The 143422-nt window shown below is 44.9% G+C and overlaps 1 protein-coding gene across 2 annotated transcripts; it reads left to right on the top strand.

Moving 5' to 3' along the window:
- Positions 1-66294: 66294 nt before the first annotated feature.
- PELI2 (pellino E3 ubiquitin protein ligase family member 2) lies at positions 66295-132783 on the top strand. 2 transcript variants are annotated; one of them, XM_058026529.1, is made up of 6 exons: positions 66295-66431; positions 91855-91984; positions 122765-122866; positions 127669-127866; positions 128149-128337; positions 132110-132783. In XM_058026529.1, the coding sequence occupies exons 1-6, from the start codon at positions 66355-66357 to the stop codon at positions 132686-132688; spliced, it is 1275 nt and encodes a 424-aa protein (XP_057882512.1). In that variant the 5' UTR covers positions 66295-66354; the 3' UTR covers positions 132689-132783. The 2 variants fall into 2 exon arrangements, with proteins under 2 accessions (XP_057882512.1, XP_057882513.1); XM_058026530.1 differs by having other exon boundaries at positions 66335-66431; positions 127785-127866.
- The last annotated feature ends 10639 nt before the right edge of the window (positions 132784-143422 follow it).

The following is a 143422-nucleotide window of genomic DNA, read 5'->3' as shown; positions in this document are numbered from 1 at the left end:
CTAAATGTCTCCTGGCACAATTTCAGGCATCACTTATTACCTGGGAAAAGAGACCAAGAGACCAACTCTCACCATCTGTAATCTCCCTTCCTCTTTTCAGAGAGTTGTAGAAATAATCTCTGCTCCTCAGTTTTGCTTTCAGAGAAGTATTCTTTACACAGGGAATGATCTCATCCAAACTGGGCACCTCAGTGGTAATGCTGTCAGCAGGGGTGGTGAGCAGGTCAAGCACTGGAATAAGCTGAACATTTCATCTGGAACCATGGGAACCCCTTCAGCACAATGCCTGGAAAAAAATGCACCAGGACACGTAGAGCTACTTAGCCATGGATGTGTGGGGGGAGATTTCACATTTCCCTTCCTGTTTGGCAGGAGGCAGCCAGGATACAACCAGTTGTGCTGCTGGGGAGCTGTGAAAGGAGCTCTTGGGAGGCAGATTTGGGGCAGGTCTTTGGGGTCTGACCTCCCTGGGACCTCGTCATTGCTTCAGGGCTGCTCATAATGCTCCTCTTGTCGTGCAGCTTTTGCACAGCCACAATTCAAACCAGCATTAGCAGGATCTGTTTCCTCCTGGAAGCTGCAGCACAGCCCCTGTGCCATTATTTCCGGATGTCCTTTGAGCAGAAGTGTTCACACCTCTGGATTCAAATCACTGAGTGCCTCTCAGCATTCTCACCACTTATCTAAACAGATCGTATTCAAAGGTTTGTTTTGTGGCCATAAAAATTTGCTGCTGGCATTTAAAAAGAAAGCTCTCTGCTGGATCTTAGCCTAGAAACAAATGTGTTGGATTGGCTTAGGCTGCAAGGAAAGGAACTTTAGGAGTTTATGAGAAATGGGTCTCCAAACTGGAATGCTTTAAGCTGATTTCCCAGACTTACCAGTTCAGACAAAACAAACGCAGCACTTTTCCTGGCAAACATCCCCTGTGGAGCTGGCAAGGCTGTGCAGCACCAGCCCAGGGCCTTCAAGAAGCCTCTGAGGAAGGTGTTTGAGGAACTGATTGAAAACTGAGCTTTGTTCAGCTCTGCAAAATGGGGGACATCAAGCACAAGTGATGACCACCTTGAACCCATGTCATCTGCAGCACCCTGTGTGCAAGGGAACCCTGGATTTTGGTTTAAAACCACTCCCAGAGGCTGGTGAATGGAGCAGAAATATCTTTGCACAGGGACTGAGTGGTCCCAGGGCTGGGGAGGCTGCAGGTTGTCCCAGGCTATGCTGGTCCCATCCTGTCTCCTTGCTGGCCACACAAAATCACCTTGGTGTAGCCTAGAAAGCCCCCAGCCTTTGCACAGTAAAGGGAACTGATGGCAGGAGAGCCTAATTTTGTTAAAATCACAACTCATACCCTTGGTTTATCTTTATTCCTGCCTGCCTTCAGTGCTGTTGTGCAGCCAATCCCCTCTGCCCCAACAACACTGTGATGAGTGTGGGCTAATGAACATCACTGAGTGTGGAGAAATATTCCCCTTCTGCTTATAACTCCCTCAGCCTCTTCATTTTTGGGCTCAGATGTGATTGATGTTTTTCTTAACCTGCAGTTGTGTTGCCATGAAAAGTCAGAGCAGCACTGATTTGCCTGTTTTGTGGTGAGGAAACAAGAAAGGTAAGGAAAAGTCTGCAGAGTGGGTTGTGCACTCTGCAGTGCCTCCAGGATGGGTGGAAGAAGTTCCAGCTGTGGTGAAGTGCTCTCTCTCCTTATCCTGAAGAGGTTCCTTTGGGCTGCAAAAGATGAATTTCTAGTTACAGAGTGGGAACAATGGATCTGGGAGATCTGCACAGTCTCTGGGAAAGCCAAAAGGGTGGAAAACACAGCACGAGGATGAGGAGAGTGAACAAAATGGGGAAAAAAACTCCATAAAAGGTGTTCTTAGGGCAACAGAAGACATTGGTTAAGGGATCTCCTCCCTTTCTTTGATAAAAGCTGGGTGCTTGGCATCTTGGCTGGCAGGATATTGTGAATTCCAGCCTGAATCCCAGGGAATGCTCTTGGTGCAGGTGGGCTGCCCTTAGCCAGGCTGGAGATCAGGTTCTCCACTGGTTTTCCAGTCAGGATCTGGGTGAGACACAAATAAATACTGAACAAACCAAAGGTGCCCTGCTGGGTCAGGGCCCTGCAGCACAACCACAGCTCCCAGTTCTCCTTGCAGATTAATCCCTGCTTGGAAAGACTCTCCTGTTAGCTTGGAAGTTGCAGTAAAGATTCCCAGAGTGTGGCTGGCCTGGGTTCTGCCTGGAGTCAATGGAAAATCCTCTGGACCCCAATGGATGGGGATCAAACCCACACCAATGCTGATGCTCACTCTTTAAATCCCCTTTTATCCCCCTCTCATTCCCAAAGGAGTCAGTGGTGAAGAGTTTGTAGACAGTAACTCTTTATCAGGGGGATCTTAGGCATGTCCCTCTCACCAAGAATGTTTTCCAACAGGGATATTTCTTTCCCACAGGTGAAATTGTTGACCTAAACCCAAGGCCTAGCTTGTCTAAGCATCTCACCTGCAGAAATTATTGTGGTGTTGCTGGTGGCAATCTAAGCTGTTGGCTCCTGTTTGTCCCATTGGCTCTGGAAGCATTCCTGGCTGCTCAGTGATGCCTCAGGTTTTAGATTTTCTACTTTTCACATTCTGTGCTGCTCTAGTGTGTGGGTCTGGGGTCCATATCAGGGGATGGTGAGCTCTGTGCACAGAGCAGGGAGACAAAACAATTCCTGCTCCAGCTGGGCACCAAGGACAAATGATCCAAATCTCAGCCCAGGAGCACAAACACCGTGGGCTGGAGAGAGAAAAACAAGCAGGGTGGGACTGCATGGGCTAAAGCTGGAATGGGACAATGAACTGCAAGGTGCAAATGGAGCAGAACTTATCAAAGTCAGAGACCCCATGACCAGTTCTCCATTTTGTGACCATTTTGGTTCATCTTGGGTGCAGCCCTGGCTGGGCTCTGGTGCTGCCCAAGGTGGATCCATGGAGGCCTCCTAATAAATCACTTCTTTACTCTTTAACTCCATCCAGTCTCTGTTCTAGGTCAGCCTTCTCAAGGCATCATCAGGAAGGATCATTTCTCCCTGACAGCCCAGGAGGGAACAGGAGAGGGGATGGGGCAGAGCCATGGGAAGGGATCTGCCATCTACAACCTGCTTCAGAGCCACAATTTTATTTATTTGCAAGTTTCTGCCCACCCATGTGAGGCTGCCCAGTTTCTGCCTCCGAGACCTGCATGTAAGGATGAGAGGTTTGCTCTTGTCTTGGAGCAACAAATCCAGGGAAAGGGCAGGAGGAGAGAGGAGATGATCTCTGATGTCTCTGCATCCTGCAAAGACAATGATTCACAGCTGCCCTTGTTACCTGGGAATCTGTAAGACATTCAGGTGATTAATTTTAGATTTGCTCACATAAGCCTTTTTTCATCCAGGCTGTGAAAGGCAAAGCAAAGGAGGGAGAGCCCTCTTTGGAGATGCATTAATGATCAGGGATGTATCATTTTGCTTTTACAGCCTGGCTTTTAAACTATGCAATGACAACAGTTCCAGCCTGCTGCTGCACTAAGAAAATCTCTAATAAAAGGCTGTTTTATTTTAAGACAACATCATGAAACTTTTTACCAAACAGTGAGGACTCTGCTATAAAGTGACTGAGGTCACCTTTTGTTTTTCTGGCCCCTCTGGTTTCCCTCTGGGGAATGGAGGTTCCAGTCCTTTCATCCTCCCTGCAGCAAGGTCTTCAGTCCAGGGGCCATTCTTATCCAGCATGGCTGGACACCAATTTGTGAGCCTCTGAATAGTTGTGTGGTGTGAAAACGTGCAAGGAACAGCTCAGATATCTGGTTTAGCACACAGTGCAGATGTTGCAGATGTTGTGATGCAGATGTTTTTGCAATAGATGCTGTGAGGGCTTTGAATTCCATACATTTTCTCTGATTTTGTCAGCTCCACCAGCAGAGATGTGTATGGGAGGGAGGGGATAAAATGGGGTGGACAACCCTGGGGTTCCTGCCTTGAAAATTAGAGTGAGCCAGGCACCAAAGGCCCTAATCCTCAGCAATGCATGAGATGGTTTCTTTTCCAGCCAGCTGGCTGTGAGGACAGTTTGGAGATCACTGTGGGGCTCTCCTTGGCTAAGTCCTTGTCCTTAAATAACTTCTACCCTGGAGCTGAAGGAAATGATGCTTGCTCTTCTCAGGCTTTCACCCGCTGAGCTGTGTCTGTCTGACTCAGTCATATTTCACATCCAGCCCTGAGCAGGTTATTTAAATCCCAGTGGTAAATAAATGGCAGATCAGAAGCACTGTGGTAGGCTGCTTAACCCATGCCCCATTCCCTCCACAACAGTCTTGATTTTTCATCACTGGGTGGGAGAAAAATCCTCTCCTCCTTGGAGAGAAAATCTCCTCCAGGTAGAGCACAGCTGGTGGGTCCCCAGAGCTGGAGGGCAGCAGCTCCATGAGCAGCTCCTGCATCCCTGCAGCCATTCCCTGCTCCATGAGCAGCTCCTGCATCCCTGCAGCCATTCCCTGCTCCAGAGATGTTCCAGGATCAGCTGCTGGTGTCTCCCCACCCATCCTCCCTCTCCCTGCCTGTCCTCACTGCTGTCACTTCCCATTCTGGTGCTGACTCACCTTGTTCCTGCTGAGCTCCTTCGCTTGCCAATGACTCCCTCATTCCATGGGTCATTTCCCATCAGCAGCAGGAACATCTCTGAGCTGGAACATCAACCAGGCTGTCTCAGGCTGCCAGCCTCTGGTGACATCTCCTTCCCAGGAGTCTCAAAGGGCTGGATGTGATTTTCTCCTGCAGCACCTCCAGGAGATTGGCTCGGGGTCAGAGAGAGGCCTGGAGGTGGAATGTTGGGGAAGATGAAACAGGAAAGCCTTATAAATATGATTGCCTGGCAAAAGATTTTGAGAATATAGAAACTATAAGTGCGATTGAAATGAAAGCAAGCTTTGAGATACTTTAGTTACTGAACAACTGGAAAACAATGGCATGGCCAGCTGAAGGTAATCCCCTTTGGATGGAATAACACCCTCTGCTTGCAGACAGGCCCAAGGGTCAGAGCAGACCCTGCCAGCTTGGCAGAAGGGCCCAAAGAGGAGTTTTTAGGGTTTAAAATGTAACACAGTGTGGTAATGTAATGATTCTTACAGGCTGTATGTAAATGCTCTAGGATTTGTATATTGTACTAGATTGGTTAGTGAGAATCAGAATATTCAACACAGAAGAAGATTTATTGTATTGTAACGGGAACCTCGCTCTCTTACACTTTTGCTCTCTTACCCTTTTTATTCTCTTACCTTTTTTACTCCCTTATGCTCTTACTCTTTTACTCTCTCACCCTCTCATCCTCTCTACCCCTCTCTTCTCTGGGGCCTGCTCTGAGCTGTGGCTGGCAGCTCCCAGCAGGGCCCTGCACCCAGGCCCTTTGCAATAAACCCCAAATCCCAGCAGGGCCCTGCTCCCAGGCCCTGTGCAATAAACCCCAAATCCCAGCAGGGTCCTGCACCCAGGCCCTTTGCAATAAACCCCAAATCCCAGCAGAGCCCTGCACCCAGGCCCTGTGCAATAAACCCCAAATCCCAGCAGGGCTCTGCCCCCAGGCCCTTTGCAATAAACCCCAAATCCCAGCAGGGCCCTGCACCCAGGCCCTTTGCAATAAACCCCAAATCCCAGCAGGGCCCTGCCCCCAGGCCCTTTGCAATAAACCCCAAATCCCAGCGGGGTCCTGCACCCAGGCCCTTTGCAATAAACCACAAGTTCCAGCAGGGCCCTGCACCCAGGCCCTTTGCAATAAACCACAAGTTCCACGACCTGGCTGCAGAGATCTCTTGTCTCCGTCCGTCCCGACTGTCCTACCCCCGACACTCCTACAGTGGAAGAGCAGCCAGAGGTCCCCCATTCTGGCTGGAATCACCTCCTGAGGGAGCAAGTCAGGCTCATGATGGGCTCTCTGTCCAGAGGCAAGGTTATTTTCAGAAGGCTGGGTTTTAAAGGGGATTATTCTGAAAAAAATGTATGAAGGCAACCAAAATGAAGCCACACAGAAAGAGCAGAAAGACATTGCAGGGCTGATTTAATGGCTGAATGTTGATGCACAGAGGAAAACTGCCTCCTGATCTGCCCCTGTGCCACTTGTGGAAATGGATCTGTGACTCCTTAATGGGGATCTTTGATGGCAGCAGCAAGATTATAAATGAAATGGAGCAGTGGGCTGGTCTGGCTGCTGAGCACTGCAAACTTTGAGCTCAGATCCTGTGGTAGAAAATTAGGGTTTTGGTTATGTGGGACAACAGCTGTAGCCATTACAGCAGAGGAGACAGACCCATTTCCCAGGAACAAGTGACAGGATGAGAGGAAACAGCCTCAGGTTGCAGCAGGGGAGGTTTAAGTTGGATATTAGGAAAGAATTCTTCACAGAAAGGGTGGGCAGGCATTGGCACAGCACCCAGGGCAGGGGTGGAGTTCCTATCCCTGGAGGGATTTGAAAGATGTGTGGATGTGGCATTTGGGGACATTTGGGTCAGTGGTGGCCTTGGCAGTGCTGTGGTAACAATTGGACCCAATGATCTTAAAGGTCTTTTCCAACCTAAATGATTCTGTGATCATTCCTGGAAGTGAGAGAATGAAGGAATTTTCTCCTGTTCAACTAAAATTTACTTTTTCTAGTGTTCCCCAAAACAGGGGAAAGGGCTGGTGATGCTCAGGAGGGTCCATGGTGCAGGTGCCTCTTCCTGGTCTTTTTTGGGATACTGAGATGAGCCACGAGGTCTTCTCTACCTGGCACACCTTTGATAGCTGATGGATGCTCATCCCCTCCAAGCATCCTCTGGATGTTTCTGAAAGGGCCTGTGAGAGATCTTTGATTCTGAAATGGATACAAAATGTGAAAGGCTGATCAGCCAGCCCTGTCTGCAGCTGCTGGAGGATGTAATTCCAGCCCTATCTGCACTTGATAACATTTAAACATTTCATTTAATCTCGGCAGAGGTGGTCTGAGGTGGACAAAAAGCCCATCCAAGCAAAAAAACTACCGACTCCTCCACTGTCAAAAGGCTGAAACAGATCATTGCCTCTCCTCTGAGGCAAACCCAACCTTCCCAGCCTCACAGAGAGGAGGAGGAGGAGGACGGAGCCCTGTCGGGGGCAGAGCAAATGACAAGCTGGCACATGAATGCTGTTTTGTGGTGGCAAAAAATAGATGGTTCCAGGCAGCAGCTGCCCCCGAGGAGGAGCTCTGAGCTCTGAGCAGGCTGGGGCTGTGCTAATTACAGCCACACACCCCTACCCAGGAGCACTGCAGGAGCAGATGGGGGCTGATTTCCCAAACCTTACAGTGTGGTGCATGGCCAAGCAGAAAAAGCAGGAAAACAGGCAGGAAAAAAGAGAGAAAACAAGACCTCATCACCTCTACAATTCTCTCCGGCCTCTGAAGCTGCTGCATCTCAATGAGCTCCCCACAGCTCATCCCATTTTCTCTATTTAAGGGTTGGGAAGTGATATGTTTATCCAGACACTGGGAGCAAAACATGCTCACTTTATTTTTTTTTCTTTCCCCAGTCTGGGACATCTTATTTTAGGTTAAAGAAAACAGCAAGGAAAGGCAGAGTAAATATAACTCCCCAGCAGACAGCAAAGCCCACTGTGTCTGCAGAACTCGACCCAGTGTTGTCCTGCTGAGGGGAGAAGTCCACAACCACCCATGGCCAGGGAGGGAGAGCTCAAAAGAAGCTTTAACCACAAACAGGTCCCTGGACTGGGGACCAGGAGGTCTGACATTGCTTCTCCAACCCTGGGCAGAGCTCTGGGGTCACTGGGAACCAGCCCAGTTCCCTTCCAGGGTGTTGGCTCCTCACCCTGCTCGTTCCCTACTTGAACCAAAGGCTCTTCTTGACCTGGCACTGTCTCCCTGAATGTTCCTCCACACACCTAAAATGCAAAGAAACCCCAGATCCAGCCATTTCCACCTGCTGGGAAAGCCCCTGCTCAGTTCCACAGGCTGCTCTCAGAGCTGCAGCCACTTGGCATTTGTGGGAAAGTGGAGGAAATCTGTCTGTCTTTCCTTTGCAATAAGGTCACTGCTTTACCCATCTCTAATAAGGCTGGTGGAGAGCCCTGGATGTGGGTGAGGGTGCACAGAGATCCTTTTCCCTGATTGGAATGGGTAACTGAGTAGTGTGATGGTGTTCACAGGGTTCTTGGATTGGGGAAGAGATGAGGATCTGACTCCATGTTTCAGAAAGTTTGATTTATTATTTTATTATATATATTACATTAAAACTATACTAAAAGAATAGAAGAAAAGGTTTCATCAGAAGGTTGGCTAAGAATAGAATAGAAAAGAATGATAACAAAGGTTTGTGGCTTGGGCTCTGTGTCCGAGCCAGCTGACTGTGATTTGCCATTAATTAGAAACAACCACATGAGACCAATCACAGATGCACCTGTTGCATTCCACAGCAGCAGATAATCATTGTTTACATTTTGTTCCTGAGGCCTCTCAGCTTCTCAGGAGGAAAAATCCTAAGGTAAGGATTTTTCATAAGAGTTGTCTGTGACAGAGTAGATATTAGGAATAAATTCTTGGCTGTGATGGCGGTGAGGCCCTGGCACAGGGTGCCCAGAGAAGCTGTGGCTGCCCCTGGATCCCTGGAGGTGTCCAAAGCCAGATTGGATGAGGCTTGGAGCAGCCTGGGATAGTGGAGGGTGTCCTTTGGCAGGGAGAGGGACTGGGTGTGCTTTAATGCCCCTTCCAACCCAAGCCTTTCCATGACTGTGTGATTCTATGGAAGTGAGTGGCAGGATTTGTCCTCTGGCACCAATAATTTAATTTTTGGCACCCAGGATTGCTGTGCAGTGCTCCCAGCACGGCTGGTTTAGGGGAAGAGGTCTGCAAAGCACAGCTGCCCTCTGCCCTCCCTGCTCTGCTCCCTGATGGTCGTGGCTGGGATTCACCTGAGGGCAGCCTTGCTGTGCTTTCCCATATTCACACCTTGTCTAAAGCAATCAACAAGATTTCTGAAGCTCCTCAGGGCTGGATTTCCAAGTGTCTGGTGCTCACTGACATTTCAGGGAAGTCTGTCTCTCAGATAAGCACCTAATAAGGCTCAGAGGGAAGAGGGCAATAACACTCATGGCAATCACTGCTCCTGCTCTCCTCAGTAATTGCCTTCCCCCCCGTTTTGTTTATCCAGCATTGACAAACCAATTGGTTTAAAAATGTCAACAGCAAAGACCAAGGGAGTGCACACTTGTAGGGCTGGGCATGATTTCTCTGTCCATCAGGAGCTGTTCGGCTGGGTCTGACAGTCCAGGGACAACCATGAGTCTCCCCACCCAAAATGTTTTCCTGTCTGGCTCCAGGTCTGGTTCCCAGAGGAGATATTTGGGATGGTGGTGACCAAACACCCAGCACCTCACTGCCCACTGCACCCTGTGCTGGGGCTCTGGGCCTGCCCCTGCACTGTAGGTGGCTATATCCATGAAAACCAGAATGATTTTTTGGTGGCAAAATGCTGCTGGGTGGTGGGAAAAGGGCATGAAATTGGTGTTTCACAGGCAGACCCACCTTTGCCACAATGCCTGCCCCAAAGCCACTGCGACCCCAGTGGGAGAAGAACAGACAGGACCAGTGACAAAGACCTGAGTTATTTCTGAAATATGAGGTTTCAGTGTCCATGAGTTCCCTGCTCCAGCTCCAGGAATCAGCCATGGCTCTCCTCCTGGCTCCTTGGGGGCTTCAGACCTGATGGTTGCACATCTGGGCATGCAGATGTGATCAGATGGTGCCTGTGCCACCCTGGGCCAGGGGAGCAGCACAAAGGGGAGCCTCACACAGAGGTGCCACTGTGAGCTGCCACAGAGTCTTCATTCAGCTGCACAGGGGCTCTCCCAGGATGGCACTTGGGTCCCTGCTGACACCAGGGTGGGTTTGCCTGGTTAAATAAATTATAAGGGAAAAAAAAAAAACCACAACAAACTCCCCATGATTTATCCAGACCCAGGGAACTCGATGCTCTCTGGTTGGGGTCAGAGGAGGAGTGTGGCCACCCAATGCTCAGTGTAACAGCTGATTTGTGCATTTATGGCAGCAATCTCAGAAATGCAGCATCTTGCAAGGGAGCTGCTGGATCTGGGATGAACCATTAGAGAGGAGCTTGCTGAGAGCAGGCAGGAACCCAGCCCAGGGGCCAAAACTCAGCTCTGTGATTCAGGAAATTAAAAAAAAAAAGAGGAACGAGAAGAGGAAAGGCTGCAGTGGGCTCACCACTGAACCACACTCCCAAGTGTCACATGCACAACCTTTCTGAAAACTTCCAGGGATGGTGATTCCACCAGATGCTGAGGTGTGAGTGAGGGAAAGCCCCTTGGGCTCCCCCCACTCTGTGGGAGAGAAGAAAAGACTCCAGAGGTTCCAGATAAGGGTGGACAGCATTCCAGATGTCACCCACCTCCTACAGGACAGCTGCCCTGTGTGAGGTAGAGCAGCTTGGAAGCCGAGGAGCCCCAAGAGACCTTGGCAGTGGCAGATGACATGAATCAAGGTCCCAGCTCGCTGCTGTGAGACCCCAAGGGTGTGTCTGTGGTGGATTGGTCTCCACTGACAATGCTCCTTATCCCTGAATTCCCCAAAATGCTGAATTTGCCTTGTAAAAATGCAAATTATCTCCCAAATGTGTAACTCGAGTTCACTTTTGGGTTCCACCCCCTGGGGCTCTTCATGCCCTGTCCTCTGTCCCCTGCTTTGGCCTGTGATGGGTCCAGTCTCCTTTTCTGGGCACAAAACCCATACAGTTCCACAAAGGGAATGCAATGGAGAAGGCAAAAATAGGGAAAACAACTTTCCCTTTGCTTGTTTATCCCCACTCCCAGCTCCACTTCCAGAAGTTTTCCTAGGCTTGCATGAGTCTCTGAAGCTTTTTGACCTCCTTTTTACTACTTCTGTGGCAGCTTATACTTTATTCTCTGCCTTCAGAGCTCATCATAGCTGTGCAGGGGATGTTTTTATAGCAGCAATTTCTTCTCAGGAAGCAGAGAGCTGCTGCCTGACCGTAGCAGACACAGAAAATGTTTACAAACACGTGGAAAAGAGACAATTTCAAGCCACAAGTTCAACCCAAGTGTGAGGAAGTGAGGTTTTCATGAAGGAACCGTTGTGCAATTGAAAGTCCCCGATGTAAACAAGAGCACTCAGGAAAGGCTACAAAACCCCAGACACGGTGATTGAAGCCTTTGAATGATCCATCAAAGCCTGAGAGATAAAAATGTTCTTTCAGGCTCAAAACTGCGGGAGCTGGGAAAGGCTGCACAGCAGAGAAAGTTGGCCATGAGGGGCTTGAGGAGCTCAGTGAGTGGGGAAGGAAGGCAGGGAAATGTGGAGGCTGAGGGGTGTAGGGGGATACAGTATGAAGGTGGTTTAGAATGTAATCTTATCCCCCAAAGAGCTGCAGCTGAACCAATTACTAAAGATTAGGAGCAGGACTGATCTTAACAGGCCACACCTGTAGCCAATAAGAACAGTAGTATAAAAGAGTGGGTTGGTGGGATCTGGAGTCAGATGGCTGCTGCAGGGACCAAGAACAGTCAGTGCTTAGAGGAGCTGTCTGTGAGAAACATCAAGGAGGTATGAAGCTCTGGTGGTATGGAGTCCTTGCACTATAATGATAATAGAACTCTTGATATATAAGATGACAAATGGTGACCCCGATGTGATTTGGGAGAAAGAGGATTTAAATGCTAAACTATATTGCCCTGTGGATTTGGGATGACCGGTGGATTTGGGACTAAACTATATAACCCTGTGGATTTGGGGAAACAGGATTTGACTATATAACCCTGTGGAGGGAGGAGTCAGATGGTTACTGCAAGGACCAGGAACAGTCAGTGCTTAGAGGAGCTGCCTGTGAGAAACATCAAGGAGGTATGAAGCTCTGGTGGTATGGAGTCCTTGTACTATAATGATAATAGAACTCTTGATATATTAGACACCAGGGTGGGGACAGCGATACTGCCGCTTTCCCTGAGCATAATTAACATCAAGAACATGTGGGTCAAAGCCTGGTGGTATGCAGGGAAATCAGCTGCTGTGTCGACAGGTGGGAGTTAGCTGTTTGAGGATGGAGAATGAGCTGGAAAGCTTCCAGGCTTGTTTGGGCATCCCAGTCTTGTCCCACTCCTATTTTTATTTTTATTTTATTTATTATTATATATAATTTTAATACATTTTATGTACTATTATTTATTATTATATTAATATTTATTATTATTTTAAAAATTTATTTGTCCACCAAAGAGCCAACAACCGGTGTGTCTCCTTCTGCTCCCAGGAACTTTGAGGTCAAGGAAGATTTGTTTCTCTTAGAGTCACTAAACATGACCCATGGCATGACTCTCAGTAAGCATTAATGCCTGCAGCGAGCACAAATTGGGTTGCAGAGTTTAAGGTGTCCAACACCCCAAGGGTTTGGGGTGGGCTCTGGGAGATGCTCCTCAGTTCTTGGTTTGCTCCCAGGAGTACTGGTCCCAGACAGAGAATCATCAAGGTTGGGAAGGACCTCCAAGATCATTGAGTCCAACCTTGCTTGTGTGGAAGAACCTTTGGGAAAAGGAAGAATTTGAACTGGCTTCTCCAGGTAAAAGGTCCAATGCAAACCCGTGGTATCACCAATTCCTGTGGTGGTTTTTCACCTCTCAGTTCTGCTGTACAATGATAATTTAATTCCTGTGGTGTCCTAAGGGCAATGGAAAGCACTGTCAGCCCTGTGGAGAAATTGATAAACAAGATTGTTAGGTTATGTTTGAGCCCATTTAGGAGTCTTTCTGCCCCACTAGAGATCTCTCTGACTGGAGGTTCAAGGGTGAAAAAAAACCATGGAAGTTTTCCCTGGATTTCCACCATCTCAGCTTCACAGAGGAGTCCACTTAAATTCACCCTCTCTTACTCCCTTGTCTGATGGCTTGGGCCCTATTGAGGCAGGAAGGGACCATGATTAGTGCTCCAAGCTGCTGCTGTGATGTGAACACCCAGAACTGATGGTGACAGCAGCAATAAACCCAGCATCAGCCACAGGACAGCTCCTGGGGTTCCTGGGAAGGCAGCAGATGGCTGGAGGAGATGGGAATATCCAAATGCTGTCCTGGGAGGGCCTCCTTTGGAAAGCACCTTTCCCACCCTGCTTCCCAGCTGATGAGCACAGGAAGATTGAACAAAATTAACTCATTAAGGCTGGCAGTGTCCTGGGGGGTGTAAAACCAACAGGGGCACAATTTCATTTCCATTCCACTGCTGTTTTCTCTGAGCACTGCAGGTGATAGGGGTGTTTGGGGGCAGTTGTGTCACCTCCTCCATGGTTTCCCCCTCAGCCAGGCAGTTTGTCTGTCTGCCGTGGGAGTTTTCTGGTTTTCTGTTGCGTGGCTGCAGCTCCCTGTGCAGGGGAGATCAAACATCCACTGGCTGGCGACTCATTAGCTCTCCTCCGTGGGCATTAGTGGTTAACAGCATCATTAGTTTCAGTGGTAAAAGGAGGTTTTGCAGACCCCAGGAGAGTGAGGCTGTTAATCTCCTGGCATTTCACACAACATCAAAATGTAGCTAGATCTGCCTAAGAAAAAACGGCAGAAACACGGTTTGCTGTTAAGGAACTTACAATTAAAACACTGACCTGAAGTGGCTTTGTTTTGTTTGTGAGTTATGCTAAAGAACAGTGATTTCAATGTTGTGAAATGCCTTGGAATGTCAGGGAGCAGGCAGCAAAATTTCCAACAGGATGATCCTGGGGTTCCTTCAGACTTGTGAATATCTGCAATATCGTCTGTCCAGGCTCAGCCCTGAGTCATCTCCCTGCTGTGGGACAGAGGCAGAGTTTATAATGAGGATAAAGAGGCAGCTTTTGTTTGCTGAGGAAGCTTTGACCATTTTCTGTGCCTTGGGTCTCAAGGGCTGCAGCAGGAGCAGGCAGAGGAACACCTGAAGTCCGTGCCCACATCATTGGAAGCTTTCCATACACTGTCTGGCATTTTACTGTGACCCAGAGCCCTTCTGGTGCTGCTCAGCAGCTGAGGCCTAGAATCAGATGAATACTCCAAGGAAAGTGTTGTTTTTTTTACTGGTGGAGCTGCAGACTTTTCCAGATTCATGAAGTGTTGGTAACCTCGCAAGGAACACGGCCTGCCTCGCTTTTCCAGACTGCAGGAGGTCACACACAGTTCAGACAAGCTTTGGGGAAACAGCTGAACTTCAGGATGTTTGTATGAATCCAACCCCTGACCTTCCCAGCCTCACATTTTACTGATCCACAAGTACAGATGGAATATTTACATGGACATCTGTGTGTGTGTGTGTGCTGTGGAAAGACACCCAAATAGTTACAGAAAATGAACTTTCAGGGCTGTGCACACATTGCTGTTGTGTCCCAACACTTGGCAGAAGGAGGAGAAGCACCTGGGATCTGGATGATGCCTCAGGAACACATCCATCCCTGAACAAAGTGGGATTTGTTACTGGTAGGACTCGAATACCTCAACCCCTCTGAGGAAATGGTCTTTACACCCCATTTGTCAGCTCGTGTCTGAGCACCCCTGTGAACACCAGAGCAATTTAGGCACTGTGTGGAACACTGTGCACAATATTCCTGAAAGCACATGGAAGACAGGCTCGTTGTTGGAGGAGGAAGGTGGATTTTATTGCTGCAGCAGTGAGCGGTGGATGCAAGCACCAGAGTGCAAAGGTGGCCTCGTGATTCAGCTTGGGCTCCAAGAGGTGCTTCTGGATTTTGAGAGGTTCTCCTCTGGCCCTTTTCCTTCTCTTCTGAGGGCTGGACTCCCTCACAAACAGAAAGCCGAATCACAAGTGGTTTAAATGTTACCCACTGCATACCATGTTGCTTTATATATAAACCCCAAAGATCGATGGATCAGGGAAAGGGAGATAAAATGGAGTGAGGTTTGCATTTCTGCAGGGTCCTTGCAGGGCACAGAGGGATGCTCAGCAACAGGCAGCACCCATGCTGGGGACCACCTGTGACAGTGTTCACAGGGATCTTAGGATGAGGGAAGAGATGAGGATCTGACTCCATGTTTCAGAAGGCTGATTTATTATTTTATAATATATATCACATTAAATGTGTACTAAAATAATAGAAGAAAGGATTTCATCAGAAGGCTGGCTAAGAATAGAATAGGAAGGAATGATAACAAAGGTTTGTGGTTGGGCTCTCTGTCCGAGCCAGCTGTGATTGGCCATTAATTACAAACATCCAACATGGGCCAATCAAAGATTTACTTGTTGCATTCCACAGCAGCAGACAATCAATGCTTACATTTTGTTCTTGAGGCTTCTCAGGAGGAAAAATCTTGAGGAAAGGATTTTCCATAAAAGATGTCTGCGACAACCATCCCCTCTGGCAGCATCCCCTGCCCAGCCTGGCACGCTGCTGCCCTGTGGATTTTGGGATCCTTGGCCACCAGCACTCAGCTCTGCAGGAAAACTGTGCTGCATCTGGCCCTGCAATCTGATTGCTGAGCTTGGTGAAGCGTCACCAAATGTGCTCTTCCACCCCAGAAAGGGGATATAGAGACCAGAGGAAGAGAGGTGCTTCAATATGGGAAACCACAGCAATTTCTGACGGGCCCCTTTTCCTGCTTTTCCACTGCAAAGCAGAGTGTGGAGAGGGGAGCAGCAGCATTTCCTGACAAGTCTCTTCTGGTAGCTATAGAAACTTAGAGCACAGGCACAGTAACAAAAATACACCTCTTTGCTGGAGCTTCCTTCCTCTGTGGGTCGTGACTTTTCCCTGACACAGCTGCCCCAACCCTGCTGGGCCCCAGGGAGCCTCAGCCCAGAGGCTGAAATGTTGTTTATTTAATTTTTTTTATTTCCAGCAGGAATTGAGCAGTGTCATTTGATTGCCTGGAAATGGAGAGATGCAGAGGCAAAGCAGGGAATATCAGAGACCACCAGGGATTAACTCAGGGCAGAAATCCTAAACATTGTGTTTGTGGCAGCAACAACGTCAGTGTGAGAGGGAATAAATCCCTTGGAGAGTGGGACAGATTGGAGCAGAGAGGCTGTGGGGAGGGCAGGGATGCCAGGAGCAGCTTGTTGGCAGAGCCCTGGTGGCTCCCTCCTGCCTGCAGGTCTGCCAGCCTGGGCTCTGGCTGGGAGCCCTCTGGCTCTGTGCCATTCCATGGGCATCCAAATGGGCATCCACATGGCTTTGGTGCCCAGCACGAGGCCTGGGGACCTGCTGGGACAGGGAGAGGTTCCCTCCACCACACCTGATGGACTGAGACATCCCCTGAGGTGATTAGCAAGGACACAGGTGGAAGGGAAGGTTTGTGTTGGTTTTGTTTTTTGTTTTTCTTTTTTTTTTGGTCTGTTCTCTGGCTTTTCAGGAAATGTCTGCCCATGGATTGTGGCAGAACCTCCCGAGACATCGACCCCAACACACATTTCCATGCTCAGATGTGTTCTACAGCTCAGCACCCCACAGATTTTATCCCAGATTAGGGGCAGGGAGACATCTGAGAAGTGCCAAGTGAACAACAGATTGTGTTGCTTGATTTTTCTGCCCCCCTAACAAATGGGAAAAAAAATAAGCAAAACACACTAGATATGAGATTTATGAGCCAGTAGCTTACTCTGCTTTTGGTGTTGGCTTCTGCCCTGTGCCAAGCCATGGTGGCTGTGACTGCTCCATTTTCTCTATTTTTCTCTATTTTCTCCCCTTGAATATTGTTCAGGGGGAATAATTTGCTTAAAATTATTTGGTTAAAATTATTTAACCTGCAGCTTGCAGCTCTTTGGGGTTTTTAGTTGCTCGGCAGGCAGAAGAAAACTGGATTTATTTTATTTTTTGTGTGTTTTTTGAGGGAATAACAGGTGGCTTTCCCATTAGCAGGGGATGCTTGGGTGGGCTCCAGAGCAGAGCCTGCAGCACATTCCTGCACAGTGCCATGGCAGGGGGCTGCAGTGGGGATCACCAGGCTCCTCCCTGTGCCAAATTCTGCTTTTGGGGGGTGATAAAACCCCCACCTCACCCCCATCCATCTGGATAAACCCTGCCCTTCTCCCAGCCCTTCAGGATGTGTGGAATCTCCTCAGCCCCATAAGGGATGCTCAGTGTGAGAGGGTGAGGGTGAGACCCTGAGCTTGGTGCTGTCAGCAGAGGGGGATGCAGGCACCCCAGAAAAGTGAAATTATGGGGTAGGGAGAGAGGGGAACCCTTTGGGGAGATTCAGGTGTGTCCCATGAGGTGACAACATCCCCTCCCTGTGTATGGACAGCATCTCCTGCAAGGCTGCTCCTCCAAACCCAGGCTGTTTTCTCTGCTGCCTGTGGTGTCTGTTCCCATGCACTGCTCTGCTGCTGCCAGGAAGTTTTTCCCAATAATTTTCCTAATGGATGCCTTTCTTTGCTTCAGATAAAGCCAATTTCCTCCTCTGGTAGCCACGGCGGATGCAGAGAACAATGGGTACCATGTCTGGGACAGGGACTCTTGTCCCACTTCCTTAGGATGCCCAGACCTCCACTGGGAATGAAAAAAATTCAGAGAACCCACCCAAGGGGAAAAAAAAACCCAAAAAAGCACTACTGCAAAAAAATGGTTTGGGAAAAGCTTGGCAAAAAATGGTGGGAAGCAAAAATGTAAAGAAAAATGTTTGTGGCTGCTCCAGGACAGGTCCAGTGAAACACACACAGGTGCAACTTTTGAAAAATTACTAGAAATCAAAGAATCTCATCACTGTGAGCTTCAGGAGTTAGGAAGCAGCCAAGGGTGACCAGCATGACAGAGGAAAATCGTGCCCAGGCTTTGTGTGCTGTGTTGCATTGCTGCAAAGGGAAGGTGCTGCCTGGGAAACCTCAGCCCAGGAGCCAGAGACCCACTTTGGGGAGCCAACCAGTGCTGTGAAGCTGCTTATTGTGAAACAGGCAGCTGAATGTATCCAATTATCACCCTGTCTCTGGGTAAAGCAGACAAAACCTGAGCTTGTTTTCTCTCTCTCTCTCTCTTTTTTTTTTTTTTAAATAGCAGATGGTGAAAAAGTCTGCAGCCCCCAATTCTTTAATCCCTCCTGCGTTGGCTGTTGTTTCCAGACCATGTCAGGTTGCTCTTTCCTGGGCCAGCTCCAGCTCATCTGTATTATCCCTAAGCCTTGTGGAGCGCTGCCATGTGCCCAGGGAGGGCTGTGTCACCTCTGTCACCTCCCATGGGTGCACCCAAAGGTGGCCCTTGGTGCCCTTTCCCTCCTGAGCATCATCCCAAGGGCCCACCACAACCTCCTCAGCTGTTTTTATGGTGTTTTAGACCTATCCAAATGCAATTCCCCAGCCTAGATCTGGGTGTTATTTATTCATCCAAAACACAGCCCCTTTACCTCTTTGCTCTTACTGAATTTTGTCTAGCTCACTCAAAATAAATGGCATGAGTTTGTTGTTTCTAATTATCTGTCTTCTAAAAAGCTGGCACTCCTCACAGCCCAGGGTTACCCACACACTTTCTAACATGCTCCTGAGTCTATCATTGAGTTGCTAAAGTGAATTTTGAATTTTTGGGGACTAGGTGCCCCTTGCAGCCTGGCAAGGAATGCATGATAACAGCTTGAGGGGTGCAGGTTTCCTCCCCTCTGTTGTGCCCTCCTTTATAACCTCACCTGGATCAGGTTTCCTTTGTTTGTTTGCAGAGTTGTCAACCAAGAAGGTGCCAAGAGCTTCCCCTGAGTGAGGCTCTGTCACAGCTACAGCTTCCCTGTATCTTCCTCTTCCTCCATCCTCCCTTCCCTGTATCCTCCTCTTCCTCCATCCTCCCAGCCAGTTTTCCAAGAGCAGGAAGGATCGATGGGAAGTTGCTCTGGCAATTTCTCTTCCCTTGCTTTCCCTCTGATAAAATATTTCTGAATTCCGTAACAATTTTCACCCCTCGCTTTCCAGCTGTGAGATCCAGGCCATGGTCAGGATGCCCTGTGCCCTCCCTGGACACTCCACCTCATTTCTGCCCTGTCCTGTCATTGCTGACCCCAAACTGGTGACTCAGTTTGGCACATCTGATCACCAGTTCTGTGGTGGGTGAGGGTGGCTGGCACAAGAGCTGCCTGCTCCCAGTGCTAGCTGCTCCAAAACCCATGGATATGTCCATTCTCCAGGTAGAGCACTCCTGGGATATTGGGGAGCCATTCCCTGTTCCTTGAGGCTCTTGCAGAGCCTTTCAATGCGATGCCAGAGGTTAATTGTGTTTAGGTATTTGGTGCTTGGCAACATTTAGGAAGGACAGAGAAAACATAAGGGACTGGCGTATGTTCCCAAATGCTCCATAATGATGTCAGCTGAGGAAGATTTCCATAGGAGCTGGAGCATATGGCAAGCTTTAGCACTGCAATCATCTGCCAGGACATGTGCTGTCACCTAATTACACACCCACATTTGTCTCCTCTGCTTTACATTTTGCCTGATTCCCTGCAGAGGCATCAGCCATGGGATTTTCAGGCAGAGCACTGGGGCTGCTCCATCAGAGCAGTGGGACATTCCAGGCAAGGACAGCAGTGTCCCTGTGGGCATCTCCTGGGCTCTGTCTCTGATGTCTGAGAGCTGGCTGAGGAGCTAATGCACCTCTTAGCTCCCATGTGGCTAAAATCCAGCTGGACAGACTCCTGTGGAGATAAAATGCAGGGGATAAGAGCAATGAGAGCAAAGATGTCTGTTTAAGACATCAGCAGGTCCAAGGTGACACTCTGTTCCACATCATTCCTACATGCTCGTCCAACTTGTTCTTAAAGATTTCCAGTGACGTGGACGCCTGTGCTTCCCCAGCTAATCTATACCCCTGCTTAATTAACCTTGTAATCACAAAGATTTCCTTAAGCCTCCCTCCAATGTGCTGCACTTTAATTCACCCCTGTTTGTCCTGCCTGTGCAGAACTGTCTCTGAAGGACCTCTGAGGACTGGTGGAAGCACTTCCTTCTGTCTTTTTCCCCCCATTTCCTTCAGACTTCAGGTTTTCCAACCTCTGATCACCTTTGTCTCACCCCTTCAGGCTCTGATCAGTTTGTTTGCACCCTTCTGTCCTGGAATTTAGAATACACACTAAGATGTGTGAATTCTGTTTCCATCTGTCAGAGCTGGGGCAGTTATCTCTGCTCATTGGGCAGTTTTTTCTTTATCTCTCCCACAGCCAATCCTCCCTGCAGGAGATCTCTGCTGTCCGTGGCCACTGAGTGTCCCTGCAGGGCTGATCCAATCCCAGCATCCCATGGGGAGATGCTCCGCCCAGGGGAGGAGCCAAGCATTCCTGCCTGGATCCAATCTGAGGGTTGGGACACCAGGACAGCCTTTCCACTGCATTGCCAGAGGGAGCCCAGGCCCATCTGCAGCAGCCCTGGAGCTGCAGAGGAAAACTCCCCCCTTGTGCAGGATCCCTGCTGCAGCAGAGCCACAGCTGGCACTGCAGGAGGGCTGAGCCCCCATGGCATGGGGCTGGGACACCTCCCTGACACACAGGGGGCAGGGCATGGTCTGGCTCTGGCACTGTTGTTTTGTGTTACTGCACGATTTATTTTATTTTTTTTTTCCTAATAAAGAACTGTTATTCCTGCTCCCATATCTTTACCCGAGAGCCCCTTAATTTCAAAATTACAACAATTCAGAGGGAGGGGGTCTACATTTTCCATTTCAGGGGAGTCTCCTGCTTTCCTTAGCACACACCTGGCTTTTCAAACCAAGGCACCTTCTCCTGTGGTTGCTTTCCAGCCGTGAGCCTTGCCAAAGGAAGACCTTGTATACCTTAAATCCAACAACTGTCTCAACTCACCTCTTTTTAAAATGGCTTTTTGAGGAAAGAAAGTATCAGTGGCTCTCATGGGCCTGTCACAGCAGTGAAGAGGGGGATGGACATGGTGATGGAGAAGATGAGGATCTGCTCATCATGGTGGGATTTCACAGAATCCAGAATGGAATCCCAGAGTGGTTTGGGTTGGAAGGAGCCCTAATGCCCATCCAGTCCAACCCCCTGACATGGGCAGGGACAATTTCCACTATCCCAGGTTGATCCAAGTCCTGTCCAAACTGGCCTGGAGCACTGCCAGGGATGGGGTACCCACAGATTCTCCATGCCAGGACCTCCCCACCCTCACAGGGAAGAATTTCTTCCCAATATCCACCAAACCCCACCCTCTTTCTTCATTTCTGACTGTCTCCAACCATGGCCTTCTAGTATGAAAAACACCATTTCCAAAGTGGAAAAAAAAATTTTAAAAATCTCTAATGATCCAAATGTTTTGCACTTGGAGTTTGATTTCAATGATATTTTCAGGGCAGCTTTGTTTTTAGTGTGTCTCATTTGGAAAGGACGAGAACATTCTGTGCTGATGAAATTGTTCAGCTTAATTGCATGCTAAAAGCATGTTGATGTTTATGTTGTGTGAGTATTAATTTTAATCCCCAATATTAATCAGCAGCAATGTAAACAATGTATCAAGTATTATCTTTTGCCAGGTTGTATTTGTATATAATTTAATATTTACAACAGGTGTTTAATATTTTATATTATGTGATAATGTTTCTCTGTTATTGCTCATCAGGGACATGAAAAGAAATGAAGGCTCTAAATGTCAGTCAGGGAGTTTGGATTAAACATCTGGAGCATTATTTTCTTAGGGGAAGGGCAGTGAAGCACTTGGGCAGATTTTTGGGGATGAGGAGAACTTGCTGTGACTTCAGTTGTCACACCAGTTGGTTGTCCCCATCTGATCATCACCCCAAAACCCTTTTAGCCCCATTTTCCCAGTGGGGAAAGGAAACTCTAGAAGTGTCAGCTTGTGGGGTGGACTTATCATAAAATAGCTCTGAAAACTCATAGATTTTATTGTCCTGATGGAACTATTTCCTTATTTTGCAGGAAACAAAGAAGATTAAAGGCAAGATCTGGACTGGCCAAATTTTGCTTTGATTGGGACGTTGGGGTCCTTGAAGTAGCTTATAAATGAACTGCTCAGAAAATCATGGTCCAGTTTCTCCTGCTGACAGAGTCTGATAAAATTTAGCCATCACACCTCATCAGGAGTGAAGATCACAAATCCAAATTGCCTCCAGATCAAGGCTGAAAACATCTGCATAAGAAATCATTTTTTACCTGTAAAACTGGTATTTATCCCTCTGGTCTGCTCAGGCACAGTGTGGGAACCATGGTCATTTTCACCCCAAATTTGAAAGGCAGAAAGAGCTGCTGTGATCCAAAATACAAAATAACCTGTCTCTATAGATTTAGTGGAGATTCTACTCTTCAAGACATGGCTCTTGATTCCCAGTAAGAGCAATCTACATTATTTTCTTCCAAAATTATTTTGAGATTTCATGGAAAGACTTATGTAAGAGCTAAACAGCATTTTCATTTTTCATGCATGAACCACTTGGACATTTTTTGACTTTTAAACTAGAAAGAGGTTTTATATTATTATTATTTTCCAGGAAACCATTTGGTTAAATTATATTTTAATAGTGTTTCAACAGACTCTAGTACAGGAAATAAAGTAGTCACAAGTTATGCACCTAAGCACTGATTTGCATTATATTTCCCCACAAAAAAAATTATATATTCATTGTTGCTATGAAACCAGAAGTTTTGCTTAGATCAGATCATTTTGTTCTCATGTCATGGATAGAGGGGCTGAATGAACAATGTACTGCTAATGGTGTTCATGTTAAATCTCCTTAAGGGAACCTTTCACCTCCCACACTTCCCAAACAAATAAAGTCTTTAAAAAAGGTTTTGGGTAAGTTCAGTGCTCCTGAAAGTTCCTCCTGGGAGAGGCAGTGAGAGGAGTGCTGGGGCTGTGTGTTGCTGTGGAAATCTGAGTTTTGCAATGATTTATGTCTGGGTTAAGTTGAGGTGTGGTTTTTGCTGATGCATCAGTTCCCTCCTTCAATAGAGGGGGGTCCCTTGAGAATCCTCCTGCTCCTGTTGGGAGCCCCGAGTGGCACCAGGATGTTGATGATGAAATAATGGCAATGAGAATATCATTTTTGATTAAACAGCTTTTTCCAATTGCCTTTTGGAAGAAAACTGTGGTTAGAAAAGATTCACTCAATTCTTGGAGTTGGGTCTTTAAGGGAAAAAAATAAAAGGTGAAATTCTGGGATAAAACTTCATTTGGGTGATGATGTGTCAGTCCTTGGGCAAGGCAAGCAGGTTCTCTTCTTCTTTTGGCTGCTTGTGTGTATGTACAATGTGCAGATATCTATATACTCTATATATCAATATCTATATCTAAAAAAAAAGATTTATGCATGCTATGTGTGTAAACATATATGTATAGTGTATGGCTTAAATTTAACAAAAATTATTGAATATATTAATATAGATGTGTGTATATATATGTATGCCTGTGTCTATATATATATGTATAATAGCACATAAAACCTTATATATTTATATATACATATAATAGCATACATATTTATATATGTATATACACACAGAGACATATATAGATAAAAATATATATTTTATATGTATATATATAATAGCACATAAAACCATATATATTTATATACATATAATAGCATACATATTTATATATACATATACACACACACAGAGACATATAGAGATAAAAATATATATTTTTATATTTATGTATATATATTATAGCACATAAAACCATATATATTTATATACATATAATAGCATACATATTTATATATACATATACACACACAGAGACATATATAGATAAAAATATATATTTTTTATATATATGTATATATATTATAGCACATAAACCCATATATATTTATATATACATATACACACAGAGAGACATATATAGATAAAATATATATATCTTATATAAATATATATAGTATATATGTGTATATATATGTGTGTGTGTATGTATATATATATATATGTATATATAGTTCTGAAAAAGGCATCAAAGACAGAAACTTTCTCTTGCCCCTGCCCCTATTTTATTCCTAATTGTGGATGATGGATTGCATTTATATGGCTCTCTCTAATCTCTTTTCTTAAATACAAATATACCTCTGTAAGAATTCCTTGGGAAGAGCTGCGGGCAGAAAGCTAATTCAGCCTCCTTGCTGATTCATATTCCCTGCTTGCCTCAGGCATAACAGTGCTGGGCTTGTGGAAGTTGGTGCTTGCAGAAAACCCCCACCTGTTGGAGGGAGCAGCTCTGGGGTGTCTCGTCCTTCCCCCGTTATCAGCCCTGGCTGGCTGCAAGAATAGAGCCAGTGTAACAGTCCGGGGATGGGAAACGAGGCACAGCAGCCAAAATGGGAATGAAAGTCTCTTTTTAGCAGCTGAACAGAAGATAGGAGTTAAAATATGCAAGTCCATGATGGAGCAGGGAAAATGTGGGCTTTGTTAAAATTAACTGGTGAGGGCTGCTCCCCATCCTTCCTCCTCAGCCACTGTGGGAACACCATGGCTCTCCTCCAAACAGGGGCTCAGTTTTGGGTTTGCCTCGTGCCAGCTTCCACCCTTAGGTAGGAGGCACTGGAGGTGCTGTGAGCTGCAAAAATCTAAAAACTTCCTCAAATATCCATCCTGAATGTACACATTTATATGCGTGTGCATGCACATATATAAATATACACGCACACATGTAAAAATAAATGCATGTATATACATATTTTCAAGTCCTCAGCTGCTCTGTTTGCAACATAAACTTCCAGTCTAACTAAAAAAAGAAAAAAAAAAAAAAAAAAAAAAGAGGAGGAAATCAACAGTTGGAATTGCTTGGAGGGAAGTGATGCTGCCTGCAAAATCAGTTTGTTTTTAGGGCTGCCTTTGCTGGTGTATAACTCATGTCAGGAGTTACCTCCAGCACCTGTGGCAAATTCACTCTTGGTTCAGACTGAATTTGCAGGAGCCAGAGGGAACAGCCCCGAATTTGAACCTGGCTCCTACCCCTGCTGCATTAAAGAGGAGAATTGTTAACTACAACTCAGCTCATTAAAAGGGGGATGAAAGGAGAGGGCAGCTCGGAGGGAGGGGAATTTACTCAGCAGGGAGGGAGTAAGGGGTAGGGATGGAAAATCCAACACGTGGGACTCCAGGAGCTGGTTAGGAGAGCACATTGACAGGGGGAGCCCTTAAAATTTTGGGAAAAGCTTTTTTTTACTCCAATTGTAGGATTTTCCACAGTGGAGGGATACCTGAGAGTAACTTGGGATGAGCTTCATGCCACAAAGCCACAAATCCAAACTGAGGCTCTTCAGAAACTCTGGTATTAACTTCCAGTAGTTTTACTGGTTAAACTGGTGGTCTTGTATGGATTCAAAGCAGACAGCTAAGGATGAGGTGCTCCCTTTCCCTTTTGCATCCTTGAAGAAAACCCCCTGAAGAAAGTGTAAGAAATGCCCTCGGCTTTTGGGGCAGGAAAGGAGCAAGATCCACATTCCTCCTGTGGAACCAGTGCTAATTCCTGGCTGCTCTGGATGGGAGCAGGAGAGGGATTAGGGGATGCATGAAGTGGAATTTTGTGATCAAAGTGAATTTTTGGGTTTTTTTGCACTGGGCTGTGACACTCAGGGTGGCTGTTTGTACCTCCACTAGGTTAAATCAGCATTGTTAGCCCTTTAGGAATGAGTAGATATTACCACACTGCCCCTTGAAAAAAAACAATTACTGCATCCATTGGGCAGTACATTAATTGACACCGTTTAATTACAGCCTCTGAACGAAATAAATTTCAAATTTCCAGTGTATTATTCCATTCAATTACTGCAAATCTCTGTCCATTTGCAGCCACAGGCAGCTGGGTTGGCAAAGCTGGGCACACACACCAGCAAATATTCCGCTTTGCCCTCATCCCTGGGGAATCAGCTCCAAACCCAGACCCAGCAGCCTGATTTCTGCCTCTGGTGCCTTTTCCAAGCTTTTGTGGAGGTGGGATGTTTTCCAGCCATTCCCAGGAAAAGGAGGTCAGGTCTGGGGCCAAATCAAGCTGATACAGAATTTGGGAAGGAGCTGAAACATCTTCATGGGGTGTGGGATGATATCCCAGCCTTACTGAGGTCAGAAAGGAGTTGGTGACCATGGCCCTGGGGTTGGGGTTTCTCCTGGAGCCTTTGGTGAGGTTTCCATGGTAAACCTGGAGTGAAGCCAAGCTGAAATCCAACAATGCCCATCCTTTTAGTCCTTCCAGCAGAGCTGCATCATTTAATCCCAGAACTAGAAGGTACCAAAATTTACTAAAATTTAGATGGCTAAATTTTATCAGACTCTGGCAGCAGGAGAAACTGGACCATGATTTTCTGAGCAGTTCACTTATAAGTTCATTTCAAGGACCCCAATGTCCCAATCAAAGCAAAACCTGAGGTACCTGCAAGGCTACCTTACAGATCCTCTTGTTCCAAACCCCTGATATGACAGGGACACCTTCCACTATCCCAGGTGGCTCCAAGCCCCATTCAACCTGGCCTTGTCCCAAAAGCCTACATTTCACAAAATTCCTTGTGTTTTCAGCCACGGAAGCTCAACAAATGAAATAATCATGGGAAGATTTGCCAATCTGGCATAAATTTGTGCAGAAAGAGCTTTCTAGCCAAGGACAGACAATTTGCTGTCCGTGCTGCTAACCAGTCACAGGAAACGTGGCTGTTTGACAAGTTTGTGATTAGGGGACCACCAAAATAGGTCCCCAATTTAAAATAAATTTGGGACCTATTTAAAATTCATTTAAAATAAATGAAATAATAAATTCATTTAAAATAAATGAAAAAATAAATATAAATAAAATTTAAAATAAAATAAATTAATAAAGAAATTAATAAATGAAAAAATGAATAAATAAGAATATTTCATATATTATAATTATATAAATATATAAAGTATATATTATATATTATATATTATATATAGTATTATATTTAAATGATATTATATCTATACTATAATGAATAATATTTATAAATAGATAAATAAACAATCAAACAAATAAATAAATGGATGAAATAAGTACACCTCTGGCCATATGCTCTTAAAGGCCATCCCATTCCAGCCCCCTGCCATAGCAGGGACACATTCCACTATCCCAGTCTTAAAAAGTGCAGGAGAGAGGGAGGTTTTATTTTATTATTATAATTATTTTCTGTTACATTGGCATTTTCTGAGCAGCCTGAATTTGGGCAGGAAGCTCAGAGGAGTCTGGGAAATGACACGGGCAAAATTCCTGCAGCTTTTGCCCCAAGCTACAAATCTCTCTGTGTTAAACATGTTTTCTTTCAACACAGATGCCCTCACTGCTTCATCCTGGGGCTATGAAATACTCAAGCATTGTGAAGAGAAGTAAGACAACCCCATTTCCAGGGACTCTCCAGCTCTGTGGCAGTGCTAGCTCTGGCTCTAGAGTGTGGATTGGAGCAGTGATTTCAGCTTTGCTAAACACGTTTTCCTTAAACACATGTTTAAGGATAGGCATTTACTAACCTGGGACCTAAAAGATAATTTTGCCCCAACCCCTTTCCATGATCAAGGACACTTCCCACCATCCCAGGTTGCTCCAAGCCCTGTCCAACCTGGTCTTGGACACTGCCAAGGATCCAGGAGCAGCCACAGCTGCTCTGGGCACCCTGTGCCAGGGCCTGCCCACCCTCACAGGGAACAATTCCTTCCCAATCTTTAATATCTTTGAGCTGCTCACCAAATGGGCTTCCTTGCAAAGAAAAAGGACTTTTCATTCCAGGTTAAGCAATGCTGTTCCTTTTTTTTCTCCAGCCCTGCAGTTTCTTTTTCATTATGTCTGGGAGAAGGGAACACAAATAGAGACACAGGAGAAACCTGACAGAATTCAGCCTAATAGGGAATATGGGACAGCATTTTTGCTTTTAGATCTGTACTGAGCCTCTCATCTTTATTAGAGGAGTTGACAACTGAGCTTATTTCTCTGTGTGATAAATCCACTGTAGTAAAAGGCTGTTTCCAGATGGCAATAGCTGGCACATAGGAGTAAGATATAAGCAGAACATCAGATACACAGATATAAGCAAAACATCAGATACTCCCAACCAAAACTGTTGGCTGGTCAAAAATTCTTCAGTTTTAATGGTGTGCGAAACGCCACGTGAAACACATTCCCTCAATAAAAATCGTGGGGGATGTTATTTTCAAATGAGCTCTTTAATTAAGAATTCTTTTCTTCGGCCTCAAAGTTTTCCCTCCATCCTGGATCAGCAGAAAAAAGCCAACACGGCTGAGCTTATCCAACTGACACGGGAGGATTGGAAAGCTGGGAGTAGGTGGTGACAGGGATAATTTGGGTTGTAAAGTGCTAATGACCTCCTGGGATCATCAGAGCCCGTTTGTTTGGGTTCCTTTGGCTACAAATGCCTTTGCCATGAAGGCACAAAGCTGCTTTCAGCCCCGGGAAAGGCAGGATGGATGCAGAGGCTGTGCCTGTGGAGGAGGTCTGGTGGCAGCAGCACTTTGCCCCCCAAGCCATGGAGACGGAGCTTTCACAGCTGGAACAAGTTTTTCAAAGCAAGTTAAATCTCCTGCTCTTCATTCCTGTATCATCCACAGCTCCATTGTCCCACACTGGGATGGTGTCCCTCACATTCCCAGCCTGGATGGGAGGTGGGCAGGTTTGGGAATTTCAGCTGTGTCCTCCCCTTTTTCCCTCTTGCCACGATTTTCTCCTGCTTCTGGCTGCAAGTCTAATAAAACAAAAACCCTGTGCATTATGCAAAGCCTTTAATTTAAAATGCTATCCATAAATCCGGTCCGTTTTATTTTGCCACGGATGGGGTTTTAGCTATATTTGCTGGTTTGCTTTTTTTTTTTTTCCCCTAGGATTTCTGCTCTGAATCTTTTTAGAGCTGTGGTTGGGCTTTGCTCTAGGGAATGTCTGCCCTCACCCTCCAGCCTTCAAACTCTTTCCCTGTGTAAACCCTTGCACGCAGCCACAGAAATGTGCTATATATTATGTATGTGCTATATATTTTGTGCTATATATTGTTTTTGTGCTCTGTTTTGCCTCTGATTATGTATGCTCTGTCTGCTGTACATGGCCTGTGTGCTGTGTAGCCATATATTAACATACCAAATACATTTACATTCCATAATTGTTATAGAGACTCCTGCAATGCTTTGGGTTGGAAGGGAATTTAAAGCCCATCTCGTTCCAACACCCTTGCCATGGGCAGGGACACTTCCCACCAGGCTAAGCTGTAGGGGGATACAGTATGGTTAAATGAAGGTGGTATAGAATTTACTCTTATCCCCTGAAGAGTTGCAACGGAATCAATTACCAAAAATTAGGAGCAGGCCTAATGTTAAAAGGCCACACCTGTAGCCAATAAGAACAATGGTATAAAAGAGTATATTGGTGGGATCTGGAGTCAGATGGTTATTGCAAGGACCAGGAAGAGTCGGTGCTTAGAGGAGCTGCCTGTGAGAAGAATTGAGGAGGTATGAAACTCTGGCAATATGGAATTCTTGCACTATAATGATAATAGAACTCTTGGTATACAAGACAACACTAAGCTGCCCCAAAACTCATCCCATCTAGCCTTGAATACTCCCAGGGATGGCAATTTTTGCTCAGAACCCCTCAGGTTTGGTTTATTTTACGGAGGCAGCCCTGTCCTCCGGCCCAGTCCCGCCTGCCGCAGGCCGAGTGGTTTTTCCCAGGAAAACTCTCCAAAATCAGCTCTGGCTCCTGCTCAGAGAGTATTAGTGTGTGGATTACGTGTAATGCAACCCATTATGCAAGGCAGCCGGGATGGCAGTGGGGATTACAGCCCCAAAATCCCATGGAAATGCGGGTTTAGCAGCCCTGGGTGAGCGCTGGGCCCTGAGGCCGCTCCCAAAGCACAGAGAGGAGGGAGCTGAGCCTCCAGCATTCCCTCCCTGGGGATACCCCTCAGTGCATTTCATGGAATCACAGAATATCCTAAGCTGGAAGGGACCACAAGGATCAGGGTGCAACTCCTGGCCCTGCACAGACACCCCAAAAATCCCACCCAGTGCATTGTCCCAACTCTGCAGCCTCAGGGCTGTGCCCATTCCCTGCTGTGAATAATGTGTGTTTTATGATTGGCTTTTTGCAAATATTAAAGTGAATATTATATATGTTGTGTTAGAAAGTAATGCTGTATTCATTCTCTTAAGTAGTGTGTTAAATATAGTTTTAGGTTATAACAAAATGTTAAAATAGAAACTATGCTATGTAGGATACTTTTTTTAAAGGGAGGACTCGCACTGAGACAGCAGCCACAGGACACCTGAATCTTTCAGAGAAAGAGAATCTATTGCTCCATTATCAGGAGAAATGAACTTCTTCCTGCCTCATTTAGGCAGCATGTCACCATTAGGATTGTGAGGAAGAAGTTTATGATGACCAGACAGAATCCTCTATTTGAGCAGAATTTATGCATCGTGTATGAGGTGTATGAATATGCAACAGGTTATTGCTTTAAGGGTTAATCCTTTGTTAATGTGGGTCCTTTTTTGGGCTCGTGCTGCCCAGAAAAGGTACCCAGACATGCGTAACTCTTTGTTTCTATTGTCTCATATTGTCCTAATTCAAATTGTCCAAATTATTATTACTCTAATTGTATTACTATTTCTATAACCATTTTACTGCTATTAAACTTCCAAAATTTTAAAAACAAGTGATAGGCGTTTTTCACACTGAGGAGCCTTTTCAGAGCCCCACCACCTTCTGGATGAAGAATATTTTCCTGACATCTAACCTAAACCTCCCCTGACTCAGCTCCAGCCGTTCCATCAGGTCCTGTCACCTGTGAGAGTGAAGAGTTGGTGCTGCCCCTCTATAGGAATGTCCCCCCTGTTGACAGAGTGACAAAACTATCCTTTGTCCCCTTAAAAAGGAAATAAGCCCAGAAGTTTCTCTCCTCAATTAGGTGAAAAGACATCTCACAGGACCTGGGGGACTTCACCTCAAACTTAAGGATGGCTAATGGGACAGAAGCCAAAAAGTCCAGCCTGGGCAATTCACTAGAAAAAGAAGAGAGCAAAGAAACTGATCACTTTTGTGAAGTGTTTTACCAAGGGCAAGAACCTCTTGCACCTGGCTCAGTCTTTCTCTGTTTTGTTATTTTGCCTTTTATTAAAACCTTTTTGTTTCCAACGCTGCCACAGAAGCCATCCTGCTGATTTTATGCCTTCTAAGGTAGCTGAGCTATCTTGGGTGTGAAATAGATCTCCAAGAGCTTGTGAGACCTGGCTTGAGGAGACCCACGTTTCACCCCTTTGCTTCCCCTTGTGAGGATTTTGGAGGCTGCAATGAGGTCTCTCCTCAGTTGGTGTTTCAGCTCCTGGTGCACATCCCAGCAGGAATGATGGGGGATACATCCCTGCCATAGGGTGCAAAGTCCTTTTACAGCATCCTCAGGTCCTTGGTGAATCCTCTCTCTGCTCAGTCCAGAATTACACAGCTGGGACAAGGCCTGCTGTAAGGTCATTATGTTTGTAGAACTTTTTTTCTCTTTTTTTCTCCCTTCCATCCAAATCCACTGACTATTTTTATCCCTGAGCTATCATAGCTTTGTCCTTTGCCTTTTTGGAGTATCATGCTAATTGGGTTGGAACAGAGGCTTTCATTACCAAAAGCAATAGCTCACAAACAGAGTGGCACCAATTATTTCCCAACCAACTGCAGGATTGTTTAATCCAAGGCTGGATTTTGAAGCCAGTGGCACAGAGGGATGGGGATGTCCCACTCTCCTGGCTGTGCAGTCACAGGGATGGTGATAATTATCGGAGAGAGGGACATAGGCAGGGCATTGAATGCTTTTCAGGCAGGATTTTGGGGGTTGAGGAAATGTCAGATTTGATGAAAAGTGACTCTCTGCAGAATCCAGCCAGTGTCAGGATTTCCCCAGGCTGAGGTATGACCTGTTCAAACCTGTGAGTCTGTAGTGGAAAATGACAGAACCTGGAATTGCAGTGGTTGTAGGTAATGGAAAAGCTGGTGGGGATATTAATATCCCTGCTTTCATAGAATCATGGAATGGTTAAGGAAGAACTTAAAGCTCATCCAGTTCTACCCCCTGCCATGGGCAGGGACACCTTCCATTATCCCAGGGTGCTCCAAACCCTGTCCAGCCTGGCCTTGGACACTTTCAGGGATCCAGGGGCAGCCACAGCTTCTATAGGCACCCTGTGCCAGGGCCTCCCACCCTCACAGCCAGGAATTCCTTCCCAATATCCCATCTAAGCCTTCCATCTGGCACTGGCAGCCATTCCCTGGCTCCTGTCCCTCCATCCTTGTCCCCAGTCCCTCTGCAGCTCTCCTGGAGCCCCTTCAGGCCCTGCCAGGGGCTCTGAGCTCACCCTGGAGCCTTCTCCTCTCCAGGTGAGCACCCCCAGCTCTCCCAGCCTGCCTCCAGCCCTTGGAGCTTTTCTCTGGACTCATTCCAGCAGATCCACATCCCTCTTATATTTGAGGCCGTGGAATTAAGTGTAAGGTTAAGCTTAATTACATTTCTCTGTTCGATGTTAGGATGAAACCCCTCAGGAGGGCTGGAGCACCCGAGGGTTGCTGCTTTCCAGCCCCAAAAGCAATGGGGATTTTTTCCAGCCAGCCCAGCAGCACTCGGCCCCTCTCTGTCTCCCCTCCCAAACTGGGATCACTGGGTGCAAATGGTAAAGTCACTGATGCATAGAGGAGAACCAAAATATCCTACAGAGGAAGGGTTTGGTTGGCCAGCACCTCTCCAGGTTGGCACAGAGGAGTGGAAGCTGCGGAGCAGAGGCTGTAAAATCTCCTTGATCCAGGGGAAACACTGCTCTGAGGGGCTTTAGGGCATTAGGAGAGCACAGAGCTGGGCTGTGGGGTAGGGACAGAACCCCCTGAGCCGCCTGGTGCCTGCAGAGCCAGCCCTGTGCTAATCCCTGACCCCGTGCAGGTCCTGTAGGGAATCCAAGGGATCAGCACAGATGCTCTGCTCCACAGGAACACCTGGCAGGTCGGGTTCTGTCCTCTGCAGAGCTGCTCCTGCAGGTGGGGAGAGGGGGAAAGCAGTGAGGAATCGTCTGTGATTAATGAAGTCAGGGTGCACACATCCACAGGGATCACACCATCCCCAGTGGGGATGTTCAGCAGGGCAGGATTAATCCCCTGTCTGTCACCTTGCACTGACACTGGCCACAGCCAGATGCTGCTGGGGAAGGTGTAAGAAGTCTGGGAGGAGGCAGAGACCCCTCTGCTCCCAATGCTTTCCCTCCTCTGCCCTATTTCTCTGCCATGCCAAGGGGACTGTGATGGGTACTGTGCTCTGGGCTGCAGGATGAGCACTGTGCTGGAGGCTTTCAGTATTTCTTTTTGGTTCTGAGTTGCAGCCACCAGAAGATGCTGCATTTGGGGCTGCTGGCTGAGGTTGCAGCGTGACAGTGGTGGGGACAGTGGGCTCTGAGACCTTGGCTGTGCTGCTCACTCCTGGGAACACCACACTGGCCCAACCTCTTGTCCAGGAGCATGGAACATAGACTTACAAACTCCAGCCAGCTCAAGGAGGGGATCAAGGCAGGGAATAGAAGCACTTTTCTGCATTTATTTGGTATTTGAAATTCTCCCTGGCAGCTCACACTTGGCAGGTTAAATCCCTTTCCCTCTGTCTCTTGGCACTAAGCCCGCTGGAGGCCGAGCTGCAGCCCCAGCCCTGTCCCAGCCATGGTCTCAGAGGACATGCACATGGATTTTTCCGAGTCCTTCCCTCCAGCAAAGGCAAATGATGGGCGAAGCTCAGGCTGGGGACAGGCACGGGGTCTGCACTGTGTGTTCCTGCCTCCAGGGATAACCTGAATGCCTTCCAAACCCCAGGGCAGGATCGTGGCTCCATCTCCCCCTGCTCCCACCTTATTGCCCTCCTTGGACCCTGCCACTCTCTGCAGGGCAAGGGGCTGTTGCCCATCACCCTGCTGCTGCTGCTGCTCTTGAGCCTCCTCGACTGCAGCTTTGCTGTAGAAATGCTGGATTTTTTTTTTCCCCTAGAAAAAAGATTTGTATTTTCTTAGATCTGCAAGGCTAATTGAGCAGAGGAATCGATTACCATGGCCATGGAAAACGCCTTATCTCTTTAAGTCTATAAAGCACTCACGCTGATGTAGTTATGAAATACCTGTGAAGCCCCTGAGGTGTGTTCTGCCAGAGAGCAGAGCTGCTGCTGGGGTCTGTCCCTTCCCTTGAGAAACACAGAATCCGGGGAGCTCTGCCCATTGCCTGCTGCCTCTCCAGCAGGGAGCTGTGCTTGCTGTCTCAAGGGGCTCCATGTTGCTCCAGTCAGCAGGACTTGTCCTTGTCCTTAGTGGTGGAGAACACAGAGGCAGCTTTGAAATTGCTGGGATGATGCTCAGCTGTGGATGATGTCGCTGGTGTGTCTCAGCCCAGCAGTGCTGGTTATCCTTGCTTCACCTCTACTCCTTGGCCTGAAAATGTGGGATTGGCCAATCCTAAACATGCTGGAAGCACTGAGACACTCAGATTCACAGAATCACAGAATGGTTTTGGGTGGGAGGGATCTCTTAAAGCTCATCCCATCCCACCCCTGCCACAGCAGGGACACCTTCCACCATCCCAGGCTGCTCCAAGCCCTGTCCAACCTGGCCTTGGGCACTGCCAGGGATCCAGGGGCAGCCACAGCTGCTCTGGGCACCTGTGCCAGGGCCTCACCACCCTCAGAATGAAGAATTTTTTCCTAATATCCCACCTGGACCTGCCCTCCTTGAGCTTAAAGCCACTCCCCATTGTCCTGTCCCTCCATCCCTTGTCCCCAGTCCCTCTCCAGCTCTCCTGGAGCCCCTTTAGGCCCTGCAAGGGGCTCTGAAGCCACTCTGGAACCTTCTCCAGGCTGAACAGCCCCAGCTCTGCCAGCCTGTGGTCACCTTCATGGGCTCCTCGTGGTTTCTGAGCTCCAGGAGGAAATTCAGTGAGAGGCATCATGCCCTGGTGTATTCAGGCAGCTCTGATGTTTTAACCCTGCCTTCTGCTGGGAACCTCAGCATCCCTTTCTGACACACACACCTGTGCAGAGCCACGTGGAGAATTACAGGCACCAAGTATTACAAAGCCAGACTTTGGGATATTCTGTGTGTTCAGGATGAATCCTGGGCCATTAGCAATATCTCCTCTCCTTTTACTTTTTATTTTTTTTTTCCACCAGGATAGTATCAGCAGCCTAAGTGGATGCTTTCTATTCAGTTTTTTCAGGTTTTTTTTTTGTTTGTTTGTTTGTTTTGTGTTTTGTTTGGTTTTTTTTTTTTTGTGTTTTTTTTGTGGTGGTTTTTTTTTTTTGTTTGTTTGTTTTTTTTTGGGTTTGTTTTTGGTTTTTTTTTTTTTTTTTTTTTTTTTTTTTTTTTTTTGTATTCTTTGTGGTAAGAACCACGTAGCGAGCAATCTGTGTGCTCCAAACGTGATAATGCAGAGATCCAGCAGACCCCCTGCTTGGCTGGAGATTGCTGGATAATATATGGCATTCTGGTGAGATAATAACTCCAAATGGAGTGAGGTTTTCTCCCTGCAGCATTTACATCAAATACTTAGGGTAGCCAGCCTTTTGTGGACAGAGGAGTCAGAGGTGGCATCATCTGACTGGAGAACAGAAAAGACTTAAAATAGGGGGATAAAAAGAGCCAGTCATTGAGATGATTTCATTTTTTCTTGAGCTTGCAAGGCTTGGGAGGCCGTGGGATGAAAGGGGATGGAGGGAATAATTGGAGTTATGAAGTGTGGGCAGCCAGCTTGCTGCTGGGGAAGTTAATGAGCTCTATGAAAATCAAATCCCCAGCACGAGAACTCACTATGAGGATGCTCCCCCTTGGTGTTTTTTTTTCCCCTGCTGGCTGCCAGCAGGTACTGGAAAATGGGATTTTGCCATAGATGATGCCAGCAGCCAACCTGCTGTCGCCAGATTGGTTTCTTGGAAAGGGAGCAGAGTTTCTAGGCAAGGCAAATGCAGAGTCTGGAGTGTGCCTGCCTTCCCCAAAGCACTGCCCTGTGCTGGCAGGAGGGTGCAGAGTCTGAGGGTCAGTGCTGCTATTGACTGTGAAAGGTTGGGGCTGCTGTAAAACAGGGCAAATGCCATATTGCAAAGGGTGAGCTCAAGAATCTGGGAGAAAATCTGCTAAACTGAGGGCTGGTGAGTGGAAATCAAAAGGAGAACAAAGAGCATTCCCTATGTGCCATTGATATGGGATGCTGCTGGGAGAAAAGAGACTCTAAAGTGTAGAAAAGCAAAATAAAGATGAGGAAATATTTAAGAGAACAAAGACCTTGGTGCATTCCCTATGTGCCATTGATTCGGGGTGCTGCTGGGAGAAAAGAGACTCTAAAGTGTAGAAAAGCAAAATAAAGATGAGGAAATATTTAGGAGAACAAAGACCTTGGTGCATTCCATATGTGCCATTGATACGGGGTGCTGCTGGGAGAAAAGGAAAATGGGACCCTAAAATGTAAAAAAGCAAAATAAAGATGAGGAAATAGTTAAGGACTCTGCTAAATGCTGGGGAAGCCTCTTTGGGAATGTGCCACAGGGTTCTGGTGGTTACCCTCAAAAAGGGTGAGCTGAAATCACAACAGGTGCAGCAGGGCAGGGGAAAAGGGCCTATTTTAGGCAAGGAGCTGAAAAATATCATCTGTGTTTGTCCAAAGATGTTGGGAGAGGACACTATAGAGGCTGCCTATAAATACAGAGGGAATGTAAACACCAGGGAGGGAAGCAAACTGATTTAACTGGAAGGGCTGTGTCAGCAGAAAGCCAAATGGCTCTGAAGCAGGCAGGAATGAATCTGAGAGGGGATCAGAACACAGCTCTGGGATCCTGGGGTGCCTGGGGCTAATGGGATTGCTGAGGGTGAGAGACCTCAAAACCAATTTTGAGGCAGAGCTTGTTAAACTGATGAAAGATCTGACAGGGCAGCAGAGTGGGGGCTGAGCTGGGAAATCCCTTTGGGGGTGAATTACTCTGACTTGCATCCACAGCACCCCAGTGAGCCCATGGTAACAGGAGTAGGCACTATTCATAGCACTACAGGGTTCTTTATTTGTATTTTCCATGCCTATCCCATGCTATTTGTAAGGAAAAAAACACCAGGAATATTTGAAATTAACACAGGAATATCTGAAAATGCCTCCCTGCCCCAGGCTGGATGGATGTCAGGATTAGCACAGGGGCTTCCAGCAAGGTCCCTGCTGTTGGTACAAAGGAGCTTGTGAGGGTCCTGTGCTGCTGAGCAGAAGATGCTGGTGCTGGGGGATGCTCAGCCCTGCCTGAGACAAGGATGTGTGGGCACAAACCCACTCTGAGCTGCTGCACATCGCTCCTCTCATGGGAGCCACAATATTGCATTAGCACCTTATGGCAGCAGGCCACAAGTGGGCAAAAATTTACTTTTTTCTCAGTTAATCTTGAACGTTCCCTGCAACCCGAGAATCTCCAGACAGATGGATCATAAAGCTCTTGGTGATTTTTGGGATAGGCCGTCACAGGGAGGTTTGTGGGCTGAGATTTTGGAAAGGGCGGTGTGAGGGAGGTGGGAGAGGCTCCCCTGGGGCAGGAGGGTGTTTGTTCTGCAGCAGGAACAGACCCAGGAATGATTTCCCTGTTTTTTGCCCCAGGCATTTCAGTTTTGTTAATCAGAGGAGCTGTTAATTCCTTGGGCTGGAATGAACCTCGTGAGGAGGGTGTTTGGATAAAGCCTTTGGGAGGCTGTGCTGTTTGGGCACAAAAAGGGTTTGCTGAGGCTTATGTGGGGTCACAGTGGCCTAATTAGGATTTAGGGGAAATGGTGCTTTTTATGTAAATGGGTTTTTAGGTAAAGGAAGGAGGTGGCTGGAATGTGCTGTTAGATGTGGAGTGTAGCATTGAATGAGCATGTAAATGAGATGACTCTCATTAGAAAAGGGCAAGTTTGATGAACAGTTCCTGAGAGCTTTCCCTGGAACGATGCCTTTGACTTCTGCCTCCTGCCTTATTATGGCAGGACAAGGAGGCTGGGAGGGTGGGAGGGATAATGAACTGCTGGCAACACTGGGAGAGCACGGCTTTGATGCTGGTAATAAGGAGCAGCCATTTCCCCTCTGAGCCTCATCCCAAAATTAACCTGCTTGGGAATATGGCAAAAGCACCATCAGGCCCAGGGGGCTGAGGTTTGGACGAGAGTTATGGTCAGAGTTGGTTTTTGGCAGGGGCTGCATGGGCTGGTGAATCTCTTCTCAGTGTTCTTATGTTCAAATCCAGGTTTGCATGGGAAGTTCTTCCCAGCATCTCCCAAAATTCTCCCCAGGAGCATCTCAGCACCCAAGCCATGGGGGAGAACAAGGCCAGAGTTTCCTCCTGCACTTGGGATGAAGCAGGGCTGGGTTTTTTTCCTGCCTAAAATAATCCTGACCATTAAGCCTCGAGCCCTGGACCTTCCCAGCCTGACAAGAGCACTTCAAGATGATTCCCCTTGAGCTCTCTCCTTGCTGAAACAACCTGTGTGTGTGCTGGCTGTGTGCTCCAGCCCAGCTGAGTGCAAAGGCTCCAGGGATGAAAGCAAAATCCCATTTGTCTTTGCTGGCTGCAAACAGTTGGAGGATCAGAGATCTCCATCCCATTTAGAAGCAGGCTGGGGCAATTTTTAGGCAATTTAGGCAATTTTTAGGCAAGGGATGTATTTTGCTGAATGAGGTGGGTTTTTGTTACCTCTCCTTCAACAGAAGATGAAAATCTTGCTTCATATCAGCTGCCTTCCTGAATTTAGTGATCACCTCCTTTGGTTTCATGGAAATAGGCTGACAGACATGGGGAGAGCCTCGGGGATTAATGGAGTGGAGCTGTCCTTATGGAACCTCTGCTGGATTCCCCCAAGTGAGGCTGAAAAGGATTTTCTGAGCTCCTCAGCCCTCCTGGAGGAGGTTTTAAGCTCTGAGACACATGTCCAGTCAGATATCCCCAGGTGATGGAGACGTTTGTGGCTCTCCTGGATAACTTCCCTTTGAGACAAGGAGACTGATGCACTGAGACCATCAGTTCCAAAGTATTTTTCTTCTGGGCCTGTATTTTTCTGGGTTGCAATGAAAGCTGTCTCATTCTCCCTCCAGGCTGCTTTTCCTCATCCCTCCTGCATCTTTAACTGAGGGTTTGTCAGGGCCAGGATTAACCCCACAGCCAGTGCAGGTTTAGGCAGCGAGGTCCTGGTGTTGGTTACACCCCTCAGCAGGAATTGACATTTCCTAGTGCTGGAAACTACAGGAACCAACCCTCAAATTGCAGCAGCTCCCACGCTGCTCCCCTGACTCCGACGGCAGCCACTGGCAGCCCTGTAATTGTCACTGTAATTGCAGGGGACTTGGAAACCCTGAGCCCTGCCAGAAACACAACCTAATCTTTCCTGAGCTGTTGCTTTTGAGGGCTGAGCGCGGGGATTTGCTCTTCTCGTGGTGCCAGGGGATCAGTCCTGATCCCAGGGCTGGCAGGGAGGCTCTGGGCGCTGCTGCTCCCTCCCAGGGCAGGACAAGGAGCCCAGGTAAGCTCGTTACAGGGGCTTATTCAGCAGATGGACGAGCTGTTGCCAGGTAGATCTCGTTGCTCATTAATATGCCATTGGCCTCGTTTGTGTGCCCTGCTCACCCCTGGCTGTGTCCTTGTGTGGTGCAGGGATTGTGTTTCCAGCCCAGCCTGTCCCTGGCATCCTGTTCCCATTGTTCCTCAGCTTCCCAGATGGCAATAACTGGTGAGGGACCTGGATATGGCCATCCCCAATCCTGGGGCTTGAGAAATGTCCTGAATGTGGCACTGGGTCACAGTCACAAGGCTATGGAGGAATGATGCCCCATCCCTGGATGAGGGATGGAGTGACAGGATGATGGGCAGTGGCTTTAAGCTCAAGAAGGGCAGGTCTAGGTGGGATATTAAGAAAAAATTCTTCATTCTGAGGGTGGGGAGGCCCTGGCACAGCGTGCCCAGAGCAGCTGTGGCTGCTCCTGGATCCCTGGAAGTGTCCTATACCAGGTTGGACAGGGCTTGGAGCACCCTGGGATAGTGGAAGGTGTCTCTGCCGTGGCAGGGATTGGAATGAGATGGGATTTAAGGTCCCTTCCAACCCGAACCATTGTGTGAACCTATGACTGACTGCAAGAGATACCAAAGGCTTCTGTATCTTTTCCAGCTGTGTCTCCCAGTGTTACAGAAACCCCTGGGGAGGGTGTTTGTGAGCATGCTGATGTGGGCACAGGTGGGTGACACAGAACACCTCGGCCTGCAGCACAACAAGGAGCAATTTGGGGCTGCTGCATTCACCTGTAACATCTATCAAAACTCCCCCAAAAAAACCAAAGCCTGGCAAAATCCCTCCTCCTCTGCCATTCTTTCTTAAATGTTTGCCATCAGTACATTTGGTTCTCCATTTTCCCTGGCACTGAAGTGAGAGATTTCATCATGATTCACACTGTGTTCTGCTGAGCAGCTTCAAGCAGCAACTGGGGAGTCTGTTAAACAGGCATCCAGCCCGGAATATTTTGTACACTATCTAAATGCAGAGCTGTAATTAAAAGACATGCTTGAAATAAATGACAGAGGGCTTGGGGTTCGTGGTTTTTTTCCCTCCTTTATTTTTTTCCCCTTCCCCAAGGGAGATAGGAAGGCGGGTGGAAGTTGCACTGAAGTACCAAAAGGCACAACAAGCACAATTGAACAAATAATATCCAACAACACAGGTCGACAGAATTGCTTTCAAATGCTGCATGTTCAGTTATCACCCAGGGAACTTTCTGTCTGATTAAAAATAATTATTGCTGGCATTAAATCTGTTCAGAATTACTCAGCGCAATTCGTCTCCCGCCGCACGCCACTACCATATGCCTGGTCTGTTGAGTGAAAAATGTCTCTTTTATTCAGAGAAATAATGCTTTGTAAATATTTAGAGATGAATGTTCTGGATCAGTGAGCGGCTATTTTTTTTCCTGATGACAAATATGTGCAAATGAGCTTGGTTTTGGCTGCGGCTCCATTTGAGGCAGGCGCTGTATGGGGCCACATTAATCCCTCAGTGAACTGCAGGGGATGTGCCAGGATGATTTACCACGGGGACAGCAGAGGGGTCACAGAGTCATGGAAGAGTTTGGGTTAAAGGCCATGTCCTTCCAAAATTAATGCAATCAGCAGAGATACCTTCCCCTAGAGCAGGCTGCTCCAAGCCCTGTCCAACCTGGCCTGGAACACTTCCAGGGATGGAGGAGCCACAGCTTCTCTGGGCTGTGGGCCTGAGAAGGGCCTGCCCACTCTCACAACCAGGAATTCCCAATTCCCAATCTCCCATCCATCCCTGCCCTCTGGCACTGGGAGCCATTCCCTGGCTCCTGTCCCTCCATCCCTTGTCCCCAGTCCCTCTCCAGCTCTCCTGGAGCCCCTTCAGGCCCTGCCAGGGGCTCTGAGCTCTTCCTGGAGCCTTCTCCTCTCCAGGGGAGCACCCACAGCTCTCCCAGCCTGCCTCCAGCCCTAGGAACAGCTCTGGGGCCTCCTCTGGACTGGCTCCAGCAGGTCCATGTCCTTCTGCTCGGCGTCCCAGACCTGGATGCAGCACTGCAGGTGGGGTCTCATGAGAATGAAGCAGAGGGGAAGGTTCTCCTCCCTCACCTGCTGCCTGAGCTGCTTTGCATGCAGCCCGGGACACGTTTTGCTTTCTGGGCTGCCAGTGCACATTGCAGAGTGATGTCCAGACTTTCCTCCACCAGGACCCCAAATCTTTCTTGGCAGAGCTGCTTTCAATCCTTTCAACCCCCAGCTTGTAACACCAAGGGTTGCCCCAATCCCGGTGCAGAACCTTGCACTTGGTCCTTGCACTTCTGCTGCTGAGCAAAGATTTTTTTAAATCTTTTTTTAAAGATTTTGAAATCTATTAAGATACCTGCAATGCCTTCCAGCCAACCATAGTTGCAGGCACCTGGATGTTGGGCAAATGCCATGGATTTCCCTTGTTCCTGCCGCTGAAGTCCCAGGAGGATCCATGGGATGTGGGCAAAGGTACAAGAGCTGGATCCCACACTGTGTCTGGATCTGACCCTGCTCCCCAGTATGCCTGGAAGGAGGGTTTGTTTAAAAAATGGGACACATGAAACTCTTGGCATAGCCACACTCCTGCCTGATGCTGACAGAGGCTTGTGGGACTGGATGGGATTGTGGGTTAAAGCTCCTGGAGCTGTGTGATGGCAGCAGAGCTGACACTTTGCATCTTTCCCCTTTTACACTTCCAAAGTGCTGCAGGGAAAATGCTCATCTCAGTGCCAAAAAACGTATTTGCTGAGCACATATAACCTCCAGGACAGCTGCTCTGGCTGGGTCCTGGTGATTCATGGAAAGGGAACAGGGCTGCTGGAGGGTGCATGGAATATTTAAAGCACTGCAGTTTTCATGTTTTGTCCAGAGGCGTTAATTGAGATGAGATCTCTCCCACAGGTGAGATAACAGCCCTGTGAGGGGTGAGACTTAGCCAGACACATCCCTCCACTCCCAAAATGCCTCCCAGGGAGTGGAGGTGTTGGAGAGCACATCCAAAAGCTGAATTTCTGTCCCTCAGGATACGCACAGGAAGAGGGATGCAAATCCCAGGCCTCCAGGTCTGCCACCTCTTCACCTCCATCACCTCCTTCTCCCAGGCAAACTCCAAGTGGCTGGAGATCCTGGCTGGTGCTGCCGGCCTCAATAAACACCCTCTGGATGTATTTGCTCTGTATTCCATTAAAACATGGAGGCAAACAAGGGGCATTAATGAATTCCTTCGTTTATGATGACAACACGTTTCCGAGTCCTCCTATTGATTTGCCGAGCAAGCTGATAAAAAGAGCAAACCTTGCAGTATTTACCGCCCCGAGCCTAAGTGTGATGTCTGAACCAACAGAGCCTGTTTGCTGTTCAAAATTCAAATGAGGACAAAAATAATCTCCTTTCCAGGAGGCCAGCAGGCCCCTGCAGGAGGGGTTTTTTGCCAAACTCACTCAAAGAGGTGTCGCAGCCTGGTTGGTGTACTTGGGATTTCCCCAAGATTTGGGGTCTGTGCTGATGCTCACAGGGGCAGACGCTGGGTCAGGCTGTGAAAGCTGGAAACCAGAGCAAAACAGCTTTTGACAGTCAGCTGAGTCATCAACTCCACGTGGTTAATTAGGCATAGTTCCTAATGAAAGTCATTATTTACCTTGGAAAGTAGGAGACTGGGCTTCTCCGGCCTTCGCTGAGTGCAGGGCTGGGCTTTGATGTGTTTTGTAGGGAGGACAGTGGGAAACAGAGGCACATGGCTCCTTTGGGTGCATGGAGACAGGAAAAAACCCATGAAATTAAGAAACTGGAGTGACTGGGAGGGTCAGTGTTGCATCTGGTGCTCTGGGTTTCCTCCAAACTGTCCCATGTTCAGTGGGAGCTGCAAGGTAGAGAGGGATGAGCAGTGCGAGCCCAGCTGGCCAGAGGCTGGTTTAAAACCACCCTGCTTAGATTAACTACCAAAGAAAAACAAACCAAAAATCCAAACAGGATTAAAGAATTTCCTTTCTCTCTCTGGAATATTGGAGACCACAGGCCATGCTTCTGCCTCTGTGCTCACCCTGAGAGCAGATGGAGCAAACCCTTCCTCTGCTTTGCACTCCAAAATGCAGCAGCATGCTCAAGCCTTGACCAAAGGGGCCATTACAAAGGCAAGTCAAAGCCTTGATTTAAACCAGCTTGTTCAAATATTTTCATGCTCCTTGTGGTTGGATTCCAGACTTTTACTCTCTGATTACTTTAGCCTGGAAAAAAAAGGGAGAAAAGAAAGGCCCGATTCAGTGATGAGGGGATGGCACTGCTGAGCACAGGGTGCTACAGTTTCCCCAGGAATTCTTTCAGGTCTCAGAATGCCCTGCAGTAAATAAAAACAACCAAAGATTGCTAAAGATTGAGGGAGATAGTTTTGCCCATCTTAATGAGGTATAGGATGCCTTCTGGGAGAGTGAGGTTTGGGAGATGGTCCATGGAATCTATTAACAGTTGCGGTTATTAATTAATATCCTGGGCTTTTGGCACCATCAAATTGTTTTTGTTCAGGATCCTGAAGGTAGTTTGGGTTTCCTGACACCCCCATGGAGAGTGGGGCTGTGAGGACTCTTCCATGTTTTTTGTTTCTCTGGGAGGGCAGGGGAGGCTCTGGGGCTGTGCTGGCTGCATCACTGACTCCAGCTTCACTCACAAATTATTTATGGTCATTACTGGCTTCTCATTCTTGGTGTCATGGAGATTCTCCACGAGCAAAAACCTTCCAGTGAGCTCATCTTGATGTCCAGCTTCATACATTTATTTCTTTTTTCCTGCAGCCAGGAATGTGCTTGCAGGATCCCCTTCAGAATCCACGAGCTTTGTCATCCAGGGGGAACACTGGAAGGTTTCCCCATACCCTACATGTGACAGGCACTTGTGTCCTTGTTCCCTTTGTTGGAGATTTTACCCCTGGAAATCCCCTCATGGCCACAATCACCTCTCCAAGGCCACAGAGCAGGCACGGCATCACTGGGGTGTTTTTTTTTTTTTTGCAGAAGATGATTTTTAGGAGGAAGGAAGCAGCTGATGGTGGTGTGTGTGTGCTCCTCCCAAACAAAGATAAAGAAGGGTGCTCCAAATAACTCTGTTCTTGCTGGCAAGGGGTATTTTTAACCAGCAACACGACACAAAAATAACACAGACGGCTGGAAAGAAAAAAGGAACGGCTGCTTTGCTGGGAGAGCAGTTTGCTCTGTTTCATGGGGAAGGCAAGAAATATTTATTGTGCAGCCCTGTCCCAGCTCCCCATCAGCCCTGCCATTCCCAGGAGGCGTTACCCATGGTGTTTGCATGGACATGGGGGTGATTTTAAATGGCTGCTATAAAGCAATAAAGGTTGAAAGGTCAGGCTTGGGTACAAACAGCCCCCAGGAGTCTGTTTTTACACCCTGGCCATGCCCTGAACCAAAGAAAGAATTGGTCGACTTTATTGGCTCCTTTCTCCAGAGACACTTGGGGCATCTGAGTGTTCTGGTGAAAAAATACAGCTCTGACTCAGTGCCAAACCAAGGAATGACCTTTTTCCACCCCTCCTGCCTGCAGCTTTCCTTCCCCACTGCTGGGCCGTGCTGGGAGCGGGGCTGAGCCTGCCCCTGGCAGGGAGAGAGCTCTGGCACAGCCCTTGGGGCGTCTGGGCTCTGATCAGAGCCTCCATGGCTCTGGGGCAATTTCTGTACATGCCTGACAGCTGGTTTTTCCCTTAGTAAAGAGCAGGAAATGAGCTGGGGTAAGGATGGGATGTGCAGCGTGTGCGTGGGGGAAGTTTTGGAAAGAGGCTCAGACCCCAGGGCTACACGAGGCATGTGGAGACTGTCAACAGGCCTGTTGATATTCAGGGGAAAAGTGGGAATATCCCCTTGCAGGTACATGCCTGTGGAGTTTTTGTTGGGTTTTTTTTGGTTTTTTGTTTTTGGTTGTTTTTTGGTTAAGGTTGGGATTAAATGTGTGAGACAGTATTTTTTGTTTATGTTACTTAGGTGTTTTGTTATATGACTTAAATGTTTGTTTTTATCTATATTATATTACTTAGATGTTAATTAGTTGTTATCTATATTATGTGACTTAGATGTTTATTAGTTTTTATCTATATTACAGTTTCACAAATTGTGAGTTCTACAGTACTTTAACAAATCAAAAATGGAGCTGTATTTTTTTTTCTATGATGTTTTTAAAGGATAAGCTGTCTAATTAAGAAATTATACTTACATTATTTTAGTTTTAACTTGATAACTAACTACTTGTGGTCTGCAATGTCGACTTTTAAATTTAATTACACAATATTACTTAAACTCATGTAGAAGAAGGTGAAGAAGGACTAGTCTGCTCTAAAACTTTAATCTTTATATATATATAGATTTATATATGTTTCTATATTCTAAAACTTTAAGGTTTTTACTATGTGATATTATACACTTCTATTTAAACTACATACTCACAACTTTAGTTCTACCATTCACTTTTGGAAGCCTTCTTTACGGCCTCAGGTTAAATGTAGCGTTTTCTTTGGGGTTAGCGTCTGTCAGCGCAGAAAGTTTAAAAATTCTCAGTAACCAGGGCTCTAACACACGCCCACACACGCAGAGGGGAAATGAAGGTTCTCTGGTGCTTGTCAGAGCATCCTTTGGGGAGAGCAGTCAGGAAGAGGAGCAGCTGTGGAGGAAAATCCCTGTTTGTGCTCACGGAGCAGCCCCAGGGCTCCGGTGCCTCCAGCCCCTCCCTCTGTGGTGCCTTGATGTGAGTCAGGTCCTTCGCTTTGGGATGAGTAATGGAGCTGGGATCACCTCTAACGTGTCCTGGGGACTCTCCCAGCTCCTTATTTGAAGTGTTTTATTAACAGGGATCGGGATGGAGTTAAAGTGTGGGGTGTGGAATGTGGGGGTTCCAAGGGAACCTCCTCCCCAGGAAATGCACCCAGTTCCTACAGCAGCGCCCGCATTCCGTGGGGAGGGAGCCCCATAACTCAGCTTTCCTCAAGCTGCAGCAACCCCCAGTAAATCTTCTTTGTGTTTTAAGGTTTAAAAGCTCCAGTGACTCTTTGCTGCAGCGTTGCAGCACCTGGAGGGAGCCTCAGCCCAGCTGATCCTTGTGGTGCTGGGGCTGTGCCTGGAAAATGGGGTGGCTGCCTCCAGCCTGGAGCAACCCAAAGGCAGCAGGAATTCAGTCAGAGTGAGGACCAAAAGGCACCTTTCTGGCTCAAAACTATGCCCTCACTTTTCTCAGTGCTTCACAGAGCAGGCTGATGGCACAGAACCACAGAATCATTTAGGTTGGAAAAGACCCTTAAGGTCATCCAGCCAATTGTTCACCCAGCAGTGCCACCCCACCACTCAGCCATGACCCCAAGTGCCACGTTTCTGGCTCCATTTGTTTGTACAATGGCTTGAAGAGGTGAGTCTTGGCCTGTGAGTGGGGCATTTTTACCTTCTGGGGTGCAAATAATGACCTCAAGCATGATGGGCTGAGTCTGGTGGGTGCTGAAATTTCCATAAATAAGTCCTTTACTGTGGGAGAGGCACTCATACCAAGCCCTCTCCCTTTCAGGATTACAAATAAATTGCATGGTGTGATTTTTAGGGTTGTCCTGTGCCAGGAGCTGGACTTGATGATCCTTGTGGGTCCCTTAGAACTGAGGATATTCTGGGATTCTGTGATAAAGAATCTCCTCCCCATAACCAGAGCGCCAGAATTGTGCTCGGGTCGGTGAATCAGAGGCAAGCAATTTATGTCAAGATTTCCCCTCTCTTGCAAATTATAACGTACCCTATTATCATTATAGGATTATGATTATGTCTAATAAGCAGGAATTTTGGGTGCTGGCAGCTCTTTAAACTCCCCTGTTGGGATTTTTTTGCCTGTCCCGAGGCAAAGGCAGGCGGCAAAGTCACGCGGACAGAGAGGGCTCTGTGGTGGCCCAAAATGAGGTGGAATTTGGAGGTCAGGATGAAAGGGACCATTGTGGGGGCTTGTCTGCTGCTCAGCACATGAAGGGCATGGTGTTCTGCAGGGCTCATCATGTGTCAGCTCTGAGCACAACTGCTGACCTTTGATTTTGGGGCCAAGGGGTTTGTTTGATGCTCAGCCCGTCAAACAGCCCAGGGAGGCTTCAGGGTTTGGAGATGTGGGGTTTGGCAGAAGTTTGTGATCACTCAAGGCAGCACAGGGCTGGGTCAGGGGAGGGTTAGGTTGGAAATTAGGAAGAGATTCTTCATCCAGAGCGTGGTTAGGAACTGGAACAGGCTCCCCAGGACAGAGGTTGTGGCACGAAGCCTGCCAGAGCTCTGCAAGTGTTTGGCCAGTTCTCTCAGACACATGGTGTGACTTTTGGGGTCATCCTGTGCAGGGCCAGGAGTTGGACTTGGTGATCCTTGTGGGTCCTTTCCAACTCAGGATATTCCTTGTTTCTGTGATTCTGTATGTTAGAGAAGCCTTTTAGGCTAATTAAATTCCTCCACTACCTGCAAAAGAGTCCTCCATGGGGTATTTAATTGTATTATTAATTTCTCATAGGTACTGAGCAGTTTCAAAAGATGAAATCTCAAAACACCAATGTCAAATAAAAAAAAACAAACAATCAAAGGTGAATGCTTTCTGTGATTTGCTGATCTTTCCAGTGTCGGTCTTTAAGATTTTGGGGGCCTTGGTGTAGACTTTAATAATTGCAGTTGGTAAGACTGGATTTAAAGGGCTATTATTGGTATATTAAATGTCTGGCATTTAGTTATGTGTCATTTGTATGAAAATTGAAGCCACCTTCTCCCTCAGATCTCCTGCTAATAGTGTTGTTTTAATTTAGGCTTGTTAATGGGCCGTGTAATTTAAGGACAAACCCCTGTGTTTGAAGCATTCCCAATCACTTCAAGTCCCTCATCAGCACTCAGGACTTCCCTGCCTTTGCAGAAGGAGGCAGATGGAAAACACAGGGAGGCAAACTGCAGGTGGATTTCTCCACTCCAAGAAAGGATAATGTACATGTACCTGTGAGTGCCCAGGATATCAGGGATCTGTTCTTGCCCCATCCCTGGAAGTATCCAAGGTTGGATGGGCTTGAAGCGCCCTGGGATAGTGGAAGGGGGTTGGAATGAGACGAGCTTTAAATTCCCTTCCAAACCAAACCATTCTGTGAGTCTGTGAAGACATGGAATGTCTTTGGGAAGGTCTGTCTCCTTGTTGGAACAGCCCTCAATCCCCTCAGTTCTGGGATAAATTGTTGGGACAGGGGATCCAGGCAGTCATGCCCAGCTCAGCAGCTGATGCTCCAGCTAGGAATTCTTCTCCAAGATTTCATGCCCTGGGCTTTTCCTTCCACTGCCTCCCTGCTGGTCTGCTGGGCTCCTTCAGCACCAGGAGGAGGAGGAGGAGATGGAGGAAGGCTGTCACACAGCACTTGCTCTTCTGAGGATTTTACAGCACCCATATCTGCTCCTGAGCTTCTCACCACATCCTTCTCCCCTGCAGAAGGGTCTCATGTTCTGTGCTGCTCTCCGGTCCCATTTCCCCACCACAGCTCCCTCTTGGAAGGGAGGTTCTGCTTCTCCTGTGGCTTTAATTCATGCACCTCTCACCGTGTGAGACACCAGAGCACCATTAAGCACATGAACATATCTCTGGTAATTTATGGTCCAGCTTGGGAACTCCGTGGCTTCTGGATGCTGCTAAGTGGTTCTGCAAGTGAAATAAATATCACCCCTTCAGGATTCCAGCTGATAGCTTTATTATAGGTGTTTTTCCCGAGGGGAAAGCGTAGAATCTACACTTTAATTCTTCCCTGGTACCTGTTCCTCCTGAAAAATGTTGCTGAACTGAGTCAGGAGGATAAGGAAAGCATCTAGGTGCAGAGTCAGTTGCCAGCACCTGGGATTTATGCCATGGAAAACACCATTCCATCAGGACGTGGCTGCCCTGGGCACCTCATCAGCCTGATGGGAAGTTGCATTATTTTTCCTGTTGTGTGGATGCAGGATGGGCACCTCCACGATAAATCCAGTGCCTCACTGGAGGATTTTGTGCCTGTGGTGGTGGGAGGAATCTCATTAACACAAACTTCAGAGGGATCCAGCCCTGCCAGCCACAAGACAAATGCAGCAGCACTATCATCATCTATCAAATGGAGAATGACCTTTGCTATCCATTAGGATGAGATGAAAAGCTTTGGGCTTTAACTTGGTTAAAATGCACATGGCTGTCTTTTTAGATCCTGGAGCCGGCACATTGCTGAGATTAATCAAATTGTGCATTTTGCAAGTGCTTAAGCAGTATTGTTATGTAACTCCATCTCTGCGTGGCTTCAAGACAGAAAGCAGAATAATTACACTGAGCCTGCCTGTGGAATCATCCTGCTGTGGTCAACAGCTGAGGAGGCAGGAGGGGTTTGGATCCAAGTGCCAACTCCATGTTCTTAAATCTTGAATTCAGTTTTCTTCTGGTCAGAATTAAATATGTGAGTCTCTAAGGCTGTGTGTGTGTGCCCAGCAGGGCTCAGCTGAAGGACATGGGTGCATCCCATTGTGGCCTGTCCTAAATCTCCCCATAGAAAGGGGTGTAGGAGTGGGTTTTTCTGGTATTTCACTTTGAAAAATGCTGATATGGCAAGGAAACCTAGTCATGCTGAAAAGAGGGAGAGGAGAGCATTGCTGTGCTGGCATTGGCCATCAGAGAGGGGCCCACAGAGGGAAGCAGGGCCTGGTGGGGGTCTGAGGAATGGGCTGGATGGCAGTGGAGAACATGCCTGGAAAACCCTCTTTCCACCAGCTATTTAAGCAAGAGAGCTCATGGGTCCCTCCTCCTTGATCACACCTTGCCTCTGAGACAAGCACAAATTCAGCCCTTCCCTAAGAGAAGGGATTACCCAGATCACCATGTCCAAAGTGTTGTAGTCAGTGCCTCAGTAGACACAATCCAGTGCTGTCCTTCAAGGGATGGTGTTGGGACTGGTTGGAGCTGGATGATCTTTAAAGGTCTCTCCCAGCCCAGCCAACTCCATGGTTGTAAATCCTCACAATCCTCCTGAGCTCTTTGGCCTCCATCGTGTGTATCCTGCACCCAACAGCTCCTTGTGTGTGTCTTCCCCTCCCTTTCTCCTCTCAAGCTCTTCCCTGCTTTTCTCCTGGTCATAATGGAGCCCCTCTCCATCCTGGTGCTTCGTGGGATGATAATTTGGAACCATCTGTGGCATGAGCAACGCTTGGTGCTCCCATACCAAAGATGAATCTATTTTTTTCTGCATAACCTCTCTAGTATTTCTATTTTCCTGGCAATTCTTGGCACAAAGTGCAGACAATTCTGCCAAGCCATGCAGGCAAGGCAGTCAGATGGTGCCTGATGCCTTCTTGTCTTCACCTGAGGGCTGCACCCAGCTCTGCATCCCTGGATTTTCAACCATTGCTGCTCCATGGGAAGTTGGATCCTGCTGCACAGCTAAGTCCCATTCCCAGCTGACTTCAGCAAAAGCAGGAAACACTTGGAGCAAACAAAACAAACCCCAAAAGTCTGTGCAGCTGTGTGAATTAGGTTGGATGGAATCAGTCTGGGGTCTCACCTTACAGTCCCTGGTTAGAAAAACTGCTGTGTTTATAGGTTGTAACCCCACCTGCATTTATTTCAGTGTCACTCTAAGCAGATGCTTTACTTAAGCCTATAAATATCTTTTTTTCCCCCCCTGCTTAAAGTATCTGCTTATTTACAAACAGAAATTAAATCCAGTTTAGAGGATATGATGTAACAGGGTCTTATACTGAAATAACGACAAGCTTTGGGTTCCAGCTGGCAGATAAGACCATAATGCTACTGCACATAGACAAGCCTTGAAGCAAACATATATTCTTGTAGCTTCAGTGCAAAAGGCAAGAAAAAGTGATGATGAGAAGAGTTTGAGCCTTGTAAATCAACAGAGCACCATTGGCTGATCTGACAGGAGTTGAACAAAGAGGAGCTGATACCTCAGTGGAAATCAATCCCTTAATGGACAGTTCCCCTTGTCAGTTCCTGGAGTTGATGCAAGTCTCTGGGCGGATCTGAAATGATGAGCTGGAAATACATCCTTGTTTGAGCAGGGTCTTTGGGAAGTGCCTCTTTAGCTCAAGTTGTGTGAACTTGCAGTCTGATGGTGACATCAGATAAATCACCTCTAAAGTGGGCTGGATCCTGGATTGCTGTTATACCTAATCTGGAGGACTTTCAGGTTGTTAAGCATTGGAATGGAGTGCCTGGGGAGGTGGTGGAGTCCCCATCCCTGGAGTTGCCCAAAGAACCACTGGATGTGGCATTCAGTGCTCTGGTCTGGGTGACAAGGCGGTGACAGTCACAGGCTGGACTGGATGACTTCAGAGATCTTTTCCAATCTAAATGATTCTGTGATATAGGATGTGCTATTTATGTGCGAGCACTGGTAACAAACAAGTTTGCATCACTCAGTTATGAATCCATATGTAAAAGCCATTTCCAGCGTGGTCCTGGAGGAGCTGTGTGGCACCGGATCCACGTCCTGCTCGGATCCTGCTCACCCTGGGAATGCCTCTGCTCTGAGAAGCTGAGCCTTGAATGGGAACCACTGACTAAATATTAACTCAGAAAAAAAAAACAAAGACCCTATTTAGATGTAAATGGAACTGGGGGGGGGGGGAGGGGGAAGTGGGGGGAGAAGAAGGAAGGAAACAGAAACACATATAATAGGAGACTACAAGCAGAATTATTTCTTTGCAGATTCCGTTTTCCAGACTTCCCTCTGTGAGTTATCAGCAACACTCCACATATTTGTGCAGCCCAATAGCTGCAAGGCACAAGCACATTCTCCAGGAATGGGAGGTGCAACTGGACGATCTTTAAGGTGTCTTCCAACCCAAACCATTCCATAATCCTGTGATTGCAGATCTGAGCATGGACATCAGCACTGGGCTGCTCCGGAGGTAGAGAGATGCCTTGAGAAGGCTGACCTGGAACAGAGACTGGAGAGACTTAAAGAATAAAGGAGGGATTTATCAAAAGGCCTCAATGGAAATACCTTGGGCAGCACAAGAGCCCAGCCAGGGCTATACCCAAGATGAATCAAAATGGTCACAAAATGGACAGCCAGTCACGGAGTCTCATATTTTATCAGTTCTGCTCCATTTGCATACTGGAGTTAATTGTCTAATTACAGCTTTACCCCATGAAGCCCCATCCTGCTTGTTTTTCTCTCTCCAGCCCACGGTGTTTGTGCTCTTGGGCTGACATTTGGATCATTTGTCCTTGGTGCCCAGCTGGAGCAGGAATTGTTTTGTCTCCCTGCTCTGTGCAGAGCTCACCATCCCCTGATATGAATCCCAGACACACACACTAAAGCAGCACAGAATCTGAAAAACATAAAAGGTAAAACCTGAGGCATCAAGAGCAACAGGAAGATGCAGCAGGAAAACCCTGCAAACCTAACAGAGCGGTTTCCTCTTTGCCAGTAACACAAGATGCACCTTGCTGGGAAGTGTCAACACTTCAGCATTTGCAGAGCAGGGTCTGTCAGACCTCTCTGCAAGAACTAATTGCTTTTAGTGGTGAGGCTGCTCAGCTCAGTGGACAGACCCAGGTGCCTCTGGACCTGTCTCAGCTCCTCTGTGATCAGCCTGTCCTTGAAAAGCAGGTTGTCCATGGGTGCCCACCTTTGGGTGGGGAACTGTCACCCCTGGGCCTGAGAGTTTGCAGCTCCAGGAAAGGCTGCAGCGAGCTGGAGATTAGATCTGAAAAGGCAGAGCTCATTTGTCTCCCTGATCAGCAGAATGAGTGCTCAGGATGTGCAAAATGAGGTTAAAACAATGTAATATATATCGTTCCAGCTTTTTTCCTCCCTCTTCTCTTGGTGTCACTGGCAGAAACCGACCAAGACAGAGAGGAGATCTGGGAGAGAAGGAAAACTGTGTGCTCAAGGTCAGTGTCTTCACTAAGCTCCAGTGGGAAAATAGAAAGCAAAAAGTCAAACCTCTGCCCCAAAACCCCAAGGCCACGTGGCAAATTAACACCTCTAAAAGGGGTTTCTCCACTGCTGCTCACATCAGCCCAAGTGTTGGCATCACACCTGTGCTTGCCCAGCTGGCTTGGCTGCAGGTGTGAGGAGTTACCTGTGTCCTCCCCTTCACAAGCAGAAACACTCTCTTTTTCTATCCTATTTTTTCCACTTGCTTGGAAAATGGGGGCAGTTCCAATGGGGGCAAATCCAGGTGCATGGGATTCAGCAGCTGCTCCACACTGGGGGCACCAACACAAGCAGAACGTGCTCAGGAGCTCTGCCAAGGGACCCTGCTCTGTCAGGGCTCCCAGCAAACCTTGTTTATTCCCGCCTCGAATCTTTCCTGTGGATGAAGAGCATGTTATCCTTGGAGACACAACCCAGAGCTGTGCTTGCAAATTGAAATCCTGGGCCTTGCATGTTTCCTGGGAAGCATCAGATCAGTGGTGAACACCCACAGCACGCTGCCCTTCACAGGGGCACGTCTGCAGGGGTTTTGCTGCTTGCAAGGGTCTCCTGCTCTACAGCAGGGGAAAACGTGGTTTTCCTCTGATGGTTTGTTTTTAGTTTTTTTTTTTGTTTTTTTTTTTGTTTTTTTTTTTTTGTGAAAGGCTTTACAGGCTGGGATTTGGAAGCATTCCCAGTTTTTGCAAATAAAACTGTGAGTCTGTCTGAGAGCGTTGGAAGAGGAATCTCAGGAACGTGGGAGCGTTCTCCCCGGAGCCGCTCTTGAATTTCTCCTCTTGTTGCTTCAAAATATTCCTAAGGCGGTGGTTGTTCTGCACATCTCCAGGTGCTGGAAACAAAGGAGGCATGAGGCCTTTACAGCAAGTTTGTTTGGCAAAAAATACAGGCCAAAATTAAAAGCAGGATTTGCCCCTGCAGTTACAGAACCAGAAGAAGGAAATATCAAACTCTGATTCTGCACGACGAGTGAGGACAATGATGGAACAAATTCCCCCGAGAAATCGTGAATTTTCCAACCCTGGAAGTGTTCCAGGCCAGGCTGGATGGGGCTTGGAGCCACCTGGGCTAGTGGAAGGTGTCCCTGCCCATGGCATGGGGTGGAATGAGTTGATCTTTAATGTCCTTTCCAGCCCAAACCATTCTGTGACTCTGTGACAAAATATGAGCAGTGGTCCCTGTGTCGGTGACTGCAGTTTGTGAGAGACCCTCAGCACATCATTTTGCCCCACTTTTCATGTCCCCACACCATGCCAGGACAGCTAAACAGCTTCCAGACTCAGATGGGACTTGGGGAAGCCAGGAGACATCCAAGGAGCTGAGATAACAGGCTGCAGTTTTCTCCCAGGCTGTCTGCATTAAAATGAGAGACGTTCCTTGCTTGTTGTTCCCCATCCACGTGAAGGATATGATGAGTTCCATAAAATTTAATGGAACAAAAGCTCATGGGCATTTTATTCGCTTTTTTTGTGACTTAGGAGTCACAGACAGTTCAGGAATGTGATGAACCCTGAGAAGAAGTTTTATCTTCTTAACCAAGGACTGGAGCCGCGCAGTACCACCGGCAGGATAATCTATTTCCTCCAGGCTGCTGCCTTAAAAATGTCAAAAAGTTAAAGGGATTTGAGTAAAAATAGAAAACGACATCCTGGATGATGGGGGAAGGCTTTGTGTCCGGTTGGAAGCCAGGGAAGGCAGGAAGTCACCAGGCAAAGCCCAGCACAAACAGTGAACCCAGCGTGCATGGGGACCTGTGGGCTGGGATGGGAGGAGGGAAAATCAAAAATCAAAAATCCCACCTGGACATTATTCTGGGGGGGAACTGGGGTGGTTTCTGCTTGTTCTTGCTACTCTGCCATGTGCATGGGGCCAAAATGAGATGGGTGCCAGGGTTGGGTTGGCTCTTGGGGGGGCAAAACACTTTCTGCTTCCCATGGCAGCCTCTCATGATCAGAAACCCCTGGGATTTATTGCTCCAAGGCCACCCAGCAAGCAGGAGCTCCTGGAATTTCCATTAGAGCAGCAGTGGATGGGCAATGCCAGTGATCCTGAGATGGAGATGTGGAGCCATGCAGAGCTGAGGGGTGGCCTGATTCCAGGGCTTGGTGCTGAAATGTTGTCTTGGTATAATTGAGTGAAGAAGACTCAGCCTGTCCTCTAGCAGCAAATTAAACACAACTTTGTGGGTTTGGTGGTTTGCTGCCAAGTGCCAATACAGCTCCATATTAATGGCTTATGACAGGATTATTCTCCCTGTTTTTGGCAGGAAGCAGCTCTTTGGCCTCAATCCTGCTTGTGGCTGAGGGAAGAAACCCAGCACATCCCATGTATTTACCAGTGGTGGAACTCCCAAATACTGCCTAAATCGCAAATTTTCAGAGAGGAGCTGAGCAGAATGACTCTGCATCAATCCAAAAATGCTGCCAGGAGACAGAAAGGGGTGAGGACCCTTCATGCACATCCCAGGGTGAAGCTCAGTCTACCCCAAGAACAGGAATTCCCTTGTGTAACTGTGGGCATCCATCCTCTCAGAATAATACATAAACATCACAATAAAAATAAAAATCTATGATATTTTATTTAGATACAAAAATATGATAAGGAAAAATATATGTGTGAAGTTGTTAAATCAACAACTACTGAAATTTTTTTATACCAGTAGAGAGCTCAATATTTAACTGCCTAAAAGGGGTAAATCCTCCAAACAATGGGGTTGGAAATGGGAAAGCAAAAGGGATTTGAAGCGGTGGGTTTAGGAGAGCAAAGTACTCAGCACACAACCAGGTCAAAACCTCTTTGGGGGGCATCTGGATGAAGGCTCTCACAGCATTAATCCTTTTTAAAATTCACAGATTCCAGCCAGGGATCTCAGTGGTCACAGAGAATCAATTTAAGTGAAAATCTCCAAATTACACACCCAGCATCCCACCCTTCCCTGTGCTTGCAGTGATGAGAGACCGGCCAGAGAGGCTTCGAAGGTTTGATTTTGGGAAAAGCTGAGCTGCCAGCACTGGCAGCAGAGCTTCACTGAACTGAACTGGCAGCATCACTGGAAATAAAAGCAGGGTTGGGTTGTTTTTTTTTTTTTTTTTATTTCTCCCTGATTGTTGAAGTTTTGGCTGTGTCTGTGAGGATTTGCTGGTGTGGGCAGCAGGACTGGGCTGCACTGGAGGCTGTGGGACTGGTCAGTGCTGGGGGTGGGGGGAGGACAAAGATACGTGTGTGCAAACCACCAAAAACCTCCAGGAAAAACGAGGACAGGCCTGAATTTTTATAAGGAGGTCAGCACAGCCGTGGCTTTGTGCTTCCCACGACCTGCGGACAATGTCCCTTCTCACTGTTACACATTTGCGAAGGGGAGGAGGGGAAAGAATAAAAGTCAAACTTTGTCTCCTTCGCCTTGCCGTGCCAGCCGTGCCCTGTGGGCACAGAGGAGGTGACAGGGTGGCTGGGGTGGAGGTGGCACCCCGCAGCACCAAGCTTCCATCGCTGCATCCATCACTGCATCCATCAGCAAGGCACAGAGACGATGCAAATTTTTGGGAGGTAGAAATGTTTGTCTTGACTTCACGGAGTAACCAGGAGTCAAAGCATGAATAGCTAACTACAGGGAGAGAAGAAAAGAAAAAAAAAATAAATAAAAAAGATCCCCAAAGCCCTCAGGACGCTTCAGTCTGCTTTAAAGTTCTCATGTGGCACGAAACAGAGACATCTGCACTTTTTCTGTGTTTCCTTATCTTCCCAAAAACAGAGGAGCATTTGCCCACATGAACACAACGTTTGTGAGAGGATCCAGGCACAGACACGCTGAAATATTTAAATGTAGCACCATGCTCAGTCAATGACCTTTGCATAATTAGCAGCTCTTTCTCTTTCTGATCATGGAGATGGCCTGTGGCTTCTGCCTTTGTGCTGCCTGCTATAGTCTCCATATGCTCCATTTGCATCCTGGAATTATCGATTGCCCTGTGTCTCAAATGTAAAGATTTATAAGCAGCCCTGGCAGGGTTGGGGATCCCAGGTGGGGAGGTTGAGGTCACCGAGGCCTTGGCTGCTGCAGATGGGACGAGCAGAGGGTTTGGCTGTGCAGGGCCTCACTAATGAGCTGCAGGTTGGGTCAGCTCTCGGATCAGGAGGCTTCCTATGGCTCTGCTCCCATCTCTTCCCCAAAATCAGGCGAACAAAACACGAAATAAATAAGATAATACATAAAATGGATCTTGTGAAATGAGAACTTTCGTGGCAAGGCCAGGTTGTATGGGGCTTGGAGCAACCTGGTCTAGTGGAAATTGTCCCTGCTCATGGCAGAGGGTTGGAACAAGATGGGCTCTGAGGTCTCTTCCAACTCAAGCCATTCCACAATGTGATTTTCCACCACCAGATTTGGATTTATAAGGTTGTTTTTGCTTTCCCCAGGTTGGAAGGGGCTTGGAGCAACCTGGTCTAGTGGAAGGTGTCCCTGCCCATGGCAGAGGGTTGGAACAAGGTGGGCCTTAAGGTCCCTTCCAACTCAAGGCATTCCACAATGTGATTTTCCACAATGTGATTTTCCACCAGCAGACTGGGATTTATAAGGTTGCTTTTGCTTTCCTGGATGCTTGGATTTGACTAAAACATCTGACCCAGGGACTCCTTCACTCCAGAAGGCAGATGGTGATTTTTATTAGCGAGTGGTTTCCTGTTCTTTTGATTCCTCCACTAATGTATTTTCTGTTGCTGGGGTTGGATGTACTCTCTGTATATGATTGCTAACCCTCAGCAATGAATTCATGTTGATTTTCTTTCAGCTCAAAGGCTTCCCTCATTCATCTTCTCTCTCTTAATGGCAACAGCAGGTATGTCTGTACCAAAAAAAAAAATGTATCACACACTTTTCACTGATTCTTCTGGCGTTTCCATACAAAATCTTCCCCTCTATCAGAGCTGGTAAATCTCAGCCACGAGAGGAAAGGCAGGAGCTCTCAGCCTCTTCCATGATAACTCGGCTCCTTTGTTAAGGAAAGGCATTATCTGATGAGGTACAAGGCATCTCCATCTCCCAACCATTCCAGGAGCAATCAGGGCTCACCAGGATCGTGTTTCTCAGCCATTACCTGATTGCTGAGAAGCACCGCTCCAGCCCGTCCATCTCCTAAAGAGCCCATAACAGAGACAACCCGACCGGAATCCCGACAATAGCGAGCCTTTCAGCTTGTAAAGATAATGACTGGCTAATTACCCGCACGGAGGATGAGTGGCCATCCATAACCACCCCTGCAGCTCCCGCGGCCGGCAGGAAGGCAGCGCTCCGCATTTTGGGAGCTGCACGTTGATGTCACAGGATGCTGCAGGATGTCGCTCCCTCCGCCACATCCTCCCGACATCTGCGCGCCCATGGTGGTCGCTGCCTTTTGGTGGTGTGTTTGTTGTGGGTTTTTTTATTCTTCCGATTTTTTCCCCCCCTCTTGCTCGGATTTCAAGGGGTTTGGGGGCTGTAGCAGCCTTTTTTTCCCCCCTTCTTTTTTCCTCGGAGTTTATGCGCTGGCTGGCTGAAGGCAGCCTGGAAGCCTGCCAGGGGCACCTGGCAATGCACGCAGTAAATTACAGCAGGGAAAAGAATGTCAGATGCTGGGAGGGAGTTATAAGGCTTTACTGGTGTATACATTTTGGAGGCCAAACGCTGCTTTTATTACATATTCAGGTATGACCTGGCATCTCTTTACCCTAACAAGATGTATAGGAGGAAATGATGAATTGCCAGGTCTTGCTGCCCATGAAGACAGAACTCCCAAGTTGTTGGGAACCACAGAATGGGCCCACAGAGTAGTTTGGGCTGGGAGGGACCCTTTAAGGTCATTTTGTCACCTTCAGCTAGAGCAGGTTGTTCAGAGCCCTGTCCAACCTCTGCCTTGAATGTTTTCAGTGCTGGTCGCCCATCAGCACTTTGCTCTTTGGTCAACCTGCTCAGTGCTCCACCACCCCCACACAAAACTTCCTCAAAGAACACGAGGCTCCACAAGATCCCACAGCCCTTTCTGTCCCACTCCACCAAGTCTCAGAGTGTTTTCCTTTTCCAAAATCAGCGCTGCAAAGATTGCCAAAGGCAGCAATGAGCAATTTGGGGAGACAAAGGGATGGGCTCCCATGGACTCAGTGCTTTTGCTGTGGAGCTCAATCCTGCTGGGGAACAGCCCGGGCTGGATCCTACTGGAGATGAGGAGGAGGTTTCTGTAGCCTGCTGATTATCTGCTGGCTGAATGGGAGCTGGGGGAATGTCTCTCGTTTCTAGTGTGCAATAATTTTTAAAATGCATTTCATTCTCTCTAGCAGAAATATGTGGAAGTGATGTTTGATTTAAAAGTGTCTTTGTGGGTGTTCATACTTTGCTGGTGGGTGAAATATTTTGGCATCTGCAGACTGGGGAAGTTTTGGGTCTGAGATTCATAGTGCTGGTACTGATGGCTCCCATCATCCTGAGACTCCTTGAGCATCTTCTAAAAAGGGGATTTCTTGGCTGATAAAAATTAGTTGGGTGATACCAGCAGCTAGAGAAGGTTTTCAGGGATTGCAATTGGATGACAAACCCTCACCAAGGGAGCCTTTCACACCAGAGCCAGGCTGAGACCACAGATCTGTGCTGTGCCAGAGCTCCAGGGCTTGGAAAGCAGAGCTCCCCTCCTACCCCATATCCTGCAACGATTGGGGTGCTTTCATTATGTCTGACTGGGGGAAGTCTGGCTGATTTATGGGATGGCTGAATTCCTCTTTGTGCATGGGGACCCAGCCATCTGCTCTGGAAGCTGCTCTCCTGGGGGATGGGGACCATCAGTGCCAGGGATGGCTCCTGCAGGAGGATGATGGGATCCAGGGATCCACATCCACCAGCTTTGTCTGCAGGGATAAAGGTCAGAGCAGCAGAATTTCCCCTAAATTAGGTACAAGTAAATTATAGGGAAACTCTGTCCATCTTTTGCATCCCACCACTATATTTGTGTTAACTTTGCAATGGAGGCAAAATTAAAAAAGAAAAGGGGGTGAAATCTTGAAGAGCAAAAGTCCGTTCCCAAACCAGCAGCTGGGATAGGATAGAGGGATGTGGTGACCTGAGAGGGGACTTGGCTCTGGGCTGCAAGGTCCTCAGCAGGAGCTGGAGCTGTGGCTGGACCTGAATCCTCCTGGGAAAAGTGCAATAAAGGCAACACTGAGATTTGGGATGCCAGTGTTCTGGTTTTGGCAGGCACACACAAAATGAGTTTATTTTCACTGCCCCTTAGCTAACACAAGTCCTTCAGGAACTGACTGCAAAGTGAGTGCACAGTGCTGGTGTTCCAGGAAAGGGGGGAGCTGAGGGGCACAGGAAAAGGCACTCAGAACATCCCTCTGGAATAACCCAGGTTGCTGTAAAGCACCTACAGAACCATCTGGGCACATTTTGTGTTTTAGGTCATTCTGTTTCAAGAGAAGGACCCGTGGTGCCTGTCACACCTGGGGATGCCTTTCTGGAATGACAATGGCAATTAGAGCCAACCATTAGACGGATATGGCTAAGGTCATCTTCTCTCTACTTGGACATTTTCTTGCTGGGTCCTTCTAGAACTCCTTGCAGTCAGCTTAAATTTTTTTTGGCTTGTCAGCAAACTTTCCCATTAGGAGTCAGGAGTCTCCTCAGGAAAGGGGGAAGCTGAGGGGCACAGGAAAAGGCACTCAGAACATCCCTCTGGAATAACCCAGGTTGCTGTAAAGGACCTACCGAACCATCTGGGCACATTTTGTGTTTTAAACTTAGATCATTCTGTTTCAAGAGAAGGACCTGTAGTCCTGGGGATGCTTTTCTGGAATGACAATGGCTCAATTAGAGCCAGCCATTAGAAGATGACCATAGCCATATCTGTCCATCTACTTTACTTGGACATTTTCTTGCTGGGTCCTTCTAGAACTCCTTGCAGTCAGCTTAAAATTTTTTTTGGCTTGTCAGCAAACTTTCCCATTAGAAGTCAGCAGCCTGGCCAGGGCCCCACAATACCTCAAAATCCCAGCAATAACCTCTCCCCACTGTGAAAATGAAAACTGATTTCCAGCCTTTGGTTTCTCTTGTCTCAGCTGCTAATCAATGCATCCCTTTCTTTATCTCATGTAACTTTTATCTCTTTGACAGCTCTTGTGGTGCCAAAGCTTTGCTGAACCCCAGGTATGTGATACACATGCAATCACTTCCTCCAACATATTCATTGACTGCTTTAAGGGGTGTGAATGCCTTATAAACTTTGATTCCTTTCTGCAAAAACTGCCTATTGCCTTTTCCCTGGTGTATGAGATCTTCCCAGTGCATCCCAGGTATCCATATTTACCTGGACTCCATTGGATTTTCATTTGTGTAATGAAAAATGATGTGGTCTCTGACTCTTTTAGGTTTTTTATTGCTTCTTCAGTAAAGTTTAATTTTTTAAGCTTGCTTCTTCAGTAGCAAGTTTATTATTTCTCATCCCGCAGACAAGTGCAACTTTTCACAGACTTCTACAAATGCAAATATGTAAAATAATTTATACAATGTTTTATGGAATTATACAATTATTCATATTGTATTTGAATCTCTTTCTAATTATTGGGCCAGTGATGTCTCACTCTGAAAATTTGCTCCTCTGCCAATTTACCTTTATATTCCAAAACTTTTTTGGTGATACTTACATTTGAGAAGCTCACCAGAGGCACTGCAGAAAAGGAGTTTTTCTGTGGGAGTCTCAAGCCCAGACACATGGGGAGCTCATTTACTCAGCCCACCAGTGTTTTATTTCACCCCAATCTTCTCACTTTCCCTGCTTGCTGCTCCCAGTGAGTCCCTGGTTGAATTTCTGCCTCTGCTTTTTTTTTTTATGAGCATTTTTATGCCTCTGGTAAACTGCTTTGAAATATCTTCTCCTCCTGCCTTGCTGTGCTTTTAGGTTTGCCAGTGTTTGTGCTATATTTCATTTCCCTCATTTTTGACAGCTGTCTTTTTTGTTCCTAATAGCCTTCCCCACTCTGCTACTTAACTTCTTTGCTTTTAAAAATTCCTTTAGGGTCTTTATTAAGGAGTGTTACATATTAAGCTGGAGCCTGTACTATATCTTCAAGCTGCTGCCAGGGTATTTGAAAGCATTTTATCCTTTTAGCTTTTTCACTTATTTTTTAATGCAATTCTCCTCTGTAAATTTTAGGCGGTACTATGAGTCAAGACCATTACATGCTGTGGTAGAAAATTAAGACAATAGAAGAGGTTCTCGAATGGAGTAAGGAAAAGCAAATCTGTTTTAGCCTGACCTAAGCTGGGCGCTGAACCCCTGAGACATGGACTGAGAGGCTCCCCTAAAGATGCTAATCTTGGTGTTGCATCAATATGAGCAATCACATCTTATTTTTCCTGCAATTTATTTGTCAAATCTACTTTTAAAACACCTGCTGCTCTTTCTTCTGCTTTTTCCAGTGGCTGCTTGAGAGCCTCACTGGAGACTTCCCAGCCAGAAAGGTATCACCCACCAGGTGATATCTGCTTGATCCTAACCTTAGAGCTGAGAGAGTTTTTCTCCTTTCCTGGGGTTTATTCCCCTCTCTGGAGCACCAAATCCAGGCTTTTGCCATCCCAAAGTTTAATTTTCCCAGCCCCAAACCATCCCCACTGGTGGCTGAACATAAACCTGGTCCCAGACCTGGAAACCTCTCTGTGAACCAGGAATGGGAACCTTTATCCCTATTGATGCTCTGATCCCATGTGCCACGAGTTCCACGTGCAGTGGGAGCTGCAGGTGTCACTCAGGGGCTGTTCAGAGGATCTCAGGATGGTTTGGGTTGGAAGGGACCTGAAATCCCATCCCATCCCACCCCTGCCACGGCAGGGACACCTTCCACCATCCCAGGATGCTCCAACCTGCCTTGGACACTTCCAGGGACCCAGGGGCAGCCACAGCTTCCCTGTGCAACCTGTGCCAGGGCCTCACCACCCTCCCAGTCCAGGATTTCATCCCAACATCCCATCTAAATCTCCCCTCTTGTACTTTAAAAACCTCTTTCAGTACTTTTGAAGCCCATTCCCTAAGCCCCGATTCATAAAAGCACTGAAGCACACTCAGAGTCCAGCACATCTGGAAGTACTTTGCTAAATTAGAGACTTATTAATCTTCCTGCATTTAAAATAACTTTTTATTAGATTTTAAAAATAAATGGGTATGTACTATTTCTTCATGTTTGGGATTTTTTTTTTCCCTCTAAACATTGATTTTTTTAAGGCTTGGCTGGATATTCCTCCACCCAGCCAAGCAGCTGCTCGTGCTAAACCTGGGAGCAAAATCCTTTTTTCAGTGTTGATGCAGCCTAGAAGGAGCTCCAAATGATCTGTGACTCCCACTTTCAGGTTTTGTTTGGTTGGAAAACAACCAAACCTCCCTTCACTGCCCTGAAAAGCCACCCTGAGACACCCCAAATCCAAAAAGGAAGGATGTTTTGAGCTGAAAAGCAGCAGAGTGCAGCTGTGGGCTTATTTCCCAATTATTTCAATGGGTTTGGGGAAAAATGCCAGCCAAGTGTTGCTTGTATCAGTTGCAAAAGGAATTTTTTGGAGCTGGTGGAAATAGAGGAGCTGGGATTTGGGGTTGGGATCTGTGTGACACAGAGGGCTGTGTAATGTGAGGCAGAGCTGCTGCATGCTCCTGGCTTTGCTTCATTAGCCAAAACGTAGAAATTTTAAGTATTAAACAATTCTAAGCAGGTTTCCAGTGCTGGCAGCTATTGGTCTTTGGGAATTGAAATGAGAAAACCTAAAATTTGGCAAGAAAAGACTCAACAGCCCTCAGAACACCTTGTGGGGCTGGGGCTGATTTTCCCTCAGCCTAAAACACCCTGTGGGCAGAATGAAGAGATTGGACATGGACAGATGAAGCAAAATTCCAAGGAAAAAATAATGGATCAGCCCAAGCCCAGGGTTTATGTCACAGTGTCCCACCACAGGTCCATGGCAGGTGAGTGCTCCTCACCCCAGCACAGCTCATCCACCACAGATGTAAATATTCCTAATATTCCTCTGTGAATCCCACTGGGATCTTTTTTTCCCCTGCACATTCATTTTCCAGCCATGCCAAGAAAAGCATTTTCTGTATTTAATAATTTTTTTCAGCAGTGCAAACCAGTGCATTTTCCGTAGTCATGGAGTGGGAGTCACTTCTGTGTTTAATGACAGAAAATGCACTGGTTTGTGTGCTAGGACAGAAAAACCTGCAGGTTTGGGAAAAAGGTGCAAAGCTGCCCCACTTCCCCTCTGTTTTCCAAAAGAACAATGTTAAAAAATGTGGAAGTGGAAAAGAGGGGCAAAATCAGATTTACAAGCTCCTTCTTCATCCCTCCATCCCCAGGTGGGAGCAGTAGGAGATGCTCCAAGTGCAGACCCATCACTGACTTGTGGAAGGAGCATTTTTTGGAAGATTATTGGAGTTTGTTAATGCCATGTGAAAGCCAGGCTGCTGGGAAGGTCTTGCTTTCAGGGGAGAAATGCAGAAATTGAAGAGGATGCAGCCAAGAGCTTTGTTTTCCACGCTGTTTTTGGGAATTTATTTGTTGCCTTTGACAGTGACTTACGGCCCGGCTTTCTTTTCTATTTTGTTAGAGCAATAAAGAAGATAAATCTATAATAATTCAGCTCCCTGTCTTCAATAAAATCTTGTCTTCTTCACAGAGCCCCTGGGAAGATCTCCATTTTGCCAGCCCTTCGAGATTGGTTGTGTTTTTCCATTTCACCTCTTCACCGGAACAACAGAAAAATAATATTACCAGTAAAATTAATAGCTAAATACAATTTCTGGCAGAGGGAAAGCTTTCAGCAGGAGCAGCTGGGACTGTGGCGGCCCCAAGGATGCTCTTCAGCAAAGGTGGATGCTCCCATTGTTTTTGTATTTCATAATGGGTTGGAAACCTCAAATGTCAGCTAATGAGAGTTTCTATCTTTAGCAAAGATTAATGTCAAGCCAATCTTTGCTGGTTTTGGGTTTTAGTCAGGTGCAGAGGACAAAGGGGGAGAGAAGGATGGCGGGGCAGACACCGAGGCAGAAAAATATCCTTGGAAGTCACGGAATGGGTTGTGTTGGGAAGGACCTGAAAGACCCGTAAGGAACAAAGGGGGTGAGGGCATTTCTGTCCCCTCAGACAGAAATTTCTGTCCCCTCAGGAGGAGGCAGAAGAGGCTGGAATTGGGCTCCAGGGATGGGGGACAGGAGGTGGGACAGGGAAGCCCGGCAGGGGCAGGGTGTGACAGCGGGAGCCCAGGGAAGGGGCAGGGGCTGGGCAATGGCGGCGCCGCTCCCTCAGGGGCAGGAGCGGCCCCGGGAGCTCCCTCAGAACCCCAACCCAGACAGGCGGCGACGCGGCCCCGCAGTGACCCAAAGCTGCGGTGTAGAGACATGCTGTGGATCCCGGGGGCAGGAGGGCATCCAGAGCCCCCGACGTGCTGTGGAACCCGGGCTGCGGTGACCCAGAGCCACCGCTCGGGACCCCTCGGTGACCCCGAGCCGCGGCCGCCGGTGCGCGGCCCCTTTAAGAGCGACCGGGTCCCCTTTACTCTATGTTTACATAACACGGCCGGGCCGTACCACTGCCGCCTGTGCGGGGGGGGGCGCGCCGCGCGGGAGGGGGCGGTGCGCACCCGCGCCCAGCCCCGCCCCGTCCGCCGGCCGTTAATGGGCGCGGGGTGGGCGGGGCCACTCGCAGCCTCGCGGGGGGGGGGACGGCGCCGGTTCGCTCCCGCCCCCCCGCGGCGGCGGGTTGGTCCGTCCCCCCGGAGGCCCCGCCCCCCGCGCCCCCCGCGGTGTAGTGGCCGTTGCCGCTGGCCGGCGGTGCAGAGCCCGCTCGGGACGCGCGCCCGCACCGGCGGCCGGGACGGGGCGGCCCGGTGCTCCTACAGCGGCGGCCCCATGTTTTCCTCCAGCCAGGAGGAGCTGTGCGCGCTGAACAAGGAGCCCGTCAAGTATGGGGAGCTGGTGGTGCTGGGGTGAGTGCTGGGCAGTGGGGAGAAGCGCCGTGGTCCCGGAGCGGCGGCAGCGGCGGGAGCTGCCCCCTGCCAGCCTCCGGCTCAGCGCCGGCCGCGTCTCGGCGCTGCGAGGGAGCGCTCGGAGCTGGAGGGGGGCGCGAGGGGGCGCGTGGCGCTTCCCGCCTTCTCCCCGGCCGAGTGCGCGGCGCGGCCGCTGGAGGCAGGGGGGTGATCCCGGTGCCCGAGGGGAGCGGGGAGGGATGGATGGATGGATGGGGGGCGTCCCGTTGCCTGAGCGGAGTAGGGAGGGAGGGATGGATGAGGGGGGGTCGCGGTGCCGGAGAGGAGCGGGGAGGGACGGGGGAGTGAGGCGGGGGAGGTCCCGGTGCGTGACGGGGCGCGCGGTGCGGCCGTTGCGGGCTGCCGGTGCCAGAGGGGAGGGTTGGGACGGGGACCCGGTGCCGGAGGGCAGCGGGGAGGGTTGGGACGGGGTGCCGGGGCCGGAGGGCAGCGGGGAGGGATGGAGCAGGGATGGATGGGGGTGGTGCCGGTGCCAGAGGGGCCCGCACGGTGTGGCCCTTGCGGGGTCCCGGTGCCGGACGGGGTCCGGCCGCTCTCGGGCACCGAGGTCACGGCGGGGCTGGGGGAAGAAACTTCTTGCGGGGCCTGGGGGTACGGGGTTATGGCCACAACGCCCCCGCTCCCCGCTGCGGGCCCCGTCCCTCCCTCGGCCGGTGCCGCCGTGCCTCGGCCGCTGGCTGCGGGAGAACGGCGTCTTCCGTGCAGATGGCAGGGAGATGACTTTGGAGCGAGCAGGGTGAAGCGCTTATATTCGGATCCGTCGTGGAAATGTTTATTTTCTCGGCTTGATATGGATCTTAAAGTAATCCGCTTGGCATTACGCTGTTGCCCTGCTGTTAAAGCTCGCAGCCGCTCTGCTGAGCGCAGCGGCGGCGGCGGAGGGAGAAGCGTCTAAAGCCGCGCTTGCTGAGAGCCCTCGCCAGCCTCAGGAGAGACGCTGAATTTTGGGAGTTCAATACGCGGTAACGTGTGGGTAATGGAGCAATTTTTCAGCGCTAAACACAGCGGAAAGGTTCGGAGCCAGCCGCGAAGCAGCGCGGTCACAGCCTCGCTGCGTTACTCAGCCTCCCCCAGAACCTGGTCCAGATTTGCTGCAAGGTCGTAGAAAAGCCCTGTTCTGGTTTCTTGGGGGTTTTTGTTCTGTTTCGGTGCTTTCCTAAAGAGCCGCGTTCACCATTGCAGAAGAAGCGTTTGGAAAAGAGCAGCACCCAGGCTGGGTACTCTATCCAGTAGTGCACCTTTTTTCCTTAAGGGATGCTGAATGTTTCCTGTCACGAGACTGGGTCAAGATGCTGTGTGGAATAAGACACAGCTGCTGTCATGAACGTGGCGTAGCTGGCGCTTGAAATCCTTGAATTTGAGTCCCTTGGTTTGTGAGGAATACCCATATCACGCTGAATTTAATAAAGAAACGTTCTTACTGTTTCACTTGTGGCGATGGAGGGTGAGCTCAGCTGCGCAACACTGTCTCTGACAATAAAGTCATAGTACAATGCAGAATCTTTAATTAAATTAGAGTGCATAAATTGATGTTGTGCTGCAGAGGCTCTTTGTGCACAGCTGGAAGCATTTTCCTTTCTGTTGCTTTCCTATTTTTAGCAGCAGTTGAAAGTGCAGAAGTATGAAATGTTTTGGCTCTGATCTTAACCTGGCAAAGTCTGGTGAGCTTTGCCTTTAATATGGGGACTCATTGATCTCGCCTTATCGGTTCTGCTGGGCTCTTGATCTTCACTGTGTGCGTTGAAACATGCCAATAAAATCAAAATAAAATGTAAAGAGCTGAGTTTGGGTCCTATTTGAGTTTCAGCCGTTCTCTGAAACCACTGAGGCTGCATCTTGTAGGTGTAAGAGGTACTGAAAATGCAAACAGATGCTGTTGTCCTTGCAGTGCAGCCAGGGACAAGAAGTCTGTGCAGGGGAGCTGAGTGTCCCTGTGGCTGCACTCAAACAATGGGGCTGTCACTGCTCACACAATGGGATGCAGGGCTAGGTGAACGTGATGGAAGCAGTCCAGGAAATCTCGTGACTTCAGTAAATGTATTTTTAATCTTTAGACGGAAGGTTGTTGTTTTAAGAGCCCTCTGCCACTTCAGGAGTTCATTACTGCGTGTCCTATCAGAGGTGTCTTAAATGTTTGTAGTGCCATAAATAATGCAAACACCCCTCTCTTTGGTGACTCAACGTTTGTGACTAGGAACTCTTGGAACAGCTTAAGCTGTTCAGTATGCTAAAAAAACCACTTAATACCTGTTTTGTATTAAAATCTTGTAATCTGGAGTTTCATTTAAATAAGACAATGTAAATCTGCTCTCCTCCCTGCAGTGAAACTGAGACCTGGGGACCAGCAGAAGCGTTTCTGTTGCAGCTCCTGTTACAACTGCCTGATTAAAATTGATAGAGCAGCCTCGCAGCTAGGTTAAAAAAAAAAAGAAAAAGAAAAAGCTGTTTTGAGACACTGTGTGGGTTGTTGTTTTTTTTAAAAAAAACCTTGATTGTGATGTTGATGAATAACTTGTGTCTTGAACTGTGAGACTTTTAAATTAGGTGGTGAAAAGGATGATGAACAAAGGAATTGGCATACCTGGCAAACTGCTGAGCTCCTGCTTTTGAGATGACAAAACTTTCCCTTTATCTTTTGCTCTCACTCTGCCTTAGCAGTATTAAAGTGGGGTTGCTGTGCCTTGACCTTTAAATGGAGGGAAAGGTGTTTTTTTGGCACGTTCTTATTGTTTGAGTAGTTGGGATTGCTCAGTGTGCACCTCAGCGTGAGCCCCAGCAAAGCCCGAGGCGTTTGGTGTGTGCAGCAAACACATTTCTGATATCTCCCAGCTCTGGGCTGGCAGTGATGTGGCAGCGTGTGTTTGGTGACGGTTTTGCCGAGGTTTACATAATCAATGTTGTAGTGAATAGAAACAGTTTATGTAAATCGAGCCAGACAGGTCAAGATGGCTGGTAAAGAAGAGATCATCTGCTTTATTGTGAATCTGCTTGTGTACATCTGCTCGTAGCATCATCTGCTCACAAAAGGCTCTGGATTTCTTGGTGAAGCAGAAACATTCATATTCTAATTCTTTTTGAAGAAAAAAAGAAAGCAGCTTTGTTTGAAGTCCTGTCAAAGTAATGGCTCATTATATATTTCTTGGAACGTGGGGCTGGAGGGAGTTAAGGAGATGCTGAATGCAGTTCCAAGTACCTGAATAGTGTCAGGGTGTTTGTTTCTGCCTTTGTCAGGAGCTTTTGTGTGACTTCTCTGGTGCCTTAATGTTGTGAGGTGCATGTCCTGGCCCCTTTGTCCCCTAACTCTGAATTGTGCCCTGAAGCTTTTATTCCAGCAGTGTCACTTGTGCTAAACGTGTGAGTGAGGAGCCTGTCCCTGGCTGCAGGGGGTGGCTGTCACTAAGGCAGGTGTCAGTGGCCGGGTGCCCTTAAATCCTTTGGGGCTGCACGCTGGGGATGGGCAGCTGTGACCTCTCAGCAAAGTCACTTGATTAAAATGATGTAAATTGAAGGGGGAACAGCAAACAGACACGAGCTGTAGTCAGTGGCTGAGGTCTGTGGCAGTGAAAGACTTGTACCTGACATTGAATGCTTTTTTTGGATGGGGTTTCTGGTAGCTGTGTGCATGTAAATGGAATATTTCTTATTAACCAAAGGCTTTCTTGGTGTTTGCTACTCCTTAGCAAGGAGGTACAGCCTGGTGCATCCTCGACTTTTGTTGTACAGACTTACTGGATTTTGCAATATCCAATGCATTTTTAAAATTTAACCAGACAAAACTCTAAGGGCTGTTACTCAGTGTTGTTACTGTAGTAATATTGAAACTGCTGCCAACTTTTTGCGTGTAAATTTTCCATTGACTGCCATTAAAATAAATGAATTGGTTAATTGGGTGGCTTCAGTGCTGAAAGAAGCCACTGTGAGTTATTATATGAGCATTGTTTAGTGTGGATTCTTGGACATCCTTGAATAAACAGGTTGTAGTTCTGCTTAAATTTGACCTTTTGAAAAAGCAGAATTAAAGGATAGGTCCTGGAGCAGTCTGGTCTGGTGGAAGAGGTCTCTGCCCATAGCAGGGGTTTGGAACTGAATGGTCTTTAAGGTCTCTTCCAACCCAGCCATTCTGGGATTCTACAAAAATTCTCACTTGTGTTCACAGTCATACATTTTGTGGTAATTTTTGGGCAGCTCTTCTCATTGATGGACCACTTTATACTTGAAGCAACTTTAGATCTGAAACAGTCTTTTTGTGTTAATCTGAAGGTGCATGCATTTTTAAATTCCTGTTTTTCATATTGGCTTTTTCTGACTGATCAGAGTTCCCACTACCACTAACCACTTGCAGGGTAAATAAAGTTTCTGAAGTGTCTTCTGCTTATAAACATATTTCTATATTTTTAGCTCACCTGTCTGGCTTTTCACATCACTCTTGCTGTGCAGTTCAGGAAGGAGCCAGGGCAGGTTTCCAGTGGTGTTGACGAATGCAGAAGCAGAGTGGGATCTGTGCTTGTCCTTGAGTGCTGTTTGCTGCTGTGCCTGGACTGGAGGAGGAGGGAGAGTCATCCTGGTGTGGAATTAAACTGGGACTTGCTTTGCACAGAGATGGATTTGCTGCTGCCAGACTGGGGCTTGGTTTAATGACTTGGTGATTTCCTGCACTATCTGCTATAGATATATTGGGAAACTGCTTAGGTGACTCGAGTTCTGCTTTTAAGCCTTATTTGAAAATGTACTTTAGGTTTCATTTAAAGGAATGAGTGTAGCACATAATGGGAACTACCAGTTAAATGCGTTCAAGGTCATGATTCTCTGAGAATCATTGGCTTCAGCAGTCATTGCTGGAAGGTTGCTGTTCTGGAGAAATAGATTTGGGTTTTTTTTTGGTGTTTTTTTTTTTTTTCTTTGATATTGACAGTGGCTTCTTGGTGACCTTTATGTCTTGTGCTGTGTTTATGGTGTATTTTATATGTGCATATTGCAAATGTGTGATCAGGGTCAGTTCAGAACTCGCAAGGAGATTAATCAAACACCAGAAGAATTGTGTCTGAATAGAACATTAACTGCAGAGTAGGAAAACAGTGGAAAGGATTATATCTGAGGAAAGGTCTGTGGATTTTTTGGAAAGCTTGTGTATGGCTGGATAGAGCAAACGTTTTGCTTCATTTAAGCTAAGAAAGAAAACATACTTGAGTTGTTTTTTTACAGCTATCCTATTCCTTGGAGTACTGTTGACTTTCTCAGAGTGCAAATTTGTATCCAGCTGTAGGCTTTATTCACAACATCTCCGTACCCATGTAAAATCAGAGAGCACAAACGTCAGACTCTAAATTCTATGTTTATTGAAGCAAATCACAGCATCAAACGTCTGCATCTTTAATGTTTGTTATAAAAAGGAAACTGAGTGCATTCTGGAAGTTAAACTAATCCCCTTGGTGTGTACAGGCAGGAGGTCACACATGTGGAAGTGAAAGACTCAGGGTTTTTCCCTTAAAATATGGAAAACAGTTTACTCTGAATAAACAAGTCTGGGAAATGTAGGATTTGCCTTTAATGCACTTCTTGTGTAGAACCAAGTAGCTGTTCCTCTTCAGCCCTGGCAGAATCAGGGATTAATAGTTTTCCATTTTCAGCTGAAATTTGTACATGGGTAAATACTCTAACAGTCCACTTGGTTACTTTAAAATATGCATATAAACCAAGAAATTACTTTCTAGGCTGTTAAGGTTTGTTTTTTGTTGCTGAAAGCAGTATCTTACTTAAGCTATTTCATGTTCCTTCTTAACAGCACGCTGTTCTTTGACTGTGATTATTACAAGGTTGCTTGAGAACAGATTTTTCCTAAGAAGTCAGGAACTTATTACCCAGCTCAAACTGAAATTATGGCTGGTTTATACTTACAGAACTAATGCTGCTCTTAACTTGCTCAGTAGTGACAGAAGGTATAAACTTGATACTTTAAGATAACAAACTCCTCCTTCTGTACCCTAATAAGAAGGTGTGTGAGTGTAGTGCTGAGCCTGTGCCTTGCTCCGGGTGGGGTTTGTTAGTTCAGGGTGCCAGCAGGGAAGTTTTACAACTGTTTACAAAGTCCTACAGAGGTGTCTTGTTTCCTGTTGGTTGTCTGCACATTCCCAGTTTGTCCTGAGCATGTGTGGCTGTGAAACCTTCCAAAGATGACTCTGGTGGGTTAGCTGCAGTCTTGTTTAGTGCTTCTTGTGGTGTCCCCTCAGTGTGGTTATTCTGCACTGTCATACTCGTGGCTTATTGTCCTGTGGCAAGTGAAGTAGAGGAGGGTTTGGTCTAAGCTCCCTGCTGGAAGCAGGATCTCGAGCTGGTTTCCAGTGTACTTTGTGTTATCAAATCCTTTTTTGCTTCTGCTGTTTGATACCCTAAATCTCATTTGTGTTGGGGATGCTTTTTCTTTTATCAACAGAAATCCTTATGTTTATTCTTGCTCCGTCCCAAGGTCACCACTGGAAGCTTGCATGTGACTTGTCACGAGTTCAGACCTTGAGGGACAGCAGTGAGGATGCTGGCATAGGGACTGTGCCTGCTTCCAGAGACTTCTGAGGCAAAGCTGCTCATTCTCTTTGTTTTATAAAGACATCACTGAATGGTGCAACTTGCATTTTTCACTACATCTGCATAGTAGACCAATATGTTGAGGGGCTCCTGCCTTTCCTTCAGAGGGCTTGTTTCCCTCTTGATAAGATGTAGTTTAGAATTTTATGCCTCTCTTATTTTTGCATCATATTTGTTTTTATCCTGGTGTAGCTTTATACAGGTTAGTCCTGAGTCTTGAGTTCACAGTGATATCCCCATACTTTGGGGGACCAATTTGTGCCTTGTCTGAAAAACTGTAAGTAACATCTGGGATTAGACTGCTTTAATCCTATTACTTGCTAGGCTGGAATAGTCCTGGTGCTCATGTTAAGCAAAGAGTACAGTTGGGAGCAGTGGGGGTTCCACAGCAGAGATTGGTGAGCTCTGGGGCGGAGCAGGAGCAGTGCTGTCCCACCAGCTGTGCCCCCTCTGTGCTGACTCCTCTGTTTGACCTTGTAATGTCACCTCCTGTGCAAACACTCTCCCTGGGTCTCTGCAGTGTCCGTGGCTGAATAATGATTTAAAACCAAAGAGCAAGGGGGGACAGAGGGCAGCAAACTGTTTGTAGGGTTTTCTTAAAGTCTGAGTAGGCATTGTGGTGCTGGGAGTTCAGCACTAAGAGCAACCTGTCTTTGGGTTTGCCTAGGAATAAACATCTCTTCTGCCCTTCCCACAAACAGCACTTGTTGGCTCGAGTTAAAAGATCCTAGGATTCAGGAAGACAGTCCTTGTAGGAAATCCCTCTATGGTGAAACTTCAGCAGTTTTAAATAGTTGGTATTTGAAGACTTGTCACTGAGGGGCTGTGTGGTGGGAGGATGCAGCATTTTAGTGTGATGGGGTTATGAGTGATGTGTGAACAAGGTGACCCCGGACTTGCATTGTCTTCAGCTAGAGAATGCTTCTACTCCTTCTGATTAGTGCAACCTCTGTTCCTGAAAATAGCAACTATTAGCTGTTTTGCAATGAAATTTCACTGAGTTCTTCGTATTCCAGCCTGGAAGTGCTCGTGTGAGGTCACTGGGAAGCACGCCCACAGCTGGGTAGTACAGCAGTTACTGGCTCATGGAGGAGAGAGAGTAATTCAGCTAAAAGCTTTCCTCTGTTTCACAACAGAAATGTCATCTGGAGGGAGCACATTATAAACAGCAGTTGTGAAAATGGATACAGACAACGTCTGCAAAGCTGAAGTTTGTTGTGTTAAAAGCAAAGTGGTTTGGAGATGAGCTCTGTTTGATGAGGAATGATGTGGAGGTGCTGATAGCTGAAGGACCTGTTTAGGCATCCTGCTTTCAATAGCAGCTTGTTTATGCTGGAGAGAGGGAAAGCAAGCAGGCTCTGGTTTGTGTTTCTGGAAGTGATTTAATTCAGGCCGTTTAACAGTATAATTTTCAGTATTTCATGCTGACTTCGCTGTAGATGCAACTCGTGTTTCAAGGAGGATGGAGTAGATGTGGGCTGCACCGAATCTGGGCAGCACAAGGCTTCCTGTTCTCAGGAATTGGTACGGAGGCCACACTGAATGGATGTCAATAAAGACCTGATGTTCTTCTGGCATATTTACTGCTTGTATTAACTGTGATGCAGCTACATTGCTGTGGAGCAACTGATTGTGTTTACCAGAGGTGCCAGCAGGCAGCAGTGGGTCAAATACTGTGTAAAATGTGTTGTGCTGCCTCCCCAAAGGAGTGGGGACAGGCAAGGAAAGTTATGAGGCAGCTGGCACATAGTAGGTTAAAAGGAGAAGGCCAAGAAGCATTGTGGTCACCTCCTTGAGCACTGCAATGTTAACTGAGCCCTGTTGTTGCAATTTTTTCTTTTTCTCTTTACGTTCAAGGAATTGAGAATGAAAAGTTCTCAGTGTTTCTTTCTGAGGAACACTTTTTAACTTCTTGAAGCACTTACTGAACTGTACTGATGTGCTTAGTGGGCTTTCAAATTACTCTTCACTCAGAAATGTGTGTGCTGTCTTTAATTTAGAATCCAGTTCATAAGCTGTCATGAAAGATTTTTATTCTTCAAACTGGCTGGCTTTAACAATGCCTCAACAAACAGGTAGGCTTCAAACTTCTGAGGTGTATCCTCTTAAGGCATGGAAATGTCCTGGATGAGGACAGGGTGAGACTGACAGTGAAGACAATTAGTCCCTGTATGAAAGTAAACAAATTGAAGTGAATAAAAGCTTAAATCTCTCCTGCCTGTTACAAATAAACTGGAACCCAAAGGTGCAAACCCTGGAGCACGTGCCCCTAGGAAAAGTGAAAGAACTGTTTAGTCTGGACACAAAAGTTAATGGGCTGAAACTTTGATATAAGCACAGCTGTATTTCTTCATGTGCAACAGCGTGAATTCATTTTGATTGTTGGTGTCTGGTTTAGTGCTGGTGGAGGCAGAGCCTTTGAAACAGGAGCAGAGTTTGTGTGTGTCCTCCTTTCACAGGAGATGCTGTGCTGGTGAAAGATCGCGAGGGCTGTGAGGTTCCTGCTTCCCAGCACATGCTGTGCCAGGGTTCAGCACCTCTCAGGCTGACTGTGTTTTTTATGGAGCATTGACTAATACACCAAAATGTTGCTGTACTTTCAAGCTGCCTTCCTCCTAGAGTATGTTTGACCTCTGAGAGCAAATAGCTGTGCAGCTCAATGCTTGGATTCAAAATCATTTTGGTGTTTAAGATGAATCTTTCAGACTTGATAGGATTCGTTACCTTGTGCTTGCCCTAACCTTCCTGCTAACATACATGCAATACTTACTTTGGATTGCATTCTGAATCTTAAAATTTGCCAGACTAGTTTCTCAGTGCACCAGGGAGTGAGTTTTGATTTGTGAGTTTGGTGTGTGGCTTTCTGTGCTGGGCAGTGGGCACAAGTCCCATTCCAGTGTGATGGGAGAGGTGGCAGTGCCCTGCTGCAGGTCTGGAGAATTCAGAGGAATTCTTCCTAAGTGTTCCCTCATCTGACTGCCAGAAGATTTAATTAAATGGGCTGTCAGTACCTTGGTGGCTTTTCCAAAAAAATACTGGCAAGTTAAGCAAATGGAATGATTTGATGTTGGGGCAGATCTGTGAGGAGGCAGGTGTTGGTTCATGTGAGCAGCTGAGTAACTTCTTCCATCAGAGCGAAAACTGGAGAAGGAAGTTTGGCAACAGCCAAATGGACAAAGCCTTGCGTGGTTTTTTTACTCCACTTTTGTTTTAGGCTGGCTTTGCTGGAAGAATGAAAATGAAAGCTGAGAGATGCCTCAGAGCAGCCCTGGTGTGCAGCTGCCCTTGGATGGTGCTGGCAGCCTGGGAATTGCAGGATTTGCCTCCACGGGAGCTGCAGTGCTTTGGTCTCACTGCCTGTGCTGGGATTTGTTCCCTAGCTGGGATGCCTTGCTCAGGGTGCCAGGGTAGAGACTGCAAACTGCTTGTTTGCTTTTAGGGATGTGCACTGCAAGTTTTTCCTGTCATTTCCATAAATATTTTCTTAATACCCAAATGGTTTTTTCTACCCTTTTTGGTAATGAGTCCCTGTGCCCGTTTAAAAGACTTTGATGGAGCTTTCCCAAAATCTCTGGGTATGTTCCTGCTTTTGCCTATGAAAGATAACTAAGCTGGGTTTTTTCCAGTAGTTTCAGTCTGCTTGCTGTCAGAGCAAAAGAGCTTTAACTTTTGACATGGGTTTGGTTCCTTTTTCCATGTTTGAGCACAAATGCTGGGGCTCCATTGCTCACTTAGCTGTGCCTTATCTCTGGTTGTGCAATTCCACTTCCAGCTGCAGAACTGAGTGCCATATATCCAGCTTTATGGCAAGTTCAGAGTTTCCAGCATGCAGAGACTGGTGTTATCCAGCAAATAGCTCTCCATGTAAGGATGCAGGGAGACTACAGAAAGTACATTTCCCTCTGTAAGCAAAGCCTGGGTTTAAGTGATTAACAAGGTTTAAGTCAAGCTCTGTGTACCCTCCTAGTTTATTATGTGCCATGTGACTTCAAATTCAACTCTGATCACGTACTGCTGGTTTGCACCTTCAGCTCTTTGGAGGAGACTGGTTTATGTTATGGCTTTACCTACTGGCAGTCTCTTGGTGTAAAGAGACAATGGTAAAATGACACTTTGTGAAAGGGCAAGCAGAGTGAGGAAAAAGTGATTTGCTCTTTCACCTCTGGGCATTCTGTGGCCAGTGCAGACGGGAGGGAAGGAACTGGATTTGGGGCTGGCTGGGGTCCAGTTGCAGATCATATTCAGACCCAAGCCAGGAGTATGGGCTTATTTTTAAGTTTTGGGTAGAGATGACAGTTGAGAAAAACCAGCTGTCTCACTTTTTTGAGCTGAGGAAATTAGTTCTGAATATGTCAGGTGGTAAAATTGGGATCCTTTGTGCGGTGCAGAGACTGAGAAATGCATTAAAGATCAGTTTGTCATGCCTAAGTCAGGAGACCAAAACATTTAGCCGAGTTAAACTAAGATAAGAATGTATGATGCTCTTTAATATCCAGAGAATAAATGTATTCATTTGTAAAAACAACTCATTTATTGTAGCCATGAGTCCAAAGGAATGTTCTCCCACCTCCTGCACCATTCTTACTTGTGCCTGAACTGAGTGGAGCTTGTGTGAGTGATTGTGAGCAGCCTTTGTTTATTTAGTCATTATTAAATCTAAAGGCTGCTCTGGTTAGGGATAACACACATTTCATTTTTCTTCCTAGACTTTACTCTGTATTTGGAGAAATACTGAGTTTATTTGATATACAGACCTATGCAGTGTGACAGCTATTGTCAAACATGTGAAAAAAATGTGGTATAGCAAGCAGAATTTGACAGGACCTTTTAGTTTCCTGTTATTTGTTGTTTGTTTTGGAAGAACAAAAGCCCACATAATGACTGTTCAAATGGACAGTTTGTCTTGGCATAAATGAATCCTGGTTAAAATCTGGAGAAGTTCTCAACCGGTGCTTGTTTCCCTGATGGTCATAACTGCTTGTAGTGATGCCTCAGGTTTTAGCTTTTATGTTTTTCAGATTCTGTGCTGCGTTAATGTGTGGGTCTGGGCTTCTTGTTTGGGGATGGTGAGCTATGTGCAGAGAGCAGGGAGACAAAATAATTCCTTCTCTAGCTGGGGACCAAGGACAGTCCATCCAAATCTCAGGCCCAAGAACATAAACAATGTGGACTGAAGAGAGAAAAACAAGAGGGATGGGACTGCATGGCGTAAAGCTGCAGTTAGACAATGAACTCCAATGTGCAAACGGAGCAGAACTGATCAAAGTGAGAGACCCTGTGACCAGTGACATTTTGTGACCATTTTGGGTTCACCTGGGGTGTAGCCCTGGCTGGGCTCTTGTGCTGCCCAAGGTGGATCCATTGAGGTCTCCTAATAAATCCTTCCTTTATTCTTTAATGTCCAGCCTCTGTTCTAGGTCAGCCTCTGTTCTAGGTCAGCCTTCCCAAGGCGTCAGTGGCCCCTGGAACTGCTGCTGTTTGTGCTGTGAAGGATCTGCTGTTGGGACAGAACAAGGGGTCACTTTGGGCTGGTGATGCCACAGCTGCAGAGAAGCAGTCCCTCACTGCTCCTGGCTGCCCTGGCAGTTTCCTTGCAGGAGGACACTGAAGCCTCAGCTCTGCTGGCACCACAAGCTCCCTCTCCCAGTCATTTTCCATCTGCCTCTGGTGAATATGCTGTGATTTACTGAGAAGTGTAGTGACAGGTGAGGTTGTAGTCTGTAACTGGAAATGAAGGATGTCACTGAACTGATTTTATTCCACAGCCTCCCGATGCTATTTGAGCTCTGGTGAGGAGAGGCTGTAAAGATGAATGAGATTCCTACCCCCCTCCTTGTTAGACATCAGGGAATCCATGTGACTGATTCTCACCTCTGAGAAAAAGCTTCAATTGGAGCTGTCACCTCAGTAGACAAAGAAGGAATCCAACTGCAAGACATGTACCCAGAGGAAATCATGCTTTGCTGGTTCCCTGGCTTATGAAACTCCTTGTTTTTTCATTGTTCTCCTTGTCACTGCCAGTGCTTCACCTCTGCTGCCTGCAGTAGTAATAACAGCGTTGGGATGTTGAGTTTGAGTGAGTGGGAATGGACACAAATGTTCTGCTACCCCAGGTGACTGAGGGATGGATGTAGGAGAGGTTTGGGTATAGAAGAGAATAACTCTGAGTGTTGTCTTTTCTTGGAAAATCAGCTTTTTTGAACACAACCTGAAACTGCTTTGAGAATTGTCAGCAATGTCTCCATGTAGTTTAGCAGCCTCATATTTTGCCTCATGGATGAGCTCAGTTCAGAGCTAAGAATAGTATTGTGTGTTACTCAAACATTTAAATTTTCTGGATGTGGAAAGTCTTCCTAGTGGTTGTAAAATAACCTAGTGGAGGATTTTTGTCCTTGGCTGAAACTCTAAAAGGAAAAATTTGGGATTTGTCCAGACATGAATGCTTCTCTAGTAGATTTCAGGCTTGTTCCTTTCTAATAGGCAGTTCCAAGAGAATTGCTTCTGAATTCTACAAAGATACTGAAACAAACTGATGGGCTGTGAGTATTTCTGGATGTCATTCTTATCTCCTGCTGCCCCTCAAGGTTGTGCAGCCTGAGAAATTTCTACAAATGCTTATTTTTATACTTAGGAGGATAGGAAAACAGTTGTGAGACACCCTTAGAGATATTCCTATGGGTATAATGCCAAATTGACAGGGTAGGAAAGGTTTATGTTCTGAAATGCACACGCAGCACCTTTAGCTGGGCAAAGGAGGACAGGAAAGAATTTGGTATCTGCAAAACCCACATAAAAACAAGATAATACAGACATAATCTGAGTCTTGCACATCCTCATGCGCTGCTGTAGCTGCAGAGCTCTTCAGCATTGTACCACTCCCCTCTTCAGCTGGAAACAGTGCAGCATGGCCAAGGTGTCCTTATGGAGAGTGATGTCAGGTAGAAAAACTCGAGGGCAGCAGGGAATCTCTGGAGCCAGGCAGCTGTAATCAATTACTTGATTTCTGTGTCTCTGAACGAGCTCCTGCAGTCATGCTTTGCTGGGCAATGCACTTCCAATTTCAGTCTCGGGCTCGTGAGCTTTATTTCCACAGCTGAATTTCCATTTGGCTTGCAAAAGCTGCTTCTGAGTCCTGTAATGCTGTTTGATATTACGGCCTGTACTTGGGGAAACATTGCTTTAAGCAGATCCTCTGTTTTCTTGGTCTGGTTTGCCCCGTAGGGCGGCCTTGCCTTAAGAATCAAAGGAGTCTAAAGAAATAGAGAGAAACATATGGGGTGGCTTGTTTTCTTGGAAGTTGGTGAACAAAAATAGTAATAGTATGCTGTCTGTCTTTGTGGGTGTTGGCAGAGAAAAAGAGCTGGATTTCCAAAGGAAATAATTTGAGGGAGAACTATCTGTGGTTTTAAACTTATTTTCTTTTCTACAAGCCATTGTGCCACTTGTGCACATTACTTAATATCTGTTGGAATGAAACTTCAGCTTGCAGAGTTTAACCAGAAGTAACCAGGCTGGAATAGCCCTGCAGAGGAGCTGAGTGAGAGTTTTGCTCTAGGGAACTTCTCTGCTTTAGAGAGTTCAGTGTGGCTTCAGAGTTTCAGAGCTTGCTCTGTGTGTGAACACAGTCTTGTGTGGTTGTTTTGCTGTTTCAGTGAGGAGGAGATGCCTTCCCATCTGCAGAGCACAGCAAGATCTCCTGTGTAGTGAGATTCTTCAGAGATCAGAATCTCTGAGCATTTAGATATGAAAAAACATTAGGAATTCATCACTTGTGTTGCTTTGATTCATTCTTAGTAAGTGGTGTTTTCTGAGGCCTGTGAAAGGTCAATGTTTATTTTATGTAGCATTTTGGGAAACCCTCTCAAGGGAGGCAAATCTCAACGTTCTGTTGGTGAAAGTGTGAAACTGAAAGGCTTTTCTGCCATGAAGGTACATAGATCAGAATTCATTCTGCTGATCAGCAGTAAACACCTAATGGCTTTGCAGAAATCTTTTCCTGGCTAGAGATGTCTGATTAACTTTGTTATAAATGATGATAAAAGCAAACACCCAAGGTTGCTCTGAATTAGTAAGCTGTCAGCGTGTTTTAAGTCTGAAGAAGATATATTGAAGTGTAGCTCTCTGCACTGCTGCACTGTTAATTTCTGGTTCATTAAGACTTTTTTAAAAAGCCCCCACAGTTACAGCAGGGCTGTGATGCCTCTGTAGGTTTCAGGTAGTTCTTTCAGACATGATATGAAGAATTATTTATTCTGTGTGGATTTTAGGGCACATAACACACTTGCTAACCAAGAACAGGCAGAAAGGTAATTGTTTGCTTTTTCTCTTTACTTACCCACTCTAAACATGCTAGGAGCTGGCAGAGCAGTGGATTATCTTCCCTTTGACAGCTTGTGCCATGGAGCAGTTGATGTAGTGCAGAATCAGTGATATTAAGGAAGCTGCTGTGTTCAGAGGCAGCAATGCTTGCAAGTGCCACAAAGAAGGAAACCCAATTCTTTATTTTCTGTTTCTGAGGCAAATGTTTGGGATTCTATTCAGCAATTGGGGTTGAACTGGGAGCTGTGCATTTGTAAGGGTGTCTTTTTCCCTGGGAAACTAAAAGGAATGTTCAGATTGATGGAATTACACTCAGATGTTGCAGCTCAGGATGCAATAGCTGAGTTGCCTCACTTTCTATTCAGTGCACTGCTGGTGAGATCACCTATATTCACAAAATGGATGCAAATTTTCTCTTTCTCTGTGCTAAATGGTACTGAAACCATCCTAAGACTATTCTTGTTATGCTTGAGTGTTTGAAAAAGCTGTAATAGACATCCTGGAACTTCTTCCACTGTCTGTGAAATAACAAAAATGACATTGCCATGCTTGTATTTGGAGGTGAACTGAAGTTATGAGAAAGCTATCACCTTTTCTTATGAAAATGTGAATTATCAAATAGTCCTTGATAGGGTTTTAGGGAAAGCATTTGATTTCTTAGGAAATGACTGTTAGGACTGTGCTTTTATTTTCAAAGGGCTCAAATGTTCCTTTGAGTGAAATGTAGTTTCTCCATAATGTTTAATGTAGTGCAGTTTCAGCTGTAACGTGGTGTTATTACTGCTCATTCCTCAGGCTAAAATGTGAGTACTTTGGTTTTGCACCTTGGAGCATGTGGGAAGTACAAATAGAATGTTCAGAATGTCAGGGCAGGTGGGTTTTGAGGTTTCTCGTCCCCTTGCATGCTGTGAAGTCTGATTTGTCTCAGTTTTGAAACTTGCAGCCTTTTCTTGATGTGATGTTTAGGAGCACATTGTAAATAGTTTCCAAACAAAGCTGTGTGGTTCCTAAGCCTCTGGTGGTGTGGATCAACAGGATTCCTCCTTGCCTTCTTTCCTCCTGTGCACTGAAACCCAGCTGGGTGTAGTACTTTGCTTTGAAAGGGATTTTGTGTTTTACTGACTTGTATTGAGTGCACTGAAAGTCAGATCTCACTTTCTGCTGTGTCTGTGTGTGTTTAACCAAACACCATGCCCACAATTCCAGTGCCATTTGGTGGATTATGGATCCTTCTCAGACGAGCAGCATTTCCTGTGTGCTGTGAGATGTTTAGGGTTGGAAAGAGGATTCTCTAAACATGGTGCTTTGCCCATCTCTTGTGCTCTTTTAGCTGGAATAAAAAGCATGCTTTGAAATGAACCTGATTAGTTTATACCCTGTATTTTGCTGTGCATTTTTGCTGGTTTTCTGCAGTGGGGAATGGTTTTAGCTGCAGCTTTGGAGATGGGCTTAAAGCACTCAATAAAATTGCCTCCTTGTTAAGTGAATGCTGGGGGGAGCAGTAAAATGTTGGAAATAAGGATTGTTAAGGAAATCATTATGTGAAAGAAGAGGTTTCCTTACCCTCTACCCTTTGCTTTCTGAAAGGGAACTCTCTTGCATTCTGATGCTCTGCTGGCGTATTACTTCTGTTGGAAATGTATAATAGTGTCTTAAATGTGGAGTTTTTTTCTTTTAAAGTTGCTGCCTTTCTTTTTCCTTGATCATATCATGGTTATCTGTGTTTTATGTTGTGAGACTCAGGTCATCCCTGCCTAGAGAGTTTTTAGCTGTTAAGTTGTTTGGAATTTGAGGTTATTTGACTGCTTTAATTGAAGCTTATCCTGATGCTCTAGCAGGCTGCATCAGCATGTTCCTTGGGTTCTTCCAGAGTGTCAGCTTTTAATCAAACTCTTGTGCGACTTACACAGCTGTCTTTGATTTCACAAAAACAAAAGTAACAAATTATTTTCCAGAAAAATAATCTAGGACAAGTAACACACTTGCTAAGAAAAATCAAGGAGTGTAGGAAGAAGTTTCTGCAAAAGTTTCTTCCAACCCAGGAGAAACATCAGCTCTTCTGTATTCCTGACTGCATCCCCCTGGTTTTCTGTGCTGCAGTAATAAAGCCCTGACTCCTGTGCCCCTCACTTGGGGCTAGTTACTTCTGTATTATTTTACTCCAGAATTTCTTCCTCTGCCCCTCAGTGAGGAGAAGAGTATCAAAACAGCCAAGAGTTTTGGGAATCTTGGAGGAAGCTGGATGTGTGGTGTAAATAAAGCTGTTTCAAAGCAGTTCTTACACAATCCATTTGGTATTTGCAAGCCAAGAGTATCCTTTAATTTTCTGTATAGAGTGAAATTAACACAGATCAGGTGGATTTTCTTCAAGTGCCTGTATTATGTAAGCTAAACATGCATGAGGATTAGTCAGCTGTATTTTCTATAAATATTCTCCTGAATCAAACTTGATTTTTTATTACTCTTATGTTACAGCTGTTGTAATAGCAGGGTACTCCTGCTGGTGCTGGAGGGGGATGTGTGGAGTGGAATAATTACAAATATGAGTATGTAGGGTACCAGATCCTTTAATCTCTTAGTGGGTGGAACAGGGGGAGGCCACAGCAGCCAGGAATAGCCTTTCCTCCCCAAACCACAAGAGTGACCAGTTCTGCTCCAGAGCACCAGGGAATAATTAAGGTCACCCTGGAGAACCTCAGCGACTGCACATGTGACTTCTTGTGGTGTTTCCAGCAGATAAAGTTCTACTTAATTTGTATACCCTGGCAAGGAGGAAAGTAGGTTCTGGCTTATCTGATCTGCAGTAGTTGCCTCTGAAAGCTTTTTTTTTGGTTTTGTTTTTGTTTTTTTGTTTTTTTTTTTTTTGTTTTTTTTTTTTTTTTTTTGTTTTGTTTTGTTTTGTTTTGTTTGTGGTGTACATAACCTGTTACTGTGTGCTCAGCTAATCCATGGGGCTGGCTGGGTGGATGTGAACATCAAAGTTTTGTGAGTGCAACATGAGGCTTTGGGATGGCTCGCTGCTGGGTTCCTGATGGTAGGAGCAACTTTAGAAAGGTAGCTAAAAAAAGTAATTAAAAGTAGCTCCTAATCATGAGCCAGTGATGCAAATCAGCCTTTTCTCTGAAAAATCTGGGGTCATGGCACAGATCAGGCCAGGCTGCATTGCACAGAATCACTGCAGCCCCTTTGAAGGCTGGAGGACAGTACAGGGAGCAGGTAACAAAGCAAGGAATGCTAAAATTTAGTGCTGAAGAGGAGAAGGCTTGTGGGGAACACACAGGGCTGATCACTGTGCCAAGGGGTGTTCCAAAAGTGCTGGAGAAGGGAATGCTCCCTGAAGTGTTTTATGATGTAAAATGACTTTGCAAATGCAAGTTGTAAGAACAAACATTTGTCTCAGAAGCAAAGAAAAAAACACCCCCAAACTGCTTATAGCCACAATTAATAACTCCAGCATACCTTCTTATGGATAATCAAATTCACAGATGCAAAAACATTGCTTTTAATTGGGTGCAGAGATGAGATTATTTGGGACTTTGGAACTTGCTGGTTTGGATTTTCTTGCTCTGCAGGAAGACTGGCTTTGTTAAGCTGTACAACTGGTAGTGATTAGGAAGCATTTATGCCTATGGAGATGTCTTAGCCAGCAGAGTCTGAGGTGGGACTGTGTCTTTCCCTCAGAACTTCCTCCCAGGTTGCATAAACCAAAGGTCTTGGATCAGTATTTTTTGTTAATCACAGGATAGAAGCCCTTTGGTTATCCATGAGTTGCTTATTGCTGTAGCCTTTCTACTCAATTCAACTTTAGTTTTGTGCTTGTAGCTACTTAAAACATTTTCCTTCAGAAAGAAAGCAAGATCTGGTGGGAATCTTCTGGCACATGAGCCTGCTGTGAGAAGGAAGATAGAAAAGATTGTTTAAGCTTTTTGGTGGATTTGGCAGGAAGTGCAGGAGATTTGCTTGACCTGGATCTCCCTTGGTTGACCTGGGTCTCCCTTGCTTTACCTGGCTCTCCATTGCTGTGTGCATGGGGAAAGTTTTAATTCTAAAGATATTGAAACACAGTGGGGAGGCCTGGATTTTCCAGACGAACTCAGAGGGTTTGACTGGGTTTGACTGGGTCAAGCCTTTGGGTTGGGGATGGAGCAGGTGGCTCTGCCAGCTCTGTGTTCTGTCCCTCAGAATGCAGCTGTACATTTTTCCAAAGGTGCAGTGGGGAAAGGGAACCTTCTGGTCATTCGGGGCTTGTGGAGCTCCTGGGAATGAGGGCAACAAGGATAAAACAGTATAAATAAAACAGTGTCCTCCTTCCAGCCTCCAAGAAACCTCAGCACTAAAGGTGTTCCTTGCAATCTGCTGTAGGGATCTGTGAAGCTGTTGAAGGAGCAGCCAAGTGTTCACTGCCAGAACTCCCAACAGGAGCAGGATTAGCAAAGCTCTGGGGGTGGAGGTGCTTCTGGGACACACAATCTGCTGGAGACAAGCTGAGACCTAAATTCATATTGAGTTAATATCTGTGACACTGATAGAGCACCAGAGCACACAGTTCAAAGGAGGAAATGAACCAGGAGTATCCTGTTAGTACAGAAGTACCCTTAGCTTTGCTGTTGCTATTTGGCAACTCTTCCCCATGAGGCTGAGTTTGAGAATAACTTCACTGTTCTGTTTCACTGAAATTCTCAGATAAATTGCCAGTTGCAGACAGCAACTGCTTGTTTTCTGAAGCTGTGATGCAGAAAAATGTGCTTGAAATAATTCTTGCCTTTTTTTTTAAAAGGAAATCCTTAGCCATTCTTTTGCTGAACTATTACTCCGCACAAAATGAATTGTTGAGGTTGATACAAGGGAAGAGGGTGTAAAGACTATGAAGAACTGGCAGTGATATTATATAAAGGGAGACACAAATACACTTATTTTGTTGTCAGCTTTGTGTATGTTGAAGCTTTCTGTTTGTGTTTTGCTATAAACATGTGACTTTTTCTCTTTCCCTGTGTGTTCAAGGGAGGGAGTGTTGGATGCTTCAGCAGCAGAGGTTTTCCAGTTAGTCAGGACTGGAGTGTGGAGCTGTGAAAAGCTCTGGGACTGGGTGTTATAAAGGTGAATAATGACTCTTTAGCCTTCATCTGTGGTGGATGTCATGAAAGCTGTGGACTTGTAGCACTTCCAGGGGAATCCTCTCCTTTCCATGTTGCTGGTACAAGAGTTTCTGTGGCTTTGCTGAGGGCTGGAGAGTGAGGAATGTGGTTTTAAAACTTAAATTACAACATAAATCTAGTTTTGTTTCCCCTTCATGTGAACCAAGGAGAGAAGTAGTGGGAACAAATTAATAAATGAAAGGTGAGACTGCTGCTTTTGGCAACAGTGTGGGCTCAGGGAAGGTGGAAATACAGTGTAAGCACAAACTGAATTTTGCTATGTGTAGTGTATGTTCTACAGGATTCTACCAAATGTGGGATCAGAATGTACTTACAAGGGAGGATTTGCTCAAGTTTGATTTTGCTTGTGCAGCTTTATTGTTTAGTGAGCAGAGATGTGCTGTTTGACTCACTAAAACTATGGAAACACCTGAACTGCAGCATCTCATCTGTGTATAGCCGAGTCTGGCATTTGGGATGGTTTTCATCCAAAAATGATGAGGGGTGCTGTAGAGCTGTTAGTCATAGACAAGGAAAGCAAAGTGAAATTATTCTTTTATGTCTGGGGGAAATATTACCAGTGAAAATCAGGAGCTGTTCAGTTTTAGTCTTTTGAGAGATAGTTTGCATAGGTATGAAGAAGTATTTAACTTTATGATGGCTTGTATTTTGATAGCATTGTAAAATCAGCTACATGCATCACCATCAATGTCAGCTAGTAGATACCATAATTCTAAGGACGACTTCCTTGAGTTGAAGTCAAACTTTCCAAGGTGCAGGTCATGATTTGGAGCTGTTGTACCAAGTAACAGAACTATCATTTACTTTACCATTGTCTAGGCTAGATTTTTTTTTTTTTAAGCCAAAATAAACATAAACCAAAAAAGCTTGTGTAACAAGCCTTCTGACAAACAGTTCAAAGCTTGTTGCTAATCTCTGAAGTAGACAAGTCCTTGTAGTAGTACAAGTAGTACAAGACTTGTAGAAAGTAGGAGCTTGCCACAGTGGACTGTGGGAGAGAGCAAGTGTGGTCTTGCTCTCCAGACAGCCCTGAATCCAGGAGGAGGAGAGGCTTTCATTACACATCCCAGCCATGGGAAAAGCTTAATTGGAGTTTGCAGCTCATTGTATACCAAACTCTTCAGTGTTTGATGTAAATCTGTAGGAAACTGGCTTTGGTAATCATGGTGCCCATAGCCCATGCCAGCACCACTCCCTTATTTGCAAGGAATAGTGCTATCAGCTGAGATAATTATCCCAGGAGCTTTCATGAAGCAGCTTGTCCCAGTGCTGCTGTCACTGAGAAGCATCTGGAGAAGCACAGGACTGCTCCTTCTGTGACAGTGTTCACAGGGTCCCAGGTGAGGGAAGAGACGAGGATCTGACTCCGTGTTTCAGAAAGCTTGATTTATTATTTTATTATACATATTACATTAAAATTATACTAAAAGAACAGAAGAAAGGATTTAATCAGAAGGCTGGCTAAGAATAGCAAAAGAAAGAATCATAACAAAAGCCTCTGTCTAGGACAGAGTCTGAGCCAGCTGGCTGTGATTGGCCATTAATTAGACACAACCACATGAGACCAATCACAGATGCACCTGTTGCATTCCACAGCAGCAGATAACCATTGTTCACATTTTGTTCCTGAGGCCTCTCAGCTTCTCAGGAGGAAAAATCCTAAGGGAAGGATTTTTCATAAAAGATGTCTATGACACCTTCCATGTGTGTAGGTCTCATGAACATCTGGAGAACTTCCAAAGTGCCCCACACATCTGTGTATGAGCAGAGTGCTCTCAGAAATGATTGCTCTGTCCTGTAAAATGGATTTTTTCCTAGTTTATTAGTTGGAAACAATATTTGTTCCTGGTTTTTTGGCGGGTGAAGGAGAGTTCCAGTTGCAGTTCTTTTGGCCTTCTTGTGAAGCAGAAAGTTGTGTGCTCATGTGCTGTTCCCTAAGCTGATCCTGGAGCTATTGGAAAAGTGTAGAGGAGCTGGGAAATGGCTCCTGCCTGTGGAGTGGCTTTGTGAGAGGAAACGTTTGGTGATGGGGAATTTGTCTCCTCAATCCTCATCCCTTCTCCATAGGTGAAATTGTTTTTTTCCTAGTTTGTTTATTAGTTGGAAACAACATTTGTTCCAGGTTTTTTGATGGGTGAAGGAGAGTTCCAGCTGCCGTTGTTTTGGTAGTACTGGTTGTCTTGTGAAGCCAAAAGTTGTGTGCTCATGTGCTGTTCCCTAAGCTGATCCTGGAGCTGTTGGAAGCGTGCGGAGGAGATGGGAAATGGCTCCTGCTTGTGGAGTGGCTTTATGATGAGACAGAGTGAAAACTTTCTCAGAGTAGAAATCCATTTTGATTTTGGTGAAATGTACATCTTTGAGTTAAGTCTGTAGTTTGAAAACATAGCTGTTTAGTCACCAAACACTTTAGAGGAACTGTTTGGTGATGGGGATTTTGTGTCCTCAATCCTTGTCCCTTCTCCACAGGCGATTCCATCCTGTTGCTGCTCAGAGGGAGGCACTTGGTGCTCGCCCAGGCTCTGCTCAGTGGAAGGAGAGCAGAGAGGGATGGAGAGGAGAGGGCAGGGCAGGTTTTGTTGTAGCTCTTAGTGCCTGTGCTTAGAAAAGCTGACTGAGCAAGGTGTGGGCAGCGATTCCTCCTCCAGGGTGCTGAATCCAGCTGTGTCCCGTGGGGAAGGGAGGCAGGGACAGGCAGGGCTGTGGAGCAGCCCAGGAGCAGGGCATGGGAGGTGGGAGGGAAGCTGTGGGGGAAGCAAAGCTGTGGCTGCAGTGCCATGGAAAGGGTTAATTTGTGGGGAACAGCTTGAGAGGCCAAGCCTAGGAAAAATGAAGGTGTTTGCTGGTTGTGGGAAGAGGCAACTTCTCACACCCTCCTTTTTCCCCCCTTTTAAAACATGTCTGTCCCTAGGAATTGTCCTAGCTCTTTCTACCACTGTTGGGTCAAAATCACACTTGAAGGTCTGTAACTGAAGCATAACAATTCATAAAACTACCACTCAATTCCTCCTGCCCTTTGTGGAAAGGAAATGTAGAAATGGGCTACATTTCTAGAAGGAAAGGAAAGGTTTTCTCAAGGAAAACCTTCTTGAGAATTTATCAGTGCTAAGCAGGGTGAATGAGTTCAGCATTCACTTTGCTTGTATTTCCTTAATATTTGAAGACTCCAAGAGGTCTTTTAACCTTGAATTTCTTTATTTATGTATTTTAAAAGTAATTAAACCCCACAAAGACCTGAATTGAAATAGAGTGGACTTTCCCAGTTCAAATTGTGTTCTGAAAATGAGGGAGACACCCCCAGACAATAAAACCCCACTTGCCTGGTTTTAACTTCCAGTGGAACTGCTTTAATCCAGTACTGTTTAGCAGTTACACAAGTATAAGAAAAATCAATAACTACAGGATATAAAGCTAGCAATGGTAATCTGTAGTAGTTATATATTATTTCTGAGGGAGTTGTTACTTTTTTAGGTTTCCAGATAAAAATACTTGTAGAAAGAATGTTGTCTTCAACAAGTTAGAACTTGCTGGCATATTCCTGATAATGTCTTTGAAAGAAGGCATGTGCATATACCCAGGGAGATTCACGTGCAGAACCAATAATTATAATAATTATATAAATAATTATAAATAAATATGTATATAACGATATATTTATATAAATAAAAATAAATAATACATATAATAATAAGAATGCAAATAACTCCTATTTGAAGTGCTGGTATTTAAGTTGCCTGTGAAACATTTTGATGTATCTTTCTAGAGATTGGTCTCTTGTGATGAGGATCCACAGGCTGCACTTCTCTGGAGTAGAGTTAATAACAAATTTCAGGGTGCAAGTAGGCCTGGCATGAAATAGTAGTGATTTACTCCTGTTGGTTTTGTGCTGTGTTAGGGAATCTCTAATATTCCAGAAAGACCCAGTGGTCTTCCCTATGAAAATGGGAGTGAGAGGACAAGTTCAGCTGGAAGTCTCTCAGTTCTCTCTGTGGCTTTAGCATCATGTATTAAATGTGCATTTTTAAAATGTCTGGGGTTTTAAGTTCTAGAGCAGTGAAATTTGAGATAATTTTTATCTTAAATCTGTTCTTGCTTGTGCTCAGTCATTCAGCAGTCCTGCCCTTGGGATTCCTAGAAGGGTAGGAGGCTCTCCAAGTGCATTCTCCTGTTACACAAACATACAGGATGTAATACTTGTATCATTATCATTACATACACAGGATGTAATGATAAAAAAAATATTCTGGGTTACTGCATTGCTGCCTCTTTCCTTTTTATATTCTTTCTCTGCCTGCAGTGTTAACCTGTAATAATAAAGACTGTAGGAGAGGGATCCATGAGATCAGTGTAGAACAGACCTCACCAGTAAGACAGAAGAAATTTTTCAGTGGAATAACATCTGTAGTTTCTTGGGCAAAAGTCTGAAATCTCTGAGGATCAGACATGGAAGATTCAGTAAAGCCCTGAAAGCTCTTCCAGCTGAGAGTTGGCAGGAATGGTGGTGAAAACCTGACCTGAATCTTGGGGGTGAGTTGATGGTGAATTCCATGCTTGTGCACTGCAAGGAAATTTCCAGTTGATCCCTTCCCTGGGGAAGGAGCTCTGTCCCCTTGAGGCTTCAGACTTCTCTGAATAATTAATCCATTGGGTCTGTGTCCTCAGGGAGAGATGGAAGAACTGTCAAGGGCTCCTGTGTTACACCTGATAAAGAAAGTCATTAGTGAGGCTGAGATAGTCACATAAATTAAAAACACTTGCATCCTCTTTCCTTAATAATTAATAGATGAAGCCTTTAGGATTAAAGTTTTGTAAAAAATAGGGGAAACATAACTAGAAAAGCATTCTGTGTGAGTAAAATTCCTTTCTCATAGTTTTACTTGCCCATAAATTACTCTGGTTTTCCATGTTGCCCCTGTTTTTCCTCCAATCCTGCATGAGATGTGGGCAGATGGGTACTAGGGTAAAAACATTTTAGAACTTTTCATATTCTGACATTGAAGTAAAAATGTAGAGTTTGTTCTTCTTCATTCCTTTGATTCTAGAGGTGAAGAAATGTCTCTGTGGCTGACAAACAGTATTTCATTTGTAGTTAATTACCTTTTAAATGAGAATAAAATTCCAACCACTGGTAGTTAAGGAATGTTTGAATGCTCAATTCAGGAAGCAAAAATTAGCCTGATTGTTACTTTTTTTTGTTTTGCCCCATGCATTTGATGATACCAGAATATTGTGGCCAAATCACCTCTCTCTCTCCTTTGCTGCTTTCCAGACTTGGTGGTGTTTTATGCTAAACTCTTTTCCTTTATTTCCAGGTACAATGGATCCCTCCCTAATGGTGACAGGGGCCGCAGGAAAAGCAGATTTGCCCTTTATAAACGATCAAGAGCAAGTGGAGTTAAACCCAGCTCTGTCCATGTCGTCTCCACTCCTCAAACTTCAAAGGTATGTGAGTGACACTGGCAATTCCTCGTTTTTGATGATCCTGAGTGGAGAGAAACTCAGGGATTGCTGCTGATTTACCTTGCTGCCAGTTTATTCTGTGCTTGGAGGATGCTTTTGTTTAATGAAGAGGCTGCAGTGGATTTGCTTTCTGGGGTATATAGCTTTAATCCAGTTACCAGTTTAAAATAGTCTGGAAGCTCAGGTGTGAGATAATCTGACCTTCCTGCCCCTGTTTAGAAATCTGGCTGTCAGTGCTGGCTGTTTTATCTGAGCTGTAGAGTACATGGGTTAAAAACACAGGTATTTTAGTTTCTTTCTCACTGGAGTGATATTTCTTTCCTCTTCAGGAAGATAACTGATGTGCTATAAAAAATGTTCTAATCCCTTTGGACCTTTCATTTTTCTTGCTAATAATGATGCTGTACAAATTTTTACCTGAAGTTGAATGTGGGTGAAGGAGGAAAAGCAGCAAAGTTAATGTATTAACAGAGTAACATTAATGTATAGAACTGTCCAGGTCTGAGTTCTGGTGGTGGAATGTATTTCAGGCTGCAAAAGCTCTTCCTATCTCCATTCTCAAAGCCTTTTTCTTAAAGCAAGAAGTGAGTAGAGTTTATGCTAAACTGGAGGAGGAGTTAAGCAGTGGCACTCACACAAGAGGATGGTTTGTATGAAATTTACCTCACTAAAATATCTCTTGAAACAGAGAGAAAGAACCTACACTGTGCTCAGAAATGTACCAAGAATGTTGTTTAATACATAGTATGGGATTGTTTTATTTTCTAATACACAGTATATGCCTGAACTTACCAAAATACACAATATCAGAGCTTGTTTCTTTAAACAGTATAGGGCTTGCCTGCTGCAGATAAATGTGGAGTCTTTTGGCTTAAAAGTTACAGGAAATATTTTACAAAACAGTGTTTTTGTTATCAAAATGGAGGCTTTTGTGAGTTAATTCTTCCTGATGAAATCAACCTTCACAATAGAGCTGTAGTATATGTTGGTAATTCTGGTTTGTTGCTTAAAATGTAAAAAATAGGGAAAAATGTGTTTTACATAGTGGATGAAAATAGACACATGTTCTCACTGGATGATCTTAAGCATTTGGACTGCAGATTGTATTTCAGCATTTGAGTTGCAAAATATTTAAACACCTGGCAGACACCACAAGGAATCTGGTTAATGTTCATCTGTAGTGTTATTGTAGTGCAGATAAAATATGTGTGCTGTACAAATTAGTGCCCTTATAAAGATAGCAGAGGATCTGGGACATTAAAGCCTTTCCTCTGAGCATTTGGATTCGGGTGGATGTGTCAAGTTGAATGTATTTTGCACTTTCTCTGAACCCTTAGAAAGGAGCTTTTGTGTGTTTGTGCTGCTGTCTGGGGCAGGGCTGGTGGATGTGTGCCAGAACAGTGGTGCAGTGGCTCTCAGTGAGTGCTCTTCCCATGCACTGAAAGGACACTTAGATTTTAAGGATGCTGTCATCAGCTTTTCTCACATCTTAGGCACCAGAGCCTGAATTGTTTTACTGAGAATTGTTTCTGCATGTAACTTGTGTAAATGCCTGAAGAAACATGGGCTAATAAAGAGTGAGCTGCTTAGTTCTTGGAAAATAATGGCAACTTGACCTCAAAAGTTTAGGTGTGCTCTCAGTCTTTCAGTTTTGTATTTAAGAAAGATAAACCAGCAGAAACTTTTACTTCATAGGATGTTAACAAGTTTCCTCCCTTTACATCCTTCATTTTACCTTTCCAGCTACCAATTTTCTGTTTTGTTCTGCTTTTCTGTCACTGTAAACTGAACCTGTGTGTAAAAACAAGTGTAGGGCACTGATGCTTTTTGGGGAGTGGATTCAGCAGAGGAGGGAGAAGCCCTGACTGCCTCCATTGGTGTTGTCTCTGACAAAGAGAGGCTGGAACGAGGTGCATGGCTGTTTTGTGCTGATTGCATTAATGCAGCAGCTCAAGAACTGTGGCTGTCACCAATTTTAAGTTTGTGTGTCAGCCTGAACACTGCAATAGATGGAAAGAGGATGCTTGTCATGTTCCATTGTCCCTGCTGTGCAGGTGTCAAGGACAGCTGGGGTAGCAATGGCTTCAGTAGTAAATTTAGCTGAGCTAATTGCATATGAATCACTGCCTTTTGTTGTTTTCCACTGAGTGCTTTTTTTTTGCCACTCTGCCTTCTGAGGTACTGAAGAAAATTCAGAAATATTTGGTCTTCTGAGGGTATATGGGTATATTTAGGGGAAAAGCAGTGCATGGGGTAGTAAGTCTCAAGTTTTTTCAGAGTTGTTATTGTTAAAATACAGAGGAATCTCTTCAACATTATGCACTGGGCTTTAAAACCTATTTTATTTACTCTGTGCTTAGGCACCATGCAGTAAATTTTGTGGTTTCCCCTATGTGATTTTTTCCAGCATTGTCAAAATCGGTTTTACTGTAAGAAAGAGCTTAAAATTCTTCTGCTGTCCTAAGCTTGTCTGTGTGGACATGTCTGGGATAGGGCTTTGGGGAATGGAGTGCGAGTCTTCATTAACTGAGTATGGATCTTTCTCAAGATTTTAATAATCTCCTTTGCTGAATTAGAGTTTCAAAATCATCCCATCACAGAGGCCATTCCTTGCCTCTTGACCTGGGTCTGATGATGAAGAGGAAGGTTTATCAGTCACTGTAACAGAATTTGTGAAAACCTTCCTCTGACTACCAAACTCATAGGTGTATGTTTGCTGTTGGCTCATCATAACATAGTTAGGGTTGGTGATTTTTATTTTCAAGCTATTGGAGCTGTTTAACAAAGTCAGAAGCCAGTTGTAATGTTTATTTCATTTAGTTGAGCTGTGTTCACTGTTGTTTTCATGCACAATATTTAATGCTGTGAAACTCCAGTCAGTGTCTGCTGGTGTCTGAAATGATTTCAGGATTTACTTGGGCAGAAATTTTCCAGTAAGTGCTGAACTTCAGGGGAGAGTGGGATAAAAGGTTGTCTGTAGAATAATCACCTGTGGGAATGATGGGTTGCTGAACTGGACTTCACTGGGTTTTGGGAATAAAGGAGACTTTTATAAGGGTTTTTGAGAGTTTGTGACTTTTTTTGTGGTTGGAGATATTTGAGTCTAACAGGGAAAGAGGTGTCTGAAAATGAAACTGGTTTAATACCACTGTGGAATAATATTTGAGGGCACTGTTTTTCCTGCAGATCTTAAGCAGGTCAGTAATGTGCTATGGAAATAAAACTGCATGATCTCAGTTCCTGCCAAGTGTGGATGTTCCTGTTGCAGTCCACCTCCAATCTCTCTTGTTAACCTAGTGCATCACTAGGTTAACACTTTGCCCTGTACAAGCACAGGTGAATCTTCACTCCTCATTGCTCCTCTTCATGACCAGCCCTGGCTTCTTGCTGGACATTTTTAGTTGGGATTCTTTTTGTGGAACAGTGGGAGAGAACTGCCCCAGTCCCATATGAGAGGAGTGCTGAGCACTGAGCTCACTGGTGTTACTGGGAACTCTGATCTTGGAATCCCCCATGACTTTGGCTCTGCGAGCATTTGGATTTCTCTGTTGGCTTCTGATGCTTCAGAATTATTTCCATGGGCCTGAAGTTTAGAGAAATGAAGAAGGGGCTTCATGTACATTTGAATTACCTGAAGTATGGCATTAGGAAGCAGGAATTGTTGATGGTAGTTTTACTCTGGAAATGTGACTGAATTTCCTTGTTACAGCATGGATGGTAATTGAGAATATGGGCAAAATAATATAACTGCTGAGCACTGGAAGTATTCCTTTTTAACAAGGGAATGTTGGGCTTTCTTAAGTGATTGCATGTGTATAGTGACTCCAGAAAAGATTCCAAATACCTTTTGAATTGCTGAAGACTTGAAAAACCCCACCTTTAAAACCTTTTTATGGCTGTGTGTCTTGGTATTTATTATGTCTGTCTTTCTTAGGATCAAAGTTTTCCTTTGGTAACCTGTGGTAGATAAAGGCAACCTCTTTTCTCCCCTATGAAATTACTATTTCAAGCTGACTGAGGAAGATCTCTCTTGACTTCCAAGTCCAATTACCTGCCGAGTTGGCTTCTGCTTTGTGCTATCACAACAGCAGCTTGGATAGTCACTGCCTGGGTTCCTGCAGCTCTAATCAAGTTTCCTGCTGCTGCTGGAGAAGAACAAAACACAGCCATACGAATAATTATTAGGTCGGGGAGAGAGCTGCAATTTGTGCTTTGAGTGAGGAGAGAAAATGAAAGTATAGGATTCTTGTGATTAGAGATCTACTGTAGATATTGCATCTGCTTTGACGGCCTTTGAATTGGGAGTAAAAAGGCCACAAATCCTCTTGGCACTGACAGCTTTTTGGTGTTCATGCTGAATGAGAGCTGTAGAGCTCAGCTGCTGTCAGGAGGATGCTGTGTCTGTCAGTGGCTTCTCTTTTTCCTGTTGGGCTTATTTATGGTCTAATCAGTTCATGGAGCACTAATTTGTTCTGAAGGAACTTAATGGCATAGGTGTCTCAAGAGCCCTGGCTTGTGCAGAAGCAGCTTTTTCTTGGCTCATCAGACTGAGTCTGCTTGAATAATAGTTTCCTTGGTGTAATGTCCTTTTCTTCTATTAAATGAGCATCATCTGAACGTGTTAACTCCCCACCCCTGTGCCCTTGCAAATAGCAGGGAATGGTTAGGCAGGAGAAGGTGGTTACACCAATTTCACTGCTAGGGCTGAATAAATAACAACCCTTACTTGGTTTGAAACCCTCCCTCCTGAGCTTTTGGGTCCGTGTCAAAGGTTTTGGAAAATCATTTTATAGTGTTTTCTAACAAAACCCAGATGTTTAGTGAAGGAAGGGGAATTAAAAATTGCTGAGGTCTACAACGATTATTTTTTTATGACTTAATGTTGCTTTTTGTTTTCATGCTCCCCCTTCAGAGGATAAAAAATCAAAAAAATGCTTTCCTTGTAAACTCTCTTTAAACTACATCTGCTCTAAATCAATATTTTAGAGCAGATTCTACTTGAATGTGGTGCCCTTTGAAAGCAGAGGAGGATGCAGTGATCACCAGGCTGGTGTCAAGAAATGGGGGAACATTTCATTTCCCCATAAGCTTCCCTTGGCTTCCTGCAGGGAGCCAGGCTGTGGGAGCACTGCTGTGCAGGATCTGTCACTTTGCAGCTTCCTTGACCATGTCAGACATAACTTGGGGGCTTCGGGCTTGTGACAATGCAGAACCAGGGAAAGGAGAAGGTTGCATCTCAGCTGAGGTTTAAATGTAGTGTAAGGTCAGACACTGCAAATCCTGCTGCCCATCATGGAATGTCCTGGATTTCTTTGTGCCACGGGAAAAGTGACGAGTAGGATTTGTACTGGAGATGGCAGAGCCACTTGTTTCACTGGAAGATGAAAATTTCACAGCTTGAGCTTAATGTAGCATGACTTGTTTAAAACTGTCTTGTTCCAGTTTGACTGGTTCCTGCATGCTTCCCCAGAATTTAGAGTGGAAATTTTGGACCACCTGCTGTAGTGGTGAAGCTCTGTCCTGTTTCATATTTATTCTGCTTGGACTCTCAGTTGCCTGGAATAGGATCTGGTTTTGAAATCCTGAAATGGATCTGGTTTTAGAATTGCAAGTCTCCTGAGACTTGGGCTGCTCTGAGCTTCCTAAAGGTCAGGAAAAATCCCCAATCTGGTGTGGATCAAATGGAACTGGATGGCCTGAGCACAGTATTGCTGCCTTTGGAACTTGTTGGGGATAACTCACCCTGCAAGCTGGCAGTACTGAGGGAGATTCTCTTTGGAGTGTTAGGGTGGTGGGGATCTGCTGTGGTGTCCAGGGGTTGGGTGGGCTGTGCTGGAGCACAGCTGGGAGCAGCCTGATGACTGCAGAGCCTTGGATACAACTGTGAGAGCTGGGACTGTCAGCAGCTCTAATACAGGAATTCCTCCTCTCTGAAAAGGTTGTTTAATGCTCAAAGGAAAGAGCCATGACAAGGGGAATGTGGCAGCTGATAATGGATATGCTTTTTCTGTTATCTTAAACTAAATTGTCTTAAATGGATGGAACATTGTGTTTTGGAAAAGTCAGGTAGTGTGTACTCAGAGTATGGAATTGCTCTCCTGGAACAGGGGAGTTGGAACTGCATCAAAGAGGAGATGAGGCTTCTCTGCTTCAAGGCTTTGTTGAGAGGGGCAATTATTTTGAAAACACAGAAAGCAATTGAAGCATCATGGGCCAACAGCAACTTTCCAAAGTAACAAACAGCTGCTACTCCTGTTTTACAAATTAGAAAATACTTGTTTTCCAGAGTGCTTAGAGATTTTGTTCATGGAAAGAACAAAATCTAAATATTTCGCTTTCTGGGAGTCTCTTATGACTCCATCTGTAAAATGAGTAATGTTATCTGTTTGCCAAGAGAAGAACTAAGAGGGGTGACTCTCTTGTGACATTGAAAGATTCCTCTTTCTACTCTGTAGGTCTCTTGTCTGAGACATGTTTATGCTTTCTTTTGGGTGTAGATTTACTTTGTTTTGAGATCCTGCTGGTTTGTTCCTATTCAACACCAAAGACCTCACAAATATTTTAGGAGAAAGCAGGGAGTGCTTTATCCTGATAATCTCTTTAGAAGGGATGTATCCCCAGCAAAGTGCTTATTGGCTGCATGTTCCAAGCCCTTCAGCTCTGCTTGCAGAAATTCTCTGGCAGTCATAAAGCAATCCAGAATTCTTCAGCAACGTGGCTTTGCTTCTACAAGATCATTATCTTTTTTTTTGATCATCCCTGAGGTGTCCTTCCATGAAAACAAACGAGTCCAGCCACTGGACCTACATCAGAGCTCGTACTGAGGTGACCTCTGTGTCAGACCCTGTGTGTTCTGTACAGACTTGCCTTGAAATTCTGCGTGTCTCTTGTCCACAGTGATTCTGCCAGTTCTTCAAGAAGTTCTGGACTCTGCAGATGCCTGCTGTGAGATAATGCTTGTGGTAATCTATACTTTGGGCTTCTAATTTCAGTAGCAGCAGATCCCTATCGCTTTGACTTGAGGAAGCTCATTAAAGGCCCAGCACTCTCAGCTTGCTCTGTTCAGCCTTCCCCCAGCTCTGAGGGATCTCCCTTCCCCTGAGTTCCCCACAGCCAGGGAATGGTGGATGCTTTCTTCTCTGCTTTTTGGTACCAGGGAGGGGTATCACTCCCTGGCCACCTGAAAAACTCTGGGCTTGGTGCCCCAAGCTGAGGATTGCACATTTCCTGAGAACTGTGGCCTGAGAACAAGGCCAGTGTCTGAGCAGGGATCTGTCTCAAGCTGGGCTCATCCTGAATCGTTGCCCTCTCAGCCTTGGATGTTGACAACAACTAACACTTTTGAGGTCCCAGAAATTTTCCTCTGGGAAATATCTTAAGGATAATTCCCTTAAGGAAGTTCCCTTAAGGGACCTCTCCTTGTAAGTTTAAGATATTGAGAGACATGTTCCTTTCTCTTTTGCCCTAACCCCAGGATAAGAAAAGGGGAACAAGTACAAGTTTGATTTCTGTGTATTTAGTTTTCTTTCATGAAGCTCATGTGGCCAAAGAAGCTCTGTTTCTTGTGGCTGTAGCTGCACAAATCTGTTTCTCCTCCCAGACTTCACAACTGATTTAGGGCTTAGTTGACAAAACACTCCCAGTTTGCAGCTTGGAAAGCTCTTGTGTCTAAAACAATTCATTTCAGCATTGGTCAGGGGTGTTCTTGAGCAGAGGAATCTGAAAGAATATGAAACTTCCCTGGTGAGATAAACCACATTTTATACATGCACTACAGCAATGCAGATTTGTAGGTTTTATTGCTAACCTCAAATCCTAGAGAAGTTTAACAGAGGAGATGCTTTCTTTTGAAGTATCAGATGATGTCTGAAAGTCAGGCCTTTGTGGGACCAGAGCATTCACATTTACACCCTGCTGGTGACCAGGGAGTTTCTGAACCTGTAGCAGCTTGCTTGTTCTCCAGTTCTTTGGGAAATCCAGTGGAAGCTGTTCTTTGGGGGGGTGAGTTAGAGCCTCTGAGGATCAGAGTTTGTTCTTTTCCCCAGACAGTGCTCTTCCTGACAGTGCTGCTGCTGTTTTTCAGCTTTATTTCAGCTGCACGAGTCCAGAATTCCAGAAGAGGCAATTAAATCATATTCAGGGAAGGTGAGGGAGAGGTGCTTTTTTGTGCTTGAGGTTTTTAAAGAGTGTGTGACTATTACTAAAGCAGAACTTCTGTACTTCATAGATGCAAATAAAATTGTGTGAATGATCAAGAAACCCCTTCAGTGGTTATGGGCTGATTTCTGTAATTTGTAACTTTGAGGCAATGAACTTTAAATAAACAGGCCTAACTAGTTTTGAATTTTCTACAAAGATTTGGAGGGAATGTTGAATAGAACAGTGAGAGCAAGTGCACAAAAGCTGGAAGGGGGCCTGAAAGAAGTTTTGAGGAGGCTTTGTGGATTACATTTGACTTTTAGCCTTCCTGTAATGGCATTTAGCATTATAAACTTTGGACAAGAGGCTACGGTGTGAAACACGCAGAAGTTTTTCCTCCTCTCTGTTATCTCTACATTAGCATTTGGTTTTCCACACCTCTGTCTCTTCTCCAGCCCACCAAAGAATCTTCCAGTGCCGAAGGTCAGGACTGAGGCAGTGCCTTGGTGGTCCAGGTGGGAGGCAGGGAGGACAAAGCTGACCTTGCTTCAGCTGCTCCCAGATTGTTCCCAAGGAAAAGCTGGCCTTGGAAAGCTGGATTGTGAAACTTGCAAAAAAGCACATCAAGTGTTCTCCCTAACTCATCCTCCCCCTCCTCCTCCAAGCTTTCTCAAATCTTTGCCGGGTGTTTTGTCACAAAAATTGATTCTGTTGCTACTTGAGTATAATAAATAAACTGCAGAAGTCAAAACAAAATGTTTGCAATTTTGTTAGCGAGACAGCCCATGCTGAATGTCTTAAAATATCCCTGTGTTATGATCTTGCCTGCTACTGGAAACACTGTCTCCAACTCTCCTTTTCTTTGGTTAAAAATACCTTGGTTATTTAATGTTGTCTCTTGGTATCTTTGCACTGTAGTAGCAAATACTGCTGGGGTTGAAAGTGTCACTGTGCCATTATGGGATGCATATAAAAACAAGGCTCTTTCTGAGGAACCTTTTTTTCATCTCCAGATGAAGATGCACTTGCTAAATTTAGAGGTAGGGCTCTGATTTTTCTCTGACTGCTGAGAAATTCTGTGTAGTAGGAATCCTCTGATTAAAATTGAGCCATAATGCTCAATAAAAATCTATATGTGCATTCCAAACACAGCATGCCAAGGGACAACACTATCACCCAGTGTGGCTCTGTGAATGCACTGAGGTTTTCCCAGGCTGAAGAAGTAATTGGTTTTTACTTGGTGGCAGTGAGTTACCTCATTTAGCCTTAAAAACACTAAATCACTTTGAAACAGAAGTGTGGGGGCACCTTCCTCAGTCAAAGGCTTTGGTGGTTTCAGACACATCTGGGAAAAGGAGATTTTGAAATGTAACAACTGATGCTTCTGCTTCAGGTTGAATTTGGGCTATGCAAAGGCTGGGAGATGATGGTTGTCCCCACAAGTGGATGTTGGAGTTTCCCTGGAGCTGTAATCCATTCTGTTCATGTTCACCAGGCAATGTTTGGCTGCAGCACTGGTGGTGGAGCAATAATGTGACTTGGATGATTTCTGATACCCAAAGAGTCTTGCTCCCTGCTCAAGAGTAACAGTCCTGCCTAGATTTATTCTGAAAAATGCACTTTGCATTAGGCAAAATCCCACAGCAGTGGAGACCATCCTTCTCTGTGGCAGCCCAGTGGAGAAAGCATTGTCAGGGTGATGGAGGCTGAGGCTGGAGCCTGTGTTGGAACATTTTGAAGATGCTGAAGGTTTGGCTGAGCAGGTTTGGGCTCTGCAGGCTCAGGGGGGTTCAGCTGAGCAGCACGTGCTGCTTTGGAGCACATGGGTTTGGTCAAGGCTGCCCTGACTCAGCTGTGTCCAGAAGGCCACACCAGTTTTGGTATCTCAGCTGCTGATACAAGCCTGGCTGGAGGTCACTCCAGAAGGAACTGTAGCCAGTTTGTGTACATGGGATGTTTGACAGCTTGTAATCCTTTGTCCTTCAGTCATTTTTCTGCCAAAACCTTGAGTGTCTGCTGAGTCATTTTCTGAACTCCTGCCAGGATTCTGGGACTCTTGGTTTTGAAGTCAAGGAAGTTGTCTTCAAGGAAATGTCATACCCAGAATCAGTTGTTAATTTTGCATAAACGGTGCACAGGCTGTCTTTTAGCACTACTTTCCCAGCTTTCACTTGCCAATTTGTGAAGTGTGTTGCTAGCACCAGTAGAAATTCATAAATCACAGATAGAATCTGTGTATCTCATCAGCCTGTCCAGTGTTCCAGGATTATCTCAGTCTGGTGTTCCTCAGGCTCGATGAACAGGAAGGGAGAGAACCCTTAGGACACTTGTTGCAGGTACACGATGTCTCTTCTTTATCATTTATATAACTTTCTTTCCTGTTGTGTATCAATGTGTATTTGAAGAACAGTGAAGATAAAAAGTAGATTTTTTTTGAAACAGAAATCCTCCTCACTCAAATATTATGTACTCACTGTCTCCAGACTGGTAAAAGCTTGCACATTTATTTGCCATGATTTTTCTGTTTATATGCTTTCTTTTTTTTTTTTTTTTTTTTTTTTTTTTTTTTTTTTTTTTTTTGTTTGTTTATGCTTGGATCTAGACACAGTGTTCCTCTTATTACTGAAATAGATTAGCAGTGTTAAAGAAGACATACAAACTATTGGGAGGGAGAATGTAATTTACAATTATAATTCTTTCTCATGAAGCATTCACTACTTTTAAATCTATTTATTTAGTGCCTGCTAACTATAGGCAGTATGATGATGATTGAATGCTTTTTCATGCAGGCTCATGGAGACTTGAAGTGGAATAAGATTCACCTTTGGAATTCACTGAGATAACTTTGTCAACAGCAAGAAATTGCATGCGAAGTGGAAAGGCCAAGAATGTGCTGAATGTTTTGGCATCATCACTACTGTATTAATCTAATTTCTGATTGTGCCTTGCTGTACTAGTTCTCTATTAATAGTTTCTTATACCAAAAGTATGTTTTGCTCTACACTGGGGGAAAACACCTTGCCTTGAAAATAGGGTTTGTGGTTCTATTCAAGTGCTTTTGGCAGAAACTAAGATTAATACCTGTCTGAGGCAGGTTGTGTCTCCCTGTCAAGTGGCAGATGGGTTGGTTGTCTGTGTAAACAGTGAGACTTGCTCTCTGATGTGGTGTTCTTGCTGCAAAATTGTTGGGCTGGGACTTAATTCCAACTTTACCAGTATTTTAATGCATCAAAAATTGGGGCTGAAGGGGTTGAATTGAACTCTGATTATTGACAGAAGAATCTGGCTCTGATGGAGTTGTGGAAGGAAGTATAGTATGAACTTTTTATGGAGGATGATGTCTAATGTGAAAATAAACTGACACAGAAGCTTGAGCTTTGTCTTTTTCCCTTATGCATCACCTCCTGTTCATCTTAGAAATGCAGACATAATACAGAGTGTAAAGAAGAAATAGATTTAATGAATTGGTCTGTAAGCCTGGGTTAAAGTCCTGCAGTTATTTTCCTTCCCATCAAACCTCCCCTGTCCTGTCTCCTGCCACTGACCTGCCCTGTGCTGCTCCTCTGCTCCTTTGTCCCTGGGAAATGAGGGACACCAGGAGTCTAGACATTGGTTTTTGCTTTTTCTGCTTGGCCTATCAGTGAGATGCCTTTGAGCTTTTTAGGAAAACATTGCTGAACATTTTCTTTTTGGAAAGAAAAATGTTAAAACTGTACTCCTGGGGCTTTAAAAGAGAATTTTCCTTCTCACTTTGCATTTAATATATAAAACATGTATACGCTGTGCTTAGCACTCACTACTGGTGTAGAGCCTTGCTCCTACTGGAATACACATCAAGTAAAAATAGGCTGGTGTGCTCAGGAATGGTGAGATTTGATGTGTCCCAGTTTTCATTTGTTACAACACTTACACCGTGTTGGTCTGTGACTCCATGTTGGTAATATTTTGATTTTTATTTCTTTTCTCTTGAGCTGGCAAAAGGAGAACCTTGTTTTTGCCATAGCGAGTTTCTGTACTGGTCTCTGAACACAAATTGCACCAACAGAATGGTGGGGATGTATTGACAGGATATTCCATATAATATTACGATAAATTCCATATAATATTAGATCCAGAAGAGATTTTTAATAATCTAAAAATACAAGACTACAAATCCATCTCTTCATCATTTGTTTTGAATGCCTGTGTTCATGAAAATAGTTCAGAGCCCTGATGGTTCTGGCTTAAATCCTAAAATCTTCACTGAGTCCTAGGATTGAATTTTCATGAATAAAGAGATCTGAACTTTGGAAAGCAGGAAATGATAGGATTTTGTTGCATTGCTGTTTGTTCACATTTCTGTGAAGGGGAATCCTGGCCTGAGAGACATGATTCTGTAATTAGAATATTAGTTACACTAGATCACCTCTTTCAGCTTTACTGAAAATCAGTGCTTTTCACGCTTTGCTAAGTGAGATGCACAGAGACAAGCTCTAAAAATTACATGTTTCACTTCTAACTCTTCCTCTGTCTTGATATTTTCCTTGGTACTGAGGCCTTTTGCTGCTGAGGGGAAAAATGTAGGATACATGCTGTTCTTTCATAGCTCTCATTTCCTCAAAACTATTATTATTTTCCGTGGAAGCCTGTCTGAGCAGAAAGTGTCAGTCATGGTTCTGTGTGTCTGGTGACACAACACTGATGTGTCATCTCCTGGTGTCACAAATAAAATGAATCTTTCCAGGTCAGGACAGAATTTCAGCTCATTCCTCCCGGAGTGTTTGCACTGGAGAAGCTTCATAGTAACAACTCAGCTTTTTTTTTTTCCTCCAGGAGGAATGTCTGCCTTTTGTTCTTACAACTCATTGTTCTTTTCTGAATGCCTTCCCCATAAGTGCCTGTGTGGGTTTTTTTGTTTGTTTTTCTCTAAAACTGAAAATCTTGAATTAATTTGTGAAATGGTGTTTGAACTTCCTAACAGAAGTTAGTCAGGTTGATGTGCAGTGAGACAAAGCTGCAATTATCTCTATTTTTGTACTCCCAAGGGGCTTCATTACAGCAGCTCCTCTCTCCCTGCTGCCGTGTCCTGGCAAGGTGAGGTTCAGGATTCAGCAGACACAACAAATTATTATTTTCTGTGTGTGTAGTGTTTCATCCCTGCTGATGGAACATTTAACTGGGGGTTTGTTTTTTGGTTTTTTTCCTTGCTGTTGTTGTAGTAACAGGAGAATCTGTGCGAATTCCGACAGACTTTGTATTATTGAATACTTGTTTGGTAGTTGTCTTGGTTTGAAAAGACAGGTGTGTGCTGAGGAAGGCAGGAGCCTCCCCAGAAATGGAAAATGTAAAACCCCTCCCTCTGAATTGTTATAAATTTGAAATTAAGGGGCTCTCAGGGAAAGATATGGGAGCAGGAATAATAGTTATTAGGGAAGAAAATTAAAAAAAAACCAACAGTGCAGTGATACAAAACAACACTGTCAGAGTCAGAATACACCTGACAGACCCCCTGTGTGTCAGGGGTGTCCCAGCCCCATGCCATGGGGGCTCAGCCCTCCTGCAGTGCCAGCTGTGGCTCTGCTGCAGCAGGGATCCTGCACAAGGGGGGAGTTTTCCTCTGCAGCTCCAGGGCTGCTGCAGATGGGCCTGGGCTCCCTCTGGCAATCCAGTGGAAAGGCTGTCCTGGTGTCCCAACCCTCAGATTGGATCCAGGCAGGAAGGCTTGGCTCCTCCCCTGGGCGGAGCATCTCCCCATGGGATGCTGGGATTGGATCAGCCCTGCAGGGACACTCACTGGCCATGGACAGCAGAGATCTCCTGGAGGGAGGGTTGGCTGTGGCAGAGATAAAGAAAAAACTGCCCAATGAGCAGAGATAACTGCCCCACAGAATAGAGTACACACCCCCATTTCCAGCCCAAGACTCTCTCTCCCACAGTTGTGATATGGCAAAAGTATCAACAGTTGTGCTGCATCAGCTCCTCCCCTGCTGTCAGCCAAAGGCAGGGACCCTTCAGCCCCAAAATGGCTTTAAACTGCTCTGTTTCTAATATTGCTTAATGCAATTTGACAGGCACATAATGCTCTAACTCTTAAAGCCTCTAACAACAATTTCATGATGGACTAGTGTAGGTTTAAGCAGGCCTTCCTGAAGTTTTAGATTTGCTGATCCAGCCCTGAGGGCAAGTACTTAAGACTTGAGACCCTCCAGACTGTTAGTTACACTTCATAGTTAACATTTCCTTTTTCAGGTAGTGCTTTGTCTTTTCATAACACTTAAACCTCCTTTAATTTGACAATTTTAGCTATCAAAGCTGAGGCTTGAGTGGCAGCACAAAAATGTAATAAGGATACATTTCATTACAGACACAAAAACTCTCTTACATTCATACTTTCCTCTGCAGAAAATTGTCTCTGTTGTTCATTTGTTGTTTCAAGGCCCTTTAAATATTTTTTTAACAGATAAATGCTTTTTTGGCTCATATATTTTAGTAGGACATAGTTCTTTTTTCATAGTGGTATCTTTCCCAGCATTTAAGTATTGAGTGCACGTCAGGGGAACTGAATAGTTTAGTCATGCATTTATAACTCCTTGTTAAAGGAATGTCTATAATATTTTGAAAAGAATGTGCTTAAGTAGCTACCTGCAATTCACAGAGCTCTCTGCCTGGAAAGTGAGCTTTAACTATTGTTCAATATTTATTTTTAGAAACTGTGGTAATGTGGAGAGGTCTATTCAAAATATTTTACTTAAAAGAGTATGTCAATATATAGATTTGGCAGGATCCTGGCTTTCTCAGACGCTCTCAGCAAGGAGAGGGGAGAGAAAATGTACCAAAGTCAGTGAAAATTAAATGCTCTGTTGCTGTGCATTATTTTGTTGCATTTCAATGGAAGATGGGTTATAGGAGGGATAACCCCAGCAGGTCAGGGGTGGGATTTGTCACTGGAGTTGAAGACAAGGTAGAGTACCCAGGTGAACAGTCTGTGGTAAGCAGCAAATGGAAGAAACTCATTTAGCAGGCTCTAGTCCCAAAAATTCCCTGCTTACCTACATAATTATGTGAGGAATCTGACATTTCTGTGACTTGCTGAATGTAAACGAGATGTTGGTATAATAAAGGACATGTTCAAGAAGTATGAGGATGCAGCAAAGAGGAATTCTAAACTATTTATCCTCATGTTCATGAGGGAGGGATCAGTTCCTCATGCATTTGGGTTGGATTGGATCCCTTTTCTTGAAATGAGGTTGCAGGGAGCAGGAGAGAACCTGGCTGTGCCTTTCCCAAAGCTTGCACAGCACCTCCCTGCTGCCTTTTTTCATCCCTCTGCACACATTTTCTGTGTATTTGGGGAAAACAGCAGAACAGCAGGTGCCTGTTCACTGCAGGGTTATGAGGTGACTCCTGCTTTATTGAGGACTTCCTAGAAATACCATTTTCTAAATGAGTGTGTTCCCAAGGATCCTAAGTGGCTAAAGAGAGAGGGAGAGAGCACCTGCTGGCTTGGTAATTGATTGCTGGAGTGAGAACAGTGGGGAATTCCTGAAGAGCTTTAATGGTCCTCGAAGAGCTGGAAAAGGATAACGAGAGACCAGGTCCCTGTGCAGGATGGGAATGTGGCACCACTGAACACAGGCATGAAAAGTCAAAAAAAAGCGAAATGGAAAGGAGCTTTAGGTGATATTATCATCACTGTTATCAGCTGGCTATTAATTAATTTAAATCCCAGTAAATTATTTGTGGAATTGGAATTCCTGAGGTGGTTACTAATGGGATTCCATAGTAGTAAGCAATTTTCTAGCATTAAATGCATCACATGAAACAAAACCTTTGTAAAACAACAAAGAAAACACCAAATAACAAACCCCATAAATTTCATTTGATAAAACTGGTAGCAGTTCAAGTGTTAGAAGGGTAAATAAAATGAAACAGCTGCATTGAGTGGCTTGCCCATTTAAAAATGGGCTTTTTAAAAAAACCACATTAGTTAGAATTAACTATATCCAAAATACTAGCAAAGTGAAATCTATGGAGGATTTCAGTATGGCCTATGGGTATTGCAGCAGGGACTGTGCCTTGGAAATAAGAGTTGTCTCCAATTGGTAAAAATGGAATTCTGTAAAAATGTAATTCTGTAAAAATGCATTTCTGGACTGGGAGGAGCAGGGAATTGTGGAATTGAAGAGTCTGTGTTACCCAGTACAGACCTGCTGCCAGGTGCTCAGGAGGATTCTGAAATGCTGGAGAGGATTCAAACAGGAGCAGCAAAACTGATTTGAAGGAGGGAATGGAGAGACTCTGCCTGGTGTAGCAGCAAATGAAAAGTGGCAGCTGAAATGAGCTGTTGCACAAGTTACTCACCACAAGTGCCCAGGAAACCTGGCACAAGGGGCCTCCACTTGATTCTGAACTCCAGCAGCTGCCTAGAAATTTCCACATGCTGCTGTATGAAAACTGATTTCTTTGAAGAAATCTGGTTTGCTTTTAATTTAATGTATTTTACACTTCATTGATGAAATCAAATTAGCATGAAGCAGATTGACATTTTTTAGTCAGATGTGATGCACTTAAATGAATGTGGGGGACAACAGGATGACTTTGGAAAATAGCTGATATTGGGAAAACTTTACCTGATGAGGTAATTCTGTTTAAAAATACAAATTATATTTTCTTTGTGCTCTTTTGGAGAAAATATTAAGTGTGCAAAAGTATTTGGTTATTCTGAAGCAGATGTTCAGTGTTGTCTTTAGGGTCTGGGTGGAGTGAGTTGCGTCCCAGTAACTGCAGGGTTTTGAAAATGATGGAAAATGTTCCTGTGTGTTGTAGTAGGCAGTGTGTGGAATGGGAGGGTAATGGCTGTTGTAAAAATAAATTAGGGCTGTTTGTGAGCAAGTGCTAAAATGGAACATTTTTTTTTTTTTAAGGTGTAGAAAATGATGATGCTTGTAGTGAGAGTAAAGTCTCTGTGTACATAATGTGGGGAAAAAAAACAAACCTGGGAAGCATTAGTGTGGGAAGATTAAAGGAAGATCCCATCTTTAGAGCCCATATGTAATTTGTAGCGCCAGCTCTGTCTGCCGAGACATCAGGGAAGGGGCTGAGAGCCCTGAGCCTTGATGGATGCAGGGAAACCCTCTCAGCTCTGGGGGCCTTTTGTTCCTGGTGCTTCATTAGGCAAAGCAGATGTGAGATTTAAGGGATTATTTGCTACTCCTGCAGAGGCTCAGCAACAAAATCCAATACCAAAAGACCTCAAACTCAAGTTTCTATTTTGTCTGGGGAATTGTAAATCTGGAATGATGCTGTGTAAAGTGTAAAATGTAGTTTCTAATCAACCACAAATTTTGGTTTATGGCTTCTGTGCCATCATTTAAAATCCCTGTTATCCACACTCTCTGACCTGACTTAACAGTCAGAGGGCAAATCTCCGGAGTGGAAATAATTTTATATCAGTTGCCACATACAGAAATGAAAAGGTCAGAATGAGATAACTGCAATAAAAGGTGTTCTGAATTACCTATTACTTGTAATAGCTGTATTAATAATAATAGTAGAGGTTGAGAGAGCAGGATGGGTTAATGTAACTGAATAAAACACCTTTTAGGTGTGAAATATTTTCTACACATTACCTTGCTTGTTAGAGAATACAGACCATTATCCCAGAGATTTAATAAAACATTGGAAGGTCAGTGCAAAAATGAATGTTTTGATAGGAGAAGATTTGCTGGGACAGAGGTAGTTGGAAATCAGGCTGCAGGTAGGGAGTGCATTATTGAGACACTCCAACCTTTCCTTCAATGTTTATGGAAGCCAGTAGAGGTTCTGCTGCAGTTTTCTGAAAGGAATTCTTTAATTAAAGCCAACTATTGGTGTATGATTTGTAAGTTAAAAGAATTTTTGTGTTGGCACTGCACTCTGTGGTCTGCGTTTCTGCAGCATTGCTGTGCTATTAAGTTCTTGGTTTTAAGGATCAGTGAATCTGTACCAGCTTGCTGGGTGGTTGTTTGAAAAATGGATAATTTTTTTTTCAGTTATAATTATATTAAATGTGAATTTAAATACACTCTTCATTTATATTGACTTTGAAGAGATTATCTTTTTGGATTTCCATTTATTATATTTGCTCTAAAAATATGTAAGCTCTTAATTATTTTTTTTATCTGGCATTTGATCTGGATTGCCATTTTCATCTGTTGTCTTTAATTAGGCTTCCTGCTGGGTTTTGTAGCTTTACAGTTCATACCTTGTGAAAGAATCAATTGATTTCAGTGCAGATTCCCACGGTTACTATTCTTAAATTGCTTTCTTAGCTCAGCAGAGTGGTGGCAGAGTTCTTGCAATTTGATCTTCACAGCCACTGCTGTTTATTTAAAATAAAACAGATTACTCATGATTTTTCTACAGCCTGCATGAGATGATTTGATAATTTATTTGCAGGCAGTGTTTACTCCAAGGAGTCACCAGTGCTGCTTCTTAATTCACTCACCCACAGTGTCTTGGGGCTGCCTCTGGATACCATCCAGGTATTCCAGAAGTGCACAGGAATGTGACTAAAATTGCACCCAAAGCATGTGATTTCAGTGTTTTTAATTTTCTATATATAATAATATATATGTTTTCCAAATCATGTAACAACTGTCAGTAGGTGTTTAGTCAAGAGACTGTAAAGGGCAGGTGAGTCTGGAGATGGAGGTTGGTGCAGAGGAAAGGGGCAGGGGAAGTGATTTAAATGATTCTGGGATTTATGGGGCAGCTCTCTGCAAAGTCAAAATGGGGGTTTTGGCAGAGGATTTGCAAAAGGGAAATTTTTTTCTTCTTATCTCCAGCATAAAAATGATGAGTGAGTAAGCAACGATCTCTTGAGCTGAGTGTGAAATGTGTAATTGCTGTTCCAAGTCCTCAGTAAACCCATAAAATAGTGATAGTGAAGTGCTTTGAAACATGTCAAATACTGCTCTTAAAGCTCTCAGAAACATATGTGTACATTCATGATTTTTTCTTAAATTAAGCATTAATATTGAACACATTTATTATCTTTATTATGGGCAGCTGATAGTGCTGTGTGTAAATACCCTTACCTGGCATGAAATTGGGATTCAGAGCTCTGCCAGGAGAAGAATCAACACAGCAAAGATTTTCCTTCCTCCTTGCTAAAACCTAGCTTCAACAACTGATTTAAGAAATAAAGTAATTTAAGACACCAAATTAAAACCATACCTTTAAATCAGTTAATACTGGAAAACACAATTAATTTTTATGTCAAAAACTTCTACCCAGGCATGCTGAGGGGGGAAAAAAAAGGTCCTTGAAGTGCTTTTTGCTGTATGTAATTTCATAAACCTGTTCTCCACATAAATGTGGGCTGCTTTATCCTAGAAAGCACTGAATATTCTATAAACCTAATTAAAACTGTGCCTTATTAACACTGTGGGCCTGCTAAGTGCATTGTGGCATTATTTAAGACTGTTACTCAGTGTTTGTTTCATTCAATATAAAGCCCCAAATCCCACCTGCCACTGGGAAAATTGTATTTTTCATAGAAATAAGTGACATATCCCATAATTTTGCTCTTGCAACACTAATTTATGCCCTACCTCTTTATTTTTAAAATAAAAAAAAATATTTTTAAAGTATAATTTTAAATATTATAATCTTTCTGTCTGTGTGTGTGTGTACAGATAATTTGGGGTTTATTACTAAAGATACATCTGGGGAAGAAAGTGCTATTATGGGATGGAGTTGTGTTTCACTTCTGTCTGAGCCAGGCTGTTTTGGAGAGGGGCAAAGCAGGTCATATCAGTGGTGAAATCATGTTGTGTGAAGTGCAGAGCTTCTGATGAGCTGTTCTCTTATCTGACATTACATAGGAATAGAAAGCAAGTTGCCTGTAAAGCTTGCTTTAAATTTTAATAAACTGTAGAAAAGATAAGTGGTAATTTCCTGATGTGGATGCATCTAGTAGAGCCTGCTAAACCCAAATTCCAGGATCATAAATTTTAAAATGAATCTTTGTGGCTTGAATTTTTAAGCTGGCATGATAGATTTAAATTTTAGGGAAATAAATTTCCCTTCTTCTCCTCTGTCTGTATCAGTCTTACTGAAAAACGACAGAAGATTCAAATTTGAGAACACAATGAAAATAACAGGAAGGGAGAGCAATAGAGGCCACTAATCCTCTAATTACTTTCTCTGAACACTGGGAATTGGGCTGCAGAATATCCTTCAGTACAATCTAGAGTAAGCTAAATTTATTCCATTCCAAAGCTGTAAAGGGAAGGGTTTTGCTACCAACTCAGAATAGTAATGGGCTGTGGTGGTCTTTATCTGATGGGAGGGAAGCAGATGTGGCTGCTCTGTGAACGTCTGTCTGCAGATTTGAATTTTCCTGCCTCTTAATTGCCCTGTGCTGGCCCTTTCCCACCCTGGGGTTTGAAATGGAGCTAAACAATCCCATGATTTTATAAACCACGGGGCAGAGCCCTCTGCTCTGGGCATGGGGGCTGAGGATGTGGCACATTTACAGCAGAATTCACAGAATAATCACTGGGTTGGAAGAGCCCTTCAAGATCATCGAGTCCAACCCAGCCCCAACGCCTGAACTCAGCCCTGGCCCCCAGTGCCACATCCAGGCTTTGTTAAACACACCCAGGGATGGGCACTGCACCACCTCCCTGGGCAGCCATTCCAGAACTTTATCCCCCTTTCTGTAAAAAACTTCTTAATATCCAACCTACATTAGGAAGTGGCTGTGTTGGATTCTCCTATAAATTCCTTTTGGCTGCACACTGCTATCAAAGCTGTTCAGTGGCAGACATGACCTGTATTTTGGCTCAAGTGCTCTCAGCCAGTTCTTTTGTGCTTGCTTTTCTCACTAATGTGCTGTTGGTATTGATATTTTCCCCAATCCCTCATTCCACACTGAAGTTCAGTAAACTCACAAAGATGCTGAAGTTAAATGTGTGGCTTTCAGCTGAACCTCCCTCTGCTGGTGTTGCTTGTGTTTTGTGAACCTGGCTAAAATTCTGGAGTAACACTCGGGCACAAAACATTCTGGGATAAATGAATCCTAAATTTGGTTGTAAGCACTTTGTGGTATTTCTGGTGAGTGACTGAGGATGGGATTTGCTTTCCCACAGTGTTTCTCAGTTTGCAGGGTGGGGAGGCAGTGCTGGTCCCACATCCCCCAGAGCCCTGACACCTCCTGGCTGCAGAGATGGTCTTTCTTTTCTCCTCCTTTGTATAATTTAAAAAAGATTTGGGACTCAGGACCAGCCTTTTTTGCGCAGATTCAGAGGCAGCACCAGAGGGGTTTACAGTCACTTGTGTTTTGGAATGAGCCTGGCGCCTGCACATGTGGAGAGGAAAGCTCCTTGCTTCCCACTTGTTAGCAACTTGATTTTTCAACTCCAGTGCAGCACATAAATCAGGATTTAATTCTGACTGCTGTTTAATGTATTATCTTGTTGACTTAAATCACTGAAGTAGCTCAGTTAAACACAGTTCAGAGTGTGTGTGTGTTTTTAAATACACTAAGTTGTGTGTGAGGAATGTGAGTAAGCTCTGAACTTTGCCCAGGAAGATGCTTGGTAATGTGTATAAATGAGAACTGGAAAGGTTACAAATAAATACTGTGTTCACTGTGCACTTGTAGGGCTAAAGAAACCCAAAGGGATTTTTTTTTTCCCACATGCAAGATGTGAGCTGTTAACTTGGTAGTGAACTGAGGGGTCAAATCATCCCTTTTATCCCTGTAGGAGCCAGATCCTACAGATTTACCTGTTTTGTGCACTCTGCCCCCAGAAGTCCCTTGCAATAAGGAAGCTCTGTTTGAAAAGTGGGCTTAACATACTTTTGCCCAGAGCTAGTGTCAAGTTTGCCCAACTTGGTTCAAGTACCAAGTTGGGCAAACTTGACACCGGTTGAACTGTTTTACAGGATTTTTTTTATTGCTGAAAGTCTCCACAGAGGAAATTGCCACAACGTCCAGTTTGCAATGACTTGTTGCAGTTCCTGCAACAATCTCAGACCAGTAAAAAATAATCTGATTGCTTTGGGGTTTGTTCTGTCAGGACAATATTCCATTGTGTGATTTCTAGAAAGCAGTTTCTGTCCTTGATGGGCTCTATAAAATCTTAACTGCTTTCTAGAAGCACTGAATGGCTTTTTGGCAAGAAGAATTTGCTTTTTTTCCCCCCTCTCTTGAGAGGGTTTTGTGCAGCTGCTTAACAGGTCTGTTAAGGTAACTGTCTGGAGAGTCTTTGGCTGTCTTAATGTAAAAGTGACTCGTGTCAGATGCAGTTCATGGATTCTGGGAGCTGTGGAATGATCTGCAGCCTCTCCTGGCGTTATTGTGTGCTCTCCTTGGCAGGCAGGCACAGCTTGGTGCTCAGGGGTGCTTTGATTCACAGAAGCATTCACTGCTGATGAGCTGAGTATACAAATCTTTCAGGCTGTGGATTGATAGAAGCCCTTGAGGGGACTTTATCACTATATTTTTTCTTTTTTTTCTTTTTTTTTTTTTTTTTTTTTTTGTCTGGCTTTTAGTTAAGGATTCTAATTTGTGGCTATTTTGTGTGCTTGGCATACCCAAATACATGAGTGTAGCCAGGCATCTGCTGCTTTTGTTCTGATGTGTATAAATGAATTGTAGCCTGTTGGCACCAGAATGTTCACTTACAAACACTGTTGCATCCTTCTCTAATTACTGATATTTTTGTGGGTGTGTCAAGAGATTTGGGGATGTGATCCAGCTGCAGTGACAAAATCATGTTTATTGCCTTCATGTTTAAATCTATAGTCTTATAGTCTTCCTAGAGAAATCCTACTCTTAGGAAATTAATGCCGGGAGTTTTGGGGTCAGAAGTTTTGCTTTCCAAAAAGTCACACATGAGGGAAAGTCTCACTGGTGTCCAAAAGATTATTTAATAATTTGAGTGTAATCTGTACTGAGAGGAATATGGAGATCTAACCTGTAATACAGTGGAAGATCCCCATATAGTCTCTAGTGATCAGTTAAGACAATGAAAAGAGAATCCCTGCTGGAATAAATAAGAAATAGTGGGACTTTTTTTTAAAGTGTGGATAAGTTATTGTTGAGAGCAAATACAAAAAAATGCAAGACTTCTAAAAATCTGCGTGTGACAGTTTGATACAACACCACTGAAGGTCTCCTATGAAACAGATTAAACTGCATAGGACAGTGATAAGCAAAAATGTCTCCTGAGGCCCCAAAGCAGCTGAAATTGTCCTCAACACAGGGTTCCCAGCAGGCAGCTCTAGAGCAGCTGTGCTAGAAAGTGTCACAGCAATGTGCAGGCACAAATGTGTCCAGAGCAGCATTCTGGATTTTGGGAAGGATGATTTATGCTGTGGGTAATTGATGTATCTGACACTGGTGCAGTTTTGTGTGATGCCTCCGGGCTGTCTCTGGCTCTGGTCTGTTTGCGGGAGGAAATTCAGCAAACTGACTAAAAGAGGAAAACCACAGATAATTCCAAAGATGGATGAAAGATCACTTGTAATATATTGCTACTGAACATGGCAGAAGAAAATGGAAGCAGAGAAGAAAGATCTTAAGGGCTGGAAAAGTGAAAAGGTGCAATTAGGCAGAAGAAAATGATTCGTAGGTTGGTTCTGTAAAGTATTGTTCACAACCACCAAAAGTTGGTGATTTACAAAGCAGCTACTGTGTCATAAAGCTGGTGTGTGTTGGTGTAAACTGGTGTCTGCTTTGAGCTGCTTTTACTTATTAGGGGGAACAACTGGGCTTGCAGAGCTGGTCAGGAGTCCTAGGAATGAGGAGGGACTCTGGTCTGGTCATTGGCTGCAAAAATGATGGTTTGGACCCCTAACTTCAGTCTGTGCAGTTTCACCAACACCCCCTGTGCATTTTGAAGGTGTTTTGAATACTCCCTTTTGTTTTAGGAGTAGCCTACTCTACATTCTTCTGTATAACCAAGTGTCTTTATCAGCCCTGACTTAGCTTTACAGTAGCTTATCTAGGAAAAACTAGAAAGTTTCCTATCTAGGAAACTTCTCCCTTTCTGCCTCCTTCCTTGCTGCAGGACCCAACCAGAGAATTAGGGGATGGCATGTTTTATTGCTGCCTCTCTGGAGAGGCTGCTGTGTGTGGTATTGGCTGCTTGTCTAAAACAACACAGATTCAGCAAATGGAGAAAAAAAATGGTTTAACATCTGCCTGTTGAGTTGATTAATGGTGAAGTGCTCCAGTGGCAACACACAACCCCACATGTGCACTTGGAGCAGATGGCTTTGATGTGTGCTCCAGACAAATGTGCTGTCCCTTCTGTCCCCTCCAGCCTCAGAGGGAAAGGGTGCACAGAACAAACCTGGGAGTGCTTCAGAAGCCATAAAAATGTGAAGTGTAAATAAACCACACTGTGCTGACTTTGTTTCTGTGTAGTCACTGAGCTTTGAGTTTTGGGGGTGATCTGCATTCAGGAAAGGGAAGTTGGGTGGGTGACCTGATATTTTCATGCTTCAGCCTGTTGATTGTGACAGGGATTGCAGACAGTGCCTCACATAGATTGTTTCAAAGTGACAAAATTTAATTTCTTTGGGGTGGCACATTTCCTTCCCTACATGCAGTTACTGGCTCTTGGTTGTTGTTTTTGGTCATTTCCTAACACTCATTTAGTTGTCAAGAGAAAATTGACAGCTGAAGTATTAGAGACAGACAAGGTGTTAACATTGATATTTCAAAAATGACTGCATGGATGTTGTTGCAGTTGCAGTGTTTATAAAGAAAGGGAAAATCTTGGAAGAATGGGATTGTATGGAGCTGTGCAGGAAGCAGATGCAGAGTTAAAAGAGCTGAGCCAGTGGTTCTGGTTGATTCAGATATTTCAGTCTCTCCTACAGGCACATTAAACCCTTAAGTTTTCCATAATAATGTGTCTTTCTTTGCAGAAGGCTGTAGGAAAATTACAGTATATATATAATAGCTGTATCAGTAGGCAGAGGTCAGTGTAAATTTATTGAAATACTGTGTTACAGAAGCAGCAATTCTGGGCAATTACTGTTAGGTTTGAGACAGAGTAAAATTGCAAACAGTCTTTCTTTAGCTAATGTTCTATTGGCATTTGTCTTAATTGGCTGGGAAACTTCCCAAGCGGTGGACATGCTTTTCTGATGTGGGTAAAATATCAGTGGCTCATGCTCAGGAGCTTTTGTTATGTTTTCTTATGATAGCTCAGAGTCTGCTGGCTCTGGCAGCCAGTCTGCCCAAAAATCCATTGGAAATGGGATGTGTTCTTCACTTTTGAAGGCTTCCTTCCTTGCTGGCTAAAGCTTCCTTTTAAGTTGCAAGATCTTTTGTCTGACATCCCTGAGTGTTTCTTGTGTTCTCTTTTTATAAAAGCAATGGAAGGCCGGCAGCCAAGTCTGAAAGCATTTAACTCATGAAGGCTCTGCTGTCATTAATTTTAAACACGTCACTGTGGTGTCGGTCAGCTCAGCTACCAACAAAGAAAACTAAAGTGTTCCCATAAATCATTTTATTGTCCTAATCCAACCTAATTAACTAAACCAAAAATCCTATTCTGATGAAGCAGCCCTTCCTGTGAGACATCTGCCTCTTTCTTAATGGATTTTAGCTTTTATTTCTGCTATAGTGCACAAGAGTTGGTGACCATAATAATGTTAAGCTCCTCTTGCCCTCTTTGGGGAGCTCACCTGCCACAAGGGAATTAATTTCAAATTTCCAAATGCTGAGATGTTTTATTTTTTTTTTCATCCCTTGGAAACATGGTTTGCAAGCCAGGAGGAAGCAATAAAATCTCTATTTCTAGAAGTGGATTAGACTTGCTCCCTGCAAGCTTTGCAAGTAAAGGCTCTGAGAATTTTGGGATCTGCTTCTGCAGTTCACTGACAGGCTCCTGACACGGAAGGTTTGACTTACCAGTGTTCAGTTGATGTAATCGTGCAGTGAGCTCCTGACCTGTTCCTGAACTCTGGGCTGGAGGTGACTCAGGGCAATGAGCAGCACTGTCAGTGTGCAGGGCTTTGCTGTGGCACACCAGGACATGATCCCAGGCAGGGAGCATCTGCCCGAGCACAGACAGAAATCACTGTGGGAGAAGGAGGTGGAAATTCTGAATAAAGAGCTATTTCTGCTCCTGGGGATAATCTGTTGAAGATTTGTTAAGTTCTAGTTTTATTCCCTCCTTTTTCCTGTATCTTGGCCGAAAAAGCAGAACACTAAGAAACACTGGTTTTAAATATAACCTTTATATATTCTTATTCCCTTTATCTATGAGGTGCCTTTACATGGGGTGAGGCAATTTGATTTTCTCCCTTCTTGAAATGCTGATGAAACTGATAGCATCCCCTTTCCAGGGGAGTGAGTGGAGAGCAAAGAATTGAGATGGACTGAGATATTCCAGGGGCTGCCAGAGTTGCAGTGTTGCTGCTGGGAAAGCAGACTCTGTTTGATCTCTATTTGATCTTGGCTCCTCTGAGACCTGACAGATTTGTAAGTCATAGCCTTTAGCTGCTGCTTTGATTGTGAGGGCAAAGTGCTGCAACGAGGTTTTGTTCTCAAAACGGAGAGAAAGGAGCAAGAATGAAAACGTGTGTGTAAGGAGGCAGGGGAAAAACCAAAGCCAAGTGTAATTCCAGCCAGCAGGAAGGATATCACTGGAAACTTGAGCTACTAGCAAAGCTGAAAAATTAAAAATAAAAAAAAAAGGAACATTTGCTTGGGCCATGTTGTTGTGAGGTCATGGGCCTTCTCCTTTCAGTCTCTGTTAAAATTGGGCAGTTTTGGTGCAAAATCACCAGAACACAAATCTTGAAGTGTAGTGGGGAGCTGTGGGGTTTGCCTGGAGCAATAGGGAGGAATTTTCCTGCTCACCTTAAGAGCAGGTTCAGCATCCAGCGAGGCTTGGAGCCTCCATCTGGGAAGCCCCATGGGGATGGATGGATTGCTGTGCAAACACGAGCCCTGTCTTGGAAAAGCGCGGGCCAAATCTTCATGCCATGTAGAATATGGCACTCAGGATTCCCTTCCTGCTTTTCTTTGGCATTTGGACTTCTAAAAATCCTTCAGCCCCACTATGGACATAGTTACTAGCAGTGGAATCAGTCTGGAAAAATCTCTTACTGCTGTTTGTTCCCCCTTTTCCTCCAGAGGGTTTTTGTCAGTTCGCCTTCACTTTGCTGTTTCTTCCAAAGGGAATTGCTTGAGCTCAGCACCTTGAGGCAGTTAAATGTAGAAAATCAAGTGTTGTGTAGCAGCTGGATTCACCCAGGCTGTGTTTCCCCAACATTTCTGCTGGACAAGGGGTGGAATTTTCTGTGTCCAGCCTGGATTGGCTTGGTAAGCTCAGGCTATGGATGTTAGTGAGATTTTTCCAGCATTTGTATCTGTTGGGAACAAATTCAGGATGTTGGTTTTTTTTTTTTTTCCTGTTCAATTTATAATTTTCATTAAACTTTTAAGAACCTGAAAAATAGGAACAAACTGCTCGAGTAAAGGAGCCCAAAATGCTGGAAGTGCCTGAAGGAAGATTTCCCTCACTACTCAGGTGAAACCTGAGATTTATGGTTGGATTTGATGATCTTAAAGGTGTTTTAAAACTAAAATGATTCTACAGTTCCACTCACTCAAAAGCTTAGTGGATTCTAAGAAAAAGCTTTGAAAATACCCAGTGTTGCTCTGGTGGATCTTGTTAGCCTTGGAGTGATGGTGAAAAGGCAGAGGTAGAGTTTAGTGCCAAGTTCTTGTTGTTCCTTGTCTTTTTTCCTGCCTGGAAGGTGGACATGGTGTTGTCCAGCCCAAAACTCTGAATTTATCAGTTAAAACTTGTGAGGCTTCTATAATTCTTGTGGGAATCAGGGCTTTTGTCACAACTTCAGCTGCTACACCAGGGCAGTTATGTGACAGCATTGAGGGGTTTGAGGAGGGAATCCTGCTGACAGGGAAAGCAGTCTGAAAATTTGAATGCTAAAAAGGCAAACTCACTATTTTGGTTGCAAAAAACCCAGATTTGTGCAATCAATCTCCAGACTCTTTTGGGACTTGTAGTAGTGTGGTTCTGTATTTCCTCAAGCAGTCAAAATCTTTTCATCATGATTTTGCCTGTGTCTGCATTCCACTTGCAGTAGTGTTTTATTAGGAGTCTTAACTTCCACTGTTTTGTGTAGCTCCTAAAATACTTTTGCTTGTCACTTTTTTTTATTATTTTTTGACTTGGAAGTGACCAATTGCTTTGAGACCAGCACTTAAATTATCTGTAAAGTGTCTGAATTGGAGAGTAACTGTTGGTGCTGAACAAACTGTGAAAGCACACAAGTTGAAACATTTCTCATAACGTTCTTTGCTTTTTCCAAAAATGATTACACAATTCCAGGAAATTAAATGTAGCATTTCTTCACTGAAAATAACTGAGTATAAATAATGGAAAACAAAGGAGGGGGGGAGTAGATGGGAAAGAAAAGTTGTGAGGGGAAAGGAGCACTCAGAGAAAAGAAGATTATGTCCTACCCTGGAATTTCAGAGGACACACTGACCCTGGTCAGTATTATTAATATATCTGAGCCCTGAGCTCTGTAGGCGTGGGGCACGACCTGACTCAGTAATTCAGGAAGTCTTTGTGTGTTTCCCTCTGTGCTTTTTCCATCAGACCTTACAACTTTCAGCTTGGGTTCTCAGCAAAGCTTCCCAGTGGTGCAGGAGCTTGTCTGACAAGGGATGAGCTCAGGACACACGTCCCTGCCTGGAGCTTTACCTGGGGCTGGCTGCTGGAGCTGCAGGCAGGACCGTCACATTTACACTCTGTCCTCTGCTGCAACAGAGATTTGTGGAAATGAGTGAAATCTTGTGTAAGAAAGCTGTTGCTTTCTCATCTTTGAAATGCTGATAGCTGATAAAATGAGTATGAACTGATTATTGAGATATTAAGCGTAAAACTTGAGGTGTAAGGATCTCCTGTTTATTTCTTTATTTCACTTCATTCTTTTTTTTCTTTTATATCCTTTTTTCTTTTATATCCTTTTTTCTTTTATATCGAGGACACCTTTATTTCTTTTATATCCTAGGAGCACCTGAGACCTGCCCTAGGGTTTGAGATCCCTTTCTTAGTTGTCAAAAAAGCACAGAGGAAAAATTGAGAGCACAGTTCAGTGTCCTGGCAGGTCACAGAGTGTGACTTAATCCAAACTGCATGTTAGTGCCATTTGTTCTTGCAACAAACTACTATAGTATGCCACTGTAGTGGTTACAAAATACTGTAAATAATCTGGGAAGTTCAGAATTTGGTTATTACTGATTACCAAGTGTGTTTACATCACTTCTCAGCTGTTACAATGCCTAGACTTTGTTTTCAAGTTTTAAAAGAAGTACTGAGAAAGGTTTTATTGCCTAATCCTAGAATGGTTTGGTGGGAAGGTCCTTAAAGATGACCCAGTTCCACCCCTGTGCCATTGGCAAGGACATTTTCCACTAGAACAGGTGCTAGAGCTTCCAGCAAGAGGCACATTGTAAAAGCATTGTCTGGTTGTAAATGCATGAGGTTTGCAAGAAACAATTCTTCCATTACGTGTTTTCAATAATTCTGTGTCAAATACTCTTGCTAACCCTTAGCAGGCTTTTAGTATGCACATAGATGTTTTTAATACCTCCAGCATTCAGAAGGATTTTTAATGATTTGTTCAATAATTGATGGAGCTTTGGCATAATTTAGGCTTTTGTGAGGGATGGCAGGCAGATGAGTAGAATATATTTAGTTGTTTAGTTTAACCATCCCTCTCTGTGAATTCTTTAGGTGAAAAGCAGAACAAAGGAAAGGAGCAAGTGAGAGAACTTCTTGGAGGAAATTATCCCCTTAACTGAAAACTGGAGAAAGCCTTAATTAACTTATTAATTCATTGCTTAAGTGTCTGCAAAGTGTTTTCTGAGCAGTAACAGTCATTACCTTCCAGAATTGTGTGTGGTTATATGGACCTTTATATTTACATCTATTTCCCTGGTAGCCAATAAATTCAGTTTCTCAGCTCGTTTCCCTCAGTCTGGGTGAGATAAAGCAGAAAACAGGAGCTGTCCTCTTGCTGTCTTCTTTTAAATACTGAAATCCTTTTTAATCTTTGATGCCAAATCCATATCTGTAGACACCAGTCTACTTTGACAGGTAGTAAGAAGTACCCTTTAATGAGGAAAACCACACTGAAAGTCTGGATTTTGTCACCAGTTATATAAAATTGCTGGGCTCTTTCTGATATAACCAGAAATTTACTTAACCTGAAGTCCTGGCTTTTAACTGCAAATCAGTTCTATTGTTCACTTCCTTCAAAAATTTCAGAGAAAAAAGGTGTTTAGAAAAAATACAATATTTTTTACATACAGAATACCATATAAAAATGATATGTATGTAAAAAAATGATATGTATGTAAAAATACATATAAAAATGTATTGGGTGCTTCTGAACTAGAAACAAACAAGTGCAGCTTGGGGTTTTCCATTAAAAACAAACAAAAGGAATCCTATTGTATGTGCTTAGCCAACCTTGTAATAACATGTTACCCTACACTGCTTTTCCTGATCACAGCAAAGGTGTTTATGTAGAAAAATGATTTGATTACAATATTTTTGTGTGTAATAGACATCTTTTTTTTTTTATCCACAGGCAGTCAGCTCAAAAGGCCACCACAGCATCTCTTACACATTATCCAGAACCCAGACAGTTGTTGTGGAATATATTCATGACAGAGATACAGACATGTTTCAGGTAAGGCTCTAAAAGACTTGGATTATTTTTTAAAAACATCATAAGAAACCCCAGTTTTTCCTTATCCTCTGGGTATTCTCTGTGACCTGTGGGATTTCCACAGCCTCACCCAGCTGCATTCATATGGGAGCACTTGGAAATTTTGCATTATTCTGCTCTTTGCAAACCCACAGCAGCATCTGTTAATATCTTACTGAGTTACTCCTTTAATTGTGCTCTGCCTTTTCTCCCAAGACAAACAGTACTGGAGAGAAAAGTGTGCTCTGTTTGGATTCATGAATTAGTACAGAATTGCACCCACCCCCTCCAGATAATCATGGAATAAAAAGGAAGAGGAAGGAGTAGGACATGGGATGGGGAAGGAGGAAGGTAAAAGAGCTGGGAGTAGGGGGGACAGACCAGTGATAAATGATATTTATCATTTCACTCATTATGCTGAGTTCTGAGGGGTGTGCAGATCCCTCAGGTGGTGTGGGCTGAGTTTCTCCAAGCTCCCATCATTGTCCAGCACGTGCTCAGTGTCCCCTGTCTGTATTTGTGTTTTTCTGCATCATTTACCAATCTGATAACCTAAGTGCTATTCTTGTGCCATGGTTATTTTTATGTATAATAAGAGAGCAGAAATTATAAGTGTGTACTTGGACTTCAAATTTGGGGAACCCAAACATGCCATCCAACCCTTTTCATTCTGGACTGCCAGGTCTGTGTTATCTAGAGCATCTCACCAGGAATTGTTATCCCTCCTCATTCAGCATTTCATATTTAGAAGGGCCAGCAGCTGAGTGCTGTTGACAGAGAGGAAATAACTCTTTGGAGGTGTTGTTGCTTCTCTTGACTTCTGTGTTTTGCTCTATATTAAATTTTCTACTGTGTCTGAAACTATTAGGTCCAAATAGAAATTGATTAAGACCCAGTCTTACTCATTTGCTGCAGAATGAAGGATTGAACAGCCAGGATGAACTGAAATAGGTTTTTCTGTGTTGAGTAGTGAAAAAAAAATGTAACCTATCCATTGGGGTTACTGTGTGATGCTTGTTTAGCTCTTGAGTAGCTACAGCACATATTTTTTCCTGTATATAAATTTTGAAAAGCCATTTTTGAAAGCTGGATTTTTCCTCTTCTTGAGTACAATGAAAAATGAATAAAGAGTTGCAGAACAGCTGCTTTTTCAGGGCATAAAAATCTATTGCATAGTGTCCTAGTGGTGGGTAGAGCTTTTTTGGGGGGAATAAGGCACCATTTCAGTCTTGGGGTGTGTGGGGGGGTCCTGCTGGGACTTGATCTCAGTGTGACCTCGAGTGCTGTGTGCTGGGTCAGGTTTCTGCTCTCTGGCTCTTTCCTGAGGGTTGCATTCCATGCATTGGCCTGCAGGAGTTGTGTGCTGGGCTGTGGCAATAATTCCCCCTGAAGCAGGGCCAGAAGTTTCCATTATTTATATGAGCCACTGGATTGTAACTGTTCTCATGAATCTGTTGGACAAAAGTTCCTTGAGGATGTTCAGTGCAGCCCTGTGGTACATGATGACAAAATTCATTTCTGTTGATCAACAGAGCAGAGTTTCATTGTTGGTCAGGCATCACTTGGACAGACAGTGCTTGGAGTTTGATGTTCTCTTTGTAAATGTGTGTTCTTGGCTTGTGTAGGATGTGGAAGTTGAAAAGGGAAGGATAATTCCTGGACCACAGGATTATCCTGAACCTTGAGGCCCCACTTTGACTGCAGTTAACATGTATTATCCTGGGCAAATCTTGGCTTTTTGTTCTTTATTCCCACTGTGCTTCTTGAGCTGTTCTGCTGTGTTGTTTGTAGTTTTGGTTTTGGGTTTTTTAAATGTAACTATATTATGAAATCTGTGTGTGAATGCTGCTGTGCACCTTTGTCTGAGTGAGTCCCAGGTCAGATTTCTTCATTTAATTACAAAAAAGAATGCACAAATGTGTTCTTCTGTATGCTCCAGCACCCATGTGCTGCTATAAATGAAGATTTTCTTCAGAGTTTAATCATTCTGTTGATGATGCATTAGGTGAAGTTGAACCTGTTCCTTCATGGTGAAAATGGGTTGATTATATCTGCTCATGCTACTACAAAACCCAAAATGTGCAGCTCCTACCCTAAATAACCAAAAGTTTATACAAGAAGCAGGTACATTCAATACAAAGCATTGATTTTTTTTTTCTGAAAAATGACCCTTCAGAAGATGCAGAATCCAATTCTCACTCTCACCAGAGTGAAATTCTGTTGAAGCCCTGAACCTGCAGCTGTTAAATTCTGTGCTGGCAGAGTTTTCTTGTCAGGAGCAGTGTTTCACTGACAGCAGCAAAGCCTGCCTTTCACACAGCTTAACAATCACCTGCAGAGGACACAACTCTGCTGCCTCTGCAGCACCTGGCACATTTATGGGTCTTGTTGGAAGTTACTTGGGGAAATCAGATGGCACAGGTAACAAGAAAGGTCCCAAAGTACAGTCTGAAGTTGCTAAAAGAAGGAAGTCTTCTGTGCTGTGGTGGAAAATGGGAGAAAAATGAGTAATGAAGGGTGTAAAGAGCAGCTCTGAATAATAGACTGGTCTGTAGTGACTGTGGTCTGGCTGCAGCTGCAGATGAGTAAAAGTTCTGCAGGGTGGATGTTGATAGCATCAAGTTTTCCATTTATTCCTTAGGCACTTGCTTTTCAGGTGATCTCAAACCCAAATCCATGATTTAATACAGAGCTTGAGAAAATTGCCAGATTTTGAAGGCCACTTTTTCAAATAAATTCAAATGCTGAAAAGTAGCACAATACATGAGACTGGTGCTCTAGAAGGTTTTCTCAACTGGAAAAGGGAAGAAAACCAAATATTTAAAAGATTTGATTTTGCACAGACATACTTGTGACACAAATGAGATAAGTACTAAAGTGTTTATATAAAATACTACTTAATATCATTCTAGAGATTATAAACAATGCATCTATGTGCTTTTTTAAGGTCTTAATGGTTATATCTAAAGAAATTGGAATTTCATGGTGAATGATTACTGTGATGTAAGGCTGGGAGCACACACTTGTGTGCTTTGTCATCCTTTAAGGAAAAATGAGGCAGATTTTTCTCTAATTGCATCTAAAAGCTTTGAGAGAATGATCTATTTCAGAGACTGCAAGAGGCAAAAACTTGTTATGAACAAATTAATTTCGTATTTGTTATTGATTATCCTTTAAGAGACTCCATGTACAGATGGAGAACAGTCAAAGTTATTCATGAGGTTCTGGCTGCTGCTCAGTTCTGATTCTTAGCAGGAATTGCTTTGTATTGGAAATAGAAACCTGGTAGAAATAATACTGTAAAAGGAAGAAGAATATTGCTTTGTAAGATTTAGCTTCAAGTTGTCAAGTTCTATAAATCAGGAATATCCCATCTTAAATAGTTTCTAAACTCTCTCTCCTGGGTATTCTAGTAGACACTTTGTGTGGGAAATTGAAATGTAGACTTTTGATTAGGCCTTGTTGAGTATTTGCTGTGCAGGGAGCTGATCCCATTTTCTGCCTGTGCTGAGCCCTGTGATGTGGAGGCAGTGACTGGAGGTGCCACTGGGGACAGGAATTCTGACACGTGTTACACTGCAGCCTGCACACAGAGCTTGAAGCAGAAGCACAGCAGAGATCCCTGCACTGTTCTTATCAATCCAGTTGTGACAAGGATTAGGTGTGGCCAGTATTCATTTCCTTAACTCTATAACAGTGTTTCTTTAAAGCAGATTTAGTTTGCAGAGATGTTTGTTAATGATAGAACCATACATGGCTCCCCATCAAGATCGGAACTTCTGGGGGGACAGTGAGATCATGTTTAGTGAGGAGGTTATTTAATATCAATGGAGATACCTGGTAACTGAGGGTAGTTCCATATGAAGAGTATTCCTAATTCTGTTTGATCACAAGGTGTCTGTAAAATTAATATTCTGTTCCACTCCTTGTTCCTCAGCTCCACTCTCCCAGTTAAGCTCAAAGTTGGTGTAACACTAATTTGCCTGTAGAAATATTGATGAAGCCTCACTGTCTGGCAGTCAGATCCTTCCATCCATGTAGTCATGAAGTTTTTTGTCCCAGATGTTTCCAGATTTGGAATTAAAATTTTTAGCTGACAAGACAGAAAAATCTTCCTGTATACTACTGAGTCTTACTGTCCACACACTACTTGGGTGTGTTTAATTTCTGATCAACTCAAGAAAATGTTTTAACTATCTCAGTCATGCATGTGCATGATTAGGAATAAATTTCAACATAGGGTGGGTTTTGCCTGACAACTCTTCTTTCAGGGACTACAAATCCTGAAAACCTGAAGGTTGGTAGCTCTTTCTTATGATATATCAAAATAACCAAGTTCTGGTCTAAAAGAAGTGCTTTATTTTTGTGGCAAATGTATTTGGAACTAGAAAATGTGAATAAAACTTGTCAATCCAAGCTAGTGCTTTCTCAACTGACAGAATGTAGTGGTAATTTGCTGTGGTTGGATGAGGAAATAGCAAGGTGATAATACATTTTTTGGTGACAGTACTCTTATCAAACAGATCAGCTGTGTTGATCTGTTTCAAGCAAGCATGAACATCACTTCTGGTAAGTGAAAATTTGTCATTCCATGCCTGTGACATATTTCTGCCTAGGACAAATGTGGAAATACAGGTTAGTCTCTGGTTGGATCTTGCCATCCAGAAATTCAGTACATAGAAGTTTGCTGATGTCATCAGTATTAACCTGGCAAAACTATGTCCTCAATGCTTCATATTTCTGTAGGTATTTCTATTTATACCATTATCTTAATTTTTTTGCAGGTTGGGAGGTCCACAGAAAGCCCCATAGACTTTGTAGTAACAGACACTATTTCAGGAAATCAAAACAGTGATGAAACCCAGATCACCCAGAGCACCATCTCCCGATTTGCCTGCAGGATTGTTTGTGACAGGAACCCACCATACACAGCAAGGATCTTTGCAGCTGGCTTTGACTCGTCTAAAAATATATTTCTTGGTGTAAGTACTGCTAATAATGATGTTACAAGCAAGCTCTGGTTTATATTCTGTTACTTTCCAGCCCCCAAATCTCCTTGTACTTGTTGATAACTTGTACTGTCATTAGGCTTTTATTACTCCAATGCACCAGCTGCAGTGTTAAATAGAAACTGCATTTTTATGTGCCTGAGTTATCACCAGCAGAGACTCGTGGCCATAATTGTCTTTAACAATGAAGCTGCACTTGAGGAGCTGTTAGAGGATTTTCTTTAGGTTGGTTTGATGTGTTTCTGTCACACCTAGGAAAAAGCAGCCAAGTGGAAAAACCCTGATGGCCACATGGATGGATTGACAACCAACGGGGTGCTGGTGATGCACCCCAAGGGAGGCTTCACCGAGGAGTCCAAGCCCGGGGTGTGGAGGGAGATCTCTGTCTGTGGGGACGTCTACACGCTCCGGGAAACCAGGTCTGCTCAGCACAGGGGCAAACTGGTGAGTGGGAACTCGTTGGTTTTGTTTTTTTTTAATTTTTATCTTTGTTGAGGTTGGGATGGGATGATAGTTCGCGTTCGGACTCAGGTGTTTATTATTTTTTATCAGTGTCACAGTCTTACAGCAGCGAGTTCTGTAGTTTTTCATTAACAAGGCACAAAAATGGTTAACTATCTCTTGTTACAAGGTCTTTTAAGGCTAAATTAAGAAATGACACTAAATTATTTTCACTTTTAACCCAATAATTAATCACTCAAAGTCCCCACTGTGAATTTTTCTGTCCAACTACAAAATAACACCCAAACCCATGAAGGGGAAAGAAGGTAAAGAAGAACAACCTGCTTCTGCCCTAAAACTTCTATCTTGCTTCCCATTTATTACTATATTCTAAAACCCCAAACTCTGAGTTTTCCACCCTGTGATATTACACACTTCTAACCAACTACACACCCGTAATCTCAGTGCTATCAATCAATTTTGGAAGCCTGTTCCACAGCTTCAGGTCAAATGTAGTGTTCTCCAGGAAGTCAGAGTCTGTTTGTACAGAAAGTCTGAAATTTCCAACATCCAGAACTCCATCAGGAAGTGACTGAAATTAATGGAGGAGTACTGTGGATGTGACAGTCTGGTCAGAGAGACAGAAAGCTAGATCAGCTTTCCCATGAATCAGTCTGGGAAGTTTCAGGGAGCTGGAGAGAAAGGATATTAATCAAATGGAAACAATCCACAGGTGGTGTTTTGTAACAAGCTGTTTTCTGTTTTGTTTACAAATGAGTGTCCTCATAATTAGCCAGTGGTGATGGTGTTTTGATTAAAGGACCAATCAGGTCCACCTGTAGAGAATTAGAGTGTAGAAAGGAGTGGGTTCCTAATAAAATTGTTATTGGCCTTCTGAAAATGCATGGAGTGTGTCACTCTTTATCGGTGTCACTTCTGACTCAGCAGTAACAGGATGCTTCTTTTCCTGGCTGTGAATGCAGGCAGGTACAGGGTGGCTGTCCCTGAGCAATGGCACTGTGAGTGTGTAAATCTGTGTGTTACAGCAGATTTTGCACTGTTCTTCTGTTCCTGAGTGTGTGGGAGAACACTCAGAACTTTCTGCTAATGCCACTTTTCCAACTGAAATAGCGCAGAGTGTAAAAGCAAAATAAGCTCTGCTCTGGAGTCTCCATCTCTGGGATGTTCTCCTGGGACACGGGGATGTGTGAAGTTGCTGCATGGGGAGCTGTCTTTTGCAGTACTGCCAGAAGAGTCCACTTTTGTGCAAAAGCAGTTTGGGTAAGGCAGCTTCTGTTTGATTTACCTGCCGCTGGGAAGATAAGAGGAGCCCTGGAAGTATATTCCTGTTTTCTCCTGTGAGGCAGGATGAGCTTTGCCTTTGCCAGAAGTGAGGGATTTCAGCTGCCAGGGACTTGTGACACATAAAACCAGGAGAGAAGTTCAATTAAGTGACTTGGCAACTCTGCCATTGGCTTTGCAGAAACCTGACTGCAGAAGGAGTTGAGGGAGTAGAGCTGGGCTGCTCTGCTTTCAGCAGACACCCTTCAGGACATAAATTGCTTTGTCACACTGATGGTGGCAGGCAGATGTTGCCTGGGGACCTGGACAGATGATGTGGCAATTGCAGCCTTTGTGGTTAGCAAAACACCTTTTTAATGCTGCTAAAGAGAGGCACAGCAAAACAAATGAATCCCCCTCCCTGCATCCAAAACGAGTTGAATTCTCATTTAAATAAAATTGCATGGCACACTGGTATTGATGTGATCAGTATTCCTTGATTGGGTTCATAAAACCAAATGCAGGCTGTATAATGAATTGAACATGTTGCATATGAGGGGAGCTTTTTGTTTTGCTGTTAGTGAAGGAATTATCTGAAAAGAGCATCAGATCAAGGCTTCTCTCATCTCTACTTCAACCACTACATTTTTCTGCTGAAATTACTTGGCACTGGTGACCTCTGTCTGTATTCTGGATTGTACACTGAGGTGTATTGTGCAAGGATGATCCACAGTTAATCTGTGAATTTAAACTGGATTAAAATGTAAATGCTAAATTGGTTGTCATTCATAGTATTCTTAGGCAGATGTGATGATTTCATGTGACCTACTTAATGCATTTTGTTTGTATTTGGCTGTTTGTTCTGCATTAGTGGTGTTTTCTGCATACTTTCTGTGCATAAAGCCAGGCAGTAGGTCTGCTTTTCTCTTTAATTTTATAAAAAGCCTTTTTAATATATATTCATCGCTAATGAACTGATAGTAAAAGCATGGATTGCTTATATGTTTGTGACATTAAAATAAAGAATATTTCAGTCAAGTACAATGTGTATTTGGCATAATCCCCTGAAAATGTTGTAAGTACCTGCATTTAATCAGAGAGAAGCCTTTAGGCAGTGCACGATGGGGCTGTGTTTGCTTGGCATACCTCATTAAATAAGAGGGCTAATGAGTGGGGTGGGTAATTGTTCATAAGCTGAGCCTGTGTGACTTCAGATTTGTCACCTGAGAAATTCAGCTGGTGGTTGTGTCTGCTGCAATGCTGAGGCATGCAGGTACCTGTGCTGCTGCTGAGGGACACTCTGGGAGTTCATGCTTCTGCAGAATGCTTGACCCTTGCCACAACCCCTGAAAAAATGGTTTCTGAGAGGCAGGACAGCTGAGCTGGCCTGTCCTGGGTAGCAGTTTTTAGTCCAAAAATGACTTTTTAATTTTACTGTGCGAGCAGTTTCTGTCAGTGTAATGTGGGCAGAGAATTCCAGGAGAGAATCTGCTAATGCAGCCCTCAGGGAATGGCATGTCTTTTCTTCAGTCTATCAGGACTTACTGAAATATGACAAAGGAGCAGAGAATCAATATTGGAGGAAAAAAATGCGTGCTCAGGGGCCCAAAGACTGTATAATAATTTATATTGCAGCTGCAAATGCAAATCCCCTGTACAAGCACAGAATAAGAGAGCAGTGCTCATTATAATCCTACATATAGGTTAGGAGGTGAGGTGGATTCAGGACAACAGTAAGACAAAATTAAGCAGGTTAAATGCTGAGAAAGGACATGTGGTGTCTGTGTGGTGTTTGTGAGGTCCCAGGACGAGGGAAGAGATGAGAATCTGATTTCATGTCTCAGAAGGCTGATTTATTATTTTATGGTATTTCATTATGTTAAAAGAATGCTATACTAAAACTATACTAAAGAAGTAGGGAAAGGACACATCAGAAGGCTGATTATTTGATGATATTATATTGTATTTGATGATATTATATTGTATTAAAAGAATGCTATACTAAAACTATACTAAACTATACAGAAGGATACATCAGAAGGCTGATTGATTATTTGATGATATTATATTGTATTAAAGGAATGCTATACTGAAACTATACAGAAAGGATATATGAGAAGGCTGATTGATTATTATATTATAGGAATGCTATACTAAAACTATACTAAACTATAGAGAAAGGATACATGAGAAGGCTTAACAAGAATGAAATAATAAAAACCTATGACTCCTCAGAGCCTTGACACAGCTGGACTGTGATTGTTCATTAAATTAAAACAATTCACTATCAAACAATCACCTAGCACAAAAGCAGCAAAACACAAGGAGAAGCAATCAGATCATTGTTTACATTTCTCTTGGAGGCTTCACAGCTTTCCAGGAGAATAAATCCCAGCGAAGGGATTTTTTTCAAAAAATACCATGGTGACGAAGGGATTTTTCAAAAATACCACGATGACGGTGTGTCTAACAGCACTTTGTGTCCTGGCACCAGGTGGAAAACGAGACCAACGTGCTGCAGGACGGCTCCCTGATCGACCTGTGCGGGGCCACGCTGCTGTGGCGGACGGCGGACGGGCTGCTGCACTCGCCGACGCAGAAACACATCGAGGCCCTGCGGCAGGAGATCAACGCCGCGCGGCCCCAGTGCCCCGTGGGCTTCAACACCTTGGCCTTCCCCAGCATGACCCGCAAGGACGTGGTGAAGAAGAAGGACGTGGAGGAGAAGCAGCCTTGGGCCTACCTCAGCTGCGGCCACGTGCACGGCTACCACAACTGGGGCCACCGCAGCGACGCGGAGGTGAACGAGCGCGAGTGCCCCATGTGCAGAACCGTGGGCCGCTACGTGCCCCTGTGGCTGGGCTGCGAGGCCGGCTTCTACGTGGACGCCGGGCCCCCCACGCACGCCTTCACCCCCTGTGGACACGTGTGCTCCGAGAAAACTGCCAAATACTGGGCCCAGATCCCGCTGCCTCACGGCACCCACGCCTTCCACGCCGCCTGCCCCTTCTGCGCCACGCAGCTCACCGGGGACAACTGCGTCAAGCTCATCTTTCAGGGCCCCATCGACTGAGGAACCGCACGGAAATGACCACAATAAAAAGTTTTTTCGAACGGTTTACTGTGAAGATTTTTTGCCACTAATTCTAGATTTTACCTTTTTTTATAATGTTGTTGATACAGGGGGGGCGGTAGGGCGGGGATGGAGGGGCTGTGCTGGGGTTGGGATACATTGATACCTGGAACTCGACAGATATCAGTGGTGTTGCATGCTCGAAAGCAGCATATTCATGGAGTCCTTTGGTCAAATTGTAGTATATTTGTAATCTTTTTATTAGTACCCTGGATCAGAAAAAGGTGTCTTAAATGATTTTTTTAAGCTAAGATTTTTTAATGGAAAGGTTTTTTCTTCTAAACTTTGACAAGCCTTTAAAACCTATTTTTCAAATCTAGAAGGAACATACAGAATGTAACTGTCTTTAATTTGCAATATAATTTAACTTGAATAGTTTTCTCAAGGAGCAAATACAGAATGTGTGGACAACCATAGGTGAATGTTCACTAGAGATAATTGGATATATAAGAGAAAAATTAGCTGCCTAAAATGTAGAGGATAAAAGCTATTAAAATATCTATTATGGTATAACACAGCTGGCCAAAAAGGCATCAAAGATTACTTGAAACTGAGGAAATCCTCTTTGCATTGATTTCCTTTCAGTGTAGTAGATATCCACTGGCTATTAGGTATGGGAGATGGCTCATTTTTTTCTGGTTTGTTTTTTTTTTTTCATTTAACCTGCATCTGGTGAAACTTTGCTCTTTTCCATACTTATCTCTGGGGTTTAAGCTGATGTTCTGTGTATGTGTGGTCTGGCCTTTTTTATTTCTGCTTTGCTTGCCCTCAGTGCTCCTTCCCCAGGACCTTTGGGTGAGTGGAGGCCACAGAGTTTCCCAAAATGGTTTGGGTTGGAAGGGACCTTAAAGCTCATCAGTTCCACCCCCTGCCATGGCAGGGACACCTTCCACTGTCCCAGGGTGCTCCCAGCCCTGCCCAGCCTGGCCTTGGGCACTGCCAGGGATCCAGGACCAGCCACAGCTGCTCTGGGCACCCTGATGGAGCCAGAGCCGTGCCCAGGCTTTGCTGCAGTGATGAGGGGTGGTGCCACAGCAGGAGGTTTAGGTACAGCTGGTACAGAAATTGTTTCCATAAACCTGAATTTAGGAAAGCACTTAGTCTGTCTTTAAATCTGAGCCCATGTCTGGGACTGTTTAGAGTCTCAAGAGCTTCAGTGCATTGTGGTTATATGTTTTGAAATTTAAAAGAAAACAATTTAAAATAAGTTATTTTTTAAGCTCACTTTAAAGCATTTTCACTAGAAGGGAGAGCATCATTTCCAGTTCAGCTGAGCGTTTTTGTTCACTTTTCAACTTGCTGCCATCTGTCACCTTTTCTTTTGCAGATTGAGTTGTGTTTGTATCTCTTTTTTCCCCAAATGTTTGCAAATCAAACAACATTCAAATATAATCAAATATATGCACTGGGGTGGTACATCTGAAGTGGATCACTTGAAATTCGTGACTTTTTAAGAGAGCTGATAAATGTTTACTATGGAAATAATTAAATCAGAATTTCATATGAGGTGTACCCTGCCCACTGTTAGGCTCATTTCATGCAGAATGATAACTCTTTGATTTGTGGTTGATTTTTTTTTTCCTTTATGCTTTCTGTACTCTTGGTATCTGAGGTATCAATCTATCCAGGTTTAAAAAAAAAAATAATTGGGAGAAATCTATAACATCTCTAGATGAAATTGATCATTCAAGCTCAGTTCTGTTTAATCAACTATAGCTTTTTGCTATATTTGTGCCCTTTGTATAAATATATAATTTATATGATTTTAATATATTCTGTATATATATATACTTGAATTGGCCTGTTCATATTTTGGTTGTAAAATTGTTTTATAGTTAACCTTATAAACATTTTACATGTCCCTTGCCAATGGTGATGGGATGGATTTTGTCTGCTGCTGTTTTTAGTATAACTTTGCTGTCTACATGTTCAGCATTTTAATAATTTGAAAATAGCTTTACTTTACTTTTTGCTGTTAAAAATTAACTCTGCAGCATTTTTTTTGTCCTAAAAGCCCCGAAATGTACAGTTTTTGTCCCACTCAGTGATTGGAAACAGGACAAACCTTGTTAACCTACAACTCTATGCTTCTTCCTAGTGCCTTTTCAAAGAGATCCTCTTGTTGATTCCATATTCCAAGTCCTTTCTCCCAGCCTCGTGGCTCATCTCCACAGAGGAGCAGCCCAGCCAGGTGGGGGAGAAACCAGAGACAGAGGTGCCTCTTCCTCACCCCTGAGCCCCTGCAGGTTCCTCAGGTGCCACAGTCATTCCTGGTTAGCAGATACCTCATCTGGGAGAGGCAGCCTCACTCCTCGCTCCCTGCTGGACTCACACCCAAGGATGCTCCTGGGGAGATGCTCCCGGCTGGCTTCAGCCCTGCAGCTCCCTCCATGTGAGCTCAGCAGGGGCTGCACATCTCCTCTGAGCCCCCACAGGCTGGAAGCACCCAGCTGCTTCACTGCTTCCCTGCACTGTGCAGTTTAATTGCTGCTTCAGGGCTTCATCTCCCTTCTGCTCCCCGTGGAAGGTGTTGGGAGAGTCCTCACTGGAAGCACAGCTCACCACCAGGCTTGCTGTGTTTGGCTTGTGTGAAGCAGAACACTGAATGATGGTTTGTGTCCAAGGAAAGTGTGTTTGAAACTGTATAAACAAGATTTTTTTTTCCTTTTTGCTGTTGGCAGTTCTGTATAACACAAGGAGAACTCTGAGAATCCCAGAACAGGCGAGGCTGGAAGTGACCACAGGGCTCATCTGGCCCCACCTCCCTGCTCAGGAAGGGCCATCCTGGAGCACAGGGCATGGAGTTGTGTCCACATGGCTCTGGAGTATCCCCATTGAGGGAGACTCCAAACCCTCTCTGGTCTCTGTTCAGGGAAGTTTTTCCTCATGTTTGGGTGGAACTTGTGGGCATCAGTTCCTGCTCGTTCCTCTTGTCCACAGAGCAGGGCCTGCTCCATCCTCTTGGCACCTCCTTTAGACATTTATACACATTTATGGGATCTCCTCTGCTGTCTCTTCTTGGGGCTGAACATTTCCAGCTCCTTCAGCCTTTCCTCCTCAGAGAGGCTCCATTTCCTTCATCCTCATGGGAGGAGGATTTGCCTCTGCTGTTCCTGCTCCAGCATCTCCGTGTCCCTCCTGTCTTGAGGGGCCCAGAACTGGGCACAGCACTCTGGCTGAGCAGAGGGGCCGGAGTCTTCTCTGGGAAGCAATTCCCCAAGGTTTGTGTGGAATTCAGGGACTTTGCTGTTCAAAGCCAGGGTCAGTCCCCTCTGCTGGCGAGGCAGAAGAGTTTGTAGCATGATTTTCCTCAAACCCTGGTGAAATGATGGAGCGTTCAGCTCTTAGCCCTCACCTTCCCCCAGCTCCATAAATGCCTCCTCTGCTCTGGTACCTCTATAGTAAAAGGAGTTTGTGGATAAATTAAATTAGAGTCAGTATACTTGAGAAGCACCCTCAGGTTTATTCATTATTTCAGTGTTATGATGTTCCCTGCATCCCATTTCCAATGCTGGCAGTGTATTCCATCAGGATTTTTTTATCACCTGTTACTGTTGATTCTGTCTGAATGCCTCAAAAGCAGCTTTGACTGCACAACTTAGAACTAAAAGTATTTTTCTAGTCTGATTTTTTTTTTAAGATGATATCTGTCAAATCCATGCACACTGGAGCTGGAACCCTTCCCTTTCTCCTGGCAGCTTTCTGGGAGAGTGCTGAAGTCTAAATAAAATGAGTGGTGAATGCTGTTCTTACTGGAATTGTTGTCTGTTGTACAGGACAGTTCACATGAAACTGTTATACTCATTATTTTTTTTCAGATTTGGTCATTTTTGTGCATCAAGCTACAGTCACAGTATTGTACAGATCAAGTAATTAAAGAGGAATTTTTTTTTTCCATTGTGAGGGTGGGAATGGGGATCAGAAGAGAAGAAAGTCAAAGCTGAACTGGTTCCAGTAGGGACAGAAGCAAAGGAACTGCTTGGAAATGTGACTGGAGCTGTTCCTGCTTTCAGGGCTCATCCATGCCCTGCAGAGGATTCTCCTGAGTTTGTTGGGAAGTTCTGGCATGCTCTGGGTGCCCTTCCAGAGAGACACTCCTTGGTGTTTTAGTGGCAGTTCCTGCAATTTGAGGATTTGGCTTTAGAGCCTGAGTGAGGAGCCAGAGATGCTGAGTGTGTCATGGTGAGAAACTGCAGTGGAACTGTGAACAGAACTTAATTATGTTTTAGTGCTTAATTATATTTTAGGGCTGTGGTCATTCTCTGTTTAGTGCTCTTGCAGTAACTGGTGGATTCCTCACCATTTTTCATTCTTCTGGAAGTGAAGTTTCTCCAAGAGCATCATGTTTCTGTTCCTCCGTCCCACAGTCTTGACACTTCCCTGTGCTTGGAGAACCATTGGCAGGGATGTGGCTGTGGTGAGGACTGACCTGATGGCTTTTAAATCCATTTTTAGCCTGGGAGGAAAGCTGACCTGACACTTCCTCCTCATTTCCTCAGTTCTTCACCATCCCGTGAGTCCTTGGCCTCCTCATTTTTGATTTATCCACACAGTTGCAGGTACACAAATAAATACAGCTTGGAAGGAAAACACAAGCCAGGTGTTTTTGCAGTGTCTTTTGACAGATTTTTCTCATTATTCTGGGTTTTCTGAGCACTGGTCACAAGTCTGCACACTCAGTGTTGTGAGGTGAAAGGACAAATGTAGAAGGTAAGGCTGGGGTGGGGGGTGGAGAGGGGGGAGTTTCTGGGATGGAGTCACAGTGGCTCTGCAATCTGTGTCCCACTTGAGTGGATCTTGGAACAGCAGTGGAGTGACCCTGGACAGGCAGCAGAGACAGATCTTCACTGTCTGTGCTGCTCAGTGTTCATTTATTGGCAGCAGAACAAAAATCGGAGCCGCTTGGATACCCAAACACCAGATAAACCCCAATGTCTGTCCAGATTCCCTCACTGGGGATGTATTTATGTTTTCCTGGTGGGCAAACCAGCCTCCAGATGACCTGGAGTCCCTCCTGCTGCTGTGCTGGGGATTGGGGATGGGAATGGCTCTGGGATCCACCACGGAGAGCCCTTGGAAGGCAGCACAGCTGTAGGAAAAGCCTCTCCCACAGCCAGCCCTGTGTGATGGAGGGGGATGTTTACCTTAAAAACAGTGTGAGCAGCTGTTCAACTTCTGAGTATATTTGTAAAATTGGTCTTTTTATACACCGTGTGAAATGGACTGGAATAATTTCTTTTGCTGTTGTACCTGTGGAAGTACAAGCCATTTTACAGGAAAAAAAAAAATTATAAAACAAATTAAACTATTATCTCAGTATTGTCATTGACTCCTTCAGTTTATTTTCCCTGCTGGTTGGTTGTCAGAGTTTGACTTCGATTTGCAAAAAACCGTATAAACAACTTCAAAAATAAATGGTTTCTTTTACTCTTTTATCCCCTTTCTACTCAGCAAACAAAACCTGAAGCCTTTGATTGAGGATTCTTAAATATTGGAGGTAGTGGAGCGTATTCAGGTGTGAGTGCCCTGGAATTTCAGTTAATTCCCTTCCCTGATTTTTAAATTGAACTGTTTGTTTTCAGTGTCAGCTGCCTCCTTGCAGTGTTAACATAATTGCTAAATAAAAGCAATTTCCAGGAATAATATGCTTTGTGACTCTTAAAATTAATTTCCATAATGGGAATTCAGTGGTTTGTTTTCCATCTGTGTATTCTGCATCCCATTTTTTGCAGGTGGTCCCTGTAGGAACAGGAGCTTCATTTTTTTTTTTAAAGGAGCTAAAATGAATAGTCTGCTTTTTTTGGGATTTGGAAGGGAAGCACAGGGAAGGGAAATAAGGATATCTGCAGTGTTTTCTAGATGTGGGCACCTGCCAGCTGGCTCTTGTGCTTCCAGGGAAGTCAGGAATGCTGAATCCTTTCCAGGGAAGTGCTCCTGGGTGAGTTTGGGATGTTTGGGTGTAGCTGTGCTCCCCTCCCAGCAGAGCAGTGATCCCTTTCCTGTGGGATTGCTCTGTGCAGCTGCACCCCAGCACACTGAAAATTACTGCTGAGGGCAGGGGTGTGCTCCTGGTGGATTCCTGGGCAGGAATTCTGTGCTGGGAGAGGGGCAGTGCCCAGGGGAGCAGAGACAGGCAGGGCCCTGCTGGTTTAAAGCAGTTGGGGGTTTGGGGTTGGAGTGGGGTGATCCTTGAGGTCCTCTCCAACCCAAACCATGCCAGGTTCCAGGGCAGCCTCTGGGCAGCTCTGCTGGCAATCCTGCGTGAGGGAGAATTTTCTGCTGCTCCTCAGGGGAAGGGAAGAGCCCCAAGGCAGGAGCAAAGGCTGAGAGGGAGGGACAAGGAGAGTTCAGAGCCCCAGCCTGGGGAGGGGGCTGAGGGAATCCTCATCTGATCCCACCCCTTCCACTATCCCAGGATGATCCAAACCCCATCCAGCCTGGCCTTGGGCACTGCCAGGGATCCAGGGGCAGCCACAGCTGCTCTGGGCACCCTGTGCCAGGGCCTGCCCACCTTCAAAATTCTTCCCAATCTCCCATCCATCCCTGCCCTCTGGCACTGGGAGCCATTCCCTGGCTCCTGTCCCTCCATCCCTTGTCCCCAGTCCCTCTCCAGCTCTCCTGGAGCCCCTTCAGGCCCTGCCAGGGGCTCTGAGCTCTCCCTGGAGCCTTCTCCTCTCCAGGGCAGCACCCCCAGCTCTCCCAGCCTGGCTCAGAGCAGCAGAATTGTCCCAGCTCATCCTAAAGCAATCCTCAGTACCCCTCAGGACTGACGCTGTGTTTTATGCAGGCTGTGTGGATTTTGTATCAATTCTGTCGCAGGTTTGTTGTTTAATTGAAACCTTCAGCTTTCAGCCCATTCTCCATTCAATTTATGCAAGACAACAGGACCACACATCATCCTAATGATCCCATTCTCTTGCTGCTTTTCTCTCCCCATCCCTCCAGCTCCCTGATTAAAGATGTTGTGGTCTCTTTTTTCACTCTGCTCTGAAGGGAGCATTGATTCCTATCTGTGTTACCTGGCTGTAAAATTTCACTGCTCACTCACTGCAGCTCGAGCTGCTGGGAAATCATCTCTGTGAGAGCTTTCCAGGGCATCTGTGGCTCCTGCTTTTCTCTGCCTTTCAAGGCATGGATGCATATTTTTAGGAGGAACTTAAGAAATCTCTTTCATGTAAAACTAAGGCAGACAGAAGTTTGACAGAGGAGTCTGAGCCTGATAGTTCTTTTCTTTTCCACTCACTGAAAACTGTCTGAAGACAGGAGATGAGAAAAGACTTCACAGCAGAAAGGAACTCAGTAGAACCCCAGTTACATCAAGGCTCGAAATCCTAGATGTGCCTGTAAATAATTAAATTTTTATATCATTAATACAATACAATATAAATTGTATTATATTATACTACATTACATTATAATGTATATACATTATAATGTAATAAAATATATATTGTATTATATTATACTACATTACATTATAATGTGTATACATTATAATGTGATATATATTGTATTATATTATACTACATTACATGATAATGTATATACATTATAATGTAATATAACATATATTGTAGTATACTATACTACATTACATTATAATGTATATACATTATCATGTAATGTAGTATAATATAATACAATATTATATTATATTATATTATATTATATTATATTATATTATATTATATTATATTATATTATATTATATTATATTATATTATATTATATTATATTATATTATATTATATTATATTATATTATATTATATTATATTATATTATATTTTTAGATACATTTATATTTTTAGATACATTTCTTTATATATGCAAAGAAATCCTCTTGGGGGAGCATTAAATGCTGTATTTTTAAGGGAGCCTGACCTTTGAACTGAGCCCAAATCTGCTAATTCTGGTAGGAATTGTCCTCTGCAAGGACAGAAGGGGACAGAAAGGGAGCCAGGGAGCAGAAATGGGATGTGTGGGTTTCTGGGTTTCCTCAGGATTTGGTCCTGTCCCCCTTTGGTGCCTGTTGAGCCAAGGCTACAAATCCAGCTCAGCTGGGCAGGGAGAGCAGGGAGCAACATCTGGCACATCTGTGGAGCATCCCCTGCCCTCTTTATTTCTCCCTGATTAAATGGAGCCAGGGAAGGGCTGGAGGAAGGGAGAATTCAGAGTAATTCCCCTGATGAGAGGGTCCAGAGGAGGATTAAGCTGAGCTTTGTCCAAGCTGTGTCTGTACACAGGGAGTGGTTTGGCTTTCGACGTGGTTCAGCAAACCTTACTGGGCCTGGAGGAATCATGGAATGGTTTGGGTTGGGAGGGACCTCAAGGATAATCCCATCCCAAACCCCTGCCATGGCAGGGACACCTTCCACTGTCCCAGTTTGCTCCAAGCCCTGTCCAGCCTGGCCTTGGGCACTGCCAGGGATCCAGGGGCAGCCACAGCTGCTCTGGGCACGCTGTGCCAGGGCCTCAGCACCCTCCCAGCCAGGAATTCCTTCCCAATATGCCCCCTATCCCTGCCCTCTGTCTGTTTGCATTCATTCCCCCTTGTCCTGTCCCTCCATCCCTCATCCAGAGTCCTTTTCCAGCTCCCAGTGGCAGAAAGGCACTGGGGGTGCTGCCACAGCCATCCCATGCCAGGGGAGCTGCACAGGCACCCAAAGCCAAAGAAATTCCCCTTTCCCAGGGGAAGGCACGAGCTGACAGGAAGGCAGGTTTGGCTTCTGCCTTTTCCCTGCTCAGCCCTTGGGTTGGTTTTCATTTCCCCTTTCCTATCCAGAGAACAGGAACTACAGAGCTGCCTGGCACTGCCTGACACTGTCTGAGATTTTTCTTTTAAAACTCTGGCTTTTCCCTCAATGGTTTTATCCCCTCCCTGCAAGCAGATAATAAACATGTCCCTTTTTGTCCGTGGGAATGTTCTGTGCAGAGCCCAATGTCTTCCTTCAGGTGTTTCTTCTTCCTTCACCCTCTGATGCTCCCAGGAGTGCTGTCCTTTTCTCAGGATCTGTTTTCTCCCTTCCCTCCCTGCCCATCAGGATACACCACCCTGTTGGATTAGGCCCTTTTCTGACCCAGAGATGGGGCAGCTCTGCCCTTAAGGCCATTTCTGTGCTTTTTCTGTGCCTTTTCAGTTCCTTTGCTGGATCTGGGCACGTGGTGATCTCTGCTGCTCAGTGGGACTCTGGGGTGTGGGGTGACATCCCAGCCTTGCAATCCCCCTGTTCCCACCACGAGGCACCCGGGAGCTCTTGGGAATTGCTGCTTTAGCTGGGCTGAGCTGAACCTGGTGGGATTGGGGCTTCCCTGGCTGCAGATGGGGCTGGAATCCTTCCCTACCTGCCAAACTCCCCCTCCTGGGAATTTGGGACTGATGCCTCCATTCCCTCATGGAATGTCTAAGGTTGGGAAACACCTGTAGGATCATGGAGGGTAAGGATTTTGGAGCTCTGCTTTCCAAAGTCAGGGCTTTTTCTACTCAAAATCCTCCTGGAATTCCTCTCTGGAATTCCCTGCTGTTGGTAGAGCTCATGAGGAAGGAGAACACTCATGTTTGGTGCTTATTCTTGCTCATCCTCCCAGTGGAGCCACTTCTTTTTTGCATTTCTTTCTCCTTTGAGCTCAGTCCTACACCAACACCTGTGCTTTTCCACCTGGGACAGACACCTGGTGGGAAAAAAACCTGGCTGATTCCTTTTGGTTTATTCAATTCTGGATCCACACTAAACCACCTTTCTACTCTTCCAGAACTTGCCTGCTATCCACAATCAATTAATTAATTAATTAGAAGTCATTAACAGCACTGTGATGGCTCTGGGAGGTTTCTCACTCTGCACCCAACATTTGCTTTTCACTTTTCTGCCTTTTTTTTTTTTTTTTTTAAACTCAATTCCAGGATTTACAAGGTAAAGCCCCTCCATGGAGAATCCACCAGCATCCATCAAAGTCCCTGAGATTTTTATTCCCTGGTGATTAACTGGGTGCTCCCCTGCCCTGCCAGGCAGCTCACCCATCCCATTTAATCGGATTATGCAAAGTGTTTGGGAGGGAGGACGAGGCAGAGACCTGGGATGAGCTCAGATTTGGGGATGGAGACGAGGATGTGCTGGGAGGGGGGCACGGCTGCATTCCCTGGGATGCCTGGGGATTTCCTTTAATTCCCTCAGCAAAAGGGACCAGGAACCAGAGCAGGAATTCAGAGCAGGAATTAGAGGAGGAACCAGAGCAGGAATTCAGAGCAAGAACCAGAGCAGGAATCAGAGCAAGAACCAGAGCAGGATCCAGAGCAGTTTTGTTTTTTCTCATCCTGGCTGGAAGAAGCTGCTGGGGAAAATGGGGTGTCTTGGCTTGAAAAGCCAGGTGTGTGCTAAGGAAGGCAGGAGCCTCACCTGAAATGGAAAATGTAAATCCCCTCCCTCTGAATTGTTATAATTTTTAAATTAAGGGGCTCTCGGGCAAGGATATGGGAGTAGGAATAACAGTTCTTTATTAGGAAGAAAATTAAAATAAAATAAAAATGCAGGGATACAAAACAACACTGCCAGAGTCAGACCATGCCCTGCCCCCCTGTGTGTCAGGAGGTGTCCCAGCCCCATGCCATGGGGGCTCAGCCCTCCTGCAGTGCCAGCTGTGGCTCTGCTGCAGCAGGGATCCTGCACAAGGTGGGGAG

The sequence above is a fragment of the Melospiza georgiana genome, chromosome 6 (genome assembly GCF_028018845.1).
Source record: "Melospiza georgiana isolate bMelGeo1 chromosome 6, bMelGeo1.pri, whole genome shotgun sequence".
Classification (NCBI taxonomy): Eukaryota; Metazoa; Chordata; class Aves; order Passeriformes; family Passerellidae; genus Melospiza; species Melospiza georgiana.
The sequence above is the reverse complement of the archived record's forward strand: the minus strand, read 5'-3'. Positions and strand labels throughout refer to the sequence as shown.

Excerpts from the sequence above, each read along its gene's own strand:
- PELI2 (XM_058026529.1), top strand. The coding sequence starts at position 66,355 with ATGTTTTCCTCCAGCCAGGAGGAGCTGTGCGCGCTGAACAAGGAGCCC. Across the intron at positions 91,985-122,764 it reads CCACTCCTCAAACTTCAAAG|GCAGTCAGCTCAAAAGGCCA; the intron begins GTATGTGAGTGA and ends TTTTATCCACAG. Across the intron at positions 127,867-128,148 it reads CTAAAAATATATTTCTTGGT|GAAAAAGCAGCCAAGTGGAA; the intron begins GTAAGTACTGCT and ends TGTCACACCTAG.